This window comes from Phoca vitulina, unplaced genomic scaffold (assembly GCF_004348235.1).
Source record: "Phoca vitulina isolate PV1807 unplaced genomic scaffold, GSC_HSeal_1.0 scaffold2, whole genome shotgun sequence".
In the NCBI taxonomy this organism is placed as follows: domain Eukaryota; kingdom Metazoa; phylum Chordata; class Mammalia; order Carnivora; family Phocidae; genus Phoca; species Phoca vitulina.
Window position 1 is genome coordinate 65,060,401 of NW_022589705.1, and position 105,154 is coordinate 65,165,554.

Genomic DNA, 105,154 nt, shown 5'->3' on the forward strand with positions numbered 1-105,154 from the left:
GGGCAGGAGAGGGACACAGCAAGAACTCACAGCCCCACAGGTGAGGTGGGGTACTAGAAGCACTAACTGCGGGGTGCTTTATCATTCTCAAAGCCCTGTCAAGCCTTTGACCTCAGCTGTCTGAGCCTCCTTACCACCTTAAAGGCCCCCACTACCCCAACACTGTCCTCTGAGTTAGGGGAGTCTATCTCCTGTGGTAACTTGATTACATGAATGATCGCAATACTCCACCCCTTTCTAGATCTGTGCTTTTTGCAAAACAACTTTGTAGCTCCTCCCTTCAGGAGGTGGAATCTATTTCCTCCCCCTTGGAAACCTGGGCTGACCTTGGTGGATCGCGTTAACTAATAGAATGCCCTGCTAGTTCTGAGTCTAGGCTGCAAGAGAATTTTCCCTCCCTTTCCTGGACCCCTGCCACTACCAGGAGAACGAGTCTCGGTAAGCTAGACTGCCAGAGGATGAGACCATGTGTGGGAGAACCTACTCAGCCCAGTCGTCCCTGCTCAGGCCCTCACACAAGGGATGGCGCCCAGCCAAGATAAGCAGAGCCACTTACATGCAGATACGTGAGCGAGCCTAGCCAAGCCCAGCTTAGCCCAGCAGAACCACCAGCCCACCGGTAGACAGAGAATAATAAATGGTGTTTAAACCACTAATTTTGAGGTGAATTTGTCACAAAGCATCAGCTAACTGATATACCTCCTGATCCCCCTTGCCCACATGAATAACCGAGGTCCACCAGCGACTTGCTCAATGCTACATCGCCAGTGGGGGGCCCAATGGTCAGTCAAAGCTGGATCTTTGAGACTTGCTGCTGCCTCTGGAATATGGACACAGACATCTAGACTTTAGAACTGTTATTCAAAGTTCCTATTTTTTTAAAAGATTTTATTTATTTATTTGACAGAGAGAGACACAGCGAGAGAGGGAACACAAGCAGGGGGAGTGGGAGAGGGAGAAGCAGGCTTCCCGCGGAGCAGGGAGCCCGACGCGGGGCTTGATCCCAGGACCCTGGGATCATGACCTGAGAAGAAGGCAGACGCCCAAACAACTGAGCCACCCAAGCAGCCCACAACTTATCTTTTTTTTTTTTTAAGATTTTATTTATTCATTTGAGACACAGAGATAGAGAGAGAGAGAGAGCTTGAGCAGGGGGAGAGGCAGAGGGAGAGGGAGAAGCAGGCTTCCCGCTGAGCAGGGAGTCAGATGTGGGGCTCGATCCCAGGACGCTGGGATCATGACCTGAGCCGAAGGCAGACGCTTAGCCATCTGAGCCACCCAGGCGCCCTATCTTTTTTTTTTTTTAAAGATTTTATTTATTTATTTGACACAGAGAGAGACAGAGACAGCTAGAGAGGGAACACAAGCATGGGGAGCGGGAGAGGGAGAAGCAGGCTCCTGGCTGAGCAGAGAGCCCGATGTGGGGCTCGATCCCAGGACCCTGGGATCATGACCTGAGCCGAAGCAGATGCTTAACGACTGAGCCACCCAGGCACCCCTATTCAAGTTCTTATTGGTTAGCTTGGAAACACATCAACCACACCTCCCCTTAAATCTTTTTCTCAACCCGTTTTAGCCCATACACTCTTTGGACACTCACACAATGCTATGCGTTCTCCCTCCTAAATGTATTTGAAACTGTAAGTTTCTTCGCCATTCTGCCCCTGAGTTTCCTTATCTGTAACGTGGGGATACTGTACTACCTCATTGGTTATGAGAATTAAATGAGTTAATGTTAGTAAAGTGTTTAGAACAGGGCCTGACATCTAGCAAAGGCTGTATAAAATAAAATAATAAAATAATGTGACTAGAAATGAGCCATAGCAGTAGCAATTTACTAGGGGAAACATTTTTATTTTGATCCTGAATTTCATATTTTTCACTTGGATCCGGTGACATCAGTATGAGCGTTGAGTCAGCTCCCATGCCATAAGCTCTTCTCTCCAAGATGGCGTGGGAGACAACACCTCGTGGGTGGCAAACCAGTTTTTGAAAGCCAGACGTGCAGAAAAGCACATGCCTCCCTTCCTGAGAAGCACTGGTAGGCCATTATTACACATGTACCTCTTATTTCACGGAGAGCATATTCTTGGTAGGTTGCATGTAAATCAAATCCTAACATAAATCTGTGTTAAAGCTCATCTGGGGAATCGTTTTTGCCAAATGAAGAGGGCTTTTGTAAAGCAGATCGGTATCCCTTTGAGGGACACTGAAAATTTTGACCAGAGATGGATTGAATTTCTTTGTGTCTAAAACAAATCTGCCACCCAGGGTTCCCTCAGGGGACTCTGGTCCTTCTCTCTTTCCAGGATCCCCCCACAGGTTCCGGGGCCTGCCTGCTGATGAGCCTCAATACAACCCCAAGAGGCCTCCTCTCACTTGGCTCCTTGCCCTTGGCTCGCCAGGGCTAGAACCTGTGTGATTCCTGGCTCCACCAACGTGAGTCCCCTTGAAACCAGCAGGGGCAGAGCTGCTGTCTGCAGTGACTGATGTCACCGTGCGGGCAGTCTGGGCGTGCAACTGTCAAGCCCTCTGGCTCCCCTAGCGGGCAACAACCTGCTTAGAACTTCCTTCACAACAGCGGCATCTAAGCCCACGGTCCTAGCAGATGCCCACGTTTGGTTCTGTGGGTTGGGTGAACATACAGATAGGGTTAAAGCTCAGTGATCTAATGGTCCTGGCAGGCTGTTGGAATGAGCACGAGTATGAAGAAAGGTCCTAGCTAACTTCCCAGCCTTCCTCAAACAATTTAGGCCCCAGTGTTGTCCTGTGCCTTTGGACACACTATTTTCCTTGACCTCTCATGTCCAGGGTTCCTCCATACTCTTCTTCCAACCACCCCAACCCTGCAACACACAATGCCTGGCAAACTTCTATTCATTCTTTAAGACCCAATTCAGAAGCCTCAGGTTCCAGATGGCCTGTAACGCACACAATTACCTTCTCCATTAAAATAACAGAAAAAATAAAATAACAGAAAAAAATATTTTTAGAAGAAAAACAGGAGCTATTTATTGGCAAACCAGAAAAAAAAAGTAAAATTCTTAGAAGATCGAAAGCAGGTGATATCAAACTGAAGGAAAAGGAGAAGCAGTTCAAGACACCAGGGGGAGCCAAGGTCTTCCCCAGGGGAGCCCTGGAGAAGATCCAAGTAGGACTGGGCCATGAGGACCATCATGGGAATACAGAGAGTACTGCTTGGAACTGCTTCGACTTTGGGGCCTCTCCTTGCCCTCTTCAATAAATAAAGTAACAGTCCAGGTTCAAGTCTGAAGAACTACTCTGGAAATAAAGTGCCCCAATCTGGGAAGGGCAACCACTAAAGGCATCAGGGCTTGAAAGGAACAGAACAGAAAGGAGCTGAGTCACTCTGGTCTGTTGGGACAAACAAAAAGGGGAGGCGGGGAGAGAAAAGGACATTGATATTGTAGGAGTCCCAAATTACCTGCCCACTTCTTGGTCACACTCCCCCTCCTGACCAGTCAGCTCTCTGGATCAGGGGAAAGTCGTCCCGGGAGGCCATCCTACTCAACTCCCTAGGTAACTTACACTACTAGCGCCTTTACTGACCAATGGTCTGTTCAGTCTTTCATTCATTCCCTCAGGTACAGATGATTGAGTTCATCACACTCCTCAGTGTACAGCACATTATCATCATGGATCCATCTAAGCCCCTCTCATATTTTATCTATTTATTCTTTTTGTCTTCACTCCCCAATCTTATCCTCCCCCTAGCCCACCCAGGCAACCACTGATCTGCTGTCACTACACATTGGGGTGCATCTGATATTTTTCCTATTCTTTTTCATTAAAAATGCGGAGCTGGTCTATGCCCACTGCATCAGTCGGGATAGACTAAGTTCTACTTCAGTCACAACACAAATTCTCAGTGGCTTCACACAACCACAGCTATTTTTCACTCTCGCCACATGTGTCATGCAGGTCCATGGGGGCTCTGCTCAACACAGTCACCCGGGTACTCAAGCCAATGCAGCTTCCATCTCAACCAATGTTCCCATGGTGGGAATGACACAGCAAATCTGATGCTCACGTTCAAAGCTTTCATCCAGAAATGTGGAAGAAAAACACCATTTCTGGGGTGCCTGGGTGGCTCGGTCGTTAAGTGTCTGCCTTCAGCTGAGGTCGTGATCCCAGGGTCCTGGGATCGAGACCCTCGTCGGGCTCCCTGCTCAGCGGGAAGCCTGCTTCTCCCTCTCCCCCTGCTTGTGTTCCCTCTCTCGCTGTGTCTCTGTCAAATAAATAAATAAAATCTTACAAAAAAAAAATTTCTGCTAATATTTCATAAAGCAAGTCACATGGCCATGCCTAACTGCAGAGACAGTGAGGAAGGTAACTCTGCCAAGGGCCCAGGAGGATGAGTAACTAGGTATCTGTGAAAAGTCCTACTGCTCTCCATACCCATAAAACTGATTTCATGGCCATTGATGTATCATTGTTGTGAAGCATAATTCAGAAAACACTAGCTTAGGGGTGCCTGGCTGGCTCAGTCTGTGGAGACCAGTCTTGATCTTGGGGTTGTGAGTTCGAGCCCCATGTTGGGTGTAGAGATTACTTAAAAATAAAATCTAGGGAAAAAAAAAAAACACTAAAGATTTCTTATGGTGACCTGCAATCTGGCCCACTACACCTTCTTTCCACTGGCCCCAGCTCTACCCCTGGGGACACTCAAAATACCTCTGCCCACCCTGCCTCAGAACAGTCCTATCGAGAGAGGCCGTCTCTCTTGCCCAGGTGTTCCCCTCTCCTGGTGTAATACTCTCAATTCCCTCAACTCCTCTTCCCAGGCTGAGACTTTCAGTTTCCTCTCCGTCCTGGTCACCCTCCTCAGGCTCTACCCATTTGCCAACATGCCTCCTAATGTGTCACCTCAAAATGCAGTCTGAGCTGCTTGGCATTCAGCAATTCCCATTTACTCAGAGAAATGAAGGCTGAGTAAGCTGAAGGAGAGGACTGACCTTCAGAAGCATGCTTTGTTCAGCCAGCTATCTAATTTCCTCATTCAGCAAATACTATTGATAATCATATTCCCAGTAGGAGGCCCACAGAAATCTGATCAGATCATTTTCTGGCTTAAAAATCCTATGATGGCTTCCAATTACTCAGGACAAAATACCTACTCCTGGAGCAGTTGGCTTCTGCCTGCTTCTCTAACCTCGGATTCCACAACCATCCCCTTCTACGCTTCAGCATACTAGACCTCTTTCAGACTGCTTTAGAGGGATCAAGAAAGAAATTTCTGATTGTGTGTAATTTTTTGAAAGTTACTTGAGTGGTTGAGGTGGGGGGATGGGGTAACTGGGTGAAAAATAAAAAAAATAATACATACATACATACATACATACAATTTGGCTTTTTGAAGGAGAAAAAACTTAAAAATAAACCCAGACTCATTAGCAATCAGACATAATACCATTTTATATCAGCACATAGAGTCAAGCATACAATGGGTTAGAGAATATGGCAAACATTTTGTTAGGGGGATTACTGAAGATTATCTCTCTCAAATAAATAAAATCTTTTTTAAAAAATGAGTATCTATGGAAGAAAGTTACTTTAGGAAAGTCACTGGTGAGATAAGGACATCCCCATATTTAACCTAAAAACTGAAATGTACATAAAGTCATATCCACAATTAGACAATTGTTGCTTCCCTAAAAAATTATGTATCAAAATATGTGTTGTAAAAGTTTTTTTGATTAAAAGGATAAAAGACCAAAAAAAAAGTTACTTAAGAGGTCTAAGCTTGTTTCCTTATCTATGAAATGGAACTAAAAAGAGTACCTATCTCTCAGGGTTTTTGTGAGGGTAAGAAACAAGGATGCCTATAAAACAATGCTTAGCAACAGTCTGGGATAGACAACTGGTCAACACGCAGTACCATCACCACCACTGCTGTTAGGAATGAGGCGTCAAGGGCAGCCGCGGTTCTGGCTTGGGCAGCAGGGCCCATGGTGGCGCTGTGTTGGGAGGTGAGGAACGCACACGGTGAGGAAGAGCAGGTTGGCAGAAGAGAAAGTGGTGATTGGAGTTAGCCACTGGGGCTCTGCCTGCCCCCCCTTGCCCTCCTCTAAAGACCCTCAAATCCTGAGACCTTCTAATCCAAAATTTTTGGTGTTTTTTTTCCTAAAGGTTTTTAACTTGGGGTTTGCGGATGGTCTGTAGGGAGTGCCCAAACCCCGGGATTGTGTGTAAAATACATTCTTCCCCTGAGACTGCCAAAGCTTTTACCAGTCTCTCAGACAGATTTATGACCCCTGCCCCCATACAAGGTGAAAACCACAGACCCAAACCATCCCTCTAATGTGATCCATGACTGTCCCAACCCTTGGTCCTCTGCCAAGGATGGGCTATTGTATGTCACACAGAAAGGGGAACCCACGAGGAAGACTGAGGCAACATAGCTAAGCTTCCAGGTCTCCAGATATAGCCCCTCCCACAGCCCCTATCAAGCCACATTCGGCACTATTATACTTTGTGAGCTGGTTCTCTACCCCTCTATTTTTTTGGTCATCATGTGCACAAAATTGGATTAATCAAAATCCTTTTTCATGACACATTTTTATCATGTACAACATACTTTTATGCATAGCTTTTCACTCATTCAGTTGACAATAACCTAATCTAACTATATGTTCCCTCCGGCTCCATCCTGTCCCCCTTACCTGTGGGAACCATTATCCTGAATCCCACAGTGAGAACCCTTCCGTCCTTTTTACATAGTTTTACGGCATATGTGTTTGTTAAAAATGTTTTTAAATTCTTAGTTGTATTTAACTCTAAAACATGACAGAGATACAAATTAAAACCACAATGAGATACTCAGAGACACCCGCTGGAATATAGTTTAAAACTTACAATACCAAGTATTAGCAAGGATGTGCAACAGAGCATTCTATCTTTTGTTTGAATCACCATGATCTGTGTAAGGAATCCTGGCTTTGGGAGAGCTCAAATTAGAAGTTCACGGAAGGGTTTTTATGCTACTCTGGCCATGTAATCAAGCCAGAAACACGTAACCCGTTAGGCCAGTTATAAACCATTAGTAATGTTAACTTAACTTATTCACCATAAGTAAACCAGTAAAGGAAGTGACCCTGGGAGTCATCAGGGGAGCTTCAGACTTTAAATGGCACATTAGGAATTCTAGACTAGGCTAAATTCTAGTGACAGAAAGCAGTGATTTCCTGGGACCAAGGATGGGGGAAGGGGATTGAGTGCAAAGGAGCACTGGGAAGCTTTTTATCTTTTTTATTTTGTAAAGATTTTATTTATTTATTTGACAAGAGAGAGCACAAGTGGGGGGGGGGCAGCAGGCAGAGGGAGAAGCAGGCTCCCTGATGAGCAAGTTCCAACGCGGGGCTCGATCCCAGGACCCCAGGATCATGACCTGAGCTGAAGGCAGATGCTTAACCGACTGAGCCACCCAGGTGCCCCAAGGAAGCTTTTTAGACGATAGAATTATTTTCTATATTTTGATGGTGATGGTGATTATATTATTATATATAATTATCAAAATTCATTAAACAGTACATTTAAAATTATCAATTATATTGTCTGCAAATAATAACAAATTTTCATGTTTTCCTTTTTTTTTTTAAATGGCATCATGCTACATTTAATCTTTTGGGACTGAACTTTTTTCATTTAATATTTTATTTTAAAGGTTCATCCATACTGTTTTGTATCACTGTGGTTCATTTGACAGCCATATAATATGCCATTGTGTGAATATTCCAGTTTATTTGTCCACTCAGCTGCTCATGGGCATTTGCATTTCCTTTTGGGATTGCTATGAACCAATCTTGTACAAATCTTCTGGTGTACATGTATGAGTTTCTCTTGGATTTATCCCTAGTATTGGAATAACTGCGCTGTAGAGTAAGTAGATGTTCAATTACAGGAGATAATCAAACTTTTTTCCAAAGTAGTTCTTTGCCTTTCCAACCTGAGTCAGTCTGTCCCCAGTTAGACTGGGACCCCAGGGGCAGGAGACCCAAGCTTGAATTAGCACTGCTTTTAGCATTGTTAGCACCAGGCTGGATACCCAGGAGGCCAAGGGCAGAAACCCAGGCACCTGAGGCCTCCCAGCCTCAGCCAATACTGAGAGTAAACAGCAGGCCGGGGACACATACCACACATGGAGGCTAATTAAAGTCCTACTCCCTGGAGCTCCATCTTCCTAGCTTCACTCGACTTTGAGTCTGAAAGATGTTTCAGGGCACTCAGTTACAACGCAAATCCCAAGAAAAGAGAAGGCTTAACCTTATCCAAAATCCTTCTCAGCTGACACCTCTAATACCAAAACAAGGATTAGCAGGAAAGGCATAAAGAACAAAATGAGTGAGAGAAAGAAGAGGAGGGAAAAAGAAAGTGGAAAGAACGAAGAACATAAGTATTCTAAAATTATGCTTCCTTTTCTGCATAAAGGCCAGTTTCTCAGGAAAAAAAATTTTTTTTTCATTAAAAAAAGCAATAATTTACAAGTGACCATAAGCAATTTTTAATATCCCTGCCATTAAGGGATTACCTTCTTTATGTTAGAGTGACAAAGACAACATAATTAGCATGCAGTCAGAATGATGTAATATTGCCCCAAACTTCACACCCTCGGGGAGGGGAGGCCCTGTGCTGCTGGGGAAGAGCTCTGAGGGACCGAGGGCTAGGCCAAACAACTAGAACCAGAGCTCAGCCACAGACCAGGAACGAGAAAAACAAAACAAAAAGCATAATATAACAGAAAAAGATATCAGATGCCTAGGTGCTCGGAAAGCAAAAGGAGGAGAGCTGCCATGAAGGAGGACGAGGAGCCTCAACTCCCACGGTCCCAACTGCTGCTACACCTCCAACAGCTCCCTGGCTACCTGGCCTACAGGAGCTCCAGGCACACCTGCTACAGGGCTGAACGACGGCAGAAGCGCCCAGGAGAGGATCATAGCCCTGTGGTTTGGGCAGCTTCCCCCACCACCCGGGGCAGCAGTGCTGGGGGCGGCAGGAGCGGCTGCAAGGATGCAGCTCGGGAGAGCTTTCTCAGCGCTAGGAAGCGGATTATCATGATTGGCTTAACATTTTTAGTTGCTTGTTCCTTAAATTTGATCGGGGGCTGTCTGAAGGAACTACGGAGGCGCGTTTGGGCCCATCGGTTGCTGAGGACTGATCACACGCAGAACTCACTTCAAGTGTGAGAGGTGCTCTGTCACCAGAGGTCTGCCACCAGGCTGCCACCAAGAGGTCTCCTGGGCATTGGGGCCCTAGGAGCTGGTGCTCAGTAATGGCAGCTGGTACAAACGGCACTAACAGTACTTGGACTGACAGGAGGCCCCAACTACAGCCCCAGCTCTATGGAGCTTCAACAGTTTTATTGGCTAAATGCTTCTTCCCAAGTTTACAGCTTAAAGTGTAGGCCTGCTCACTGGCTCCTCCTTCTCAGCTCTTAATGGGGCAGGAACCTTTAGCACAGGCTTAGAAATGGGGGGAGAGGGTATAATAAGTGAGTTAGAAACCTGCTGATGCTCTCACAACTGGACAGCAGGACAGAAAAACTCCTACTTTCTAACGCTGAAAACTGTCTATAGAAAGACTTGAACAGGATGGAGATAGGACCCAGAGTGCATCTTTGCCATGGGTCTCAGTTTCTGGTGCCTCCATGGGAGTATACCCTTCACCCTCCTACACCAGGACTTCAGGAACAGGGTGATGCTATGTCAGCCTACACATTTTGCAAAAGTACATAGGCCCGAAATTGGCCAAGAGGTTTGGGATTACCAGCTCCCCAACCTGGCAGGATGGGAAGAAAGAAAATGTGTCCATGAAAAGCTTTCGGAAGTGAGTCAGGTCTTCCACCTGAACCTTGATGCTGTATTGATTGGCCAGGAACTCGATGGTGCCTTGCACCACATACTCGTTCTGTAAGTGTGAGAGTGAGCAGGTGGAATAGACAACATGGCCTCCTGGTTTGGTGGCAAGGAGTCCAGCCCTGAAACCAGAAAGAGAGAAAAGCAGTGACTACTGAGCTTCCCAGAAGCAGAAGGACAACAGGGGGAGCTGGAAGCATGGATATTGGAGTCTACTGTGGGATGGGCAGCTGTGTTAGCTTCTGAAGTCCCTTCCACATAGATACACCGGAAGAGTCATTCTCAAGGCAGAGAGCAACCCAGCCTTACTCCATGGGCTCTCCGCCAGAGGCAATCCCCTGAACTCTGACTCTGCTTATGGTCCAAACGCTGATGCTAGCTAGCTATCCACTGAGTCCTTACCAGCCCTACAGGGCCTTGACTTCAGTCACTTTTTTCAAGCTTTCAAACTTGTGCTACTCACTGGGACTAGGACTAGCATGGAGGTAAGGCAACGTAAATGAATCTGTGCGGCCCACCCTATGTGTGTCCTACCACATAGGGTTTTCATGTTCCAGAGGACCCTCCTATCATGTCTGTCTCCTCCAGGTAGTTCCTCGATCAGAAGACCCTTCTGGGGACGATGGTTGTGGCAAGAGCTTCCGATCCCCCAGGCGACCAGCCCCCTGGAACACTGTGGCACGAAGTCGAGAGCGTGGGTCAATCTGTTACTCACGCGAGCAGCTGCACCTGAAGCATAGGCAACATCTGCCGCTCCTTCTTCCTCGACCGCTGGAAGATGTTGTTCTCGTCCTCGTGGAGGGAGTGGCGGTCTGTGGTACAGGGCACGTCCACCAGCACCTGCCCAGAGGTTGTAAAGGGCACAGTATTAGAGCTCCTTACACGCTCTCTCCCTTAGGCCCTTGCCCTGAGAGGTTTCATACAGTGCTCCCTCTGCCCATCCTTCCGGTGCAGAGTATCTGACAAAGCTTCTCATTTTAACCTGGTAGACAACTGTGAAATAATGAGTGGGAAAACAGTATATTTAGGTATACTCACGGCTGGTCAAAAAGCCAAAGCCAATACCCAAATAACTATAATTAAATTAACTGATATCGACCTAGAAAGAAGTCTTTCTCTTCTTTTCTTTTTTAAGATTTTATTTTTAAGTAATCACTACACCCAACAACGTGGGACTCGAACCTACAACGATGAGATCAAGAGTCCCGTGTTCTACCAACTGAGCCAGCCAGGTGCTTCCTAGAAAGAAGTCTTTCATGCTTTAGGGCTCTGTCCTTGGCTCTGTCCTTAGCTATTTGAATGAAACATCCAATTTACAGGTGATAGAATGCCCAGAAGGTAGCTAATAGACTGAATAACAGGGTCAGGATTCAAAATTATTTTATGCTGAGACATCATATCCAATATGGAAAAGTTTTAAAGTGAGAAATATAAAATCATTCATGCATTCACTAAGAGCCTATACTCTGTGCTAGGCACAAGAGACAAAAACAAAAATTAAAACAAAAGAAAAAGTTCTATAATTTATGTTTCCAAAGAAATCATCTATGGAAGAGATCTGTGAATTTTAGTTAAGCAGAAACTCCAAGTAAATTAATAATGATAATGGAAGCGTGCAAGCACAGGCTGAGTAACGATGACGGCCAGGTGTCTAATCTTCATGGCCAGGTACTGTGCTAAGTGCTCTCCTCAAACACGCTCTATGAATCATCTGCATAGTCCTACATAGCAATATTCCCTACTTTACAAATGAAGAGGCTGAAATTTCGGCAAGAGGAAGCAGCTTGCCCAAAGTCAGTAAGTGGCAGCCCTGTGGTACAGACACAGGTTAGGTGGACAGCAGAGGTCATGCTCTGTCCACTCCGTTCTGCTGTCTCCATGTCAAAAAAGCTGAACTGGGGATTCCTACACAGGCAAGAAGCAGGCCTCTTAAGCCTATCCAAGCTTCTATAAGCCTTGGTCTTTCAATTTCTTGGAGTGGTTGAGCCAGAATGGTGAGAACTGGACAGATTAGATCGAGTCAGATGACAATAGAGTGACAAGAGCTATACATTTTTTTATATTTTTAGAAGTATATGTTTTAATAAATACTTTTAGAATATGCCAATTAAAAGAAAATGCAAATAACTTAAAGATAGGAAATGACTTTCAACATCATTCATAATAAGAGAATATAAATTAGATGCTATCAGTTGGCAAAACCCAAAAAGTTTAAGAACACCAGTGGTGGCAGGATATGAGGACACGGAACTCTTCCGCGTTACCAGTAGGAAGGAAGCCGATGGAGCCTCCACAGAGAGTGATTTAGTACACTCTGTCAAAATCTTAGATGCAAAAAAAAAAAAAAAAAAATCTTAGATGCATATAAACTGTTTTCCAGCAATGATACTTAAAAAGCATAAAACTTAAAAGGACTGAACCTCAGGGTACATTACTAAATGAAAAAACTGCAAAGTTCAAATAGTGAAATTAATACACCACCACTCCTTTTTTCTTTTTTTTTTTTTTTTTTTTTTAAAGATTTTATTTATTTATTTGAGAGAGAGAGAATGAGAGAGAGCAAGTACATGAGAGGGGGGAGGGTCAGAGGGAGAAGCAGACTCCCTGCCGAGCAGGGAGCCCGATGCGGGACTCGATCCAGGGACTCCAGGATCATGACCTGAGCCGAAGGCAGTCGCCTAACCAACTGAGCCACCCAGGCGCCCCACACTCCTTTTTTCAAAAATACACATACATTGGGGCGCCTGGGTGGCTCAGTCGGTTGGGCATCTGACTCTTGGTTTCGGCTCAGGTCATGATCTCAGGGTTGTGAGATCAAGCCCTGCATCAGGCTCCGGGCTGAGTGTGAAGCCTGCTTGAGATTCTCTCTCTCCCTCTGCCCCTTGCCCTGCTTGCGTGCACACATGTGCACACACTCTATCTCTCTAAAAAAAAAGAACCACACACATTTGTATTTGTATATCCACAAAGGATACATCTTAAAGGATACAGAAGAAAATATAAACAATGGTCATCTGTGGGGAGAGGAAGGATGGCTGTGAGACAGGAGTAAAAGGGAAGCATACTTCTCACTAGATACCCTTTTGCACCTTCTGAATTTTGCACCATGTGCTGTATTAATATTCAAAAATAAATTAGCTTATTCATATTTATTTTAATCAGGGTTTCTGAGCAACCAAGTGAGTTGAGAAGTAAAATAAGTCTACTAACCCTTTTCCCACTCAGTCAGGTTCAAACTCTTTCCTGCTAATTGTCTCTAATGAAGATACCACCAATGATTGTGCAGATGGCTGTGTTCTCCCAATCACCCATGGAGAGGTGGCCAGGTCCAGAAATGGCCCTCCATCCTCAAATATGGAGGGCTGGATCCTACCTGCTGAGGGTCAGGCGGAGAGTCAGAGGGAGAAGCAGACTCCCCGCCGAGCAGGGAGCCTCCATCCTCAAATATGGAGAGCTGGGACAGGAAGGCCAGATTTGGCTAGCTGGATGTCTCAGGTCAGGAATCACTCACCCGGTCATAGGTGTCCCCCTCCAGTTCTCCCCACTTCCTGCCATCCCATGAGGTGACTCGAACTCGATTTCTATCCCTGATATCTTGAGGCACATAGCTGTGAAGGACCCTCTGTAGTCTGCCTGTTCGAGAAGTGGACACATCATTGGCAGCGAGATTGCCTGTGGGAATATAAATTTTAGCATTGTTTTTTCTAATTCTGGAAAAAAATGCCATTGGAACTTTGATAGGGGTTGCACTGAATCTATAGATGGTTGTGGGTAGTAAGGACATTTTATGCCTGTGAGAATAAAGAAACTTCAAGGCCATGCCCCAACGAAACATCCCACCAGCAATGGTGCTGATGGAGAGTCAGACCAATTATTGGGCATAGCCAATCAATGCAAACCCCAGGGGCAGAGGCAAGTGGAGAAGACATGTTTATTATGTACATGGCACAGTACTAGACACTCTAAAGCAGGGGTTGCAAAGGCAACCACAAACCCAGGCCAGAGAGGATATATAAATAAATAAAGTAGACCAAGTATGAATATTTCTAAATAAGTATGCTCTCTCCTACTTTTTTGAAATGTGTCTCTCTCTTCATTTTTGGCAGATACTACACATTATTTACAAAAATTTTTTTCCCTCTCATTCCTTAGTAATTTTTTTCCCTCTCATTCCTTAGAACTCCAATTTTATTTGAGGGAGAGGGGAGCAATGTGCCCCATTTCTTAGCCTCTTTTTATAACTAAGTTATGACTAAGTTTTGGTCAATGAGTTGTAGGCATAATTATTGCGTGGGACTTATGGGAAGATGTTTAAAAGAAGCTAACACAATTAGATGCACCCCTTTTAACCAATCTTTTCTTCCTGCCTTGAATTTGAATGTGATAACTGGAGTTCTAGCAGCCATCTTGGACCATGAGGCAATCCTGAGGATGGAAGCCTGAAATAAAATAGGCTGCAAAAAGAAAGAAGGAGCCCAAGTCCCTGATGTTTGTGGACACTCCATACCAGCCCTGGACTGCCTATATCCCAGCTCTCTTATATAAGAGAGAAAAACTTTTCTTCTTTAAGCCAGTGCATTGATTTTCTATTGTATATGGCAAACCTAATCCTAACTGATTCACCATCTTTTTTTTTTTTTTAAAGATTTTTATTTATTTATTGAGAGAGATAGTGATAGAGAGAGAGCATGAGAGGGGGAGAGTCAGAGGGAGAAGCAGACTCCCCGCCGAGCAGGGAGCCTGATGCGGGACTTGATCCCAGGACTCCAGGATCATGACCTGAGCTGAAGGCAGTCACCTAAACAACTGAGCCACCCAGGCGCCCTCACCATCTATCTTTTACTTTCCCTTTTGTGACAGACACAAAGTTCAAGAAATAGTTCACTTTGCTCTTGGCTCTACTGTAAGAGAAAACATTACTGCAAGCTTGATGATAAATTGTGATTGATACCTGGCCTCAGAGTCAAGAAGTGAAAGGGAGAGGCAGGAACTATGGTGAAGAACTAGAGAGTGCATACCTTATACCTTATGGGAGTGATCACTACCATGCCAGCTTAGTGTTCCCACAAAGATATAGAGTCCCAATTTTTGAGGGCACTTAAAGAAGTAAAAATCGGATTCTCTGCTCAAGAGGAATTTGCAGAAGGACATGAACGGAGTACAGAAAAGCTGGGTTCCAGTTCTGGCTCTATCTCCAACTCAGGTAAAAGTATCTAATCTCTTTAGGACTCAATTTCCCCCTCCCTAAAATAGGAGGGCTAAACTAGGGAAACTCAGTTGCTTCCTTCCACTGAGATGAAGGACTCCCTTGGGTAAGGAGCTGGGAAGGGGGCAAGGTGCTGGTAATTTAGTACACCTTAGAAAAGCAACTCTCAATGACCTCTCCTTGGCTCTTCTCCTGCCTCTTAGTTCAAGTTCCTCCTCTTCCAAGTAACCCCACCTCACTCATCCCCTTTCTCGTGGATTCCCACAGCACTCAGTCAGATCAGCACAGCCCAGCACAGAGGCTGGGCTCTCCTGCACTGGACTCATTAAACCCTATCAACACTTTTTCTCCTCTCCCTCTGCACTTCCAAAAGGTAAGATCAAATGTGGTACCTTGCAATCACCTACAGGGCCAACCATGAGGCTGGAAGCTAACCAAAACTGTGTAAGCTGGCTGACGAGAACTGGAAGAGAAGGGGCCAGCCCCGCAAAAAAGGCTCAGGGATAAGGCAAGAGAAGCCTGACTGACCTCCAGGGTGAGTGGAAAAACAACAGCCCCTGTCTGGATAGTTCTCAGGTCTCCAGGGAAAAAGGCTGCCTGTTTTAAGGCAGGACATCAGCCAGTAGATAGCCGAACACTTACAGTGCACATGGCCCGGGCTGGTGGCTGCAAGTACTGAGATGAATAAAACTTGGGCCTGTCGCCAAGGAATTCATTCTTAAAGAGGGAGACGATGCGTACCCGGTAAAGCTCTGGTGCAAGGCTAATGTGCCTACGGTTGCCAGGGTGACACCCACGGCATGGGAGCATAGGACACAGGCGACGCTTTGCAACCGGCCGGCAGAGGTCATGAGGGGAGACTTCCAGGAGGTGGCACACTTGAGCTGAGGCCGAAAGCTAAAAGGCTATAGGCAGGCCAGCTGGGATAGGGTGGAGGGTATTCTAGAGAGAAAATGGAACAGGAGCAAAAGATGGAGGCTGATTCAAATAAGAGAGAGTAGCAGAATGTGGCTGAAGAACACAAAGTCTGGGGAAGAATGACATAAAGCCATAAAGGGTGGCTGCAGCCAGATCTTACTGCTTTAGTTGGCAGACTAACGAAACGAACCTAACCTTAGAGACAAAAGTAAACAGATACAGAGGAATGAAAGTGTCATGTGTAGATTGATCAGGGCCCTGGTTTAATCTGCCTTCGGAGACCTTGCTCGGCTCAGCAATATTCCTTGGCCAACTGACAGAGGAAGAGAGGAGAAAACTGCAAACAAAAATACACCACCTTAGCAAGCGAGCACTGTACCCCCTCTGACCCTGGGACCAGAGAGCCCATCCTATTCGGGAGGCCCCTGACTGGGTGAGGGAGGGAGCCCTCCCTGCCCAAGACACCAGGCCTCTGACTTACGGCAGCAGCCAGTCTGAAGCAGTGCTAGTGTCTTTCCCCCGGGCGCTGCACATAAGTCAAGCACAGTGTCGCCAGGCTGCAGGCCAAGGGCCAGGACAGGCAGCAAGGAAGCAGCATCCATCAGGTAGTAGTCCATGACACCCAGGCTGCCAAGCCTAGAAGAGAGGAGACCACCTTAGAGTCAAATTCTAGGTCAGGAGACCCAATGGAAGTCAAGGCCACCAAGTCCATGCCCTCAGGCGCTACTGAGTTCTATTCAGCAAAAACTCATTTCTCAGACCCACTCACTCACTCATTCATCCACACCACAGCCAGAGTGACCCAGTTAAAACACAGATTGAGAGGTATCTGGCTGGCTCAGTCAGTGGAGCATGCAACTCTTGATCTCAGGGTTGTGGGGTTTTTTGTTGTTTTGTTTTGTTTAAGGATTTTATTTATTTATTAGAGAGAAAGAAGAGAAAGTGCACGCATTAGGGTGGGGGGGGAGAAGCAGAGGGGGAAGGAGAGGGACAAGCCAACTCACGCTGAGTTCGGAGCCAGATGCGGTCCAATCCCAAGACCCCGAGATCATAACCCAAGCTGAAGCCAAGAGCCTGAGGCCCAACCTACTGAGCCACTGAGGTGCCTCCAGCGTTGTGGGCTTGAGCCCCATGTTGGGTGCAGAGATCACTTAAAAAGAAAATCTTAAAAACAAAACAAAACAAAACCCCACATATCAATTCACTCTAATCCAGCCAAGCTAGCCATCTTGCCCTTCCTTAATTAAGCCAGGTATGTTCTAATCTAAGGCTTTTATAGCTGTTCTACTTTCTACCCGCAAAACTGTTCCCCCAAACAGCCCTGATTTGATTCCTCACTTTTTTCAGTCTCTCCTCAAAGTTCTCTCCACAAAAAGTTATCTCATCAGAGAGGCACTGGCATTCCCTGACTACTCTATCTAAAAATAGCACCCCTACTCCCATCACCTCCTATCTCTCTGTTACATTACTTTTCTTTAAAGCCTTATTGTTCACTTTATATACATGTACAGATGTGTGTGTGTGTGTGTGTGTCCTCTCCTCCTCCTCCCTCTTTAGAATGAAGGCAGAGACTGTAATAACCCCAGCACCTAAAACACCGCCTGGCATATAGGAGGAACTCGGTCTTACTGGATTACATATTAAGACACAAAATTGTTTGTGGGTTTAGAGAAGAATACCATTAATTGTGCCTCTCACAGTCACCTGAGTCAGGCCTGATGAAGAAATAGGCCCTCATTAGGTAAAGGAAGGGGAAGAAAGGGAAGAAGAGAGGAAGGGAGGAAGAAACAGGAGCATTCCAAGAGCAGAAAAAAAGAGCAAGCAAAGGCATGGAAGCAGGGAAACTCATAGCTCCTTTCAGAAACAGTGAGAAACCTGGTGTAGTAGAAATACAAGGTGAATGAGATTGAGGTTGGAAAGCAGATAGAGGCCAGGTTGTAAAAAGCCTTAAACCCTATCCTAAGGAGTCTGGACTGTAACCTGCAGGCAGTTACCAAAGTTTGTAAAGAAAGGGACATGATCATCTGAATAGAGTTTTAGAAAGCTAGGTGGGTTAGAAAGAACAAATTAGAAATAGACCAAGTGAGAAGGCTGTGATAAGAGTCCAAGGCACGAAGATAGGCAGGAACCATGTGGATAGAGACAACAGACAACAGCAACCTAACGGTCACAGGACTCCTCACTCCCAGGCCAGTTTTCATAAGCCATTCTCCTGCCTGACACACAGCTCAGCCATTGGGGACAGACTCAAGGAGACAGAAACCTGATCCTTGCTGCCCTAACAGGAAGGCTCTGGGAGAAAGATGTGACAAGACATGAGACATAGCACCACTGAGGATCCACTACAAGAGCTACAGTCCCCAGGTTTGAGGTTGTGACACCTTCACAAGTAGACTCAGAGTATGGTGGGATATTTTCAAAGTCTAATCACACTTGGATTGTCCCTGAAACTGTGTGCCTCATGCCTCATGGAGAATGACAAGAAATCTGAGAAAAGCACAGAATTCCTATCACACTAGCACAGGTCTATGAAACCCATTCTCATCAGTTCCTTCCTTTTGGAAGTGTCACTCGACTCTTTTTTGGTTCAGTTTTGAAATCTGCTGAAAGTTACAGTCCCTCTTTAAAAAAAAAAAAGGCACAACAATTTTTCAGATAATTTCAGGAGATTCCTGGACTCCGTAAATACATCCTTGACCTCCTGGGAGATTAGGATTCCCTTGATTTATATGGAACCTATCAACACAAGAAGGAAACCCAAACCTCTCTGAGTAGAAGCCAAGCACCTCAGGCAACTTAGGAAACCACATGGTGCTGCATCCACAGTTCTGCCTAAAACCAGAGCCTCCAAATTGATCTCCAACCCTGCCCCAATCTATCTCCCTCTCACCCCAATTTACTAACATGATCTTCCTAAAGCATAACTTTGATGAGAAGAATACCACCAGTAAGAGATACTGTTTGTGAGTGCTATACTGTAGGTGCTGTACTAGTGTCTCAGATACATCACTTCATTTAGTCCTCACTAGGACCCTGTGAGGCAGGAGAACCCAGATTCCAGAGCCAGACCATCTGGATTCAGCCCAGCTGCTCAACAACCGTGTGCCTTTAGCAAATTACTCAACTTCTCTGTGCATCAGTGTCCTCGTCTATAATAAGAGTGCCTACCAGACAGGATGATTGTGAGGATTAAAGGAATTAATAGAAGTTACGTGCTTAGAACAATAGCTGGCACATGAGCTAGAGTATCAGTGCCATTATTTTCCAGATTCATTTCCAGATAAGGAAACCAAGGGTCAGTTATCCAAAGCTACATGCCCAGTAAGTGATGAAGGCAAAATCCAAATCTAGGTTTTCTTGACTCCAAATCCCATGCTTATAACCACTGTGCATTACTGCCTTTCCCCTACTCAAAAATCCTTTCCAGTGGTTCTCTAGAACAGATCTTGGCAATTTACAGCAATATGGAACTAAAGGGTGCATGGTCTGAAGCCATCCAGCCCTGGCAAGTCTAGCCGTTTATAAGCAACCCTGGGCCATCAGGAAAATCCCCTTCTCTAAACCTGTAAGTTCCTGGCATTCAAGATTCCCACACATAGCCCCCCCCCACATACTCTTCTAGCCTCACCTCCTAGTTTTCCTAAGCATGCAGCCTTCCCTCAAGCCAGTAGCTAGAACTATTGCAAAAGCTTCCTAATTTACATCCCCATTTCATATGTCATACATAGCCTTGCCCCTCTCCAATCTGTTTTCCACACAGCAGCCAGAATTTTTTTTTAATTTTTTTGTAATTTTTTTTTTAAAGATTTTATTTATTCATTTGAGACACAGAGATACAGAGAGAGAGAGAGAGAGAAAGCATGAGCAGGGAGAGAGGCAGAGGGAGAGGGAGAAGCAGGCTCCTCGCTGAGCCAGGAGCCCGATGTGGGGCTCGATCCCAGGACGCTGGGATCACGACCCGAGCTGAAGGCAGATGCTTAACCATCTGAGCCACCCAGGCGCCCCAGTAGCCAGAATTTTAAAAATTCAAATCTGGTCATGTCATTCCCCACCTTAAAACTTTTCATGGCTCCCTCTCTCTTTTAGAGAAAAAGTCCAAAATCCCACATGGCCTAGAAGACCTTCAAAATCTGGCTTCTGCCAGCTTCTGTAGCCTTGCACCCCCATCCACACCCTCATGCCACCAGCTTTAATTCCTACTCATTTTCAGGTCTTAGCTTAAATTTTATTTCCTCAGAAAAGACTGGGTTAGATCTCCTAATTATAAAACTTTATAGCATCTTGTACTTTTCCTTCGTAGCACTTATCACAATTATAGTTTCTTAACTATTGTCTTCCTCACTAGACTATAAGTTCCATGAAAGCTTCAGCTGAGCACTGCATGAGAAGACCAGAAGTCCCCTCATCACCAACCCCTCTGGTACTAACTTTGTGTCCCTAGGTAAGTCTCCCTTGTTCTTTGGTACCAGGAGGTTACTTGTCCTACTCACTTGGATGAGTAGCTAAGAGGGCAAAATGAGAAAGCAGTTGCAAATAATACACATTTTAACTGTAGAGGGCACGGGAAGTGCGCAAATTAGAGATGACTGTCTTCCACAGGGGAAAACAGAGCAGAACAGGTTCTGGGATCAACCTGCCTGGGTCTAAATACTAGCTGTACCACTTGCTCTCTTAGGGACCTAAAGCAAGCAAGTACCTTAACTTCTCTGCACCTGTCTCCTCAAATGTAAAAGAGGAACAATAAGATTACCTACCTCAGAGGGCTGTTGACAGAACAAAAGGAGATAACACACATACAACACTTAGAAAAACACCTAGCATATATAAGCACTCGAAAAATATCAGCAATATTATGATCCTTATGAAACAGGACAAGAGCTGGGTCTCTTTCTGTCTACTTCCAGCACACTCAGGACAACCCAGATCCTACCTGGCAGGAGGGAACCGACTGACATCCCCTCTGGCAAAAGTGAAGCATCGAAGGTTCGGGCTGTAGGCCCCGGAGGCTGGAGTTGGAGTTGGAGTCTGGCCACCCTTGGGCTCCAGTTCCCCGCGGGAAATGGCTTCCTTCACAAAGTCCCTGGCCCTCAGTTGCTCCAGCTCACCACTCACATGATCCCAGGCAGCAAAGTTATTGACCAGTGCACCATACTTCTGCTCTGAAAGGAGACTGACCCGGATGGATGGCCAGAGATCACCAAATTGCACACTGTAAGTCATGTCAAAATTCTGCAGAGCCAGTTGAGTGGCAGGAAATTTGGGCTCTGTGGCAGCCTGAAAGGAAAAGAACAGGCTTATTGGTCTTCCAGTCTTGCCTCTCCCCTACCACCTGACCTCACCAATACCTCAGAGCCCTACAGCAAACGCGGATCCAGCCACTGCCCACTCCTGCCTCTGCATCCTGCCTCTGCCCGCCAGAAAAGAAGTATGAAAGAGAAAAGTAGTGGGGAGCTGGCCTTTCTGTCTCAGGGTTGTGAGAAAGCAAGCTGTAGCTCTCACAACAGCATGTGCGGGCCATCAAAAAAGGGGGCAATCCTTGAGGCCTGGGAGTAAGAAGAACTTAAGAGAATGGAAGCTCGGGCGCCTGGGTGGCTCAGTTGGTTGGGCGACTGCCTTCGGCTCAGGTCATGATCCTGGAGTCCCTGGATCGAGTCCCGCATCGGGCTCCCTGCTCGGCAGGGAGTCTGCTTCTCCCTCTGACCCTCCCCCCTCTCATGTGCTCTCTTTCTCTCTCTCTCTCAAATAAATGAATAAATAAAATCTTTAAAAAAAAAAAAGAGAATGGAAGCTCACGATAGGACTTTTGAGGAGAGTCTACAGAAGGTTGGAAGAAACTATGAGGGCCCTGGGGGAAGTCTCAGCCTTAAAAACAAAAGATGCTTTCTCTCTGAACAGCCCTTCCGTCTTCTAAGGCATTTTCTTGTCTCCTAGCTTATGTGAGCACCACAAAAGACAGACAGCTCAGTGGGATACAAATATCAACTTCCACATTTGATGGAAAGATAAAAGTAACTTACCTAAGGTCATGCGGTGACTGACACCATAATGCTCAGAATCACAGGGTTGAGGGTCATTTTGGGAGAGTTCCTAGAGCCCAGGAAGGTGGGATAAGGAGAACTCCTAGAAACCTTGTGGTATAAACCAAAACAGGGACTTCTATGGGGGTAGTAGAGAGGGACAGGATTCAGGCGTGCAGAGCATAAACACAGATTAAAAGGAAAATGAAGACATCAGCTGAGGGGTCCTCAGGTAGGTTCTTGTGGCCACAGCTGGGACACTCGGTCGGGCTAGCAGTCCTATTACTGTCTGTTCATTTTGCTCTGGCCTACACTTTGGTCTGGTCAGAACTCTTCCTCTGGCCCTCATTTCTTGTTATGGCGGGGACTCTTGCTCCGACCATGACCTTTGCCGGGGTGGGGACTATTGCTCCGGCTCCTGCTATGGTGAGGACTCCTGCCGTGGCCCCGCCTCTTGCCGTGGCGGGGACTCTTACTTCGGCTCCGACTTTCACCACGGAGGGCACTCTTGCCCGTGCCCTGACTTTTGCTATGTTGAGAACTCTCACTCTGGCCCTGATTTCCATTACACTGAGGACTCTCGCTCTTATCCTGACTTATGCTTTGGTGGGAACTACTGCTCCGGCTCTGACTTCTCTTTTGACTGGGACTCCTGTTCCGGCTCTGACTTCTTTGAGGGTCGAGACTCTTGCTTTGACTTTGACTTCTGCTGGGGTGGTGGCTATTCTCACTCCGGCCCCGATTTCTGCTTTGGTGGGTAGTCTTGCTCTGGCTGTCACTACTCTGGCATTCACTAATAACAACAGCTGAACTGCAGCTGAGATCAGTGCTACAGCTGGAAGTCTTGGAAGAAGGCAAAGGACAGCTATAGGGAACCTGGGGGGGCTCTTTGCAGCAGCCTCGAGGAGCCACAGAGTAGACATGGAGGCCACAGGGCATGGTGTCACAGGCCACAGGGTGGCACCGGGCTTGGGGGACAATGGGTAAACTTTGAGGATCAAAGGGTGCTCGCAAAGGGATAAAAGAGTAGATGTGGGTGGAACAGGGAGGTGGCACAGGCTGGCGATGAGGTTGGGGTGGGCCCCTGGGAGTGCTATAGATGCCACAGGGGGGCACCATGGTCAGTTTATGACACTGAGGGGGGCCGAGGATTGGACAAGGATCAGAGGTGGGGGGAACCACAGAATATATATGGGTATTGCACGGGGGTCCTATGGGGAGTCCATAGGAGGTGCTCTGAACATAACTATTGGGTGGGACAGGACAAAGAGGAAGGCGAAGGGGAAGACAAGTGGGGAGAACAGGTTTGAGGGTTTTAGGGATCACAGTAGGTAAGGCAGGTCCTTGGGGAAGTTCTTTGGGGCAGGGATTTGAGCAAGTGGTAATGGATGTCACCATACAAGAAGGACCAGAAGGGCAGGAGGGAGGTGGAGGAGAGGCACTGGCCTTAGGGGGCCTGGGCAGGTCAAGAGGAGTGTGCTGGAGAGGGATGATCAGGGAGCGACATCTGTGGAGAGCACGTGGTTGTTTTAACTCTGAGGATTTGGGGGACTTCACTTGTGGGCCAACTGAGGTAGGGAGAGGGGGTTCGTTATAGCCTCTGCGGGGGGGTGACTGGGGTGGAGATATAAACTGGTTGCCCGGGGGTGAAGGGAAGGAGAAGACAGAATAAGGACAGTGAGAGGACAGGGGAAGAGGTGGTTCCTGGGGACAGGGGGGACAAGAAATCGTGGTGCCTGGCTCTACAAAGAGGCAAGAGTTCCCACCAGTCTTCCAGGCGAAAATGGACTCAAAGCAAGGCTTCACAGGAGCCTGGGACTGGGGTGAGCAAGGAGAACAAGTACTCCTAGCAGGTAGACGGATGGCACAACAAGGGCTACCAGGGGCAGCCTCTTGAGAAAAATGGGAATAGTGAAAGGAGCCCTCCTGAGGTGAGCTGGGAGAGCCAGATGTGCCTGCCTGAGAAGAAAGTGGGGAGCCACAGCAATTTTTCCCAAGGGGCAGGTCAAGCTGTGGTTTAGGTTCACAAGGGTCTGGAGGCTTAAGGTGGCTACGGCAAAAGCTGCCAGTGTGTGGGGAAGATGCAGGGGAAGGTGGAGGGTCATTGTAACTTCTGCCTGAGGACCAGGGACAGAGCAGAGGGGAGACCCTGGGCCCAGTTTCCAAAACCCTGGGAGACAGGGGTGGGGAAACTACAGATCTAATTTCCACCGGCCGGTGAGCAAGAGGAGGTGAAATAAGGACGGCAGTTCCCAGGGGCCTATTAGTAAGAGTAGGTGAAATGATGGGGCAAGTTCCCTGGGACCCAGGAGTGATGGAAGATGAAATCATGGGGCCAGTTTCCAAAGGCCCATGAGGGAGGATAGGAGAAGTCACCGGGCTGGTTCCCAAGGGCCGATGAGGGAGAGTAGGGGAAGTCACCGGGCTGGTTACCAGGACTGAAGGGTATCCACCACAATAACAGAGGCAAGCCTGCTGGTCAATGCAAGGGCTTCGGGGACAGGGATGCGGTGTTCTCGGGGGACTGATCCAGCTGCAATAAGGGCTCCGTGGACGAACAGGGGGTGACCCCAGAAGGCTGAACCGCTCAAAACAAGGGCTCGAAAGGGGCGAACCAGAGAGGATAGGCTCGCGGCGGAAAGGCCTTCCAAGGAGTGGAGAACATGGTTCAAACGAACATCTCCCCGGGCGCAGGGGAGGCTGTGAAGGTGGAGAGGGGCGCGGTGGGGGCGGGGAGGGAATCGGTCGAGGTAGGGAGGGGGGCGTGGCGGTTAGCGAAGAAATTCCTGGCCTACAGGTGAGGCCAGAGAAAGGGTCTCTGGAGAAGTGGGGAGAGTCCAGGGGGTGAGGGGAGTCGCTGCACCCTTTGCCTGAGTTTGGGGAAAGGCCAGGAGGGTGGGCAGGATGATCGCTGTAACCTTTCCTGGACGCCAGAGGCAGCTCGAGGGTGAGGATGGGGTTGAATCCTTTCTCGGAGGGCGGCGCAGACCCAGGAAGGAAGGGGTTGTCGCTAAAACATTTTTCGAGGGGTGAGGGCGGCCGGGCTGAAAGTTCTAGGAGGAAAGGCGGAGAAGAGGTCATGGAGGGAGGGAGAAAGGGGGGACGGGGTAGGAAAGAAGGGGAGGGAGAGGGAGGAGGGGAAGTGGAAGGGGTAGTGGGGGCCAAGGGGACGGTAACCGAGAGCCGGGGAACAAGAAGCGGTGACATAACTGAAAGAATGAGGGCGGCGGTGATGACGTAACTTAGAGGGGCGGAGTCGGGAGGGCTCAGACGTAACCCGAGCGACAGCCCAAGCCTTGTGACGAAATAAAAGGGCGATAGAAGCGAATACGTAACAGATGTGAAAGGGAGGAGCCTAGTGACGCACCCTGAGGGGCGGGGAAAAGAGGCCGAAGGCGTTCCCGAGGGGCGGGAGCAGTGAACCTATCCGAGAGGGTTGGGAAGTGGTGGGGCTGGAGAAGTTTCCCGAGGGGCGGCGGCAAAAGGCAGCTATCGCTGTTCCCTCCTGGGCCACCGGCCGGATCTTACCCATTTCTTCTTATGTCGATGTCTCCGCGGGATGGTCGCGAAGTGTGCACGCTTCAGCACGTCCCGAACTCGTCTCACTACCAGCGCAGCCATATCAGCGTGCACCGCCGAATAATTCCGACCGGAACCGCAACAGCGGACCCGCGGGTTCCGGAGAGGTGGTGGCGCCACTCTGGGCGAAAATAGGAGGGAATTCCGGCGGTCTCTCTTCCGGGGTTCAGCCCACCTTTACAAACCAGGTGCAAACCCCGCTCCGCCAGGGATCTTCTGTGGGTGTTGGGAAAGAGGAACCACTCGCACAGAAAGATGCCTCTGCTTGGAGCATTGGGAGAGACTGCGTAAAGGCCCCTAACCCAGTTGGGGGATCAGAGAGGACTAGGCGCTGGCAGTTGAGTACTGAAAGAGTTAGCTAGGCAAAAAGGGTCAGGAAGGGCCTTCCAAGCAGAAAGATCCTGAGGCAGAGAAAAACGAGGACAGATTTGTGGGCAGAGGCGGATTTGTAGTGGAGCTAACGAAGCTTGAAGAACCTATATCCAGTGCCCCTTCCAAGGCTCTGTCCTTAATATTGTATTGTTTTTCTTACCAAGAGGGCCCTTGAATTGTGTAAGCTGTAGGCGCCACAGAACTTGACTTCACCATAGGGAGCCCGTAGAAAGGAAGAATATGATCAGATAGGTGTTTTTAAAAATGATCATCTGGGAGCTTACCGGTTGGTGAATACACCGAAGTGCTGGGAGAGAGCATGGAAACTCCATGTCCTTTCCCTATCTATACCTTGCACTATGCATCTCTTCCATCTGACTGTCCTGAGTTATATCCTTTAGTAATAAACCAGTGATCAAGTGAGAAACGGGTCTCCTGAGAGCTATGAGCTGCTCCAGCAAGTTACTACAGCCCAAGGAGGGGGTCGTGGGGACCTCTGATCTCTAGGTAGTGAGTCAGAAGTACAGATGTGAGCTGTCACCCAGTGGAGCTTAAGTATTCAGAAGTAATCAGTCACTGTTTCAAACTCCATCGAAGAGTCATATCGCTTTCAGAAGGCAGGAAATTTGAGTACATTTTTACTGGAGTTACAGGAGTGATGAAGCAAGTGTGAATTTTAAGACAACAATCTCTTCACTACCATAGAAAATTAGAAGTAGTGAAGAAACTTTGTAGCAGTTTGAGCTTTTCCAGTATTTTATGGATTGTGAACTGTCAAAGCTACATGTGAATGAGGGAATTTTTAACCTTTGCTCAAACTGTGTTCTTTTTTTTTTTTTTTTTAAGATTTTACTTATTTGTCAGAGAGTGAGAGCAAGCACAGCCGGGGGAGAGCACAAGCAGGGTGAGCAGCGGCAGGCAGGAGGAGAAATAGGCTCCCCACTGAGCAAAGAGCCCCATCCGGGACTTGATCCCCGGAGCCTGGGATCATGACCTGAGCCAAAGGCAGACACTCAACCAACTGAGCCATCCAGGCTTCCCTAAACAGTATTATTCTTAATGTGAGTTGTAAAGTTCCAGTGAAAAACATACACTTTTATTTCCACATTTACAGGAGTAGTTACCAAAACTTTAAATATCACGAATAGAATCTTGTGTTTATCACTAAAAAAAAAAAAGAAAAATCATCTGATAGTTGATGATTGGAGTAAATAGGATTATGGCAGGGAAATCAGATGAGAGAAGATGGTTCTGAATTAGTGTAGTGCCAGTGAGGCTAGAAAAGGATTGATTCCACTTACAATTCAGAGAGAATACAGGATTTGTTGATTGATTGGCCCCATCTATTTAAACTAGTACATGCTACACCACCAGTTAATAGCTGTCCTCTTAACCTGCTTTTATTATATCATGTATTTTTTCATACAGTCTGCTAAATTATAATTTTCAAAAGATTGGAAACATAATTCTTATACAAAGATAAAATGAACACATGCCAAAGATTTTATTTATCATAATAAACTGCTTCTCCATTATTATCCTAAATAATGAGGGAACCAGCTAGATGGTAACTTGTTCAAATGAGGGGCACCTGGGTGGCTCAGTCGTTAAGCGTTTGCCTTCAGCTCAGGTCATGATCCCAGCATCCTGGGATCGAGCCCCGCATCGGGCTCCCTGCTCAGCGGGAAGCCTGCTTCTCCCTCTCCCACTCCCCCTGCTTGTGTTCCCTCTCTTGCTGTCTCTCTCTCTCTGTCAAATGAATAATAAATAAAATCTTTAAAAAAAAAAGACTTGTTCAAATGAGAATTTGAGTTTAAGAGATTTAGGTTATCAGCCAAAGGAATACTGAAATCAATTTGCTAAGAGTTGTAAAAACATTAATATCTTATTAAGTAATAAACTGTAATGCTTATTGCTTCTACCAGATGGAAATCAATTCCATCTCTACTGATCAAAATTCAGTTGCATTACTATGGCTAGGAATCATTTGCATTGCCATTGGTTTTCTACAAGTTAACCTTTACCCCTACAAAGTTCTGCAGTAGCCTAGTCAATATAAAGTCTATCAAAGGTATACCCTAGCACTACGGTGAAGGAGCACCCAGTAATTCTCTCCTGCCCCTTTACGAGTTCTGGACAATTTTTCTTACTATTTTCCCCCTCATTAGAATGTAAGATTTTAAAAATCAAGGATTTTGTTTATTTTTTTTAAAAGATTTTATTTATTTGAGAGAGAGAGAATGAGAGAGAGAGCACATGAGAAGGGGGAGGGTCAGAGGGAGAAGCAGACTCCCTGCCGAGCAGGGAACCCGATGCGGGACTCGATGCGGGACTCGATCCAGGGACTCGATCCAGGGACTCTAGAATCATGACCTGAGCCAAAGGCAGTCGCTTAACCAACTGAGTCACCCAGGCGCCCAAGGATTTTGTTTATTCATTGTTGAATTATCAGCACCTAGAACTGTGTATGGTACATATTTTGCTCTCAATAAATATTTATTGAATGAGTGAGTGAGTGAGTGAGTGAAAGATGAGAAATTTGTTACAGGGACCTAGCACTTGTAACATGGAGGGAGATATGTGCATAGAGAAAAGCCTTTTTTTAAAAAAAGTTCATGGCAGCTCTTTCTGCCCACCAGTCCTGTGCCCATGCTATCATAAAAACACTTTTTGCACCAAAAGAAAGAAAGAAAAAAGAAATGGCTCATGACATTTAAATCCAGATAAGGATCCAGTCAGTGAGCAGAGATTGAATACTCTAAATAGGAGGTATCCCAGAATACCTGTTCTCAAAGGTTTATACCAAATATGGAGTGTCAGGACCACAATCACCTTGTGAAGGACCCCTTCCAACCCCCAACCTCCTGTTTACCCATCGGCGCCTGGGTGGCTCTGTCTTCGGCTCAGTTCGGCTCCCTGCTCAGCAGGGAGCCTGCTTTTCCTTCTCCCTCTGCAGCTCCCCCTGCTTGTGCTCTCTCTCTTAAATAAATAATAAATAAAAATCTTTAAAAAAGAACAGTCTTTAAATATTAGGACGCTTTTAAGCTCACAATAGTGGGCGCAAGTTTTTCAAAATCCTAATTTATTTTATTTTATTTTAAGTAATCTCTATGCCCAACGTGGGGCTCAAACCCACAACCCTGAGATCAAGAGTTGCACACTCCACCGACTGAGCCAGCCAGGCGCCCCTCCCAATCCTCATTTTGCTTGAAAGCTAAATTTTTATCTCTTACAACTAGTACTATCAATTGTTTTCCTTGAAGTGACAGGCTTACTTTGTTCATTTTTCAAGAAAATGCTATTAAAATATAATTGATTTTTTTAATATAATTGATTTTTGTCTATTGATCTTATATCCTGAGATCTTGCTAAGCTAAATTATGTTTTGATAACTTTTTTGGAAATATTTTCACTTTTTCTATGCACGAGGTTATGTCTTCTATAAAGACACTTTTACTTCTTTCCAATCTGAATTCCTTTTTTTTCCTTTGCATCCTTTTACTGTTTATAATTTACAGTACACAGTTCAATACAGGTGTTAGTAGACTGACTTGTGTCCATTCTTCGGGGGAAAGCATTCAGTATTTCATCATTATATATGATGTTAACTCTAGCTTTTTTTTTTTACAACAGGTGTCCTTTACTAGATTGAGAAAGTTGCCTTCTTTCCTACTTTGCTAAGATTTTTTTAAAAATCATGAATGAGGGGCACCTGGGTGGCTCTTTCTTTAAGCGTCTGCCTTCGGCTCAGGTCATGATCCCAGGGTCCTGAAATCAAGCCCCACATTGGGCTCCCTGCTCAGCGGGAAGCCTGCTTCTCCCTCTCCCACTTCCCTTCCTGGTGTTCCCTCTCTCGCTGTGTCTCTCTGTCAAATAAATAAATAAAATCTTTTAAAAATAATAATAATAAAAAATAAAAATCATGAATGGTTGTCGACTTTCTTCAAATGCTTTTCCTGCATTTGAGTTGATCATATGTTTTTTTCTGCTTTATCGTTAATATGATGAATTATATTGACTGATTTTCAAATGATGAACCAACTTTGCATTCCTGTAAAAAAACATACAAGTTCATGATGTATTATTCTTTTTATATATTGTTACATTCTTGCATTTGTGTTCATGGAGCATAATGACCGGAAATTTTCTTTTTCTGTAATATCTTTGATTTTGATGTAGGGTAATGCTGAACTCATAAATGAGTTTGTGAACTATCCCTTCACTTCTATTTTCTGTAAGAATTTTTATAGAATTGGTATCATTTCTTCCTTAAATTATTATTATTTTTTAGTTTTATTTATTTATTTATTTTTAAGATTTTATTTATTTATTTGTCAGAGAGAGACCGCGAGAGAGGGAACACAAGCAGGGGGAGTGGGAGAGGGAGAAGCAGGCTTCCCGTGGAGCAGGGAGCCCGATGCGGGGCTAGATCCCAGGACCCTGGGATCATGACCTGAGCCGAAGGCAGACGCTTAACGACTGAGCCACCCAGGTGCCCCTAGTTTTATTTATTTAAGTAATCTCTCCACCCAATGTGGGGCTCAAACTCACAACCCCAAGATCAAGAGTCACATGCTCTTCCGACTGAGCCAGCCAGGCACCACTCTTCCTTTTATTTATTTATTTATTTATTTATTTATATTTATTTTTTAATTTTTTTTTATTTTTATTTTTTTTGCCACTCTTCCTTAAATTCTTGCGAATTCAGCAGTGAAGACTTCTGGGCCTGGAGTTGGGTGTTTGGGTGTTTTTTTGTTTTTTGTTTTTGTTTTGCAGGGGTGGGGAGTACAGGGTGAGGAGGAAGGGAAGGCTTTTAATTATGAATTCAATTTCTTTCGTTGATATAGGGCAGTGATTTTCAACCAGAGATGATGCCCCTTCCCCAGGGGACACTTGGTAACCTCTGGAGATATTTGGGATTATTATAACTAGACGGTGCTTCTGGCATCTGGTGGGTAGAAGCCAGGGATGCTGCTGCAAACCCTATGCCCCCACACAAAGAATTATCTAGCCCAAAATGTCAAGACTGCTAAAATTTGAGAAACCCTGATATAGGGCTATTTGAATTTTCCAATTCTTCTTGTAGCAGTTTTGACTATTTGAGACTTTTATTTTATTTTATTTTTTAAATATTTTATTTATTTGACAGAGAGAGACACAGCGAGAGAACGAACACAAGCAGGAGGAGTGGGAGAGGGAGAAGCAGGCTTCCCGCGAAGGAGGGAGCCCGATGCAGGGCTTGATCCCAGAACCCTGGGATCATGACCTGAGCCGAAGGAAGACGCTTAACGACTGAGCCACTCAGGCGCCCCAACAATTTGAGACTTTTAAAGAATATGTTCATTTCATGTAAGTTGGCAGATTTCTTCCTTTTAGTGTGTTTAGCAAGGGGCGTCAAACTACAGCACAGGCCAAATTCAGCCTTCCACCCATTTTTTAAATACTGCTTTATTTTTACACAGCCACACCTTTCATTTACTGTGGTTCCCTTACTACTACAACAATAGAGATGAATGGTTGCTCTAGAGATCATATGCCCCACAATCCAAAAATATTTGCTATCTGAATCTTCACAGAAAAAAGCTGCTGACCCGATTTGTAGGATCTATAGTAATGTCCCGTCTCTCATCACGGATACTGGTAATTTGTGTCTTCTCTCTCAGGTAATTTTATCAGCCTAACTAGAGGTTTATTTTATTGAACTTTACAAAGAAACAGTTTGTGGTTTTGTTGGTTTTCTCCTTTCTTTTCTACTTCATAAATTTCTTTATAATTTCTTTCTTTCTACTTAATGTGTTATTTTTATTGCTAACTACCTTTTAAATAAAATTTTTAAATAAAATACCTATTCTATTACCCATTTATTGTTTCTTTTAAGTTTTTTTTTTTTTTAAGATTTTATTTATTTATTTGACAGAGACACAGAAAGAGAGAGCGCACAAGCAAGGGGAGCAGCAGAGGGAGAGGAAGAAGCAGGCTCTCCGCTGAGCAAGGAGCCCTACGCGGGGCTCAATCCCAGGACCCTGGGATCCTGACCTTAGCCAAAGGCAGATGCTTAACAGCTGAGCCACCCAGGCACCCCTTGTTTCTTTCAAGTTTTTATTTATAGAATTTATATATAGAATTTATATATAACATATAGTGTAATGTTGGCTTCAGTAGAATTTAGTGATTCATCACTTATATCACTTATATAACACCCAGTGCTCATCCCCTCAATACCCATCACCCATCTAGCCCATCTCCCGCCTACCTCCCCTCCAGCAACCCTCAGTTTGTTCTCTATCATTAAGAATCTCTTATGGTTTGCCTCCCTCTTTTTTTTTCCTTCCTTCCCCTATTTACCCATTTATTTACCATTTCTGGGACTGTTCATTTCTTTATGTAGATCAAAGTTTCCATTTAGTGTCTTTTTTTTTTTTTAAGAACTTCCTTTAATCTTTCTTAGAGTCCAAGTCTGCTGACAATGAATTCTCTCACCTTTCATTTGTTTAAAACATCCTAATTTTTTAAGGATATTTTCACTAGATATGGAATTCTGGTATATTTACTTCTTTCCACACTTTAAAGATTTGTTTTCTTAAGAGAAGTGGGTAGTAATTTACTGTTGTGCCTCTGTATGTAATGCATCTTTTCTCTTTGAGATTTTCTTATCACTAGTTTTCAGCAATTTGGGGATAAGTGACTTGATGTGATTTCCTGTTTATTCTGGCTGGAGTCTGTTGAGCTTCTGGGAACTGTGAGTTTATAATTTTCATTATACTTGGAAAATTTCAACCATTACTGTTTCAAATTTTTTTAAAAGATTTATTTATTTATTGGAGACAGAGAGAGCACAAGGAAGGGCAGAGGGAGAAGCAGACACCCCACTGATCAGGGAGCCCGATGCGGGGCTTGATCCCAGGATCCCGAGATCAAGACCCAAGTGAAGGCAGATGCTCACCTGACTGAGCCACCCAGGCACCCCTCAAAATTTTTTTCTGTTCCAAAACATCAACTTTTCTTTCATTTGTAACATTCCTTCAAATAAAGTAATTTGGTATACTTCAAAAAAAGTAATTTTGGTAAAAAAAATTTCTTTTCTTTCTTCCCTCCAATCCCCCCTCCCCCTTCTGCGCCATTTGGTATTATCTCACAGCTTACCTTTTCCTTGTTCATCTATTTTTAGTGTTTCTTTTTCTCTTGTGCTTCAAGTTTTTATAGTTTCTGCTGCTGTGTCTTCAAGAACATACAAGCACACCTATTCTTTTTCTTCTTCAGTGTGTAATCTTTTGCCAATCTTAAGTGAATTTTAAATTTCAGATATTGTACTTTTTTTTTTTGAGAACGAGAACACGCAAGTGGGGGCAGGGGGAAAGGGAGAGAATCTCAAGCAGACTTGGCGCTGAGCGAGGAGCCCATCTGGGGCTCAATCTCACAACCCTGAGATCATGACCTGAGCCGAAACCAGGAGTTGGACACTTAACTGAGCCACCCAGGTGCCCCCAGATATTGTACTTTTAAGTTCCAAAAATTCTATCTGATTCATTTTATACTTTCTACTTCTCTCATTATGTTCATTTCCATTAAATCCTTGGGTATATTTGTAATAGTGCTTTCAAAGTCCTTGTCTACTATTTTATCATCTTATCATCATCTGTCTGTTTTTATTGACTATTTTTCTCCTGGTCACATTTGCCTGCTTTTTTTGCATGTCTAGTGATTTTTTATTGAATGTTTGGTATTATAAAATTTACATTGTTGAATGCTGGATCTTGTTGACTTCTTTTAAAAAGTCTTGGACTTTGTTCTGGCAGGCAGTCAGGTATTTTTGTGAATCAGCTTGATCCTTTCAAGGCTCCTTTTTAAGATGGGGTATAGACTATCCTGAGTGGCCTCTTTCTAGGGCTAATTTTAGCCCTACTGCTGAAACGCCCTCTTCTGGAGTTCAAGTTCAATGCTTGTTCATTGAACAACAGGTGTTCAACAAGTTCAATAGAATTCCCCACATTAGCTCGTCAAAACTCAAATATCTCCCAGCCTTCTGTTAACTTTGGGTATTATTCAGTTTATAAGTACCCAGTAGTTCATTGCCTGGCTACACGGGAGCTTTGCCCTATTCATTTGCAGCTTAATATTTAGCCAACAGACTCAAGCATCCTCTAGGCAGAATTCTGGAGCTATTTCTCTGGGTAATTCCTCCTTTCTGTGGTAACACTAACACTAGAATACCATTCGTTAAAATCTGACTAATGAGTTTAGGGATGTTCACTGTAAATTTTCAGCTTTGCCGTATGTTTGAAATTTTAATGAGATGTTTGAAAATATAATCAGATTACATACAACAAATACAATGCCACCATTTATAAAGTTATTTGTGAGATTATACATCACCATGAAATGGGTTCTAAATCAGAAATGGCTGTGAAATGCTGGCCATCCCTGTAGCTAGGACAATAGACTGAAAGAGACTGCTTTACCCTCTGCTCCTCCCCCAACTCATGCTCTGTCTCAAATAAATTCTTACTTTTTTTTTTTAAAGATTTTATTTATTTGACAGAGACACAGCAAGAGAGGGAACACAAGCAGGGGGAGTGGGAGAGGAGAGGGAGAAGCAGGCTTCCCCCTGAGCTGGGAGCCCAATGCAGGACTTGATCCCAGGACCCTGGGATCATGACCTGAGCCGACGGCAGACACTTAACGAATGAGCCACCCAGGTGCCCCATCAAATAAAATCTTTTTTAAAGAAAAAAGCAACCTTGTTGGACACTGAGACAAAAAACTGTCAAAAGACACTTCTGTGGTAGGAGACTTTCATATCGACTGGGTATCCAATAAAATTAAGTCATCCATCACTGTTCATTTTAACTGCGATAATGGCATCAAGGTAAACTTTGTTAGTCCTTATCATTAAGAGATACATACTTGCGGGCGCCTGGGTGGCTCAATAGGTTAAGTGTCTGCTTTTCGCTCAGGTCATGATCTCGGGGTCCTGGGATTGAGTCCCGCATTGGGCTCCCCTGCTCAGCAGGGCGTCTGCCTGTCCCTCTGCCCCTACCCCAGCACATACTGTCTCTCAAATAAATAAATCTTAAAAAATAAAAATAAAAAAGAGATACATACTTGCTGGGTGATGGGTACATGGGTGTTGATTATTGTTCTACCTAGTCTTATGTTTGAGATTTTCAAATTTAAAGAAAAAAAAAAGAGGAAAGGAGGCAGCAGGTCTGCAGATCACTGGACTTTATTAAGAGGAATCACTGCTAATTACATAGAAGCTACTTGCCTAAGCCAAGATCCATGAGGTTCACATGAACGTACAGTTACACAGATAAGAAACAAATGGCATGGTCGAAACCATGAAATATCCTGATGCCCGGGTGATGAAGGCTGGGGTGAAGTATGCACGTTTATTTCAAGCTGTTAAAGAGTTTGTGGGCCACCTAGATGGGGGAAAGAAAAGGATGTCATCAACTGGCAGCTTTAATGTCATAGCTTACAAGGTCCTTCATGACCTGGAGCACTACTGCCTCTTCTCTCTCCACAGCCTTCCCACACACCCATACCCCTCTTGAGCCCTAGTGAACTACCTTCAGTTACCTGAATACTATCTCCCTGCTACCTAAAACTCTCTTTTCTACTTTTTAAAAAATCTTTTCTCTTTCCTTTAGAACTTAAGTTTACATGTCATTTCTTTTAAGCGTTCTCTAAATAAACTCCTATCCCCACACAAATCTGTCCCTCCTCATTCTTCCCCCAAAGAAACTTATACCTCCCATATCACAGTGTTTATTAATATAAAAATATTTATATAACATCTACTACACACCAGCTACTGTTCTAGGTGCTGAGTGAGCTATAATGGTAAACCAGGAAGTATCTGTCTCTTAAGAAACTGAGAGACTAATAAGAGAAATATAATATACACATAAGGTAAACTTCTGACAGTGATAAACGCTCTGAGGAAAATAAAAAGTGGGGGGAGCATAGCAGCTTTAAATAGAGGATTAGTGAAGGCCATCCTGAGAAGGTTATACCCAAAAGAGTTAAGTATTCTACTTGTCTTCTATGCTGGTTCAACTAAGTGAAGGAAGGGACCATGCCTATCTCATTCCTACATCTCAACCCAGTGCTTGGCTCATAAAAGTATTTAAATAACATACAATTTACCATTTTAACTGTATTTTTTTTAAGTAAAGTCTATGACAAACATGGGGCTCAAAATCACAACCCCGAGGGGCACCTGGGTGGCTCAGTCATTAAGCGTCTGCCTTTGGCTCAGGTCATGATCCCAGGGTCCTGGGATCGAGCCCCGCATCGGGCTCCCTGCTCCGCGGGAAGCTGCTTCTCCCTCTCCCACTCCCCCTGCTTGTGTTCCCTCTCTCGCTGTGTCTCTCTCTGTCAAAGAAATAAATAAAATCTAAAGAAAAAAAACAAAAACATAACCCCAAGATCAAGAGTCACACGCTCCAGTGAACAAGCCTGCCAGGTGCCCTCATTTTAATGATTTTTAACTCTACATTTCTGGGGCATTAAGTAACTCATTGTCCAGCAATTATCAATTTCCAGAATTTTTCATCTTCCCAAACTGAAACTAAGTAATTCCCCACTTCCCCCTCCCTGAAGACCCTGGTAACTACCATTCCACTTTCTATGAATTTGATTATTCTAGGCACCTCGTAAGTGGAATGACATATTTGTCTTTTTGTGATTGGTTTATTTTACTTAGCATGTCTTCAAGGTTCACACAGGTTGTAACACGTCAGAGTTTCTTCCCTTTTTAAGGCTAAATATTTCATTATAGGTATATACCACAATGGACATTTGGGTTGCATCCATCTTTTAGCTATTATGAATGCTATATGAACAGGCATGTACAAATATCTGTTCAACTGAACAGAGTCTCAATTCTTTTGGGTATACAACCAGAAGTGGAATTGCTAGATCATATAGCAGAGTTTAACTTTTTGAATAAAGTGCTTCATTTCTTTTTATTACCAAATAATATTCCATTATATGGATATATTACATTTTATCTATTTATCAGTTGATGAACATTTATGTTGTTTCCACTTTCTGGCTATTATGAATAATGCTTCAATGATTATGTTTGTACAAGCTTTTGTACAGACATATGTCTTCATTTCTCTTGAGTATATACCTAGGAGAATTACTGGATCATATGTTAACTCTATGTTTAACTTTTTGAAGAACTGCCAGACTGTCTTCTACAGGGCTACACCAATCTACATCCCCAACAGCAGTGTATGAGGTTTCCAATTTCTCCAAATCGCCAACACCGATCTATTTTTTTTAATGATATGGAGAATTATAGATGGAGAAATATAGAATTATATTCGGTATATAAATTTTCCTTCTTTCCACTAAAATTATGTTGAAAAAGGAATATAATGCCTCTATTCATATTTTATATTAAATGTATTTGGATTCCATTTTTGTTTAAAAATCTGATAGTATATACAAGAAGACATGGTTATCTCTAGGCAGTATGATTTCAGTCAGATTTTTCTATCTTTATAAAATATCTTCCTTAATTGTAACAATGTGTTTAATGGGGGTGGGGAGTGCATTTGTGTATTTCCACTGTATATCATAGAATTAAAACACCTATATTGGGATATTTTTTTTTAAGTAAGCTCTACGCCCAACATGGGGCTTGAACTTAAGACCCTGAGATAGAGAGATGCATGCTCTACCAATTGAGCCAGCCAGTGCCCCTGGGATTGTTGAAGCATATATAAAGTTGGCTGAGTGGAGATCATTAACTTTTTTCAGGGGGGAAAGGTCATTTATTTTTTCCTTTTTACCTTTTGACCCCCTTCACCCATTTCTCCCTATCTTTTTGATTATACCCATCCTAGTAGGTATGAACTGGTATCTCATTGTCGTTTTGATCTTTATTTCCCTGAGAGCTAATGGTGTTAAGCACCTTTTCATATGTTTATTAACCACCCAATTGGTTTTAATATAAGCAGTCATATTAAACTTTTGCCTACTCTGTAATTTATTTAAAATACCTGTCATATGTAAGACAGTCAAATACAAATTTACTTAAAAAAAGGGGGGGCGCTGGCTGGCTCAGTCCATGATCCTGGGGGGTTGAGCCCTGTGTTGGGTTGGGCTCTCTGCTCAGCGGGGAGTCGGCTTCTCCCTCTCCTTCTGCCCCTTCCCCTGCTCTCTCTCTCTCTCTCTCTCAAATAAATAAAATCTTTTTTTTTTTAAGATTTTATTTATTTGACAGAGAGAGTGAGAGAGGGAACACAAGCAGGGGGAGTGGCAGAGGGAGAAGCAGACTCCCCGCCGAGCAGGGAGCCCGACGTGGGGCTCGATCCCAGGACACTGGGATCAGGACCTGAGCCGAAGGCAGACGCTTAACGACTGAGCCACCCAGGTGCCCCAAATAAATAAAATCTTTAAAAAAAAAAGGAAAACTTTTTGGACCAACTACCATGTACAAGACATACTGGAGGATATAAATGATTTTAAAGAATAGCCTGTTACTTAAAGATACAAAATCCAGCTTCTCCAATGTTTAGCAGTCCAAGTTGGGACATCATTTCTCTTCTTTAAGCCTCAGTTTCTTATCTGTAAAATGTGGCTAATGAGACCTATCTCCAGTGAAAGTAGTAGCATTAGGCAAGATGATTTATGTAAAGTGCTCTGCACTGTATCTGACGTAGATGGGCCAGTAAGTAAATGCTTATTGCTGGATCTGCCCCTAGTATGGAAAAGTTGTCAGCACCAAGTCTGCCTGGCCAATGTAAGCCTTCCCCTTCCTAACTTTAGGCTGACTTACGCAGTGGTCCCTTGCATGCAGGAAGTCAAAGAGCTCCTCGGTGCAATCCTCCTCTGTCTGTGACCTGGAGGATACACGCTGGTCACAGAGCTCTAGCCGCTCCCGAGCCTTTACACATTTCTCCAGCTGTTCGCATTGCTCTCTCACTGTTGTTAGGGGATCCTGAAGGAGAAACACAGAAAAGAACCGAAATGCGGGTTTTAGGAGGAGACCCACAAACCATCTGCTTTGATTAATACAACCACCAAACCAAGGTGCTGCCTCTGAATTACCGTGCAGAAGGCCAGCTGGCAGAGCCACACTGCCGCCAGAAATGGCAGAATGGGGTCTCCCATTCAATTCTGATGCTAAGTAGTAGGGGAAAGTTTCACATTCCTGCCTTCCAAGGTTGCCAGTATGCACTGAAAGCCTCAGTCCTATCTGAAAAACAAGGTGGTAAAGGAAACCTAGCCAAACTTGAAGTAGATCTATAGGAGGCCTTACTTGTTAACACAGCATTTGGGATATGTAATGTCTGTGAATTTGAATTCCCCTCATCTGACAGCCAGGCCTATGTACCCCAGCTGCCCAGCTAGAAAGGCAATATTAACATGGAGAAGGACTATATAAGAAAAGTTTCTTCCAGAGTCCTTTATTAAACCACAAATAGCAGATAGATAACTGAATACCAGGCCCTCAAGATGATGCTCTGCTCCCTGACACCATGACTAAAGAAGCTCCGAACCCAGAAAAGACTCAGCTTCCCAGGCCCGCACCCCCCAAACACTCCCCAGCACAGGAAGGAAGTATTAAAGTTTTTTTCCATTTCCATTCTCTCCCACGTGTCAAATAAAGACTCCTTAAAATGCCCTTAGAGTTCATGAAGCTCAAACTTCCTTTTACTGAGATGGTTCCAAACCTGAGACGGCTCTTACCACTAATTCCTCCTCCTCCTCTTCCTCCTACAAAAGGAAAACAAAATTAATGTCAGCAGCAACTTAGGATATATATTCCTAATCATACTGATGTTGTAATTACTGAGGATAAACACTGTATTAATTGTGTTTTAAATTTTTCTGTATTTTATGATGCTTTGACATTTTAGGGGCTTTGCTAATCCTGGAGAGAAAGCCCCTCCCAGGGGACACACCTTTCATATGTAAACCAACCAATCCAAAACCCTTATCACCAATCACTTCCTTTATCTCCTAGACTAAACCAATTATTGCTCCTGCCCTAATCACCCTGAAGGCCAAGTACCAAACAGCTAGAGACCACCCCTATAGCCCAGAACCCACAGAAATTACTCAAATAATCCAATCCTAAATTTACCAGAGCTTGCCTATCCTGCCTCACCCATTTTCCCCCTCAGAAACCAAGAGTCTGGTTTCCCTTGCTCTTTCCGATGGTCCAGGCCCTTCTCCAGGTGGCCCTGAGTGGTGTGGCCTTCCCCCCCTTCTCTTGGGACTCATAATAAACTCTTCTTTCAAAAACAGTTGTCTCCATGCCTGTACTCTTACCATACCTGATTAAAACAAACATTTCAACAAGGACACACTATCTCACTTTCATTAGCAACAACCTAGCGTGTAGGACACTCTAAAGTTTATAAAGTGGGGCGCCTGGGTGGCTCAGTCGGTTAAACTCTGCCTTCGGCTCAGGTCATGATCTCAGGGTTCTGAGATCGAGCCCCACATCGGGCTCCCTGCTCAGGGGGAGTCTGCTTCTCCCTCTCTCTCTGCCCCTCTCCCTTGCTTGTGCTGTCTCGATTTCTCTCTCTCAAGTAAATAAATAAAATATTTAAAATAAATAAAGTTTATAAAATACTTTCATATCTGTAATTTGATTAATCACAACAGACCCTTAAGGGCTCCCAGTTTAGAGAGAACACTAATTAGATATTTTCTTTCTTTCTTTTTTTTTAAAGCTCTACGCCCAACGTGAAGCTTGAACTCACCACCCTGAGATCAAGATTCACATGCTCTATCGACTGAGCCAACTGGTGCCCCAATTAGACATTTTTTGATACAGATTCAAGCTGATGTTCACATGGAACCTACATAACTTAAAGTATTTTTGTTTGAAATTCTGGTAGGCCCTAGTATTACCAGAAATAGCTCAATTTAGTCCTTATATCCCAAAGTTAGGAGGAAAACTAACATTTTTTCTAGACTCTGAACATGAACTGGGAATATGAAAATGGCCAAACCTAAACTTTTCTTTAGCCAGAGCTTAACTAAAAACGGTTACAGTCACTGCTTTTTGACTTGGTGAACTCCCAGGACTCTAAGTAGACTATCAGCATAAGTGCATCAAAGGTCTAGAGTAACCCATTCACAAGATTGGAAACACCAACTCCTGCCTATTTACTTCAGATTCAGGTACACAACCTCAAACTTAGTTTCCTTTCTTCCAAGGAGAGCAGTATAAAAAATTCCCTGTGGGAGCATCATTATAGGCCAAAATCTGGGGCACAGCCAAGTCTGATCAATATTTCAACCTGTCAAAAGCAAGCTGTTTGCCTGCCTGCACATGCACATATCCACATTTGGAGGAAGGGAAAGAAAAGGTATATAGGAAGATAAGAACTAGCTCAGCAATCCCTCATTATGTTTTCAAAATTCCAACACAATCTGCTTTATTCTCTACCATGCCCTTTGGGGAAGAGACCAAAGCTCATGAAAGCTGGGAGGGCTAAAGCAGGTTTAACTATAACCCATGCTATTTATTCTCACAATTAGCAAAGATCTCTTCTAAACATGAAGATGATTTTTGGGATGTCAAATTCTAGTTTTTCATTAAGCCTTCTTAACCTTGCTCTTTAAAAAAATTCATACTGAAATGTTTTTCCAAAAAATTGAAATCATATTCTGCCTCAGTTAGAAACCTGAAATTAGTATCCTAGAAGCAAGACCTCTGTATCATTTCCCTATTAGCAATGCTACTACATTGATCATTTTGATAATTTTGTGTCAAAAGTATCAGGGCATGTTTTGGAAAAACAAATCCAAATACTAAGTCTGAATATGGACTACTTCATGTAAAATTTCCAGTCAATGACTAAAACCAAGGTCACACTAAATAAAAAGATTTAATGTCCAAAAAGTATAGGTTCTTCATAAATGACCTCAGTTTTCTTTCCTTCTTTTTTTTTTTAAAGATTTTATTTATTTGATAGAGGACAAGCAGGGGGGAGCAGCGAAGGGAGAGGGAGAAGCAAGCTCCCCGCTGAGCAGGGAGTCCAATGCGGGCTCGATCCCAGGATTCTGGGATCATGACCTGAGCCAAAGGCAGATGCTTAACTGACTGAGCCACCCAGGTGCCCCAAAGTTTTCTTAATTTAAAAAACTGACTACCTTCTTTTCATCTACTGTTATGGAGAGCCCTACTGAACTTCCTGAGGCTGGCTCCATTTCCTTCTGTTCCCCTTTCTGAAAATAAGAAGACTAGGAAAAATCAAGGGATAAACTAGTTTCCAACTATTCAGAACCCATAAACCTGGAACAGCTGCTGCGAAGTGACTAGAGAACAAAGGATAGGAAATGTGACTGAAAACGAAAAGCTAGCTGGCTTCTGTAAAGCTGTGTAGCACCGTGGCTAAGTCTTGTCTCTGAAACCATGCTGCTTGGGTTCAACTCCCCGCTCCGTGATTAAAGCTGTGGTCCTTAGAAAAGATATTTAACCTTTCTATGCTAGTTTTTCATCTGTAAAATGACCATAATAACAGTCCCCAATACTTACCCCATAGGACTACTGTGTGGCTTAAATGAATTAGTCATATAAAGAACTTGGAATAGTAAGCAGTCAATAATTATTACATTGGCATTCTTACTCTGGGAAAGAGCTCCCTCTTCCACCATCGCAGAATTATAGTGCACATTCCTACACTGTCCCCAAATATACCTCCCACCCCCACCCCTACCAAAGAAAAAGAAACCACTTCTTCACTTATCTAGCGTAAGGCCAGATCTCCGGAGCCTCCATAGAAGATGTGGCAGGATTCCTGACCTGAGCGGAGAGAAGCACTAAAGGCCGGTCGGCTTGCTCCCTAAACCTGTCAAACCAGGGTCTCAGATCACCTGGCTGACTAAAAACAAACATACTATTTTTACAAAAGTTTAGGCGACAGCATTTTCGCTGTCGTTACACCTTCGCCGCATTCACAGAACGGAGAAACTAAGCCCAGAAAAGGGCTAGTCATCTACTTGTCCAAGATGAATAGACAAATTCTGGGGAAGGGTCGAGGGAACCAGCAATCCCGACCGTGCAAACTCTAGGGGCGAATCCAGGGCCAACAGGGCCCCGGGTGTGTTTTGGCGGGGTAGGTCTTCAGCCTCTGGGCAGTGAAGAGGGTCGAGTCGGTCGCCTTCCCTTACCTCCTTGGGATCTCCGGACCCGGTCAGCATCTTTCGCTCGTCCTCCAGCCCCATGTGCCGCTACAGTTCTGAATTCAACACCAACACCAACAGCAACAGCGGCACCTATTCCACTTCAGGATCAAGAAGGACTTGTAAGGGTCACTCAGCGGATATCCGGCGATCTGGCCGGAAGTGCGGCAGACTCGTCGTAGTCGTGAACACACGCTCGGATTGGCATATACTACCGTCCAAACGCAGGGGATAGGGGGAACTGGTATTTGCACCTGAGGAGGATTTGCTAAGTAATGTCCCCTTAATCGTGCCAGTGCCGACTACATCGATCTACGGATTTATTTAAAATATTGGCTTCTAAGAGACTTGGGAAGAATGCGGATTTATCCGTTATTCCTTTAGCGCAGTTCCCAGTCTTCCCCACATCGCTGATGAAACCGTCCTAACTGCCGACCTTTTCAAGATGGCGGTCCGCGGGTGCCACTCTCGGGCTCGCGCACCTCCCCAAGATGGCGGCGCCCGAGGCCTGGCGCGCCCGGAGTTGCTGGTTCTGTGAGGTAGCGGCGGCAACGACCATGGAGGCCACGTCCCGGGAGGCGGCGCCAGCGAAGAGCTCGGCCTCGGGCCCCAGCGCTCCCCCCGCCCTGTTCGAGCTGTGCGGGCGGGCGGTGAGCGCCCATATGGGGGTTCTGGAGAGCGGGGTGTGGGGTAAGTCGCGGGGTGAGGGGCTACCTCTGGCAACGAGCGGAGGCGGCCCAGCGGCCGGGGGGCGCGGGGGGCGAGGCCGGGAGGCCTGGGGCAAGGCCCAGCCCGGGGCACTGGAAGCCACACCGTCGGGTCGGAACATGAATTCCGTGCCTGACCGGGCTGGACAGAGTAAAGGCGGGGACCAAATCGGCAGGTGGACGCGCACCGCGGCCTGGCTGGGGGGCGCGGGGGGCGAGGCCAGGAGGCCCGGTCTGGGGCCAAACAGGCAGGGCCCGGGAGACAGAGGCTGCAATGACGGGCCGGCCGTGAGCACCGAACTGACGCTCGGGTCGGGCCGGGCTGGGGAGTGTCGGATGTCGAACCGACGGGCAGGGATGGCCCCGCTGCTTGGGGGCGGGGGCCGAGGTTGGGAGGCCCGGCCTAAGGCAAGGAGGCCAGGCCCGGGGCCACCTAACCTGACTGACGCGCGGGGCCTCCCGTGTCTGCTTGACAGACCGCGGGTGCCGGGACTCCGGAGGCCAGGCTGATGGGCAAAGGCAGCCCAGTGGATTGGAGAGCCAGGGGCTGGGGGGAGAGGCCGAAGGGCCGGGGGCGCCGAGGCCTGTCCGACGACCCAGAGTTGAAGGGAGCGCACTGACGACCGGGGCCTCGGGTGCCAAATTGCTTGAGCGCGGGACTGACGGGCAGGGCAGGGAGCGCCGGAGGCCACTCGGATTGGCCTGAGCGGAGGAAGGGCCCGGAGCGGGTGAAGGGAGGCCGGAGCGGGTCAGCAATCGAGGGAGGCTCGAATGACGGACAGGCGGGAAGGGCCAGCGAGGCCCCAGGCGGGGCGACGGCCCCGGGATCCCGGCTGGGAGGGGGCGCGTCGCCGCTGGGAGGCCCTGGGCTGAGTGCGAGCGAAAAGAGGCCCCGGGCCTGAAAGCTGCCGCGGACCGATGGCCCGGCCTGGGCTGAGGGCGCCCGGGCTGAGCGGCAAAGGCGGGCCCGCGGCGCTGGGCCGAGGGGCCGGTGGGCCTGGGATTAGGGCGGGCCGGCGCGGGCCAGGTAGCGCCGGAGAGGAGGCCCGCAGCCGATGGGCACGCAGAGGCCGGGCTTTGGAGTGGGCGCCGCTGGACCCAGACGGGCAGCTGATGAGAACAACTCGGGTCGGCCTTGTGAACACTGATGGTGAGAGTGAAAGAGAGGAGAGTGAAGGCTCTGGGGGGTAGGCCTGCCCGCACGGGGGATGAGGGAGGCCTTGGGCCTGACAGACTGGTGGTGTGAGGGGGTGGGGTCCAGAGGCCAGGGCTGAAGCTGGGTGAGGAGATGCAGGCCAGGCCTAGGGCCCAGGAAAGGGGGAGGGAGTGGCAGGAGAGAAGGCCTCGGGCCTTGAGGGGGTGAGGGGGTGGGGTTCTGGAGAAGGCCTCGGAAGTGGTGGTAGTGTCTTTGCCAGGAGGAAGGCCCTGGTAAGGTCAGGAGTGAGGGCTTGAGGTCCTGGGATTGGGGGTCTGGGGGGCTGCACACTGAGGAGGTGGCTGTGAAGAAAAGGCCCTAGAGTTTGGGGGGTTGGGCCTCCAAGAATAAGCCCCAGAGCTGTGGAGACTGGTTAAAGAAGGCCCAGGGATGGGAGCAGGCCCTTGGTGAGGTGGGGGTGGGGCACTGATCCTGAAGAGGCCCAAGTGTCTTCCTGCAGTGGGGAAGACTGTTAGAAGTCCTCAAGCTGGGGGGGGGGGGGGGGGGGATTGTGGAGGCCCTGTGCCAACAGCTGAAAGAAGGGTCAGGCTGACCCATGGGAAACAGGAGAAGTCTCAGTGGAACTGGGCAGGGTGCTCAGAAAAGTCCTCAGAAAAATGTGGAAGAAGGCAGAGAAGCTTGGCTGTATTAGCCTGGAGCTTCTAGGATGCTAAACTTGGCTAGGAGGGAAGAGGACTGGGTGTGGAGGCCTGGAGTTGGGAAGAGGAAGCATTAAAGGTGTAGGCTGGAAGGAAGCAAGGAAGAGCCTGGCTTAAGAGGAATGGAGAAAGGAAGAGGGGGTTTGTGGATAATAGAGGATGAGAATCCCCAGTGGCTGTGAGAGGGGATGGCTAAACAGAGCAGATTGGTGGAACAGAGGAGAAAGAGCTCCTATGGGCCTAGACCAGGTAAACAGTCACAGAGAAAAAGCTGAATCAAGTTAGGCCTCTTAGGAGAGCCAAGTAAGAGGCCTGCTAAGAAGTGCTCTTTTGGAGGAAGGTCTCAATGTGGGCTAACAGCCAAGAAAGGCTTCCTGGAGGCAGTGGACTAGGGTTGCTTTGTGTAGGGAGAGAGAAGGGTAAAGTGAGTAGAGGCAGCAGGAAAGGATACAGTGAAGAGACAAGTAGAATAGGTATGTTATACCTTGAATGCCAGGATGTGGAGCTTGGACTTTATCTTGAATGCAGTAGGGGCCTACATTAATGTAATAGCTTAGGGAATTAATACTTTCATTCAGCAGGTACATTGAGTACTATGTACAAAGAATTATACTAAACTCTTGGACATCAAGATTCAATTATTCTACAAGTAAAGATAAAGGGAGATCCTAGAATAGAAGTTTTGAAAGATTTTCCTTAGATATGGTATACTATAAGATCTAAGACTTGTTCTTGGCAGGACAGAGAGGCTATTGACAGATAATAATAATAAACAACATTTAGTGAGCTGATTATGGCCAGACATGGTCTTAAAAAGATTACAAGCATGATTTTCTTTAATTTTTATAACAATATTATGAGGGAGTTACTACTACCTCCATTTTAAGATTGAGGAAACCGAGTCTTAAAGATGTTAATTTGCCCAAGGATTCATAATTAAGTAATAGAATCAGAATTTCACCCAGTTTTGTCCAACTCTAGAGACTAAACCATTTAGTCAATACTATAAAGCCTCTCAAATCTAGACATCAGCAAGAACAAGTTTTGTTTTTATGATATGTTGAATTTAGAGTTAGGGCCTAATTATTTCTATTGTTCATAGGAAAGTACTAGTTCAGGATACAGTAGGGGCCCAAAGAATGGGAGTCACCAGCCTGGAAGAGTGGGAAGGGAATTCAGAAAAGGCTTAATAAAGGGCACATGATACTTGAAAGATGAGTAGTTGATATGCTGAAAATGGCAAGGACATTCCTGGTAGAGAGCAGCACGACAAAGGCACAGAGGCAGAAAGCAGTGTAACGTGTTAGGTAAATGAAAAAAGTAGTTTAGTGTGGCTGAAATAGAGGAGGCAAAGCAGGGAGCTGGAGAAGTTAGTAGGGCCCAGATTATGATGGATGTTTTTATCACACTATCCAATAGGACCTTTTAAATGCAGAGTAGTTCATTATGCTAGGCAAAAGTGAACTGAGGAGCTCCTAAATGAACATATCTGCTTGCTTTATTATCTCATCCTTGAAGATGTGCATGCCCCTGAAATTCCAGCTGCCAACTAAGTGGCTGAAGATAAGTAGACTAGAGTTTGAATTAGACTTAGGTTAGTTTCTACAGGTTCCATTTGCCAAATGAGAAGTCTGCTCTTCTGTTTTCCTTTCCAGTAGGATAAATAATGCTTGGAACCCTGGGAGAAAAAAGTAAATTTTGTGTTTTGGTTTTTGTAGCCCTCCCAGGCCCAATACTTCAAAGCATCTTACCTCTGCTCAATATATATTACTTGGAGAGGATTGAGGAAACTGCCCTCAAGAAAGGTAAGTGTCTTTCTCTCTCTTTCTCAGTCAGTGATGGTGCCTTGCTTACAATGATGTTCTTCAGGTAAATATTACACCTGATACCTGCATAGAACTTCATGCTTTTCAAAAAGTACCCTCACACCTACTTTCTTATGTGATTCCTCAGATTGTCCAGTGAAACACAAAGCAAGTAAATGATCCCAGTTATACTAATAAAAGTAAAACCACAGGCACACCACAATTAATAGCTAAGACATACTGAAACCCAGATCTTCTGAATCTTCATTTTTCTGTTTTACCGTGCTGTCTTCCAAACCCCTCACTGGACAGATCTGTTAACAGCTAACATTCATCTAACTAATCCAGATATGCCAAGCACTGTCGTAGGCACTTTACCTGGAGAAACTCATTTAATCTTTTCAACAACTCTATGAAATAGCTATTATTAACTACATTTTACTGATAAGGAAACTGAGGTACAAAAAGATTAGGTAAACTTGCCCAAGGTTACACAGCTAGAGTGTGGTTTGCTGATATTTAAACCCAGGCAGTCTGTCTTTAGAGCCAGTGCTCTTTACTAGTCTGCCATATTGCTCCTGTGAACCCAGAGAAGGACAACATTAAAAGCTGATGTACCTCACCCATGGTGGCCAAAGAGCAGCCAAGTAAATGTGATATTTCTCCCCACAGGCCTCTCCACTCAGGCCATCTGGCGCCGACTATGGGATGAGCTGATGAAGACAAGGCCTTCCAGTTTGGAAGTAAGTTAAGGCACCAGGTAGAACTCTGGCCTGACTTTGCACAGTGAAAGCAGGAATAGCTTATAAACACAAGCTGGGTACTGGTAAAGTGCAGGGACAGCGATGGAGTGAATTTGGGAGGAAATGGCTTGTCACAGGGTTCTTGGCTCTGATGGCTTGTCACAAGTTTCTTTCCATTTGACATTTGTCACTGACTTGATTGCTCACTGTGTTTGCAGGTAACACAAAACAGGGAAAGGTAGTGATCACAATGGATGGCAGAACCCAGATTCATAGAGGTCTTGAAAGGGCTGGAGCAGTGGTCAAACTTGACAAGATGAAATTTAACAGAATAAACCAATTTTCACTTGAGTCTAAAAAATTCCAATTGCATGACCTTAGGGTAGGAGGTGGAGGGGTCTGGCTTAGCAGCAACTTGTATGAAAAAGATTAAGGGGGTTTAGTCAACAGTGTGCTAAAGCTACTCATATAATGACTCTCCTCTGAGCTGTGTGAATCAATGTAACTATAATATAAGCTGAAGGACAAGGGGGATGATAGACCTGCCTGGCTCTGCAGTGGTCAGGCTACCCCTGGAGTATGGAGAAAGAAGTCAAGGCCACATCACGTGAGTCACATTTGGAAGACTGGAGATGTTTTTCCTGAAAAAAGAGAAGATCTGGGGAACATGAACTATCTTGAAATATTTGAATGACTCTCACATAAAAGAGGGATAATAGACTTGTTCTGGTAGAAGCTAAAGGAGAATAAATTTCTGCTAAACTGAATGTAGAATTTTTAAACTCTTAGCTTATTGGTGATGAAACAAGCTAATGCCAGAGCTAAGAAGCTTCCCATCTCTAAGTGTTCAGATAGAGTCTAGATAACTACCTGACACAAGGGTATTGTAAAAGAAATCCAGCATTTTGAGAGGTTAGAAGATGACTCTAGGGCTCCTTTTAGCCCTGAGATTCTGTTATTCATTGGTTCAGGTATAACTTGCTCTTATTTAAGCAGAATTTCTTCTGCTGCTCCATAACTATGGGACAGAACAGATTGAGTTCAATAAACATTTACTAAACTTACCACACACCAGGTCTTATGTTAGCTATTGGAAGCAGAGACACTAATCTCTCACATTTAGCAGGGAAACCTGCAAACAAATACATTGTGCATGGTGGGATAAGTGGTGTGACAGTAGCAAAGAGGTTGAGGGAGAAGGGAGCATGACAGTCTTTCCTGGGAAGTAGTATTTGAACTGAGCTTTAAATGGTGGATGAAGCCAAATGATAAGAAAACAAGTTCTTATCAGGAGATTTAATTTTTGGGGGATGTACTGGGTTCAGTAACATTCAGCTCCATATCCTTCAGCTTTCCTACTTCTAGATCTGGACACAACTCCTGAAGTTCAGTGCAATAATGCTAAGGCCCAAGAAAGTCCTCAGGCTGTACAGGAATTAGGCCGTATGAGGAAGAAAAGTGGATGCAAGATTAGAAAATACTAAGTTTCCTGAAACTTAAAGATGCATGGGATTCACTTTGTCCCAGTGTTTCCCACACAGTATGGTTGACTAGCAGATGATAGAGATCGTAACATCTTTCACTTAGAGTAAGCTTTTTTTCTCCAATATTATCTCAGGCTTCCTGGTAGTTTGTTATCTTTTCTTGTCTCAGAGCATTTCAGAACATTAAGGAAGCCCCAGGCTTGGTAGCCTAACAGTCCCCTAGACAGAGGTCATTCCAAAGGGTACCTTCTTCTGCTTCCCAGTTTTACATGACAGTAACCTTAACTTCATAATTCAGAAACACTTATGAGTGCCTGCTCAATTCCAGGCACTGTGCTAGGTTCTAGGGATACAGTAGTGAACAAGATAGAGATAGCCCCTGATTGCTTATAAAGAAATAGGATTTCAAACTGTGTAGTACTAGTGTATGTATATTAAGAGATCTGTAGAATAAAATAGATATTTTGGAGACAAAGCAATGCGGAATGAAGGATTATTCAATAAATGAATCTCTGGTTAGTGGTTAACTATTTGGAAAAAATAAAGTTAGAGCCTCATTTTACAATATACTCAATTTCTATATGGATTAAAGATTAAATTGTAAAAAGTCAAAGCACAAAACTAAAAAAAGAATAAAGGTGACTGGTTATCTAATCTCAAGATGGAGAGTGTTAATTATTAAATGGGCAGAATCAAAAAAGCATGGACATATTTGGCGATATAAAATGCCAACACAATTTAAAAGGTACATAAACTAAGAATGTTGCAACAATATTTGTAAAACAAGAGGATAGCGGGAATAAGACAAACTATCCCAATAGAATAAGTAAAGATTGGGACAAAATATATAAAAATCTCCAATAAAATATATTGAATCTCAAAAATAAATGAGAAAGTATATAACTCTTAAATAAGCATATATATAATATACTTATATAAAAATAAGTACATGTAATATATAGTATAAAAATATATAATATATACTTATTTATATATATAAAATATATATTATTTGGCTAGAAATTCTATTTCTTAGAATTTATAGTATATAAAAATGGAAATACTCATGAAGATTTATTTCAAGATGTTCATTACAGCAACTTAATATCAAAAAGCTAGAAACAATTTATTCAATATGCAGGAATTGATTATAGTATATTCATATTTTCAAAATATTAATAAAGCCATATTCTGAAAACATTTAGATACATGGTGGTAAAAAGGTAATGACACAGTGGCATAATGTTTTAAAAGCCCAGCATTTGAAACTATTCAGAATTGTCTCAAAGTTATAAAAACAATTATCGATAGCTATTCACATTTACATATACACTCGAAAGAATGGGTTTATAGATTTTCCACAAACATTTCTGTTATCAGAAAAATAGTGGACAATGGTTTATGAACATTTGCTGGCTCTGTGTAGTACAAGAAAATATTTAGCCTTCCCTCGTTTGTATACCCACTTCCTCCCCAACTAGTGCCTGAGCCACCAGGCTGTGGATGGGCCAAGGACTGTGTTGGTAGGCAAGTGTCATTTCACCTCTTTGGTGGTGCCTCATTTCCCCTACTCTTGCCCAAAAGAATGTGTTTAAATCACTTTACATTCCCTGAGCGATAGTGTACAAGCACACAAAATGAGTGGCTTGAGCTAGATCTCTTAGCTATTTCTTAGCTTTGAAGTTTTAGCAGAGATTCTTCTAAAAGGTGGTGATGGAATAAACTGCAGTGAACTACTGTCTGCTCATAATTGAAATAGTTGTCGTAATTAACTTCAGATACTCATTTAATCCTTAAAACTGTCTGATGTAGGTAGGTTATTTTCTCACTTTACAGATGACGAAACTGAGGCAGAAAGAGGTGAAGCAGCTTGTCTGAGGTTATAGTTAGTGAATGGCAGACTCAGGATTCAAGTTGAGGCAATGTGGCTCTGGACTCATGCTCCTAATCACTGTGTCATGCTGTTCTCACTGCAGTTATCACATGTCTGGGGTGTTCCAGTTTCAAATATTCTCTTCTACTGTCTTCATCAAACAATAAAATGTGTGAAAAACAACACTAATAGTTATCTAAACTACATATTCCACATGCCTTATGGTCAGAAGTAGCCATAACATCTTAGTTCACATCTTTGTCCATATTTTAGGCCTAGAATGTCTCATTTGTGAAGTTAAAGCCTTGCTAGGTTACCTGCAAGTGTTTTCCAAGGCTGTGAGCATGGGCCAGCAAATGTGTAGGAAGGTGTTAGAGTGAGGTAGGATTCAGGAATACCCTCTCTGCTTCTACTCGAGGCTGAGTGGAGATTTGGTTGCCAGGTATTTTTTCCTGGTCCCCCAATGCCCCCCCACTGTTGCTGGTGAGAGAGGTCCTTCCCTCTTGTTGCTACCATGCGGTTAGCTCAAACATGAAGTCATTCCTAATTATTACCACAGCAGGCAGTGTCATGGGGAATAGCCAGGGCAAAGGAATGACACTTTTGCTGAGAACCATAGGGGTCCAACTCCTGCCAAGAACCTCAGATATAAATTGAGGGTCACTCTGGTATGAGGGAATGCATAGAGGTAGGGTAAGTACCAAAGAGAAGTGTCCCTTAGTCTTGAGGAACCTCAGCCCCCCACTATCTTTTGCTTCAGGCTGAATAAGCACCCTGCTTAACAGGCTCTGGTCCATCAAGTCCATCTCACATTGCCCATCCAGACTAATTATTACCATTAGCAGTAACAGCAATAACATTTTGTATTTTACAGTTTATGAAGTGCTTTCACTTGCATGATCTCATTTGATCTTCACAACAAACCTGTGAAGCAAGTGATATTATCCACATTTTATAGATGAAGAAAGAGGTTCAAGAGGTTGAGTATAGTGGCAGAGATGACACCTGTATCAAAGTCAGCAGACTTCTGTACCTGAGGAGAGAATGGGGACTTAAGGAAGTCTGTGTGTCCTCTTGTGGTGGGGGTGGGGGCAGTAATTGCAAACCTATATATATCAGAATCATCTGGGGGAGGTTTAAAAAACAAAAATGCATGGGCCTTACTGCAGATGTAACATAAGAGAATTCCCAGGTCTGGATACCTGGCATACGAATTTTCAAAAAAGAAAAGCTCCACAGTCAATTCTGGTATGTACCAAAGGCTGAGAAATACTTGCATTCAGAGTTCTTCTAAATGTACCGGAATAGTCTGATGAAGTCTCATATGCATCAAAGTCAATAACTACTGCCCTGGAGAAAACCGATCTAAGATTTGGACCCTGATCTCCAGGAATTTCTAATCTGGTTGGGTAAAACATGTACACAGCGAAGAGACTCAACACCATGAGACAGGTCTACCAATGTTTAAGACCTGAATAATCAGAGTAGCAGAGGAGTCCCACAAGAGGCAGGGAGAGGAGTAGAAGGGGTCATACAGAGAGACACAGATGAACAGCCTCAACAAGAGTAAAATGTTAGTAGGTCCTCTCAGGAAGCCAGCAATGAAGAGCATTTCTGGCAGATGTAGGAGAGGGCATAAGAAGGCAGGTTTGGGTCAGTAAGGTGATCAATTTGGCCAGAGCAAAGCATTCATGTGAGCAAGATGTGAGACAGAAAGCTTCTCAGATAGACAGAGGCCATATTGTACAGGGCTTTCCCTGCCAGGCTGAGGAACTTCAGATTAGCCCTCAGCAGTGGATAGACTCGGGGCGGGGGGGGGGGGGGGGGGTTTAAAGCAGAATGTAATCAGACATGTTTTACAAAGATGAATCCAGTGGACTTGCACAAAAGTTTGGGAAGGGGAAAAGGAGATGGGGGAGCATTCAGGAAGCTAATGAAGTGGTCAGGTGTAAGGTGATAAGGGTCTGAACAAAGGTGGTAATGATAAGAATGGAAAGTTGGGATCAGGTTCTAGAAACAGATGTGGAAGAAGTTACAGGATTGTTTCACTTGAATGGCAGGCACTATAGCAAAATAATCTCTGGAACCAAATTTCCCGGGTTCAATCTTGATTCTGCCACTTACCTGTGTAACCACAGGCAGTAACAACCTTTGTGCCTTTTTTCCTACCTGTAAAATGGGGCTAATAGTAACACATACCTCAAAGATGTGAAGATTAAATGAATTTGTGTAAATTATTTAGAATGTTGCCTGGCTCAGCAAATAGCTATTGGAAGGGAGGAACCCGGGATGATGATCATGGTTCAGCGGGTACCCTCTTAGTATCACAGCTGTCTGGCATGTTCTCTGCTTTCAGAGTGTGACCTGTTGGCGAGCCAAGTTTATGGAGGCCTTTTTTTCCCATGTTCTACGTGGGACCATTGATGTATCTTCTGATAGGCGTCTCTGTGACCAGCGCTTCTCACCACTTCTGCATAGCTCCCGCCATGTCCGGCAGCTCACCATCTGCAATATGCTGCAGGGTGCAACTGAGCTGGTGGCTGAGCCCAACCGCAGGGTTCTGGAGACCCTGGCCAGTTCCCTGCACACCCTCAAGTTCCGCCACCTGCTGTTCTCTGATGTGGCTGCTCAGCAGTCACTTCGGCAGCTGCTGCATCAGCTTATTCACCATGGGGCTGTCAGCCAGGTGTCGCTGTACTCCTGGCCTGTGCCTGAGTCAGCCCTTTTCATCCTTATCCTCACCATGAGTGCTGGCTTCTGGCAGCCAGGCCCTGGTGGCCCACCTTGCCGCCTCTGTGGAGAGGCCTCCCGAGGCCGGGCCCCATCCCGAGATGAAGGGTCCCTCCTGCTGGGCTCACGCCGGCCTCGCAGGGATGCTGCTGAGCGATGTGCTGCAGCCCTGATGGCCTCTCGGCGGAAGAGCGAAGCCAAGCAGACAGCCAGAGCTGCACCTGCCACCCGAGTAACACGCCGGAGCACACAGGAGAGCCTGACAGCAGGTGGGACAGACCCTAAGAGGGATCTGCACCCTCCAGCAACCTCCCACGAGGCTCCTGGCACCAAGCGGCCACCCTCTGCTCCAGCCACCACCTCCTCTGCCTCCTCTTCCACATCCTCATCCAAACGGGCTCCAGCTAGCTCAGCCCCACAGCCTAAGCCCCTAAAGCGTTTTAAGCGAGCTGCAGGGAAGAAGGGTCCTCGCACCCGTCAGGGGTCTGGTGCAGAGTCTGAAGACCTGTATGACTTTGTTTTCATTGTGGCTGGTGAGAAAGAGGATGGGGAAGAGATGGAGATCGGGGAAGTGGCGTGTGGAGCTTTGGATGGATCAGATCCCAGCTGCCTGGGGCTTCCAGCACTGGAGGCCTCCCAGCGATTCCGCAGCATTTCCACCTTGGAGCTATTCACAGTTCCGCTCTCCACGGAGGCGGCTCTGACACTGTGCCACCTGCTGAGCTCCTGGGTGTCTCTGGAGAGCCTCACACTCTCCTATAATGGTGAGTGCCCAGCAGGGGCAGGGATGGGTCTCACAGCGGCACCAGCTGTGTGCCCAATCCTGTGGAGGGGAATAGGGAATATGATCAAGAAGCTGCAGATGAGGCCCTGCCTGCTTCACAGTGGGACAGAAAGCACACACATGAAATAGGGGCAGACTTTCACTGTTGGGGAAGAACATGAGGTCTGTAGGCCTGATTTAGAGCTGTAAGCAGGGGTTCCTGAGAGGCAGCGAGGACCTGAAGAATGGGTACATTTTAGCTATGGTACGCAATCCACAGGCAGGTGGGAGAAGTTTCGTGTATGCAAGGCCCAGCCAGGGCTAAGGTTGGGTCGTCCTCCCAGTCCTGTCAAAGCAGCGGTACAGACAAGAAGATATAGAACACGCTTTTATCAGACCAGCAGCCTGTGAAGCAGTCCTCAGTTCTTACCCACCTGGCTGTGCCCAGCTAGCCAAACTTCAACTCTGGGTAAATCTACCAATCTACCTAGCTTGCTGAGCACGTAATGGAGAAAAATCACACAACTGTGTAGATTGGTGCTACTATACATTCAATCATCAATCTTATATGAATCCTATGTTTGCAACATTAGCTCCCATTCCTACTACTTCCAAATGTTACCCCCTTTTCCTTTCTCAGCAGATGACTTCACCTCCTACTTCAGAGAAAATAGAAGCCATCACACATGAACTTCAGCTTATTGCTAACCAACCTAGAATTCTACATCTACACTCATCCTTTCCTCTTTCACAGGGGGAGTGATGGCTATCCTAACTAAGGCTAACTCTTTTACCTGTGCTCTGGATCCATACCCTCTTGCCTTCTTAGGAAAGCTTGTTTCTCAAATGCCTTAGTAATAAGAACTAACTTTTATATACTGCTTAGTATGTGTCTGGCACAATTTAAGTATTCTATTAATTGAATCCTTACAACAACCCTATGAGGTCAAGTGGGTTGCCCAGGATAACCTCACGAGTAAACTGTAGAGCCAGGATTCAGACCCAGGCGACCTGATTCCAGAATCCCAAGGTTTTGAACCACTACTTAATGCTGCCTTCCTTCTCCAAGATCCTCCTTGTTGCTAAGTCCAATACATACTTTTCAGTCCTTCTCTTACATTAATTCTTGGTGGCATTTGCTGCTATGAAACAGCCTTCATGAAATACTCTCATTTCCACTACCTCAATATTTTTTTTCTTCTCCCTTTCTGGACATTATTTGTTATCAATGTTCAGAGTTCCTCAGAGCTCTGCCATTTTACACATACTTCCTGGATGATTTTGTCCATTCCCTTGGTTTCAAAAGCCAACTATGCTGAAGACTCCCCAGTCTATGACACTGATCCAGTCCAGATCTTTCTCCTCAACTCCAGAACCATTTTAGCCAGGTGACTACTAGATATCATTTCATAAATCACAGACTCCCCAACCTGAATGCATCTTCTCCCCTCCATGCTGCTCCTCCTCCTGTTCTTTCAGTGACCTCACAGCCCTCAGCTGCCCAGAAGACAGCTGGGTTCTTTTGCACCACATCTGTCTTTAAGAACTCTCAAATCCACTTATCTCCACATCTTAATTCAAGCTACCATTACTTCTCACCTGGATTCAACAGTTCCTCCTGACTCCGTACTCACCATACAATTCACTGTCTACTCTGTAGCCAAGCATTTTTTTTTTTTTTTTTTTACTAAAAAGGCCAATTCTTTTTAAAAAACCCCTATAATTTTTTCCTTCCACCATTTTTTTCTTACAGGTCATTCGTTTTCCCCCCCCCTCTTTCTTTTGTAGGGGCCTTTTGAACCCCCCCCCCCCCCCCCGTACTTTACACACCAGTCACATTGAGTATTTTTCAGTTCTTGGAACCTGCCATTCTTCTTCCTTCAGGCCTTTATATATGCTGAGTTCTCCCTGCTGGTCACTCCTCTCCCTCAGTTTAGCCTGTCTCCTTCATGTTCTTTAGGGCTCAACTGGGAAGTTTTTACTGATAGAAGCTGGTGTGGGTACCAAGTACCCATCCTTTGTGCTTCCACAATACCCTACACTTCCCCAGCTCCCCTCACACATTTTTGTTGTTCATCAGGCTACACAGGCAGGAATAAGATCTGCTGCTCATCACTGTCTAGCAAAAACTGTATTTACTAGGTGCTGGGTGAGGTGTAACAGGAGGAATGAATCCACAGGAACCTGCTCAGTCCAGGGGGAGATAATGTTGGCTTTGTGGCATTAAGCCTCTGCTCTAACCCTTCTGGATCCTGCTCCTTTTTGTAGGATGTGGTTATCATTTTTTGCTCTATTCCCACCCCTTTAAAGTATTCCCTACTGGGTCATTGTCACTCCCCTGCTTAGACTTCAGATGTTCCATGTGACCTATAAGAAAAGTCCAGAGTCTGCTGCTGCCCTCTGGGCCTGGCCCTATCATTCAGCTGGCAGCACAAGATTCCCCGCCCCACTCCCCATGTCCTATCTTGTATTGTGACTGCCCTCACTGATGCTTGAGGGCATGGCCCAGTACAGTAGACATCAGTTTGCTGGTTACCTGAGGAAAAAGCAAGACAATGAATGAATAGTTGAGACAAATGATTTTAAATAACCTGATCCAAAGCTCAAGAGATTTGGTAGTTATCAACAGAAATATCTGGAGTTGTCTCTGAATGTTACTCCTGCTGACACTCCCACATGACTGACCTAACTTCTTTCCTGCCATAGGCCTGGGCTCTAACATCTTCCGCCTGCTGGACAGTCTGCGGGCCCTGTCAGGCCAGGCTGGATGCCGCCTCCGTGCCCTGCATCTCAGTGATCTGTTCTCACCACTGCCCATCCTGGAGCTGACACGTGCCATTGTGCGAGCCCTGCCCCTACTTCGGGTCCTCTCTATCCGTGTTGATCACCCCAGCCAGAGGGACAACCCTGCTGTGCCAGGGAATGCAGGGCCCCCTAGCCACATAATTGGAGATGAGGAGATACCAGGTGAAGCAGTGTGTGTGTATGTGTGTGTCCACACAAATGTGCAGGTGCATTTGTGTGAGGAAGGTGGAAAGACCTCTAATCCAGGCCTGGCACCACTTATTCCTTAAAGAGGGAATGAAATCCATTCCCTCTTTAGAGCCTGTTCAAAGATAACCATGGCCTGGAGAGTCCAGACCACTATTAGCCCAGTAGGAAGTGACCATGGCAGATTAGTCTCTTCTTTATATTCCCTTAGATCCTGTATGTTTCCTGTGTCACCACTCTGCATACTCGTATTTGCTTGCCTGAGTAGTCTAGTCTTCCTGGACTAAAAGCTCCAGAAGGGCAAGGACTAAATCTCATTTAGTGCTCTGTTCCCAGAACCTAGCACAATACCTAATGTGTAGTGTGTACTCAATGACAAGTAGATGAATGAAATTTTTTAGTGAATCTCTAAAGAACAGGATGGGACCTGTTATGGGAGTAGAAGGGAGATGGCCAGCTACAATCTTTTCTCCCTACCATATCCAGAAAACTGCCTGGAACAGCTGGAGATGGGATTTCCACGGGGAGCCCAACCAGCCCCACTGCTCTGCTCTGTGCTGAAGGCCTCAGGTTCTCTGCAGCAGCTGTCCCTGGATAGTGCCACCTTTGCCTCTCCCCAAGATTTTGGGCTTGTGTTACAGACACTCAAAGGTAGGACCCAGCTAGAATGGTAAAGGAAGGGTAGACTTTGTATCATTCTTTGGGAAAGTTAAGGCCCATGGCCTCTACCCCCATGCAGAGTACAACCTAGCCCTGAAGAGGCTGAGCTTCCATGACATGAATCTGGCTGACTGTCAGAGCGAGGTGCTCTTTTTGCTACAGAATCTGACTCTTCATGGTAAGTTCTTCATCCAGAACCTGGGGCACTCCTGGGTCCCCACTGTGGCCCTGCCACTACCTCACTGGAAAGAGCCAGCCACTGTTCTCGGCCGTAGAGCCTCAACTGTCCAATGGCTATAGAGCCTGCAGTTCCTCCTATACTGAACATGGGGAAATTACTCACCTTTACAGTACCTCACTCAAGTTTTTCTTACCTTTCAGTGGCTGGCAGAAATAATAGTGGTGGGTAAGAATGAATATGTTGGGTCAGGCTCCCCTCATAGACTTGCCCCTAATGCCCACCCCTGCATAGTGGACAGTCAGTGGATAGAGGAGAAAAAAATTAAATGGAGAACTGTTCGTGTAGAAAACCTCCCAACAGTGAATATCTGGGCTGTCTCTTGTTTGAATCCGATTTAGTTCCAGTCTTGCTTGGGGTCTTGGAGAAATTTCCCTTCTCTTTCTGGGCTTCTATAAAAACATTCACACCCCTTGCTAGGGCCAATTGGGGCAGGAGGGGCAGCACCAAGTCCTAATGTTAGCCATCAGAATTTATTCTAATTTCTCTTGACAGAGATTACCTTCTCCTTCTGCCGTCTGTTTGAGAAGCGCCCGGCCCAATTTCTGCCTGAGATGGTTGCTGCTATGAAGGGCAACTCCACACTGAAGGGCCTCCGGCTGCCAGGGAACCGCCTGGGTGGGGGCAGGGCCCTGGGAAGGGACAGGGGGAAGGAGCCAGTCCTTTGACTTAGAAACTCAGTGGATGAAGGCATAGGCCTCTCCACTGGGAACACGGGGGTTAGAATACAGTCGTATGCTGGAGCTTCAGGAGGCTGGGCTTCTACCCACCAGAACTGGGTTGGGATACCCTTGGTCCCTGTTCTTGGGCAGTTATAGACATTTCTCCCCTTCTCCCCAGGGAATGCTGGCCTGCTGGCCCTGGCAGATGTTTTCTCAGAGGATTCATCCTCCTCTCTATGTCAGCTGGACATCAGGTATATGGGGAGGGGGGAAGGGACAAGGGATGGAGCTGCAGGGATATATAGCAGGGACATAGGGATTAGTTGTTTCCTGGGTGTCTAATCCATCTCACCCCTACCAGTTCCAACTGCATCAAGCCAGATGGCCTTCTGGAGTTCGCCAAGCGGCTGGAGCGCTGGGGCCGTGGAGCCTTTGGTCACCTGCGCCTCTTCCAAAACTGGCTGGACCAGGATGCAGTCACAGCCAGGGAAGCCATTCGGCGGCTCCGGGCCACTTGCCACGTGGTTAGCGACTCGTGGGACTCATCCCAGGCTTTCGCAGATTATGTCAGCACCATGTGATGGGGCCCATGCTTCACAGGCCCATGCTCAGTACCATCAGCTTGCAGGGGCTGAGACATGGGCTGTGACACGGGCTGCCCAGAACTCCCAAACACCAATACTGTCTTTCTCTTTCTGCCACCTTTTTTTCTCTTTTTTCCTTCTTCCCTTGCACTGAGGTCCTGGAGGCCTTGATGGGGCTCAGCAAAGGCATTCCCACAACTGGGTGTAGAGCTTTTGGGCCCCTTGCCCAGTACTCTGGGAACCCTGGGCCAGGTTACAATGCTCATCAGTCACTGGGGACGGCTACCCTCCCCCTGCCCAAGGTTCCTGCTTTCCCTCCTCAAGCAGGTACCCAGGCTTTAGAGAAGTTTAGGAGTGTCCACTACCAGGCCTCTTCTCCGCTGGACTTACCATGCTGCTCCCAGGCCTCAGTCCCTTTCATACCTTTATTCCTTTCTTTTTTTTAACCAAAAAAGTTTTTCTTATAAAATAAACTTTGGGCAAACATCACGCAGCCCTCCTTGATGATTTTTGTCCCAGAGAACAAAATTCAGTAGGGTCCTATGGGGCAAAGAGCCCCTTTTCCCTGTCTCCTTCCTCTAACAGCTACACCCAGACCGACTGGTTTATCAGTGGAGGCCCCGCTGCTCCTCATGGGAATGCTGGTGGAAGACGAATGTGATGGCAGTGGAGGCAGCATCCCAGGCAGCCTGGAGTACCTCATCCTTGAGCCCCCGCTTATCAGTGTTATGGTTCCACTGAGCCAGGTCGGAGGTACAGTCAGAACCATCAGGGGGTGGCCGGACCTGGTGGTGGTTGACACAGCGGCGGCAGCGCAACCTGGGGCAGAGGACAGAGCTGTGGTGACTACAGTGCCCATCGCCGTGTGTGCAGGGAATTCAGAGGTAACAGCCAGGAAGGGCACTCCACTCACCTGTCATGTGTGTCACTAAGGCTAGCCTCATCCAGGGTAAACAGCTCCTTCAGCTCGCCCAGAGAGAAGTGCCGCTCCACATCCTGCTCCTCATCCACCACACAGCTGCTCAGTGCCTTCTTGTGGCTCTGGCGCTGAAAGATCTTCTCCTCAATGGTTCCTGCCTGGGGTGGGGAGACCAAGGGATGCATGGCTAAGTCATCCCCAAACACAGGGGGGCAGGAAAACCTAGGGCTTGAAACTATAGCTACCCAAGAGAAGGGGAAATAAAACTACAAGTCCTATAGCCGCACGTCTGCTCAGCTGAGTCCATTTTCCCAGTCTGTCTCTTGGGAACATGACTTGTACATGTCTGCTCACCCAGGATATTTTCTGTACAAATGGAGGGTTTCATGGCCTGGCTACATTCCTTCAGAGTGAGCTGAGGTTTGCAGCAGCTTCACCAGAGCTCCACACCAAGCCCAGGTCTCTCTCACTCAATAAATATCATTAGGGTATCCTAGGCCAGGCCCTGTACACGAGGATACAAAGAAGAATCAAATATGATCCCTATTCTTGAGCTCATAGTCTAGTGGGAGAGACATAAACTAATTGGTACAATAATAAAAACCTGTATATGATACCCAAGGGCCCACAAGAGGGATGGTAGAGGGGAGTGTTGGAAAGCTTGAAAGATTATCCTTGAGTTGAATCTTAAAAAATGAATAGATGGTTTACAAAGAAAGAGAGAAGGGAAAGCTCCTAGGTGCCACATAGGAACAAAGGAATAAGCCTGGCCTACTAGAGGACTGAGAACCTAAGCCTGTCTAAAGGATGGTGGGAATGTAGTAAAAGCTGGGATTGAGAAAGTCAGCAGAGGTCATACTGAAGAAATATGGATGCCAGGCTGAAAGAGCTTGGCCTTGTCCTGTAAGTGATGAAAAGCAAAATCAGAATTTTTGTCAAGTTCATTCTGGAAGCAGTATGTGAAAACAGGTTAAGACCAAAGGTTAAGAATCAGGAAGCTGCTGCAATATCCAAGTGAGAGAGGACTGTGACCTTAGCGTGGGACAGAGAGGAAGGTTAAAGAAATTTCCAGAAGGTAAAAATCAATAGTAATTTGTTGTTAGGAGACAGAGAATGGTCCAGTAGGATGATACCCAGGTTTGGGTTGGTTGGATAATGGAACCATTAAATGACAGAATTCAGAAAGCAAATGAATTTAGTCACCATGCATCCAAAGTGTTCATAGACATGCAAGTGGAAATGTACAATAGGTGATGGAAATATGGGTCTAGAACTCATAAGAGTTCTAGGCTAAAAATTTAGAGATCTGTCAATATAATGAGTGTACGTAATCACAGAAGTAGGAAAACCAGATTACAATTTTAAATATTAGTGGTCAACAGTGTCAGATACAGAGGAAAAATCAAGAGTTTCTTGTTTTGGCAATTAGGAAGCCAACAGTACATTCAAAAGCAGGTTCAGGGGCATATAAAGGGTCTGATGAGTGAGTGGAAGATGAGGAAGTGAAGTTAATTGGTAGGCTTTGGAAAAATGTGACTATGAATGAATGGAAAGTAACACAAAGTAGTAGCTACAATTGGACAGAGGCTTAAGAAACCGTTTTAAGGTGAGAGCTACTTGAGCATGTTTATAGACCCAGGGAAATAAAGGAGAACTTAATTGACTAAGAAAGGAAAGGACAGGAAAGAATCTAGGGCAAAGCTAGAATGATGAGCCTCAAAAAAGAAGGAAATGATCTTCCTCGGAGATGGGAAGGGAAGAGCCAGGTGCAGAGATTTACGAAAGAGAGGCTAGAGAATTCAAGCCTGGTAGCCTACGTTTTCTCTGTGAAGTACAAGACAAGGTCTCTGCAAAAAGAATGAGAGTCAGGGTTAGGTAAGAAACTTGAGGGAAGTGGTGAAGGCTTGAAGTGGCTGTTGAAAGAAACGAGATACGGCCCAGCCCAAAATGGAATATGTGAATTTGTGCTAGTGCTGATCTATACCTGCAAATTTTATCAGGTGCAGAAGCTGAAAACAGTTGTAATGATCCAAGTGGAGAAGGTTTTACAGAAAGAGTGGCTGAGAGGATGCATGGTAAGAATCAGGACAAAAAGAAAGAGAAGTCAAGCCAGACTGGGGGGAGGTGGGGTACTAGGGACATTAGTTTGAAGCAGATGTAGGCGGTATGAGAAAGCTGGAAGAACAGGAAGTGAGAAGAGAATGATAGCTATTAAAGTTTGGAACTATGTGTAGTTTTGGCACTATTAAAGTTCTGGAGTGTGGCCTTGGGAGTAATTAAATGAGGGGGAGTTGAAGAGCTCACTTAGAGAGGTCAAGGAAACATGAAGGCCAGAGTGCTAGGGAACTGCATGGTCCTTGACATCCAGATGATCTGGGGAAAAAAACGAAGATGGGGCTGGTATCCGAAGTCACCAATGAATTAGGAAAATAGCATAGGATAGAGGACTGTAACAAGGAAGAAAAGACAGTAGTCAAGTCAGATAACATGAGCTTTAAAAGAGAACTGTAGGGTGGATGGTCTGAATGATGACTGAGAACGTGGAGAATGCCAGTACCTCTTCTTAGCCCCATGGACCCGTGGAGGCAAGTGACACGGCAGAGATCAGGGATGAGGGAAAGCAGGTGTCCTGTCAAAGGAAGGCGACCACAGTAGAGTTTGCTAACCCCTGAACAGGTATCCAGGTGGCACAGTAAGGTTTTGAAGGAATTGGGTGGAGAGAGGAAGAAAGTACAGAAGAATAAAGGGCTCTGGCTAAGCCCATAGCCTGGCCACTGCCAGAGGCAGAGGAGACAAAGAGAGGTACTGAGAAACAACCCAAGATGGTCCTGAAGGTCTTGTTCCATGACCCACCCCTACTATGACCACTGTCACCCTCCTTACAGACAGCAGGCGATAGATATAGCAGGTCTTCTTTTGACCGTCACGCCAGATCCGGGCCATGGCCTGTTCATCATTGGCCGGGTTCCAGTCAGGGTCAAACATGACCAGTCGGTTAGCCCCGATGAGATTGAGGCCACAGCCTCCAGCTTTGCTGCTTAGCATGAAGACGAAGTCAGGGCTCTGGAAAGAGGAAGCAGGAGAAAAAGAATCTCTTGCAGCCTGAACTGGAATCTTACTCAGCCCAGCAGACTACTCTCTCACACATCTGTACTCTCATGCTGTAAGGACCAGCAATACCACCAATTTGTCTGCCTACCAATTTCCCAGCCCAGCCATCACCAACCAGCCTAACCCCACCACGCCCACCAGAAAAGGGGAAAAAAACAAAACAAAACAATCGAAGAAACCCTAAAGCAGAGCACCCTTATAGCTTCTCTGTCACCCCTGGATTCTGTTACTGCACTGGTAGTGTGGGAATAGGGGCTGTACATTTACCAACGGATTGTTAAAGCGCTCCACAACCTTGGCTCGCTTCTTAATGGACATTGTGCCATCCAAGCGGACATACAAGTACCTGAAGGGGAATCCAAAGATCAGAACCCAAGAAGGAAGCAGAGCCCCGCTCCCGAAGGAACTGAACTAACCATGCTTGAGGCTATTCATGTACAACCTGAGACCCTAAACTCCCAAAGGGATAGGCAGGGAGCTCGAGGCCAGGACTCCGTCCTCTGGGAGTACCTGAAGGACCAGGGGCTCTTCGGCTTAGAGACGGAGCTGGGACCGTGGCAGCAGTAAGAGAACAGTTATTTTCTGGGAAGACCCTACTATACCCACACCTTGGCCCCTATCCACCGGTCAGAACAGCTACTCTTCCTAGTGGGACGGTCGAGGAGACACTGCTTTGGCAAACTGATTAGGCTCTTCCCTACCTTCGGGCCCGGCAGAGCTTCTCAAAGAGGTCCAACGTCTGAGTGTAATTGGACACCAGCACTACTTTGTCACTGCTGCGGCTTCGGGTCACTGCCAGGATGTAATCAAGGACCAGCATCTTACCTAGAGAAATCAGCAACCATTAGCCCCCAGCAGGCCATCCCAATGCCCCTGGACTCTTACTCCTGATATCATGCCTTGAGATAAGGATACATCTAGCACACAGAGACAGTCTCCCACTCCTCCTCTCAGAGGAGCCCAAAGACTGGCTTACCTGACAGCTGGGGCTCTACAGCCTTGGAGCTATAACCAGGGGGGAATATTTCCAAAGCACCTTCAAAGCCATTCTCCTCTTCCACACACTTGTCATAGATTAAAGCTGGATCTGGGGGGGGGGGGGGGGGGGGGGGGGGGGGAGAACGACACAAACCCACAAACAAAATGCAAAATGCCAGCTACAATGCTTTTGGATGTTTCCACTTCAGTGTTCATTGGAACCCCCTCTAGAAGCCTACCCAGCAGACCTTCCTCAGCACCAGACTTGCTTGACCCCAAATCCCAGTATGCAGTCAGTTCCATCTGGGACCATCTTGCTCACTAGTGTGTTCTCCCAGCAAAAAGGTAACTATATCAGAGAGGGCAAGTTTCTTATTTTTCCTCCTGTCCAACATTTTATATGCACACGTGTGCGTACACATACTCACACACACACAGTCCCATATACCCCAAGCATCAAGCATGGGCTGGGCAGGGGATAAGCTAAACCTTCTAAAACAAAGTGTCTGGTTTACAGAGTACACAATGTAGGGTTCATACCTCAGGAAGGGCTAGAATCACATGTGGCCTTCATGAGGACTCTAGACAAGTTTGGAAGGTGTCTGGACCATACAGGAGCCTACCCTTGCTCACTCTTTCAGAGGAACCCAGGACATGGACCCAACTCACGATTACAAAGCTTCTTTAGTAAGGTGATGGAAGAAAGGGAAGACACACTCATCTTGCCCTCACGCAACTCTTCGGCTGGCTTGGCCTGTCTCAGAAACCTCTTGTATAATTCAGTTTGAAGGGGTGTCAGCCTGAAAAAAGGGCAGCTGGGTCAGTGGGAAAGGCTGGACCACACTTCTGTCCTGAAGACACCGTGAGAGCCCAGCCATGCCTCAAGGGCTGAGTTGTTTGTTTTTTTTTTTTTTTAAACACACTCACTCTATACCCCTCAGTTGAGTTCAGTACCTACAACAAACCACCTGCTCAATCTTCACAGGCAGATATTTAGACAGGATATCAGATGTCCTCCGTATCAGACACCTGGGGAGACAGGATAAGAAGGCAAAAGGTTGGTAAAAATGCTATGCTAACTACTGGAATAAAAGCTACCACCCAAAGAATCTAAAAGACTATTTCTCTTCTGTAGTATCATATGTCAGAGACCCATCAGCCCTATGGCAAAGATATCTTTATGAGGGTCTCAGTCAGGGGAACAAAGACCCTTTCAAACAATCTAGTTTACACTGACAACGCTTTGTCTTCCTCCTGAAAAGTTTAGCTGGTCTTCAAGAGAAGGCCAAGACCTCCCATTGAACCTGGCGCTCAGACAAGGAAAGCAAGCTACAAACCACTAAGTCCTTAGGGGAGTTTCTGCTTGCACTTGCCCAAATACCACATGGCCCAAGGTTCAATGAAATTAAGCCCTTACCTCCTGGCAGACCAGGAAGGATAGGGATCAGGCACCTAAGGAGTAGCTCCTAAGAACTAGGAGTAGCACCTAAGAACATAGTGACTGTCCCTCCTACCATCTAAAATCGGAGAGGGGGCAGGACTCCAGGATATAAATCATCAAGTATATTACCTACAACAGAGGAGTCCCGAAAGTACTTCTCCCCTGGATTATGTGGACCCTATGGAAAAGCCCTCTTAGTCTGGGAGCCACACCCATCCTTCAGATCTATTTCTACCTGTCAAAGAAGGCTATGGGGCCTGAGAAGGGAAGCCTGGTGCTTTAGCTCTGAGATCAACTGACAGGAAGCTTCTGAAGTACTAACAATGCTCCAAGGGATATTTTGCTCAGGGAGTCAGGCAACATCAGAGAAGAGTTTCCTCAACAGGATGCTAAGCAGCCCCAAACCAGACTACAGGGCCCAGACCAGGAAGAAAGCAGGGACTTGGCCTGCAAGACACCTCCATTTATTCAGTGGCTCTGGTCAGGGCACAGATCCCACTCCCTAGAATCCCAGCCCTTATAGGCCACGGCCCCAAAGGACTGCCTTGGATGGCTTAGGAGGCAATTCTGATGACCTAACTTGGGGGGAAATCCTGAAGAAAGGAGCTGCTGCCAAACCCAGCCCCCACCCTGCCATTACCTATTCACAATGCTGGTGAGCTCCCGCAGCCGCTCCTCTCCTAGCTGTCTGTCCGCCTCACCAGCAGCTGCATCCCGGCCCTTCAAGATTGGCAACTCAAAATGCTTCTTGAACTCATGGGCAGTTCCTAAGACAAGAGAGAAGGGAAAATTAAAGCACTAAAGAATGTAAAAAAAAAAAAAAGAAACCAAAGGGGAAGTCTCACTCTTTCCTGTCCTCGCTTCTAGTCGCTTGCTGTGCCAGCCACACGCTCCCCAGGGGGCCCTGGTAGCCATGCTAAGCAAAATTGAAGAAATCAAGGACTTTCTGCTTATGGCCAGGCACAAGGATGCTAAATCTGTCAAGATCAAGAAACATAAGAATAATGTGAAGTTTAGAGTTTGATGCACCAGATACCTTTATACCTTGGTCATCCCAGACAAGGAGAAGACAGAGAAACTAAAGCAATCCCAGCTCCCAGGTTTGGCAGTGAAGGAGCTGAAATGAACCTGGCACACTGATTTGAACTGTATTAACATTTTTTTAATTAAAAAAAAAAAAGAATGTAAAAAAGGAATGATTAGCCCACTGCCAACAGTGGCAGACTACTTTGTTACAGACCACCTTCCTGCCAAGAACAAAGCTAGACAAATCACAGGCAATCTCTGAATGGATCAGAGAGCTACCAAAGCAAGTGGGGACTTGACAGGCCATACAGATTAAAACTCAAATATATAACTAATTATATTAAATATAAGTGGACCAATAATCCAATTAAAAAGACAATACAATTGTCAGACTGGATTTTTTTTAAAGCCCATCTATATGCTGCTTATAAGAGATGAAGTAGCATGTATCAGTGCAATGAAGTACCGATACCTGCTACAATATGGACAAAATATTATACTAAGAAGCCAAACACAAAGGTCAGATATTGTATGATTCCATTTATATGAAATGTCCAGAATAGGCAAGTCCATAGAGACAGAAAGCAGATTGGTGATTGTCAGAGTTTAAGGGTAAGGAGAAATAGGGAGCTACTACTTAATGGGTATAGGGTTTTCTTTTGGCCAGGAATAAAAAAAGTCAGATATCTCACAAATGAGGATCTCAAATGGCCAATAAACATATTAAAAGGTGTTCAACTTTATTCAACATTAGGTAAATGCTAAAACACCCACCAAAATGACTAAAATTTTAAAAAATTTCTCTTAAGATAAATATTGGTGATGATATAAGAGCAGAGGTCAGCAAACTACAGCCACGGGCCAGGCACCTGCTTCTGTAAATAAAGTTTTATTAGAACACAACCATGCCCACTCATTTACATTCAATGGCTGCTTTCATGCTACAATAGCAGAGCTGAGTACTTATAACAGAGACAGTATGGCCTGCAAGTCTAAAATACTATCTAGCCCCTTAAGAAAAAATTTGCTGACCTCTGATGTAGAGACACTAGAATTCTCATATACTACTGGCACAATCGCTATCTACTAGAGCTGAACACATGCATAACATATGACCCAGCGATTCTACTTGTAGGACTCAGGGCTCCACCTCAGGACCCTGGGATCATGACCTGAGCAGAAGGCAGATGCTTAACGGACTGAGCCACTCGGGTGCCCGCATGGATTTCATTTTTCTTTTTCTTTTTTTTTTTTTTTACACAAGAGAAATGCACACTATGCTCAGGCAAAGACATACAAGAATGTTCACAGCATCATTACTCAAAAGAATAAAAAACTGGAAACTCGGGGTGCCTGGGTGGCTCAGTCGTTAAGTGTCTGCCTTCAGTTCAGGTCATGATCCCAGGACCCTGGGATTGAGCCCTGCATCGGGCTCCCTGCTCGGGGGGAAGCTGCTTCTCCCTCTCCCACTCCCCCTGCTTGAGTGTTCCCTCTCTCGCTGTGTCTCTCTCTGTCAAATAAAAAAATAAAATCTTTAAAAAACCAAACAAAAAAACCTGGAAACTCAACTGTCCATCAACAGAACAGATAAATAAATTCTGGTATATTCATAAAAATGGAATAGTATTGGGGCACGTGGGTGGCTCAGTTGGGTTAAGCATCCAACTCTTGATTTTGGCTCGGGTGGTGATCTCAGGGTTATGGGATGGAGCCCCGTATCAGGCTTTTGCTGAGCGTGGAGCCTAAGATTTTTTCAACCCCTCTCCCTCTGCCCTTCTGCTCCCCTCTCTATCTCTCTTAAAAAAAAAAAAAAGGAATAGTATACGAAGAAGGAAACAAACTACCACCACGAGCAACAACATGGATGACTCTCATAAACACAATGTTAAAAAAAAAAGAAACCAGATGTCGAGGAATATATACTGTATTATTCCATTTACATAAAGTCAAAAATAGGCAAAAACCAAACTCAAGTGTCAGAAGAGTGTTTACCTCCCGGGGAAAAGGAGAGAACAGTGATTAGAAGGGGGTGCTGCTAGGGGCGCCTGGGTGGTTCAGTTGGTTGGGCACCTGACTCCTGATTTTGGCTCAGGTCACAATCTCAGGGTCGTGGGATTGAGCCCCACATTGGGCTCCACACTCAGCACGGAGTCTGCTTGGGATTCTCTCTCTCCCTCTCCCTCTGCCCCTCCCCACTCGTGCTCTAAATTAAAAAAATCTAAAAGAAAAAAAAAAAAAAAAGAAGGGTTGCTGCAGAGATGGTGGCAGTAATTGATCTGAGAGTCGTTACACAAATGTGTTCACTTTATGAAATCTTGCTGCTTAGCTGGTTCTCGCCTAAAGTTATCTTCCTGAGCACTGGCAAGTTGGGGTGGCACTAACAAACCCTCCCACAGATATTTATGTACAAGACCTACCCACCTGTGGTTGCCAGAGGCTGGGGGGAATGGGACAGGGGGATTTATTGTCTAATGGGTAGAGGTTCAGATCTGCAAGATAGAAAAAGTTCTGGAGATGGATGGTGGTGATGGTTGCACAACAATGTAAGCATATTTAATGACAGTGAATTGTACACTAAAAGTAGTTAAGAAACAAAAATTGCCCAAGACAGTCTGCTCCAAGGCCAAAGCTCTTGAGGCAGCTAGGATGTGATGAGCAAAAATGCCTAGGGGTAGTGTTTCCATCCCCAGCCCATAGTGACAGTACATTGTGCATAGTCCTACCACCTCTGCGGTGGAAAAATGGCTGCCATGGGCCTTGCTGAGTTGTTCAGCAGAAACAATGTCTCCCAATGGCTAAGCTACTCCCTGACAAAAGAAGTCTTCCTACAAGAGTGCCTAGTGACCTACATATAACTAGCATTCTCCCCTTTCTCTCTTCAGCTAGAGTTACACTCCCAAGGCCAAAGCAAGCCTCCTCTCCAATGTAGCAGACAAGGCTGGTTTCTTACCCAGAATGCCTGAATTAACAAAATGTACCAAGCTGAAATACTCAAGGAGATCATTCTGGATGGGGGTCCCGGAGATAAGCACCCGCCGGCTGGTGTTCAAGCTGTCCAGTGCCTGGTAAGTCTGATTCTCAGAGTTCTTAAGTCTGTGTCCCTGCAAGGAAATTAATTCTCACTTAGGCCTGGGCATGATCTGGCATCCCTAATGATAGCAAAGTCCTGTGTAGACAGGGAAAGAGGAATCATAAACATTACAAGTCCTGGGCCTTGGGAACTGAGCAGGATACAGTAAGAGTGAGAATTTACCTGCCTCCTTAGGGAGAAAAGTCAGGCTCAAGAGACAGACCTTCAGTTTCCAGACCATCAGTGCTACATTCATAAAGCAAGGATTCCCTCGACTCCGTTACCTCCCCTCGTCTTCCCTGCCCCAACCTCCAGAGCCTTAGCAGGCTGCCTATCTTCTTCAGAGACATTCAGCCATGTTCTATTCTAGACCCCTGTTTTCAGGGAATCCTCCCCTCCCCATCAGCCCAACCAACCCAGAACCTACTGAGCCAGAGGCCTTCTGGATTGGTCTACAGGCCATGTCTAGGCTGTCAGAGCTAAAGGGACTTAGGCCAGGCTCCTCCTTCCCTCACCCTGCAGAATCCACAGCTCATATACCTGAAAAGCCTCTCTCTGCCTCCCTTTGCATCTGTACCCCAATCTCTATTCTCCATCACTCACCCCTCATACACACCACTGTTACTTCTCTCTTTTTTAAGGCGTTTTCAAGAAAGTTGTAAAGAACCCTATTATCTTTCCTCTTTCCCCAAGAACCACATGGGCAAGATCAGGCCTGTGCCTCTTCTATCCGAAGTCCCCCATTTCAGCCCGTACCGGGCAAGGCATTCGAAACGCAACCACCCGTGAAAGAATGAACAAACAAGTCAGCATGCGCCCCCTCTGGTTAGCCTTGTACGATGCAATTAAACACAGACCCTCCAATGACCCTCCTGTCTCTAGAATCAAGTCCAAGCTCATTAGTTTAGCACTTCTCAATAAGGCCCTAGGTAACTTCTCTGACAACTCTCAACAGCTTGTCTTAGTCCAAGAAGCTGTAACTCCTCCCCACTCCTAATGCTGGATTTCCTTAGGTCTCTTTGCCCATGCCATTCCTCTGCCCAGAATTCTCTCCCACAGGCAAATTCCTCAAATGTCACCTCCTATGCAAAGCCTTCCTCAAGGACCCCAGGCTGTTGGTCTCTCCCACTTCCACGCTCCTATGGCACCCTGTAACATAATAGCTGTTTACTGAATCCCTATAGTCTCTTCTATAATCCAGATAACAATCAGATAAGTGGGAATTGTAATACCTATTTTAGAGAAAATGAAGTTCAGAGAGGTGAACAGTTATCCCAAATCACACCGGTAGAAAGCAGAACTAGGATTTGAACTCAGGTCTTTGTGATTCCAAAGTCTGGGCAGTGCACTACCCTGCCGCTCATCTACTGCTATATATACTAGAGTACTAATCATACTCTACTTAATCTCCTCAGCTAGACAAGAACTTCTTAAGGCAGAGACCATGTCAGACTTGCCTTTATATAACTTGGTGCATAGGACAGAGCCGCACACAGAGAACTGCTCAGTAAATGTTTGTTGAATGAAATGAATTAATAACCATGGTTGCTATTAAAGAAGAATTAGACCTAGAATTTTAAACTTTAAAAACGACTGGATGTTGTATACCTAAAATACAATGTTATATGTCAATTACATCTCAATTTAAAAATATTTTTTAAGACATCCAAAACAAAAAAATAAAAAACAACTAGAGGCTCCAAGCTCTAGCCCTGAAACAGAGAAGGCTGAGACTCTGGAGCCTAAGAGGGAAATGAAACTTGTGAGGAAATTACCCGAAAGACCCTAGGGAAATAGGTGTCAACAACTGGGTCCCTCTCAACTGAAGCTCCCTGAGGGCAGGCATCATGGGACCCCCAGGACCTGACACACAACAGGCACTTAATAAATAACCCAATAAATGAACTAACACAATATCCCTGTGGGTCTCTGGAAGGGAAAGCCAATCCCAACTCCCTATGGGAATACCCGGGCTCCAGACCCACCTCCTCCCACCATCACCCAGAGATTTTTTTTTTTTTTTAAGATTTCATTTATTTGACAGAGAGAGACACAGTGAGAGAGAGAACACAAGCAGGGGGAGTGGGAGAGGGAGAAGCAGGCTTCCCGCTGAGCAGGGAGTCCGATGTGGGGCTCAATCCCAGGACCCTGGGATCATGACCTGAACCGAAGGCAGACGCTTAACGAAAGAGACGCCCAGGAGCCTCCACCCAGAGATTTAAAACCCAAACTCTGGGGTGCCTGGCTGGTTCAGTCAGAAGAGTGTGCTACTCTTGATCTCAGGGTCGTGAGTTCAAGCCCCATGCTGGGTGTAGAGATTGCTTAAAAATAAAATCTTTCTTTTCTTTTTCTTTCTTTTTTTTTTAAAGTAGGCTCCATACCTAGTGCAAAGCCCAAGGCAGGGCCTAAACTCACGACCCTGAGATCAAGACCTGAGCTGAGATGAAGAGTCAGATACTCAACTGACTGAGCCACCTAGGCACCCTAAAAATAAAATCTTTAAAAAAAATAAGCCAAACTCTGGCAACTCAGCAAATCAAACGTTTGGCCAGATGAAAAGTTGTCAGAGCTCTTATTAATAAGCTGCTGCTTAATTTCTGTTCTGGCAGGGTTCTCCACTTATCCTTTTTAAAAACAAAAAATGATACCACGATTAAATACCACTTTTCTCTCTGAAACATGAGCCCTACGAGTAGCATTCTTGTTTTTGATGCATTTCCCCAGCATGTTTCTTCTGATTTGCCATGTGTTCTAGATCTTATAAAAGAACATATACGGGTCTGGATAAGGCACACATTCTTCTACCCATGCCTAAGCCACGCTTCTTACACCAAGTTTTGTATTATACCTGAGGCAGTAAGGGATAAGAGCCAGCTCTTAAAATCTCAGGCCTGGATTCAAGTCCCAGTTCACTAGGTCCTGGCAGGGGGCAACTGGGCAAGTCATCACACTTCTAACCTCCAAAACTGAGATGATGACAACAATGTCAATCCCTCACCTATTCATATACTTTACAAAATACTTCCATACATCTTCTCTCTTGATCTGGACCATGTCCCTTTCAGGTAGACCCTGTGCCACCCGCTCACTGTATGGAAGTGAGTCTCCGAGCAGTCTCATCTGCACAGGCTGCTTACAAGTGGCAGAGCCAAGGCTGAGCCCAAGTCTTCTGACTTGCCCTAACTCGGATTACTGTAAGGACCAAAGATTTTGTACACAGAGTTATTATGCAGCACTTCTGTGTGCCAGAGAGAAGCATCAGCTAGGAGAAAGCATCGCGGATGCTGGGAGCATGAAAGCCTGGGGTAGCATCTTCCCTTTCCAGGGTCTGAACAGGACAAACTGACAAACTCCTCCTAGAGTAGGCTGTCTTTCAGGACTGGCTTCCTTGTGTCTCTGACAATTGACAAATTGCTGACAAAAAAGGGCAGATGAGTAAAAAGGAGGGCCAGGATGCTGCAGTGTGGCAAGAAGCAGCCTACTCCCCTCTGCCCTGCAGAGTCAGGTCGCAAAACAGGACAGAATGAGAAAGAAAAGAAACACTACAGAGCAGAAGAAAATCTAGATGGGCCAGGGCCCTGAGCTTTATAGGATTATCACACATATAACCCACCTCAACCTGCTAAACCCTTTACTTTTACCAGAAAGAACAGCCCATCGAGCTGTCACAGGTTGGTACACATGCCGGACAATGATGGACTCTTTATTAAGGACAAAAGCCCAATTGGGAAAGAGATCCTAACTAGCAAGCATGGCATCCCAAAAGTAAGCCTTTCTTCCCTGTAACCTCCCCAAAAGTCCCTCAGATACTGAGCTAACCTGTAGTTCCCAGAGCATAGTCAGGCTTGCCAATCAGTTGACAAACGGGGCCAAGTCTTTCAGCCATCTCTCCACTAAAGCCCCAGGGGTGTGCAAAGTGGCCTTCACTCTTCCCAAGAGGTGCAAACAATGGTAGCAGCCTCAGCGTAGCCAAGCACCCTGAAAACCTGGAAAATTCTTTATACCGGGTAGTTCCCAGCCACCCTCATGCCTTTCTAGGTAGTAGCATCTCTACCACCATTCATGCATAGTGGTGGAAAAGGCTAGGAAGTAACTATTAGCACATTTCCCTTTGTCCCAGAGAGTCAACACAGACTACTCTAAGGTGTATGGACTGTCCACACTGGGCTTTCCTACCTGTGTTTCCGTTCACATGCATCCCCCCAGCCTACAACAAAAAAAAACAGTCTTATGACAACTACCAGGCTTATGACATACCAGGCACTATGATAAGAGCTTTCCCTCATTCTCCTCATTTAATCCTCACAATTATCCCATGAAACAAATGATTACCCCACTTCACTGACTCAGAAACAGAGGCTCAGGTGGTTAAGTGACTTGTCCAAGATCATTTCACTGGTACGTAGAAGAGCCAGAATTTGAATAAAAGTCTGACTCCAGAACCTAGTCCCCTAAACACTGTACTGTGTCTCTCCACCCATCCAAATCCCTCTCATCCTTCAAAGTCTTTCCTTGGTCTAAGAATACTGTCTAGAGGCACAAAACCAAACCTCACCCTCCTTGGAGTTCCAAGCACTGCTTAATCCCTATTGGCAGGTTGGTGTCAAAGGCTCTCCCTCTCACTTGCATCCTCTAAGGCAACAAGTTCTGTCCTTAATATTCCCCAAAGACTGGGGCGCCTGGGTGGCTCAGTCAGTTGAGTGTCTGCCTTTGGCTCAGGTCATGATCTCGGGGTCCTGAGATCAAGGCCGTGTCAGGTTCCCTGTTGAGTGGGGAGTCTGCTTCTCTCCCCCCCATCATCCCACTCATGCACTCTCTCGCGCTCTCTCAAATGAATAAATAAAATCTAAAAAAAAAAAAAAAAATCCCCAGTGACTGACACAGGGCTTGGATGGCAGTTCTTAGTGAGGAGATTTCAACACTTTCCTCTACCAGGACTCTCAGACTGCTGAAAGTCAAGTACCTCGTCACATATGACCAGTCCAACACTCCCTTTCTGGAGGACTCCAACATGAAGGCGGAATGTCTCATAGGAAATGATGAGGATGGGAGAAGGCACCCGGGCTCCACGCTGGTTCATGAATCCTTCTACAACAGAAAACACGTGAAGGGAACAAATCTTACAATATCTTAAAGAAAAAAGTTTGATAGTTCTTTAATTTAGCCTGGAAATCACTATTTCCACTATTTTGCATGGGAATTCTCTTCTACCCCCTCATTGCCCTCAGCCTGCTGGCCATCAGGGAGCATACACACAAGAAAGGAGCAAGTTATATGGAAGAGCACAGCCAACTCTGGTAAGGCTCCATACCCAGCTTTTGGTCTATCTCGTCCTTAGAGCCTCCGTCAATGGCCAGAGGTTGGATCCTCCCTCCAAGCCATTTCCCAACTTCATTGTACCAGTTCTTCACTAGGCTGGAGGGTGACACCACCACTGCCTTGTCAATTTCTGGTTTGCACTCTGGACTCTGGCGCAAAAGCGTCCACATCAACGTGATGCACTGCAGCGTCTTGCCCAGGCCCATCTCATCAGCCATGATGCAGCCGTGGCTGCCAGGGATGCGCCGGCTGGTGACACACTCCCACAGGAACTTCACTCCCTGGGGAGTAACAGGCCACTTTGGTACCCACACTGCTGCTGCCCCAGGGATGGCAGTCTCCCAGCCCATACCTCTTTCCCCCCAACCCCCTTTACCTCTCTCTGATGAGGCCGCAAGACCTTACTGAGGATAGGATCAACAACCACATGGACAGGGAGTTTTTCCCTGAGGAAACACAGCAAAGAAAACATGGAGCTCAGATAAGTGCAAGGGTACACCCTCAGGAAATCGTGTCCTGCTGATCCAGAGGCCGCAGAGGCAGCTGCCTGAGAGGGCCTTCGTGGCCTGCTAATCAAACCACAGCAACTTTTGCTCCAAGAGTTAGAAAGTGAGGAGAGGGTTCCTGATGTCATCAATCCCTCTTACTCCCCTGAGCAAGCTTGGCAGGAAGGGTGAGGAACCTCCAACACCTGGACATGCCCACAAGCTTCCCCACGCACTCTCCTTCCCCACCTACCCACTCTCTGGATGGTGATGCAGTCGTCATGACAGCACTCTGAAAACATGCCAGTCCCAAGGAAAAATCACACCACAATGCCCTCTGCCCTTCCAGGTATGTGCACTTAACAGAAGACCAGACCTGCTCAAGAAATACCAATGTACATACTTGTCAAGCTTCAGCTGGTCATGGGCGCTCAGCAGGGGAGGCTCGTACAAAACCAAGGCACCTTCTTCCAAGGGGTCATGGAGGGCCCGGCGGACCCCAGCCCTCTTGAGGCCCAAGGCCCGAGAGCCCAGAGGACCTAGAAACCAACAATCTGTCACCTGAGCCTCTATATTGAAGAGATCAGCAGGACCAGCTCAAATGCCTATCCTTCACATAACTTTTCCTAAGCTTGCATATGACCTTCTCTCTCCCAGAACCTCCCAAAACCCAGCTGCGCACCTCTATCTGACCATTATCCCAGTCTGCCTCAGATCAGAGTTCTTCCCATTTTACTTCTCCCATTTAACTATAAACTTCTGGAGGGCTGGGTCTTATTCATCTCAAGTCAAGCCTAGGAAGGTCTAGAACCCAAAGGGGCCCTTCAAGACGGAGAGCTCTTGAGAGTTGGCCTCCTCCCTCCCCAGCCCCAGTTTTAGCACAACGCTATGTCCTACATAGAACCCAGGTTTCATTCAATCTGAGTGAATTTAGTAGCATCTTGTTTCTGAGGTTGACTATCTGAGGCCTTCAGCCACCCAGGCCCACCAAGAGCTTCCCAAGCACTGGCATACCCCCACCCCCCAAGAAGATGAGGGGCAGTTAGTCATGGCAGGCCTTGCTGAAGCTATCAAACACAGCCTACATGCAGGCCTCTAGAGTGTTGCCCCACACACCATCACCACTAGCCTGGCATCTTCAATTCCAAGGTAAGCATGTATTTACAAAAGCAGAGGTTTTAAATTATTCAAATACATTCACACATGATTGATTGAAAAAATAGGAAAGTCTCCATTTTTTTACCTTGATAATTTGGAATGGGGATTTTAAAAGGCTTTGACAAAATGCTTCGAATAAAGGATTCCTAAAAAGAAAAAGAAGAAACAGGGATTCAGGACTGATTAAAGATGTTATGGGATAATATTTCTACAAATGCAGTCTAAAATGCCTATTTAGGGGCACCTGGGTGGCTTAGTCAGTTGATCACCTGACTCATATTCAGTCGGGTCATGATCTGAGGGTCGTGGATTGAGCCCCACATCAGGTTCCGTGTTCAGTGGAGAATCTGCTTGAGATTCTCTCCCTCCCTCTCCCTCTGCCTCTGCCCCTCCCCAACTCGCACACGCTTTCTTGCTCTCTAAAATAAATAAATCTTTTTTTTAAAGATTTTATTTATTTATTTGAGAGAAAGTGAGTGAGCTCAGCAGGGGGAGTGGCAGAGGGAGAGGGAGAAGCAGGTTCCCCACTAAGCAGGGAGCCCGATGTGAGGCTCGATCCCAGGACCCTGAGATCATGACCCGAGCCGAAGGCAGAAGCTTAACCGAATGAGCCACCCAGGCGCCCCTAAAATAAATAAATCTTTTTAAAAAAATTTAAAATAACAACATGCCTATTTAAAGATAATACATTCAGGGGCACCAGGAGGCCTGCTTCTCCCTCTCCCACTCCCCCTGCTGTGTTCCCTCTCTCGCTCTGTCAATTAAATAAATTTTAAAAACCTTTAAAAAAATAAAAAAATAAAGATAATACATTCAGAGCATTATATTTTGATTACATCTCACTCAGATGCATCCAGAACATAAGGAGAAGTGCTCCATATTAGGTTATTAGGTTTTATACAACAGCTTTCATCTTTGAGGCTTTACAAAGATTCTATAAATAGCCAGGGACAGCAGAGTGCCACTGGCAAGTGCCCAGCCTCAGCTGTCAGCCACAAGGCTTAAACCCATTCATTCATGAAAGGCCATGCCAGCAAGAACAACTATTCCCTAGGGGACAGCACCTTTTAAGAAGAAAGCACCACAAACTTACCCAACCTCAGTACTAACAGAAAACTCCAATATTTGGATTCAAACACTCTCCTCCAGGACTACATCTTCCCAAACGTACCTCACATTTCTTTTGTCATATCAATTCTGCCTACTACATCTAATTTCCCACATTGGCCTCCTTGGGAACTCACCAGACCTTCAAAAAGTAGTGGTAGTAGCAGTAATATGAACAGTAGTATTAGTAAATAATATTAACAACAACAGCAAAAATGACAACAGTAATGGTGACTAACAGTGTATAGCAGATGCGGTGCTAAGCATTCAAGATGCCCGCGCTCAGACTGCCATTGAATCCTCACTACCAGCACTAGGACGTCCACGTACTATCACTGGTATCTCCATTCTACAGATAGGCATACTGAGACGGAGTGGTTAAGTCACTTTCCCAAGTCACAGGGCCATGACAGGTGCAGGACTTTCCTCATTCCAAGACCCTGACTTGTAACCAGTGCGCGGTATGGCCTCCTAATCCAACTGTTTGACTACAGCCATATGAATCAGTCCAGAGTCAGCAGCTTCTTGCCACGGGAAGGCGTGAGAGGGAACAACATGAGAAAGAGGACATGAGAGGGCAAACAAATCACAAAAAAAAAGCAGGGGGGACAAGGGTGATAAGAAGCAAACATACATAGGTCCTAGAGAAGGGTGGCCTTGGTGCCTCCACGTCAGAGCCTACAGGAAGCCTCTGTGTCAGCACCTCAGCCTGGAACCAGCACTGGGTGATGGGGCTGGGGCAGAAGAGCGTGCAGGGGAGTCCACAGCGCCAGCCCCTGAGCTAACTCTGACAAGCCCATCAAAGTTCCGGTCTTCTGGTCTACATATCCCTGAGCTCTCTAGGGAATTATGACGGCCTGTGAACCTCAACAAAACAAGAGCTGAAACCCAAGAAAGCAAGGAGAAAACAAGAACAGAAACCCTAAAGGTAGTTTTAATGGGAATACATTAGTGGAAAAAGAAATAATGAAAAATATTCCCCTCAAGCAAAAAGGTAGTTTAATAGGGAAAAAAGCAAACCTGTCTTGCCCTGAAATTTTTACTTTTATTCTGACCCATTTCTATAAAGCTTATAAATTTCTAGAAACTCAGTGTACTTTAAATAGGAAAAATATAATGAATATATTTGACAATCTCCTGGAAGATAGAAAAAGAATGTGGAGAACTGAACTTCATCACACTAAGTAACATGATGGGGGGGTTCGGAGAAAGGCCCAAATTATTTGCATATTTCTTTGCAGCTGAATAAAATCTTGTACTATTTTTAATTACCATGATTATTATAATTAAGAATAGCAATGATAATGAGAAACTCGTATATGAACAACGCTAACACAAAGCCACCCTTAAGTCAAAAGAGGAGAAAAGGATGGGGTGCCTGGGTGGCTGCTGGTTGAGCATCTGACTCTTGATTTCAGCTCAGGTCGTGATCTCAGGGTCTTGGGGTCAAGCCCCCAGCATCATATCGGGCTCCACACTCAGCAGGAAGTCTGCTTCTCTCCCTCTCCCTCTCCCCCAGCTCTCCAATGGATGCTCTCCCTCTCATAATAAATAAATAAATAAATAAATAAGAGGGAAAGGAAGGAGATAGATTCTAATTTCTTTTTTTTTTTTAAGATTATTTATTTATTTGAGAGAGAGAGAATGAGAGAGAGTACATGAGAGGGGGGAGGGTCAGAGGGAGAAGCAGACTCCCTGCCGAGCAGGGAGCCCGATGCGGGACTCGATCCAGGGACTCCAGGATCATGACCTGAGCCAAAGGCAGTCGCTTAACCAACTGAGCCACCCAGGCGCCCTCTCTCTTTTTTTTTTTTTTTATTTACGACAGAGAGAGACACAGCAAGAGAGGGAACACAAGCAAGGGGAGAAGGAGAGGGAGAAGCAGGCTTCCCGCTGAGCAGGGAGCCCAATGCGGGGCTCGATCCCAGGACCCTGGGATCATGACCTGAGCCGAAGGCAGACGCTTAACGACTGAGCCACCCAGGCGCCCCCTTTCTTTTTTTTTTTTTTAAGATTTTATTTATATATTTGACAGAGAGAGAGACAGCGAGAGCAGGAACACAAGCAGGGGGAGAGGGAGAAGCAGGCCTCCCGCCGAGCAGGGAGCCCGATGCGGGGCTCAACCCAGGACCCCGGGATCATGACATGAGCCGAAGGCAGATGCCTAACGACTGAGCCACCAGGCGCCCCTCTAATTTCCTTTCTAATTTGGCTTCAATTCTAAACCTGAAATATTAAAGTTTTTTTTAAAGTAATCTCTATACCCAACATGGGGCTTGAACCTATAACCCTGAGATCAAGATTCTTAGGCTCCACTGACTGAGCCAGCCAGGTGCCCCCAAAAAACTGAAATATTATTTTCAAAATTGGCAATACAGAAGGCTAGATTTGAGGCTCTGAGTAGCCAAGAATTTATGCTCCAGATTTAAAATGCAAGACTTTGAACTGCAAGCTTGTGCAACTAGTGTGGAAGAATGTGAGCATCCCCGGCCAAAAACATGAGGGCACAGCCTACAAGACTTGCAATGACCAGCCTCCGGGAACCTGGTCTGATAAGACCGGCAGAGGCAGGGGAGAGAGCATGCTCTCACTTTATTTAGTTACTGCAAATTCATACCATCCCTTCCTTCTGATAGAAGAGGGAGAGCAGGGGCACCTGGGTGGCTCAGTCGTTAAGCGTCTGCCTTAGGCTCAGGTCATGATCCTGGGGTCCTGGGAACGAGCCCTGCGTTGGGCTCCCTGCTCTGCGGGAAGCCTGCTTCTCCTTCTCCCACTCCTCCTGCTTGTGTTCCCTCTCTTGCTGTGTCTCTCTCTGTCAAATAAATAAAATCTTAAAAAAAAAAAGTTAAAAAATAAAAAAAAAAGAAGAGGGAGAGCATCCCTCCTTCCCACCAAGGTCATAGCTTCCCTCTTCCAGAGATTCACTCTATCAGTTCAGCCTGATCTCTCCTATATCTCAACCTCTCCCTCTCTACTAGCTCTCTCTCACCAGCATTTAAAACATGCTTAACTCTCTCCTATTTTAAAAACAAAAATTCCTTTGGGGAGCCTGGGTGGCTCAGTTAGTTAAGCGTCTGACTCCTGATTTCAGTTCAGATCATGATCTCAGGGTCCTGGGATCAAGCTCCAGGGGGATGGGGGGGGGGTGGGATGGGTGGGCCTATGCTCAGCGAGGACTCTGCTTGAGATTCTCTCTCCCTCTCCGCCCCCACCCCATGAACACTTGCTCTCTAAAATAAATGTTAAAAAACAAAAATTCCTTTGACCTCTTATCTCCACCCCTTCAAACTTCTAGAAAGAGTATCTGTCTCCCCTTTCTAATCTTCCACTTCTCCCAACTTCTGCCCCTTCCACTCCTCTGGAATGACTCTGGCCAAGATCACCAATGGCCTACATAACCCTAATTCCAGTGGACATGTTTCTATCCTTATCTGGCTAGACAAAGCCGGCCACTCTTGCTTCCCAAATATTCTCTGCCTTTGACTACCATGACACCACTCTCCTACTATTCCGCCTCTTTAGGACCTCATGCTCAGTCCCTGAGGAGTTCTTCCTTCTCTGCTTAACTCCCTTAAAGGTAAGTGTTCCTCGGGGCTCAGGGTTGCACCTCAGCTCCCCTGACTGCACTCACTGACACTCCAATACACTTTGGAGGGGTCAAATATCATCTCTATGCTAAGGACCCCAAATCTATTTCCAGTCCCTACTTCCCTCCTAAGCTCCACACTTACCCATATTTGCAACCATCCCCAAACCTAGATATCCTATCCTACAGAACTTCAAACTCATCACATTTAAGGCTAAGTGCTCTCATCTCCAAGGCTGCACTATATGACTTTTGTGGGCCTGAAGCACTTTTGCCTTTAGGGTCCCCTCTATCTAGAACACTGCCCATTCTCTTCACCTGGCTGACTCCTCCTATCCTTGAGGACTCGACCTAATCAGCACATCCCTCAGATTCAGGTCCTTCACCAACCTCCAGACTGTCAGACCCCCTGTTGTATAATCCCACTGCACTTGCACTTATGTCATATACTTACATAAGACAACTTGAATGAATCCTAAATGAAAAGAGTCCCACAGAACTACACACCTTTTTTTTTTTTAAGATTTATTTGAGAGAGAGCAAGAGCATGTGTGCAGGGGGAGGGGCAGAGGGAGAGAGTGAATCTCAAGGAGACTCTTCGCTGAGCCCAGAGACCGATCGCACCACCCTGAGATCATGACCTGAGCCAAAACCAAGAGTCAGACACTTAACCGACTGAGTCACCCAGGTGCCCCATACACACCATTTTTTTTTTTTTTTTAAAGATTTTATTTATTTATTTGACAGAGAGAGGCACAGCGAGAGAGGGAACACAAGCAGGGGGAGTGGGAGAGGGAGAAGCAGGCTTCCTGCTGAGCAGGGAGCCCGATGCGGGGCTCTCGATCCCAGGACCCTGAGATCATGACCTGAGCCGAAGGCAGACACTTAACGACTGAGCCACCCAGGCGCCCCATACACACCATTTTTTAATACGGCTTAGTAAACAATTAAACAATGTATTACTTAATGAATTATATATAGTTCAACTATCACAAAAGCAAGGGATGATGAAGATAATTCAGGTCAGTGGTTACCTGTCAGGATGGGAAAAGGGATTATGACTTTGGTGATGTTCTAGTGCAGAATGGTGGGTTCACGGGTGTTTATTCTGTGTTTTCTATTTCACATGTTATATACATATTCCTTTGTATTTATCAAGTATTATGTAAAAATGTTTTAAAATGTTTGCTGAGGGGCGCCTGGGTGGCTCAGTGGGTTTAGTGTCTACCTTTGGCTCAGGTCATAATCCCGGGGTCCTGGGATTGAGCCCCATATCAGGATCCCTGCTCGTCGGGGAGCCTGCTTCTCCCTCTGCCTTTGCCTGCCGCTCCCCCCACCTATGTGTGCACAAGCGCGCACTCTCTCTGTTAAATAAAATCTTAAATAAAATTACATTAAAAAAATAAAAAATATTTGCTGAATGCACAAATAACTAATATCCATTACATATTCCTATCGCTTTATTCCCATTTTTCCTTCAAAATGTCCCTGTAAAGTAAAAACAGACTCCTGCATCTCCCCCCCACCCACTTGACACCAGATGTGTGGCGCTTCCACAAACAAGCAATTATTCAGCACCGCCTGCATGTCCTACAATTTAACTCAATCCTGACACTATCTACCTGGAGAGAGTATCAGATCCCACAGGTTAGGTCTCCGTCCCCCAGGACTGCCTCTCCCCACCACCCCAATCCCAAATCCAGGTTGCTCCCTGTGCTTCGGACCAATAGGCTATAAATCGGAGGGTCCAACACCCTCCTGGGATTCAATTACTTTTCTAGAGCAGCTCGCAGAACTCAGGAAAAGTTTACTTACTAGATTTACCATTTATCACAAAGGCTACTAAAGGATATGCAGAGCCAGATGAAGAGATACATACAGCGAGGTCTGGAAGAGTCCTGAGCACAGGAGTTTGGGATATGCCACTTCCCGGCACGTGGATAAATTCTTGTTCAACTCAAAAGCTCTCCAAACCCTGACCTTTTGGGGTTTTATGGAGGCTTCATTACATAGGCATGATTGATTAAACACTAGCCACTGGTAGGTTGGTGCCCCTGGCAACCAGCCACCAAGGTTAGTTGCTTTACAAATGAATCTCATTAACATAAACTCAGGTGTGGTTAAAACGTTTTTAATGAATAGTAAAAGACACCTTTACTGCTTTATCACTTAAATTCCAAAGGTGCGGCACCTAGGGGCCGGGACCTGGGGGGCGGTCTGCCTTCGGCTCAGGTCATGATCCAGATTTAAAAAAGAACTGCAAGTTTGTGCAACCAGTATGGGAGAATGTGAGCATCCCTGGCCTAAAACATGAGGACACAGCCTACAAGACTTGCAATGACCAGCCTCCGGGAATCTGGTCTGATAAGACTGGCAGAGGCAGGGGAGAGAGCACGCTCTCACTTTATTTAGTTACTGCAAATTAAACCATCCCTTTCTTCTGATAGAAGAGGGAGAGCATCCCCCCTCCCCACCAAGGTCAAAGCTTCCCTCTTCCAGAGATTCACTCTTATCAGTAAAATCTTAAGGGCGCCTGGGTGGCTCAGTCGGCTAAGAGTCTGCCTTCAGCTCATGCATCCGGCTCCCTGCTCAGCAGGGAGTCTGCTTCTCCCTCTGACCTTCCCCCCCAGCTCAGTACGCACGTGCTCTCCCACAGGTAAATAAATAAAATTAAAAAAAAAGAAGGGGAGCCTGGGTGGCTCAGTCATTAAGCGTCTGCCTTCGGCTCAGGTCATGATCCCAGGGTCCTGGGATCGAGCCCCGCATTGGGCTCCCTGCTCCGCGGGAAGCCTGCTTCTCCCTCTCCCACTCCCCCTGCTTGTGTTCCCTCTCTCACTGTGTCTCTCTCTGTCAAATAAATAAAATCTTAAAAAAAAAAAAGAAAAGAAAGAAATTCCAAAAGTTTTTGGAGCTCAGTGCCAGAGCTCAATACCAATGTCCTCAGAAAGTTTGGTGGAAAAAGCTTTGCTGAAGCTAAGCAGATCTGACTACTCTGTAATTTTGGGCAAACTACTTAACCCCTCGGAGACTCAGCTTCCACATCTTAACAAATGAGTTACATGAGATAATGCACAGAACCTGCCGTAGTAAAGATTATGTTGAATTTTACTAGCGGAAACACGTGGAAGCTGTAGGACTCTGATACCTCTTAAAGCCATATGCTAAGTGAGAGACTGAGCTGGCAGGAGGATCCTGGTTCCAACACCCTGCCATGGCCTTTCCTTTTCTATACCCTCATGTCCTCAGGAATCTGAGCCACCTGAGATCTGGAGCCCAGATAACCATAAACAACAGGGACTCCAAGTCAGGCACACATCTTGAAGGAAAGAGGCCAGGCCCCTGAGGCTGTAGGTAGACCCAAAGCCTCCACCAAAGTCTGTCTGCTGGCTCCTCTGTAGAGCACTGAGGAAGTCTTCAGGGGTAGAAGCCTCCCTAGACAAAACAAGAAAGGTGCCTCCATAGGGCACACGCATTCACCAACAGGTTGCAGTTCTGACTTACATGTTGACTACTATCCAGACAGGGTGGCCGATTGGTTAGTTGAATCAAAGTTTTCCGAAAGGGAGACAGGAAACACTCCTGGCTCTGAGTCCCACTGCTGGATTTCCGTTTCTTGGGAGTCTAGAAGAGTATTGGGGAAGGTAAGTCAAGTCTGGAAGACCACAGAGCTCACCACAATGGCAACTCACATTTAAAACGCTTATTAAATGCCGGGCACTGTGCTAAACTCTTCACATATATTATCATGTATCATCATCACAGCAAGCCTATGATAAATGTTTATTATTATACTCACTTAGCAGGTGAGAAAACTGGAAGTTAATGACGTTACAGAACTTGTCTAATCGGAAGATGGGCACTGGATGAGGTGAATAAAGCGAGCCAGTCAGCCCACACCATGGCAGTGAGGTCGCTAGCACTGAAAGGGTTTTCAGGAGCAAACAGCACCGTTTATGACCCAGCAGCACCAAGTGCTGCCCCAAGTTCAAGTCTGAGACCCATGTAAGTAGCAAGAGGCAGCCTTATCCCTCACAGGCAGAGGAGCCCCCTGCACACCAGCAGTGGTGCAACTTCAGGGCAAGACCCCACGGAACCTTTGAAGGTTTTTGAAGCTTCAATGATCCTACAAGAAACACCTGAAACAAACACCAGCCCCTTCACCCCTCACATACAGGCCCTGCCCAAAACTGCCTTCTTGACCTTCCTTAGCTAATCCCTTTCTCCAAAGTTCCAGTGGCCAAGCCCTTACTTCGTGAACTGCTCTTTCTCTCTGAAGTATATGCTGTATTATCCTATTGATTTTTGTATACATAGGTCCTACCCGGTCAGCCCCAGAAAGCCTCAACAGCGGAAACAGAGCACAGGACCAATCCAAAGTCAAACATACTGCACTTGAGTATTAGCAGGGACTAGATGGGCACCACTACTCTAATCTAGGCCCAAGTGAGCTCAGAACCCTAAGGCAGGCCCTATATACTCTACTGTTTTGTGATATTGGGTAGGGAATAAAGAGCAAAAGAGCAGGCAACTAGTTGCTATTGGGGAGCCATTTTATTTTTCCCAAGGGAGCCAAAAGGCCCAACCCAATCTGCTCTTTTGCTTTGGAATATCCCTCTCTACCAGAAAAATTGAGGCTATATTAATTTCTAGTAAGCACCTTGAGGACCAAGATTTTTTTTATCTTGTTCAATGCCTGACACTTGGTAAGCACTAAGTAAAAGTTTACTGAAAGAGTTTCTGGAGGTGACCAGGTTCATCCATGTAACCCCAGAAACCAAGTCCAGGACTCCTTTCTGCCCAAACAGCCCTGCATCCTACCTGTCCCATCCCCTGGAGGGCAGGGTACTCACCACTGTCCCAGGCTGCCAGTCTTCATCATCACCAGATCTGCCTTCCGGTTTTCTCTTGGCCAGCTGGCTAGGAGCTAAGCTCTTCCTCTGTAAGGGGAATATGGAAACTGAGCACTTCCAGAGATCCCGCAGCCTAAACCCATTAGACGGAGACACAAGGCTACCCACCGTCTCCCTTAGGGCCATACTTACCATCCTGGGCTCAGAAGCATAAAACGTCAAGTACCCATCAGCCAAAGATCAAAGGCAGCCAGCAGCTGAGAGTGCAGAACCACGGCCGGCCGGTTAAAGCGAGCTGCTGTATTACTGAAAGCATGGGCTAATTAAAGAGGGAGCATGGATGGAGGGAATCCAGCTAGGGGCTGGAGTTTGGGCCCAAACTGTGAGAGTGTCGGTCGTCAATTAATCTAGGCGGAAGAGCAGGCCAAAGAGGATGTATCCAAGCAAAGGTGAGTAAAGGTCTGGGATGGGGGAGGGGGCGGGGGAGAGGAAGATGGAGTACCAGACTGGCAGAGAGAAGTCGGGCAGATGGTCCCAGGTGGACGTGATGGCGGGGGTAGTTGCAGGAGATAAAAAGAAATCACAGGCCAGGGGACAGGGGCCGGGGTGAAAATCCGAGGCGGAGGGAGGGCGAGGCGCCGAGTCCGAAGGGGTTTTTCCCAGGTCTGGAGCCCGGAAGCCAGGCCCGGACTGGGGGAGGTCGAGCAGGGGTCCAGGCAGGACAAGTAAAAGACCCGGGCTTGGGAAGGGAATACCAGGAAGAGCTGGAAAGAACAGCAAAAGTGAATCCAGACCGTAGCACTCCCGCTTCAACCTTCCTCTTCCCAAAGCGCGCGTTAACAGCCGCCAGGAGTCCCCGGACCCGCCAGGCCCAGTGAATCGAACCTCCCGCGGTGCTGCCACCGCACCACCTATTGGCTGCGTTCGATGCGTTCGGCGCTCGCGACCCCAGGAAGGGGGCGGGCCTTGTGCTGCAGTCACCGCGGGGCGCGGGCCCTGGAGCTGAGGCTAAACGGACCTGCTAGGAGGTGGGACTTAGGGGGATGGGCGGGGCCAACAGTGACAGGGGCGGTTGGGCGACGTGGGCGGGGCAGGCTACTGAAGTGACATTTGCATCAGACTGGGGTGTGGAGGAGTAGTCGCCAGTCTGCGTGTCATGAAGGACGGCACGCTTCTGCACTTCCCCTCTGCTGGGCCTGGAGCTGTGATGCAGGTTCGGAGTCAGATCTCGCCCACCCGGAGGGTGGCAGGAGTCTTTGGCGCTGACTGCCTACCTCCAGCACTGCTCCGGCAGTGATACCACCCTTGGGGGATGTGATTCTTTGATCCGGGGTTTCTTGAAGGAAGCTGCCTTTCTTATCTAGGCAAAATCATGTTGGTGGAAGTGTGATTCTTGGAATCGAGACTTAACGACTCTATCTCTCAAAACTTCAGTTTCTTCACATCAAAAATATACTTTCTAGGGACGCCTGGGTGGTGCAGTTAAGCGTCTGACTCTTGGCTTCAGCTCCGGTGGTGATCTCAGCCTCCTGAGTTCGAGCCCAGCCTCTGAGCTACAGCATGGGGTTGGCTTAAGACTCTCTCCCTCTGCCCCTTACCACCTCCCTCTCTCTCTCTCTAAAATAAATAGGGGCGCCTGGGTGGCTCAGTTGGTTAAGCGTCTGCCTTCAGCTCAGGTCATGATGCCTGAGTCCTGGGCTCAAGCCCCACATTGGGCTCACTGCTCAGCTGGGAATCTGCTTCTCCCTCTCCCTCTGCCTCACCCCCGCGCTTGTGCTCTCTCTCACTCTCTCAAATAAATGAATATTTAAAAACAAATCTTAAAAAAATAAAATAAAATCTGCATTCTATTAGTACTTTCCCCACAAGGTTATCCTGAGAATTAAATAAATTAGCGTTTAAAATACTCAACATAGGGGCGCCTGGGTGGCTCAGTCGTTAAGCATCTGCCTTCCGCTCAGGTCATGAGTCCAGCGTCCTGGGATCCAGCCCCGCATGGGGCTCCCTGCTCAGCGGGAAGCCTGCTTCTCCCTCTCCCACTCCCCCTGCTTGCGTTCCTTTTCTCGCTGTGTCTCTCTCTGTCAAATAAATAAATAAAATCTTTACAAAAAATAAAATAAATAAAATACTCAACACAGAGAGCGCCTGGCTGGCTCATTTGGTGGAGCAAGCTGCTCTTGACCTCAGGATTCAGTTCACCCCCAAGTTGGGCGTGGAGCCTACTTAAAAAAATAAATAAAATCTTTAAAAATAAATAAACAGGGGCGCCTGAGTGGCTCATTTGGTTAAGCCTCTGCCTTCAACTCAGGTCATGATCCCAGGGTCCTAGGATCAAGCCCCGCATGGGGCTCCCTGTTCAAGGGGGAGCCTGCTTCTCCCTCTCCCACTCCCCCTGCTTGTGCTCACGCTCTCTCTCTCTCTGTCAAATAAATAAAATCTTAAAAAAATAATAAAAAATAAATAAAGTCCTCAACACCGTGCCAGGGACCACCTAGGTGCTCACTAATAATAATAATGGTATACATAACATTTACTACCAAGCACTTCCAAGCTTCTGAGATATAATATTCATTTAGTACTCACAACTATGACATAGGTTTATTATTGTCCCCATTTTATAGATGAAGAAACAGGCTACGAGAAACCAGTAACTTGTCTAGAGTCACATACCTAGTGTGTGGCTCCAGAGTCATTGTCCTTAGCCACCTTGCTAAGGAGGGTCAGAGCCGGGTTTTGTGGGGCCTGAACCTTTTGTTAAGTACTTGTTGAGACCCTCTAAAATTAGGTACACATATTAATATTTGCTTAGAATGAGGAAAAGAGTACCCAAGTATGGAATCTTGGAAATTTAGGTCCCTTTCCTCTCAAACTTCTCTAGGCAGTTGATTAGAAATGCTTCCTGTTACAATCTGGCTTCTCCCCAGTTAGAACACTGATTACAAATCTCTAGTAACTTCCAGCACTCCCAGGGTCTATGCAGATGGGCCCTGAAGCTTACCCTTAGCTTCATCGTAAATCTGCCTCTGATGATAACTATTATTATTTGGGTGGTGGAGGGCAATAATGTTTTACTTACTGATCTTTTTAAAGATTTTATTTATTTATTTTTGAGAGAGATAAGTGGGGGAGGGGCAGAGGGAGAGAATCCCAAGCTGACTCCCTGCCCAGTGCTGAGCCTGAGGCTGGCTCCATCTCACAACCCTGAGATCATGACCTGAGTCAAAACCAAGAGTTGGACACTCAAATGACTGAGCCACCCAGGAGCCCCACTTACTGATCTTTTTAATTAAATGTTTTATTTTGAGATAATTGCAGATTTGCAGGCAGTTGTAAGAAATAATACAGAGAGATCCTATGTACCCTTTCCCCACCCCTAATGGTATCTTGTAAAACCATCATACAACATCATGACCAAGATATTACCAATAATACAGTCATGATACAGAACATTTCCATCACCACCCAACGATCCCTCATGTTGACCTTTTATAGCCACATCCACTTCTGTCCCACCTTTACCCCTTCCTTAATCCCTGGCAACCAATAATCTGTTCTCCATTTCTATAGTTCTGTCATTTCAAGAATGTTATATAAATGGAATTATATAGTATGCAACTTTTTTAAATTGGCTTTTTCAGTCAGCATAATCCTCCAGAGATTCATCTGTATTGTTGCATTATGTGTAACAATTTGTTCCTTATTATTGCTGAGTAGTCTTCTATGGTATGGATGTACCTCAGTTTATTTAATTACATCTGGGTTGTTTCCAGTGTTGGCTATTATGAACTGCTATAAGCATTTGTGTGTAGATTTTTGTGTGATAAGTCTTCATTCTGCGGGATACACGCCCCGGAGTGCAATTGCTAGGTTGTAGAGTAGTTGCATGTTTAGTTTTTTAAAAAACTGACAGGGGCACCTTGGTGGCTCAGTCCATTAAGTGTCTGACTCTTGGTTTCAGCTCAGGTTCTGATCTCATGAGAGATCATGAGATCAAGACCCCCCCCCCCCCCCATTGGGCTCTGCAGGCATCTGCTTAGATATTCTCTCCCTCCACCTGTTCCCTCTCTCTCTCAAATAAATAAATAAATAAATCTTTAAAAGAAATAAATAAAAAGAAAAAACTGACAAAATGTCTTCACATGTGGCTGTGCCATTTTACATTTCCACCAGCTATGTTTGAGTGATCCAGTTTTTCCAAGTCCTCACAAATTTGATGTTGTCACTATTTTTTACTATAGCTATTCTGATAGCTGTGAAGTAACATCTCATTGTGATTTTAATTTGCATTTCCCTAATTGCTCGTGACATTGAACATCTTTACAAGGCTTATTTGACATCTGTATATCCTCTTCAGTGAAATGTCTCATATCTTTTGCCCATTTTCTAATTGGATTGTTTTTTACTGTGGAGTTTTGAGCATGTTTTATATATTCTAGCCCTTTGTCAGATATGTGGTTTGTAAATATTTTCTCCCATTCTGTAGCTTGTTTTTTTAACCTCTTAACAGAGTCTTTTACAGAACAAGCATTTTTTCAAAAGATTTATTTATTTATTTGCGAGAGAGAGTGTGCGCACATGCGAGAGAGAGAGAGCAGGGGGAGGGGTAGAGGGAGAAAGAGAAAATCTCAAGCAGACTCCCTGCTGACCATGGAGCCTGACAGGGGGCTGGATCCCACACCCCCAAGATCATGACCCCAGCTGAAACCAAGAGCCAGACACAACTGACTGAGCTCTCCAGGTGCCCCAGAACAAGCATTTTTAATTTTGACAAAGTACAATTTATCAAATTTTCCTTTTTATGGATCATGACTTTGGTGTTAAGAATATTTTGTCTAGGGGCGCCTGGGTGGCTCAGTCGTTAGGCGTCTGCCTTCGGCTCAGGTCATGATCCCAGGGTCCCGGGATCGAGTCCCGCATCGGGCTCCTTGCTCGGCGGGGAGCCTGCTTCTCCCTCTCCCACTCCCCCTGCTTGTGCTCTCTCTCTGACAAATAAATAAATAAAATTAAAAAAGAAGAAGAAGAAGATGACAATTTAGGTAATACAAACAAACTTTAATACTTCATGAAGTGGTCAGTCTCCATTTGGAGAACAGCTAAATGGGCAGAAGGCAGGAAGCTTTTATAGGATCAAGAATAAAGAGCAAGGAAGAGAAAAATAGAAAATACCTGATTGGCTGGGACAACATAGTGAACCTTTTCTGGGGTGAGAAGGAACAGGAAATGAATATAGAGCCCAGGGTTGGCTTGGTGTTTGGAGACTGGCTGAGTGGATATCCTGTGTTTCTGGTCAAGCAGAGCATTTATAGGGACATGAAAGTTATCTAAGTTTCTGTTTGCTGACATGGCACAGAATTGGCTCCAACTTGGGCCTAGAAATTCACTTCAACAAATATTTGTTGAAAAGCCTGTCTTTCCTCCATTGAATTGTTTTTGCACCTTTGCCAAAAATCAATTGTGCATGTTCATGTGGGTCTATTTCTGGATCTTTATTCCGTTCCATTGATCTATGTGTCTAACCCTCCACCTATACTACAGTTTTGATTACCGTAGGTATGTAAGTCTTGAAATTGAGTAGACGGAGTCCTCCCATTTTATTTTATTTTTCAAAGTTGTGTTAGCTATTCTAGTTCCTTTGTCTTTCCATATAAATTTGAAAATAGTCTTGTCAATGTTTACAAAAAAATCTTGCTACGATTTTGATAGGAATTTCATTAAATCCATATACCAGTTTGGAGAGAATTAACATCTTTACCGGATTGAATCTACCAATCCCTGAACAAAGTGTATCTCTCCATTTTTTTTTTTTAAGTTACCCTTGGATTTTTTTTAAAGATTATTTATTTATTTATTTATTTATTTATTTATTTGTCAGAGAGAGAGAGAGCACAAGCAGGGGGAGCTGCAGGCAGAGGGAGAAGCAGGCTCCCTGCTAAGCAAAGAGCCCAAGGCGGGACTCAATCCCAGGACTCCGGGATCATGACTGAGCCAAAGGCAGACACTTAACTGACTGAGCCACCCAGGCGTCCATATCTCTCCATTTATATAGATTTTCTTTTATTTCGTTCATTGACATTGTGTAGTTTTCAATATACACACCCTGTACATGTTTTTTCACATTTATACCTAAGTATTTCTGTTTTTCTTTTTTTTATTGTAAACAGTATTGTATTTTTATTTTCAGTAGCCATGTGGTCATTGCTTATATTGACTTTTTTTTAAAGTAATCTCTACACCCAGGGCACCTGGGTGGCTCAGTTGGTTAAGCGACTGCCTTCAGCTCAGGTCATGGCTCCAGGGTCCTGGGATCGAGCCCTGAATCAGGCTCCCTGCTCCGCAGGAAGCCTGCTTCTCCCTCCTTTACTCCCCCTGCTTGTGTTCCCTCTCTTGCTTTGTCTCTCTCTCTGTCAATTAAATAAATAAATAAAATCTTTAAAAAAAATAAAGTAATCTCTACAACCAATGTGGGGCTCGAGCTCATAACCCCAAGATCAAGAGTTGCATGCTCTACCAATTGAGCCAGCCAAGCACCCTAAAATGCAACTGGTTTTGGGATATTTATTTTGTAATCTGTGACCTTGATGAAGTCACTTGTTCTAGGAAGTTTTTTGTAGATTCCTTGGGATTTCCATGTAGACAATCTTGTCCTCTACACATAGGAACAGTTTTATTTATCTTTCTAATGTGTATGCATTTTATTTCCTTTTCTTGCCTTATTGTACTGGTTTAGAACTGTTGAGTGAGAGTGGTAAAAGAAGACGTCCTTATCTTGTTCCCAGTTTAGGGGGAAAACATTTAGTCTCCCACCGCTATGTGTAATGTTAACCGTAGGGTTGTTGTTGTTTTTTTAAGATTTTATTTATTTATTAGAGAGAGAGTGCACGAGAGAGAGAGAGCAGGAGCAGGGGCAGGGGGAGAGGGAGAAGCAGACTCCCTGCTGAGCAAGGGACCCCAATGCAGGGCTCGATCCCAGGACCCTGGGATCATGATCTGAGCCACCCAGGCACCCCAACTGTAGGGGTTTTGTCGATGCTTTTTAACAACTTGAAGAGTTCCCCTCTATTCCTATCTTAGGTTTTATCATGAATGGCTGTTGAATTTTGTCAAATGCTTTTTCTATATCAATTAATACAATCATGTGATTTTTCTTCTTTAGACTGTTAATGTGGTGGATTACACTGATTGATTTTCAAATATTGAACTGGCTTTGCATCCCTGAAATAAACCCTATTGATCATAGTGTAAAAATCTTTTTATATGTTATTGAATTCTATTTGTTAATATTTTCTTAACTTTTGCATCTATATTCATTAAGGACATTAGTCTGTAGTTTCTTTTTTGTGCTGTTTTTGTCTGGTTTTGGAATCAGGGTAATACTTAATTTTATAAAATGAATTGGGAAGTGTTCTCTCCTCTTCTATTTTCTAGAAGAGATTCTGTAGAGGACAAGATTGTGTAAAATTGGTGTTAATTTTTCTTTAAATGTTTGGTGGAGGGGTGCCTGGGTGGCTCAGTCATTAAGCATCTGCCTTCGGCTCAGGTCATGATCCCAAGGTCCTGGGATTGAGCCCCATGTCAGGTTCCCTGCTCCACGGAAAGCCTGTGTCTCCCTTCCCCATTCCCCCTGCTTGTGTTCCCTCTTTCGCTGTGTCTCTCTCTGTCAAATAAATAAATTTTTAAAAAAATCTTAAAAATAAATAAATAAATATTTGCTGGAATTCTTAAGTGAAACCATCTGTACCTAGAGATCTCTTTTATGGGAGTTTTTAAATTATGAATTAAATTTCCTTAATAGTTATGGGACTATTCAAATTATCTATTTTGTATTGGATAAGTTGTGGTACTTTGTATTTTTTGAGGAATTGGTCCATTTTGTTTAAGTTGTTGAATTTATATGTGTAGAGTTGTTTGTAGCATACCCTTACTGTATTTTTGATGTCTACAGGATCTGTAGTGATATTCCCTGTTTCATCACTAATATAATTAATTTGTGTCTTCTCTTTTTGTCCTTCAACAACCTTGCTGGAGATTGTCAATTTTATTGATTGTTGCAAAGAACCAACTCTTTGTGTCATTGATTTTCTCTATTTCTGTTTTTCTTCTGCGTTTTCTTAGATTCTGCATTTGTCTATTTGGCACCCATTAATCACAGGGCCAAACTAATGACCAAAGTTGTTTACATCTCACCTGAAATCCAGCTTTCACAGGCATTGAAAATCATGTTATAAACCCTTCAGTTAATCCCAAGTCTATACCCCCAACTACTTCCTTTTTTTAACCACACATCAAGCCAATATTCACCCTACCCTAGATCAACCAAGGCCAAGTTCCAGACAACCAGAGGCCACCCTTATGCCCCAAAGGCTGCCAGAATTATTCAAATTAACCAATCCTAAACTGTTTATCCACCCTGCCCTACCTTTCCCATGGAACCCCAATAAAGATTGTGGCCTATGCCTTCCCGTTGCTCCTTTCTGCCTCCTGATTGATAATGGTGCTTCCCCCATGGCCCTGCATGGTGAGCTGTTCTTGTTTCTAGGGGAATTATGAGCAGTAACATTAAACCTCTCTTTTAGTGACATTGATTTCTCTGTATTATCAGTCACCTTTATAAACTAAGACCCGTTAATCAGTTTTCAACTTCACTGATTTCTGTTCTTGTCTGTATTATTTCTTTTTTTTTTTTTTTAAAGATTTTATTTATTTATTTGACAGAGAGAGACACAGCGAGAGAGGGAACACAAGCAGGGGGAGTGGGAGAGGGAGAAGCAGGCTTCCCGCCGAGCAGGGAGCCCAATGTGGGGCTCAATCCCGGGACTCCAGGATCATGACCTGAGCTGAAGGCAGACGCTTAATGACTGAGCCACCCAGGCACCCCTTGTCTGTATTATTTCTTACTTCTGCCTTCATTGGGTTTATTTTGCTCTTCTTTTTCCAGATGCTTCAGTTGGAAGTTTAGGTTATTGATTTGAGATTTTTCCTCCTTTTTTTTAAAAGATTTTATTTATTTATTTGACAGAGAGAGACACAGCGAGAGAGAGAACACAAGCAGGGGGAGTGGGAGAGGGAGAAGCAGGCTTCCCGTGGAGCAGAGAGCCTGACGCAGGGCTCGATCCCAGGACGCCGGGATCATGACCTGAGCCGAAGGCAGACGCTTAAGGACTGAGCCACCTAGGTGCCCCAAGATTTTTCCTCTTTTCTAATGTATGCCATAAAATTCCCTCTCCACACTGCTGTAGCTGTGTCCCGCAAATTTTGATATTTTGTATTTTCATTTCTATTCAGTTCAATATATTTTTTCCCTTGAAATTTCTTCTTTGGCCAATGGATTATTTAGAAATGTGTTTAGTTCCAAGTATTAATAAATTTTATAATCTCTGTTATTGATTCCTAATGATTCGTTGTGGCTAGAGAATACACTCTATATGATTTAAATTCTTTATTGTTATTATTATTTGCTATTGAAATTTGTTTTCTGGCTCAGGATATGGTCTATCTTGGTATCAAGATATCAGTGGGCATTCTAAAAGAATATATATCATGCTGTTGCTTGGTGGAGTATTGTACAATGTCCATTAGATCCTGTTGGTTGACAGTGCTATTATTTCTAATATTTGTGCCCATTTTCTGTCTAGTCCTTCTATTAAATGCTTAGAAAAGGGTGTTGAAATCTCCAACTATACGGGCATACCTCATTTTATTGAGCTTCACTTTATTGCACTTGACAGATGTTTGTTTGTTTGTTTACAAATTGAAGGTTTCTGCAATCCTGTGCCAAGCAAGTCTATCAGTGCCATTTTTTTTTCAACAGTATTTGCTCACTTTATGTCTGTGTCACATTTTTTAAATTCTCCCAACATTTAAAACTGGGTGAAGATTTCAGCTTTTGCCCACTGCTGGAGAGAGAATTTGGAATCGAAGTCTAGCCAAGTTAGCTTCCTGCTAAAACAAAAACCATTCTTCAAAAGAACATAACAGGGACGCCTGGGTGGCTCAGTCGTTAAGCGTCTGCCTTTGGCTCAGGTCATGATCCCAGGGTCCTGGGATTGCCTGCATTGGGTGGGCTCCCTGCTCCGCGGGAAGCCTGCTTCTCCCTCTCCCACTCCCCCTGCTTGTGTTCCCTCTCTCGCTGTGTCTCTGTCAAAAAATAAATAAAATCTTTAAAACAAACAAAAAAAGAACATGAGAGAATCCCAAAACATATCATTCATAATGTCCAGCATCCAACAAAGAATAGTAGACAAGTGAAGAAACAGGAAATGTGACGCATTAAGTCATCAATAAAAACCTCCCCCCAAATGACACAGGTGTTAAAATTAGCAGACAAGAATTTTAATGCAGTTATTAATAGTTTCAAAGACAAAAAATGAAAATGTATGCAAATTAGATACCTCTACATACCTATTAAAATAGCTAAAATTAAAAAGACTGACAATACTAAGGGTTGGGGAGGATGCAGAGCAACTGGAACTCACATACATTGTTTGTTGGAATGTAAAATGGCACAAGCACTTTGGGAAAAGGGTTGACAGTGTCTTTTAAAATTATACTTGCCATAGAACTCGCCCATTCCACTCTTAGGTATTCATCCAAGAGATTAAACAAATGTTTAAAAAAATGTTGACAAAAAGGCTTGTACATGAATGCTCACAGAATCTTAATTCAGAGCAAGGAACTAGAAACAACTAAAATATCCATCAATAAATCAATGGATTAACAAATAACAATTGAATACTTCTTAGCAGTAACAAGTAACAAACTCTTGATACGTACAACATGTGTGAATCTCAAAAACATGATGCTGAACAAAAAAAGCAAGATATAAAAATGTACATATTGTGGGCGCCTGAGTGGCTCAGTCAGGTTATGTATCTGCCTTGGGCTTGGGTCGTGATCCCAGCATCCTGGGATCAAGTCCTGCATTGGGCTCCCTGCTCTGTGGGGATAAATAAATAAATAAATAAATAAATAAAATAAAATATCTGTGGGGATAAATAAATAAAATCTTTTTTAAAAAAGTACATATTGTATTATTCTACTTATATGAAATTTTAAAACAAGAAGAAACTAATCTTGATCGATACAAAGCAGATCTGTGGTTGCTTGGAGCCAGGGCAGTAGAGAGCCTGACTGCAAAGGGGCATGTGATACATTTTTGAAATGATTAAAATGTTCTATGTATTGATTGTGATAATGATTACATGAGTGTATACATTGTCAAAACTCATCAAACTGTATACATAAAGTAGGTTCATTTTATTATATGTAAATTATACCTCAATAAAGTTTATTTTAGTTTTTTAAAAATAAAATGAAAGCAGAATAAATACAGGTTCAGATCAACAAATACAGAGAATCATCACCACCAGACTCATACTACAAAAAATGCTAAGGAAAGTTCTTCAGACTAAAGGAAAATGACACCAAATAATCTACAGGAAGGCATGAAGATCACCAGAAATGATAAATATGTGGGTGTGGTAGGCAGAATAATGGCCCATCAAAGATGTCCCTGGCTTAATCTCCAGAATCTGTGAATATGATAGGTTACTTGACAAAGGTGAATTAAGGTTGCTAATCAGATGACCTGGAGATGGAGAGATCATCCTGGATTATCTGGTCCAAAGAAATCAGAAGTATCCTTAAAAATGGAAGAGGGAGGCAGAGGAATCAGTGTCCGAGAGCAGATGGCCTCTAGAAGCCAGAAAAGGAAAGGGAACAGTTTCTCCCCTAGGGGCTCCCAAAAGAATGCAACCCTGCTGGCATCTTGATTTTTTTTTTTTTTTTAAGAGTTTATTTATTTATTTGACAGAGAGAGACACAGCGAGAGAGGGAACACAAACAGGAGGAGTGGGAGAGGGAGAAGCAGGCTTCCCGCCGAGCAGGGAGCCCGATGCGGGGCTTGATCCCAGGACCCTGGGATCATGACCTAAGCCGAAGGCAGACACTTAATGTCTGAGCCACCCAGGCGCCCCTATTTATTTATTTTTAAAGATTTATTTACTTATTTGAGAGAGAGAGTGTGTGCACATGCGTGGGGGGAGGGGCAGAGGGAGAGAGAGAATCCTCAAGCCGACTCCCCGCTGAGCACGGTGCAGATAAAAATTCAGCAAGGATAGGGCGCCTGGGTGGCTCAGTTGGTTAAGCGACTGCCTTCGGCTCAGGTCATGATCCTGGAGTCCCGGGATCGAGTCCCGCATTGGGCTCCCTGCTCAGCGGGGAGTCTGCTTCTCCCTCTGACCCTCCCCCCTCTCATGTGCTCTCTCTCTCTCAAATAAATAAATAAAATCTTAAAAAAAAAAAAATTCAGCAAGGATATACTAAACCAACGCTATCAAATACTTTGACCTAATTGACATTTGTATAACATCATACACAACAACTGCAAAGTGCATGTTCTTTTGAAGGGGGTATGGAACATTCAGCCAGAAAGGTCATATTCTGGACCATAAAAAAATCTCAATAAATTTTTAAAAATAGACATCATACAGAATATATTTTCTAGATTTAAATTAGAAATCAATAACAAGCTTTCTAAAAAGCCACAAATACCTGGTAAGTAATGTTTCTAATTAACTCATGGGCCAAAGAAATAGCAAAGGAAATCATAAAACATTTTTAACTGTATAATAATAATAATAACAATAATAATAAAATATATTAAAAATGTATGAGATGGGGGCACCTGGGTGGCTCAGTCAGTTAAGCATCGGACTCTTGATTTCTGCTAAGGTAATGATCTCAGGGTTGTGGGATTGAGCCTCGAGTAGGGCTCCATGCTGGGCATGAAGCCTGCTTAAGGTTCTCTCTCTCCCTCTGTCCCTTCAGCTCACTCTCTCAAAAGGAAAAAAAAAGTATGAAATGCAGGTAAATCAGTGCTTAGAGAGAAATTTATAGCTTATATTAGAAAATAGAGGGGCGCCTGGGTGGCTCAGTCGTTAAGCGTCTGCCTTCGGCTCAGGTCATGATCCCAGGGTCCTGGGATGGAGCCCCGCATCGGGCTCCCTGCTCAGCGGGAGGCCTGCTTCTCCCTCTCCTACTCCCCCTGCTTCTGTTCCCTCTCTCGCTATGTCTCTCTCTGTCAAATAAATAAAATCTTAAAAAAAAAAAAAAAGAAAATAGAGGCTTAAAAATCAATTATCTAAGTTTCCACCCAAGAAACTAGAGAAAGAGGAGCAAATTAAACCCAAATAGAATAAAGGAAATAAAGATTAAAGTTCGATGACATACAAAATGAATAGAGAAAATTAACAAAGCCAAAAAATTGGTTGTTTTTTTTTTTTTAAGAGATTTCATTTATTTGACAGAGAGAGAGAGACATAGCAAGAGAGGGAACACAAGCAGGGTGAGTGAGAGAGGGAGGAGCAGGCTTCCCGCTGAGCAGGGAGCCCGATGAGGGGCTCGATCCCAGGACCCTGGGATCATGACCTGAGCCGAAGGCAGACGCTTAACGACTGAGCCACCCAGGCGCCCAGGTAATGTCCTAATTTTTAAGGCTAGTCATTCAAATCATAAATCATACCACAGGTCTCAAGCTTATTACTTAACTTACTAAACTTTGGAATGTGGAATTTATGGTTTGGCAAAAAAAGTTGGTTCTTTAAAAATATTAATAAAATGGGCAAACTCCTAGGAAGATTGATCAAGAATAAAACAAAGAAGCACAAATTTTTTATATCAGGAATGAAAGAGGGGATGTGACGACAGATTTTATAGACATCAAAGGATAAAAAGGAGAGGATTCTGGGAAGACGATGGTAATGGTGGCAGCGTAGTTCTATGTCTTCAGATCCCCGCATAAAAATTTATGTGGTGACTGGAGAGTAAAATTAAAAAGAAAAAAACACGGACAACATTTACAACAAAATTTGGTGACAAAGGCATCTCCACAACCCCCCAATAAAAGCAAGTGGGAACAAACCACCAACAGCCACCAGACCCGCACAGGATCAGCATTGGTGCAAGAGAAAGAAGGAAACAAAGGGATGGCCTCTGACAGAGTAAGAACAGGAGAGCTCAAAAAAGCCTACAGATAGTCACCGGAACCAAGACAGGCCAATTGAGAACAGTAAATGAAACTAGGAGGGATCTGCCGTCTAAAATAGCAGGAGAGTGCCGAGGGCCTGCAGTGAGAAAGTCGAAGGGACTGGGGCAGGTCTGGCTCCTTTGAACTGTCAAACTGACCCACCACAGCTTCCTTCTAGTACCATGCCACACACCGAGGAGAAGTTGCTTGGAGTGGAATCAAAATGTAGTAAGGTGGGGACAACACAGAGGAAGGAAAGGAAAGAGGCTAGAGGAGGTGAACAGAGCCAGGATATCCCAGAAAGCAAGCCGGACAAAGTAACAGACGGAGCTCTGTGATGTGATAAAAGTTTTTCCGAACCCCACCTCATTTTTTCAGTTCAGGAAAACTAATTTCACAGAAAATGAACAATACAAAAGTATCAAGGTCAAATCCCATATAGTTATCATAAAAGAACCATAAAAGTCACATTACTACGGATAATGGAGCACACCAGAAAGGCATGCCACAAAACAGACCACAACTCCTAACTACTATTTCACAACAAGCCAAAAGACACTAAGAACAAGATACGATACATGAAAGGACAACATAAATCAGAATCAGAAAAAGTCAGACATGATGCAACAGTACTCAGGACGGATGAGAAATGAAAGAAAAAGATCATTTTAGAAGTGAAGACTAAACTAGAAAGTACACAAGAACAGTGAGCACAAAAGATGATGCCTTAGATATATGATGGAAAAGAGGAAATGTTTAAAAATAAAAAAATATGAAGAGATAAAGAGTTAGACATTAACAAATAATGAAAATGGGCAAAAAGATAAAAAATCGGATAGATGAGTTCCAGAAGAAGAAAACCAGAGCAAAGGAATAGAATACTAAAAACTATTCTAGAAAGTTTCCTGAAATAAAAGAAAACCTCAAAACTATGTCTTCAAAGAGCATACTGCAAAGCTGAGAATGTGGTCCCAAAATGACCTGCACAAAGACATTCTAATAAAATGATGTTTATTTTATTTTAAAGATTTTATTCTTAAGTAATCTCTACACCCAACGTAGGGCTTGAACTCACAACCCTAAGATCAAGAGTCGTATGCTCCAGCGACTGAGCCAGCCAGGCACCCCTAAAATGACTGAACCTTAAAGAAAATGAAAAAATCCCGGGGTGCCTGGGTGGCTCAGTCGTTAAGCATCTGCCTTCAGCTCAGGTCATGATCCCAGGGTCCTGGGATCGAGCCCCGCATAGGGCTCCCTGCTCAGTGGGAGGTCTGCTTCTCCCTCTCCCACTCCCCCGCTTGTGTTCCCTCTCTCGCTGTGTCTCTCTCTGTCAAATAAATAAATAAAATCTTTAAAAAAGAGAATGAAAAAATCCTTTGGGCATCTAAACACACACACACAGAGGAAAAATTAAGTCATCATTAGGCTTTAACAGTAACACTTTATGCCAGAAGAAAATGAAGTAACATTTAAGAGACCCAAGAAAGGAAAGTGTGAACCTAGCAAAACAGACTTTGTAAGTATAAAGGGCACAGACTGGGGCGCCTCGGTGGCTCAGTCGTTAAGCGTCTGCCTTTGGCTCAGGTCATGATCCCAGGGTCCTGGGATCAAGCCCCACATCGAGCCCCGCATCGAGCCCCGCATCGGGCTCCCTGCTCCGCAGGAGGCCTGCTTCTCCCTCTCCCACTGCCCCCTGCTTGTGTTCCCTCTCTCACTGCGTCTCTCTCTGTCAAATAAATAAAATCTTAAAAAAAAAACAAACGAGAAAACATCTAAAGTCCTTTAAAAATTAAAAAAAAATAATAAAGGGCACAGACTTATCAACATGTAAGATCTCAGAGAACACTGTTGCCAAGTGCCCTTACTGGGTAATCTACTAGAAAATCAGCTTCCAACAACCAAAGAGAGTAGAATGACGTAAAGACTAGAGATTAATGTTAATTATAAGATTACTTGTAGAACTAAAACATATAAGGGCTAAGAAGGAGAGATCTATTATATAGTGATTATATTCCCTGACAACGATTTACTACAAAGTTTTTTAATGAAGTAGAGAATGGGAAATGCATTTGCAAAATGCTTTCTTAATGTTTTCAGTAATCATATTGGTGGTAATATTAATATTGTTATTCTGAGAGTGCTTTGTGGATTAGATAAAAGAAATGAGTAATTATGGAGTATCCTAATTCTATTATCACCTGCGTCCTTGAAAACCAGGATCCTTGGTACAGAAAAAAGGAACTAGACAAGAGATTGAGTAAAAGCTCTTTAATCTTGAATTTGAATTGAAAGTATTAATATGTACTCATGAGGCATTTTACCATATGTATGTTTGTCTGTGGGGGGTGGTTATACACTATACAGCTGACCTTTGAAAAATGGGTCTGAACTGTGCATGTTCACTTATACATGGATTTTGTTTTTATAAACACAGTATACTATTATAAATGTATTTTCTCTTCCTTATGATTTTCTTAACAACATTTTCTTTTCTCTACCTTACTTTATTGTAAGAAAAAATATGTAATACATATAACTACAAAATATGTGTTAATCGACTGTTTCTGTTATCAGTAAGGCTTCTAGTCAACATTAGGCTATTAGTGGTTAAGTTTTTGCAGAGTCAAAAGTTACATGTGGATTTTCAACTGGGCAGGGGGTTCGTGCCCCTAACCTATGGCATCGTTCAAGGGTCAACTGTACTACTTTGTCTACTTTTGTCTATGCTTGACATTTTATATAAAACAAAACAACTGCAAGTGATTAAAAGACATTAAATATATTAAAAACTACAAATTCACAATAATAATTTAAAGAGAGAGCAAAACAAAACAAAATCGTCGAACACCAATTTGCTAGGGCATCAATTTACTACTTTAACAGTGATAAATAAGGGAAGAGATTTAAGCATTCATCTTGCTATTCTGGTATAAACTTTATTTTAGGGTAACGAAATAGTCCTAGAGGATGTGAAAAAGTTTTTCTCTATAGAATTAGAATAAAAGAGGGCATAACAGCATTAGAAAAGTCATCATTTTGTAATCTCTAGTGAATTAACCAATTTATAAAACAGACATTAATGGATGTTAAAACAATTTGGCAAAAAGTTGACAGGAACTTTATGATGCAGAATCAGGCTATCACCACCTGAAAAACGGAAGGAACCTGGGACCTGAAATGGACAGTGGAAGAGAGGAGTCCAAGCAGGAACACCTGTACTCCCCCTGTAAGTGAAAAATAAATCTTTATTGCGTTAAATCATTGAAATATGAGGCAATTCATTATGGAAGTTAGCTTATTGTAAAAGAATATTTATATATAGTAAAACACATAGGTACACAATGATATATATATTTAAAGACACAAACATACCCAAACACATACTAAAACATTAGAGGGTATGCCTAGGTCAGGGAGAGGAATGAGAATAGGGCTCAAGGATCAAAAGAAGAAAATAAAGCAATAGAGGGTCTCGTATCAACTGAGGATGAGAGTTTACCATGCTCTGAGGAGCATGGTTTAACTTATTAAGGAATAAAAAATAATAATTTAAAAAGGTGGCAAGGAGGGGCGCCTGGGTGGCTCAGTCAGCATCTGCCTTCAGCTCAGGTCATGATCCTGGGGTCCTGGGATGGAGCCCCAAATCACATCACTCTCTGCTCAGTGGGGAGCCTGCTTCTCCCTCTGCCTGCCGCTCCCCCTGCTTGTGCTCTCTCTGTCAAATAAATAAAATAAAATCTTAAAAATAAATAAAAATAAAAATAAAAAGGTGACAACGAATCTACCCTTTCCAGAGAGAGCCCAGGCTAGTTCGCTGGTAATTATCTTCTGCCTTGAGGAGCACAGAATGGTTCTAGAGA

General features: G+C 45.0%; 4 protein-coding genes and 1 pseudogene across 6 annotated transcripts; 2 read left to right on the forward strand and 3 right to left on the reverse strand.

Annotated features, from left to right (window-relative positions):
• Positions 1-7,432: 7,432 nt before the first annotated feature.
• NSUN4 (NOP2/Sun RNA methyltransferase 4) lies at positions 7,433-26,604 on the reverse strand. The gene is made up of 6 exons (XM_032429829.1): positions 25,542-26,604; positions 20,927-21,270; positions 16,478-16,632; positions 13,384-13,544; positions 10,588-10,712; positions 7,433-9,994 (listed from the first exon to the last, which is right to left on the reverse strand). Exons 1-6 carry the CDS (start codon positions 25,632-25,634, stop codon positions 9,718-9,720), a joined length of 1,155 nt encoding a protein of 384 aa, XP_032285720.1. The 5' UTR covers positions 25,635-26,604; the 3' UTR covers positions 7,433-9,717.
• An 8,565-nt stretch (positions 26,605-35,169) lies between these two features.
• LOC116648074 (cytochrome b-c1 complex subunit 6, mitochondrial) lies at positions 35,170-43,335 on the reverse strand. Of its 2 annotated transcripts, XM_032429883.1 has the most exons (5): positions 43,116-43,273; positions 39,675-39,701; positions 39,033-39,180; positions 38,761-38,922; positions 35,170-35,386 (listed from the first exon to the last, which is right to left on the reverse strand). In XM_032429883.1, exons 3-5 carry the CDS (start codon positions 39,093-39,095, stop codon positions 35,354-35,356), a joined length of 258 nt encoding a protein of 85 aa, XP_032285774.1. In that variant the 5' UTR covers positions 39,096-39,180; positions 39,675-39,701; positions 43,116-43,273; the 3' UTR covers positions 35,170-35,353. The 2 variants fall into 2 exon arrangements, with proteins under 2 accessions (XP_032285774.1, XP_032285764.1); XM_032429873.1 differs by lacking the exon at positions 39,033-39,180 and having other exon boundaries at positions 43,116-43,335.
• Positions 43,336-43,353: 18 nt separating this feature from the next.
• On the forward strand, positions 43,354-60,724 carry LRRC41 (leucine rich repeat containing 41). Of its 2 annotated transcripts, none has more exons than XM_032429849.1 (10): positions 43,354-43,817; positions 47,407-47,493; positions 48,166-48,236; positions 53,950-55,087; positions 57,793-58,053; positions 58,564-58,728; positions 58,817-58,915; positions 59,471-59,593; positions 59,816-59,891; positions 59,999-60,723. In XM_032429849.1, exons 1-10 carry the CDS (start codon positions 43,619-43,621, stop codon positions 60,216-60,218), a joined length of 2,439 nt encoding a protein of 812 aa, XP_032285740.1. In that variant the 5' UTR covers positions 43,354-43,618; the 3' UTR covers positions 60,219-60,723. The 2 variants fall into 2 exon arrangements, with proteins under 2 accessions (XP_032285740.1, XP_032285731.1); XM_032429840.1 differs by lacking the exon at positions 43,354-43,817 and adding an exon at positions 44,096-44,984 and having other exon boundaries at positions 59,999-60,724.
• An 85-nt stretch (positions 60,725-60,809) lies between these two features.
• Positions 60,810-87,613, reverse strand: RAD54L (RAD54 like). The gene is made up of 18 exons (XM_032429862.1): positions 87,464-87,613; positions 87,272-87,358; positions 85,923-86,042; positions 77,814-77,874; positions 76,974-77,109; positions 76,462-76,531; positions 76,078-76,366; positions 75,730-75,854; positions 70,647-70,797; positions 67,311-67,437; positions 66,184-66,258; positions 65,899-66,029; positions 65,228-65,338; positions 64,953-65,076; positions 64,519-64,597; positions 64,024-64,203; positions 61,135-61,298; positions 60,810-61,040 (listed from the first exon to the last, which is right to left on the reverse strand). Exons 1-18 carry the CDS (start codon positions 87,464-87,466, stop codon positions 60,830-60,832), a joined length of 2,244 nt encoding a protein of 747 aa, XP_032285753.1. The 5' UTR covers positions 87,467-87,613; the 3' UTR covers positions 60,810-60,829.
• Positions 67,505-67,796, forward strand: LOC116648088 (annotated as a pseudogene).
• Positions 87,614-105,154: the final 17,541 nt, after the last annotated feature.

Excerpts from the sequence above, each read along its gene's own strand:
- LOC116648074 (XM_032429873.1), bottom strand. The coding sequence starts at position 43,169 with ATGGGGCTGGAGGACGAGCGAAAGATGCTGACCGGGTCCGGAGATCCC. Across the intron at positions 38,923-39,674 it reads AGGAGGAGGAGGAATTAGTG|GATCCCCTAACAACAGTGAG; the intron begins GTAAGAGCCGTC and ends TTTCTCCTTCAG. Across the intron at positions 35,387-38,760 it reads TGCATGCAAGGGACCACTGC|GTGGCCCACAAACTCTTTAA; the intron begins GTAAGTCAGCCT and ends TCCCCCATCTAG.
- RAD54L (XM_032429862.1), bottom strand. Across the intron at positions 86,043-87,271 it reads ACTGGCAGCCTGGGACAGTG|ACTCCCAAGAAACGGAAATC; the intron begins GTGAGTACCCTG and ends ATACTCTTCTAG. Across the intron at positions 65,339-65,898 it reads ACTAAAGAAGCTTTGTAATC|ATCCAGCTTTAATCTATGAC; the intron begins GTGAGTTGGGTC and ends CCCCCCCCCCAG.
- NSUN4 (XM_032429829.1), bottom strand. The coding sequence starts at position 25,634 with ATGGCTGCGCTGGTAGTGAGACGAGTTCGGGACGTGCTGAAGCGTGCA. Across the intron at positions 21,271-25,541 it reads ATCGACATAAGAAGAAATGG|GCTGCCACAGAGCCCAAATT; the intron begins GTAAGATCCGGC and ends TTTTCCTTTCAG. Across the intron at positions 10,713-13,383 it reads AGGGGGACACCTATGACCGG|GTGCTGGTGGACGTGCCCTG; the intron begins GTGAGTGATTCC and ends ACCTCTGGGCAG.
- LRRC41 (XM_032429840.1), top strand. The coding sequence starts at position 44,753 with ATGGCCCGGCCTGGGCTGAGGGCGCCCGGGCTGAGCGGCAAAGGCGGG. Across the intron at positions 58,054-58,563 it reads TGGAGATGAGGAGATACCAG|AAAACTGCCTGGAACAGCTG; the intron begins GTGAAGCAGTGT and ends TACCATATCCAG. Across the intron at positions 59,594-59,815 it reads GCTGCCAGGGAACCGCCTGG|GGAATGCTGGCCTGCTGGCC; the intron begins GTGGGGGCAGGG and ends CCTTCTCCCCAG.